Raw genomic sequence first — 144,179 nt, 5'->3', positions numbered from 1 at the left:
TAAATGCTCGGGTTGTTGCTGTATGATTGGCTGATTAGATCCTTGTGTTAACGAGCAGTTAAACAAGTTTCCAGTAAGAGTACATTTCTATTAGACAATTATTATGTATATAGTCGATGCCCAAAAAGTGTCTGAATGTCACTTACACATCCACAGAGACAAAAAGAACTTAAAGAATTAGCTCTAAGACTGAAGAGATGCCTATAAACTTCTCTGTATGACATAGCCAAGTTTGAGGCAGATACGTAAATCACAGAAACTTACATAGTGGAAGCAGTCAGAGAGGCTCCGACTCACAAAGTACCTGTATATACAGAATGACAGCAAAACCCTGCGTCCAGCACACTGTAAGCCTGCAACAAGACATGTGGTAAGCTGCTTAATGTCACTGCAGAACAGAGGGAAGTACAGCGGAGGAAAGAAAGCAAGATAGAGGAATGGGAGAGTATAGATGGATGGATGGACCAAGAGAAAGAAACAGGGATTTGGGCTTATGATAGAATGTCATAGGATGGGTATGAGAGTTGGGCATGACAGGGAAAGAAAGGGATGTTTGAGAGAGAGTGGGAGCGAAGTAGACAGACAGTGAAATGAAAAAGCCCTTCCAGACAGCTTGTGACAGGCCTAAGTAACCCACCCCCCTCCGATTCAGTCGCCACATAATCCAGGTAACGTGGCACGAATAATGGATGAAACATCAAACAGTACCCCCTCCCTTCATCCTACCAACCTACCACCTTCAGCTAACCAACTATAGCGTTTGCACCCCTGTCAGCCAGCCAGCCAGCCAGCCAACCCATCCCAATCCCCTTTCATGTTACCGCTGTGCAGCATGCTCGAAAAGCTTATCACCGTTGACAAATCCTCTTTTTTCCCCCAATATGCTGGGAAAAATAGAACAGAAGAACTCTTTATTGCATAGATTTTTGACACAAAAATAACACTGTTATGTCTAAAATTTATTTGTTTTAATGTGAGGTGGTGGTATATTTATTTCCTTCTCTGGAGGGTGGTGGTAGCTAACATGCAGTGAAAAATGTTTGGCGTGCAGGAATGTGGCAGAAAGACAGAGTGTTAGTGCTCTCATGGTGAGAATCTGAAGTGATCTTTACATAAACATGGTGCCCATTAAGTATGGGGAATGTAATTTGCACAAGTGACAGATCATTCGGTGTTGTCTGATAATTGCATACACTGCATCACTGGGGCTGCGAGGGAGACTAATACGGTATGGATGGGGTCGACAGTGTAAGATCTAGGCGCTGTTAACGTCTTCCTTTTCTTATCTAGGTAAAAGTCTCAATGAGATTAAAAATCTCTTTCAAGAGAGACTTGGCCAAAAGGGCAGGTGTGTAATGTGTCTATTGGTGTGAATTTTGTGTGGAAACTTGTTAAAAAACTTCTGTCCCTCCTGGCGTTGCACCTTTAGGATCACAGTTAGTGGAAGTGGCTAAGACATAACTGAAATTGGCAGAGAACCATAGCTGGAGGCTAAGAGAAGGTGGGGTTTAATCAGAGGTTGAGGGAGGTCACAATGAGGCCTGAAAGAGAAGAGAAGTGAGAGAGACAGGTTTGACATCCACCTCCCTGACGTTTGCTGACTTGTTTTTGATAGAGAATGATTTGAGCTCAAGCTTTCCTTTCCTCCTCCTTCCCACTGCCTGCCGCTACACATATCAACGCAATCACACAAACACCAATGGGAGCACAGACTGTTCTGAAGAGTGAGAATTTACCTCATCAGAGCAGCGTCCTCAGGGCCTGAGGGGGGGTCTCCTCTGCCCTCCTTTGCCTCTCTCTTTTCCCCTCCAACTCTTTCTGTTTCCCTCTCTCTTTTGCTTCGCAGAGCCCCAGAGCCGAGACCTTAATGAAGACGAATGCGAGGAATCAATTTGCGGCATCTTCCCTCCATCTGGCTGGGGCTCGTCTCTGCGCCTCAATTAGCACGGCAGCTGGGGGAGAGCTCCTCCAAAACAGCCCTATTACACACACCAGCGTCTTGCGGAGCAGCTACAGGCTACAGGCATTGCTGACAGACGAATGCATCAAAATGAAAAGAATGTGCTACTTAAAACTTAGCAGCGAAAATATGTTTTTCTTCTGAACCAAGGAGTGAAATAACAGCTTTGCCAAACTCCACTCTGCGCCATTTAATGTCCTCCAACAACCCAGCTGATCAACAACAAAGAGAATAAGTGGCTCAAATGAAGTATTTAAGTTACATTACCATTTATGGCTTGTTGAGGAGGCAAATTTGGAATCTTCACATATGCCAGTTATAGATATAAGATAGAGCCTTTAGAAATATAACGACGTGCAACTGTGCAGCTGTCCTGTTCCAGCTAGACCACGAGAAAATATGGAAGCCCAAATTAATAATTACACAAATGATGAGAACTAAAGATGAAAATGCTTTTAAAAGCATTTTTAGGATTCATAGGCTCACGCTGTTTTTTTCTACAACACAGGAGAATCCACTGGGGTCTCAGCAACAACACAGAAGATAAACCTACCTATATATAGCTAAAAGGAGCAGTGTATGAAGATTATGTTGCTTGCTGAGCTGAGAATTCATCTCTGTTCTGTGCTTACTTAACGATTCGACAGATACTGAATCCAGGACTGGCTGCCACCCAGATACGAATACAAATACCAGCATTTAGTGTCGTTACAATCTGCTGTTTCTCTGAATTATATCAGTGTAAGTGGAGCATTACGCAACGACGAAGATTGACCAAATATTGACATGCCGCTATCCAACTGTTGGCGTCCATCATCCTGCATATTGTATTAGCATGAAGCTAACAAATAAGGGCAATGTAGTATACTGCCAATATCTAGTTTAATCTTGGGCATTTACAGTGTAAGCTTGTTATGATGACAAGCTTGGCAATGGATGGCTGGGGAAGATTTTAACACCAGACTAAAGAGCTCAGGCAGACAGAAGCTCCGTTCCTCAGAGGGACAGCTCATTCTAAATGGGCCTACAGAGGCTCAAACAGAGGATGCCTAGTGTGGCCTGGTACGGGAGGTGATCAGGGGACTTCTTGAGGGTATTTAGCTCGAAAGGCCTAATTAACTGAGCAAGAAAGCAAGTAAGCTCACTATTTGCTCATTTGTTTGGCAGTAGCTTGCCCCAGGGTAGGAAAATTGAGACGGAAAGGAAAATTGAACTCTGGCGTGAAGTAAAGTCTATACTTTGTCCAAACAATTTAAACCTAATTTTGTTTCTCCAAATCAAGTGGAGAAACAAAATTCACACAGACACACACACACAATTGATGGAAGGTATACTATCATCAAACGTTCTCACACGCTGAACAGTCCCTTATCAAACTGTGTAGGTGTACACTCACCTAATTGAGCCCCCCACCTCATGTAGGTTTTGCGCGCGATTCACAACAAGCCTCCACCATTGCTCTCTCTCTCTCTTTCAGTATCTCGCTACTCCTACTCTCTCACCCTCCCACTCTTTACTTTTATTGATGCTCAGAACTAACATTCTGCAGATATGTTAAAGCATTAAAGTATAAGGTGATTTCAGTCTGACTTTGATGCTCCACAGCCCGTGGTTTGCAACAAAAATATGCACTGAGTTGGTGGCTAAGTGTAACTGAGAGGCATAAAAACAAAGCAGGAAAGGAGGCAGGTTATCATTCTCTATATCTATCTATATATGTGTGTATGTATGTATATATATATATATATATATATATATATATATATATACATATATATATATATAAAAAGCCATAGATGTGTACACAGTCTGCCTTTAAAATCCCTCCCTTCAATACCTCTAACAGCATGCCCTGCAGTGATAGATACACACTCGGCTGGATGAGCCGTACTAATCTCCACAGGGATCAGAGATGGGGAAGACCCCCTCATGCCAACATAGAATAGCCTCTGATGTCTATGTCTATGAGTGACTGAGTGTGCATGTGTGTGTCTGAGTGTGTGTGTGTACCAGTGCTGATGAGTCAGAGTGAACACTGAGTCCTGCCTCTGGGGCAGTACTCCTCCTTGGCAGTGGCTTTGTCAGCATTAGAGACATCTCAGCCAAATGTCAAGCATGCTACCTCCTCTACACATCTGTATTTACATTTGCATGTATGTAAAACTGTTTTTGCATGAGTGTATCTCCTCCAGTTTAAATATGCATAAAGCCTCACAGGTCATCAGTAATTTTCTCACGCAGGTGTTCCTTGGACTAACTTTTTTTTAATCATGTTTTTTCCTGGCAAAAGTCTAGGCTTCTTCTAGTCTCAGAAGGAGATATTTTTGCATATTTTTGCAAAATTGTTCATTACTGTGAAACATTCCTATCGGGAAATGAAACTAACAGAAGAAACCTCGAGCCACATTCAGTGTTCAAAGCAACAAGTACAATGCTCAGTGTGCACACTGAACCACCGGGGTGCCCTTGATAATGATTAAAAAGACCCATGAGGAGGTTAAAAAAAACAAAAACAAAAAAAAACATACTGCAGCACGATACTTTTACTGTATGTCCCACCCTGCTTTATGGTGTTGCCACCTCCCCCAGCCACTCCACCACAGAGTATCTACACTCTCTCTGAAGTCAGTCCACACCAATTAGCCTTTGCTACAAGCTCTGCCTTCACACTGTCAGTGCAGATCACCTGCTAGTTCAACACTGCCTAGGCCGAGATGACTGAACATGGAGGTGGGTTGAGGAGGTTTTCTCTCAGGAGTGGTGCTTGTTCACTCACTGCATGTTTGACTCAACCAGTTAGATACAACTGCGCCAATTTTCAGAGTTTATAACAAATTTTTTGCCTTTTCTCCATTTTCTTTGTCAAATTTAAGGTGAGGAAAAAACAGGAAAGCAAAGGAGGAAGTATCTGTACTTTTGACGATGTGTTTGAAAGAGTGTGTGGGGGAAAAGGATGATTAGTCTTTGTTGGTCTGTGTAAACAGAGGCATAGAAAGTAGCCGTAAGAAAGCTGCATCTCTGCTGCCCCTCTCAGGTAATGATGTGAAACTGCACACCCTCTTCTGGGAGTTTGAAATGTGTTTTGCAGACACACTCTCCAGTCTTCGTGCCCCTCATATTTCCCTTCCGGCAGTTTCTTTCTGCCATTTCTCCATCATTTGTTGATGCCTCTTCTTTGGATACCCATTTTCATGTTGTCTCTTTCAGCGCTTCGAATCTCTATGTCCTTGTCCTCCGCTCCTTTCCCCTCCCCCTCTCTCTGCTGCAGTACTATGGAATGGATGTCCATGGGTTAAACATACCTGTTAAAGCAAGCTCAAATAACCTGTCAGCAGAAACAAGTTAATAAAGAAGTAGTAGACTAAGGAAAGATTAAAAAAAAAAAAGGCAGTGATGCACTTCTACAGTCCATTGTGTAGACTGGAATCTATGGATACAAAATTGAAATGTTCTCTTTCATTTTTCCCCAACAACTTCACATAATTGAACTGGAGTCACATTACTGGGCTAAGTCATGGAAGTCCACAAGAGACCAATAACAAGGACCGCTGGTAATGACAAAATTAATTAAATGCTGAAAGCCATTGGAGAATAGGCATGTTTTCAGTGTAGCCCAGCATCAAATTAAAGAACTGCAGTATCTCCAGAAATCCATGATTACAAATCCATTAAAACCATGCCAGCCCTCTTAGTGATTGGATGTAAGGCAACCATTAGACCAACAAATGTAAACCATGCAGTACTGAAAAATTTGCTGCGTCTTGCAAACAAACTCAAATAACCCATGAAAGAAAAACAACTCATTGGACTTGAAGGTATATAGATCTAACACCCATATATTTAGAAGTTTACACCCCAATAGTTCAGCTTTTTCAGGTCTACTTAACTTACCAGAGCATCCTGAAAAATACCACCTGGGAATACCAAAATCTTCACATTATATTATCTTTGACCCGCTTTTGGTTAGTGCTGGTACCAAAACAGGGTCACCTTAAAAGCCTTGGTGTCTTACAAAACATTTGTTTCACAAAATTTATGACTGAAGAATAAATAAATAAATCACTGAAACACCATCTGTGTAGTGCTTTGAAACCTTTTATGACAGTTTAACAATGTTACACAACCCACGCCTTTGGTACTTAAAAGAGGACGGTCATGGCAATAAGACGCCTTAATGCCTTAATTATTCCAAAAGTTGGGAAATTACAGAAACAAATTGAATAAGTGTATTTGAAGAAAGTAAACATATTTGGTCTTAAGAATTTAGATCTCCTGTGGATTTGAAATAATGTTAAAATGATGCTTTTAGGAGAGGGGTTTCAGCATCGCTGTCCTTGGTACTGAAACAAATTACATGCTGACTGAGTTTGGAGCTGTCAATTGTGCTGAAAACTAAAGTGTAGAATTACCAAGCTCAAATCTCATACTCACAACTTTCCTACATGACAAAATATGAATCTCAGTGTATTGCATTTAATCTCTGGTTTTCTCCTGTATAGTCACAACAATCGGATGACAAAATTGACTCTTTAGTGCCACAGCATTTGTGAGGAAGCAAATGTCTGCTGGTGTGCTGCTGTGCTGTTCTTGGGTAGTCGGAGCTTTACAGCAATGCGGTGACAGCACCACAGCTAAGTACACAGTCTTGGGAAGATGTACTTAGAGCTTTAGTGGTGTATGCTAGACAGCAAAAGCTGACTACGGAGTACTGAGCACCACAGGGATGCCAACGGGAGACACGAGAGGGAGCAAGACAGAGGGAGACGAAAAGGAGGGGAGAGAGGGAGGAGGGAAGGAAGGGGTGACAGAGGAGCTTCCATTACTAAACAGAGAGAACATTAAGAAGATTTAATTTGCCTAATGACAAAGGCAGATTCCTAAATGGCTGCGCACTATATTGTAGTGAAGCATATTCCATTAGTGCAATACATCTCTGAATATTTAGGTCTGGCTCCCTCCTTCTCCTTCCCTTTAGTTTTTTTGCTTATACCCCTCTGTGCCAGTTTTTCCATTACATAATATTGCGGACAAAAAGTACATAGAGGCTGGTGCATGTGCACCCATGCTCTCTTTGTGTCTACTTCTCTATCACTTCAGTGCCCCTACCCCATCGCCATCCCAAACACATATACATGGCCAAGGCAAATAAAACAATAAAAATAAAACAAATGCTATTATTCATGCACAGATGCACACTAAAATGCAAACAGACACATGATTACCGCGACTACAACACAAGCAAATGGAAATTGTTGTTGTGTTTCACACACTCGTTCAAATCAACACAGCGTGCGATTAAGATCAAAGCAAAGTTTACGTACCTAGCTCCAGGGTGTGGGTAAAGCGTAGGCATTCATAATTGATGGCAAACACACGCACGAAAGAGCCCAAACTTCATATTGCCAAAGTAACTTTACCATTACTGCTGCCAGAACTCGAACTGAGCTAAAAAGGCCAAACACGAAAGAAATTACATTATCTCATGCAGAGACCCCGGCCAGACAAAAAATAAACAGCACATCAGTCCTCAAATGTGTCATGTTATTCATTGTGCAGAGGGAACGTGTTCATCATTGCTAGCATTTTATAGGAAAGAGGAATTGTTGTGCTTATTAAACCTTGGTTCTTGAAGCTTGTGTTTTTGTTAGGCTTCATTTATTTTAGGAGGTGCTCTAATTTGTTGCACGTAAGCAACTCGTTTTTCTGAATTAGTGGACTAATCATGGCTAATAATTATAAATCAGAGGATTTGGTTTTACTAGACCAGAGAGTGGTGTGAGGGCTCTAATTCACTACCATCGTATTCTTTCTTGCATAGCTAGCCTTTCTTTTAGGGGTGTCCCACATGACCTTGCTTACTACTGCAGCTGAGTTTAAGATTAAAGATTAGGCTGGAAGAATACAACTGGGGGGGATTTAGATTGTTAAAGAGAATCTGCAGTTTCAAGCAGGGAGGCCGAAGAGAAAGGAGAGGTCTTAAAGACTACATTAAAGCTGAGCCATACTAGTATTGAGGGATGGGTGGGGGGAGGCAAGGGCATGGTGTGTGTTCACACTCGCCTCTTTGTATGCCTTCAGCTACAAGTGGTGGGAGGGCTTTAGTTTTTATTCCAACATAATTGTTAATCCACTAATTGCCCCTAATTACCTGCTGGTTCTAATTGGAACCCTTGATACTAGAAGAAGTGCCCTACCGATCATCTGCAGAGAGTCATAAAAATACCCCTAGTTGGCTCAGGGGCATGCATGTCTACATATTTAGATAGTTTTAAACAACTATGTTTATACATTAAAGACCAAGAAAAGCAGAAATGACACGATAACTGTAGAACATGCTCAGTTTACTTCTGTCCCTCTCTGCTTCCTTTTCTCTTTCTTCTGTCTTCTTTTCTCATTTTTCCTCCTTATAATGATGAGGGGTTGACATGGCAGAGGGCTTGCTCGGTTAACCAGCTTATGTAACCGTGCCCTGGCGGCTTGGAGGATGTGCTGACAGCAAGCTTTCTCAGCGTCATTAGCAGAGTTACATAGCTGGCTCTGAAAAAGAGGGAGGAGCAAGGGAGACTGAGAGAAAAGCAGAGGGAGGGAAGGAAAATAGGAAAGAAAATCTGACTAGGGAAGTTGAGACTAGGGCAAAGGAATCGGCAGGGAGAGGTAGCTAAAGATAGAAGAGGGGGTGTGTTGGAAGCAGTGAAGGCTGCCATGAGCTATGGGACCTCCAGGAGGTCTATCCCAACTCTCCCAGCTGAGCATCTAACTCAAACACTATTCATATACTGAAATCTCGCTTACCTTTTAGTCTATTTTTTCGACACTCACTGAATTCTTACTGCAGCAATGCAGCAGAACGGCCTCTCTTCCACCTATTGTTTTTTTGTCTCAAAGGAGACAGACACGAAAGGAAGAAAAAAAAAATTGCTTTTCTCCCATCGGGCACTCATACAGCATCCTTACGTGCCCGACATCAGAGGCAACAGAAAAGCAATTCGCATGCAAATACCAATCTCCCTGTGTACTGAACACAGATTAGGAAAACAGCAACCTTGCATCACAGACCTCGAACAATGTTGGGGAAGACGTGTCAGATAACACTGATGTAACACGTCGAAAACATCAAACAGAAGCGGAAACCGCATGACAGAGGAAGCCGTCAATCAAAACGTCTGAACTGCAGCATCTTGTGAGGATCAAACGGAGTATCAAGATTCTATACCACATGAGCTAACTGTTCTTTCACATTCTGCAAGGAGAGCAACGAGTAGATTGCACAGTTAGTGCAATCAACACATCCTTTTTTGATTCGGCTATAAAACTGCCTTCCACATAAAATTAAATACTGCAACAGGAGTAGAATCAGCAGCCAAAATCTTTCTGAGCAGTTATGACCAGTTTAAATTAAACTACAGCTGCAATTATTTCTTGGCTACGGACCTGGAGGGTGATAGGAGGCACAGAGGCACCACAATGAGGACGATGAAGTAATGATGGAGGAAAACGACATTGATATGAAATTGATAGGGGGAAGCAAAAACACACCTACAGAACTATATTTTCCTGTTTTTCTGTTTTTATTTTTTTTATCCAACACAACCCAAAACTCCATAAAACACAGACACACACACACACCCACACTCCTTTTCTCTCCCCTGTGTGGTTTAGCACAAGCAGCTTGGCAGCTGCTGTCTGTTTACTAGGGGTGCAACGATATTCGTATCGATATTGAACCGTTCGATACAGTGCTTTCGGTTTGGTACGCATATGTATCGAACAATACAATTTTTTTCAAATTTTTTTTTATTTTTATTTTTATTTATTTTTTTTTTTTTGTGTCCCGTTTGGATCTATAGCCATCAGAATTGTTGTCTTGAGGCCAAGAAAGATGCCAAGAGGATTTATTTTACCAAGTGGATCATCATATTGGTCCATTTGATTGACCTTTATTATAATTATGAATTTATTTTATTTTCAGTTGCAAACGGGACAGACATGACTGTGGGATAGGACAGGGGGAAAGAATGAAAGAAAGAGGGGGAGAGAAAGAAAGAAAACCAAAGGGGAGAAAAAAAAAGAACAATACAAAATTTGTAATTTATTTTATCAACTTTCCTTCTGACGATGCTGTCTGTGTTGAGCGCTCAGTGAATCTGCATTTGACTACTCCGCCTAGGCTCGAGAGTGCAGCCTAGGCGGAGTAGTCGAACGCAGATTCACTGAGCACTCAAGGAAGAGCGCAGGGCAAGCTAGCGAGACAGAAGTGGACCTCCCCACCCTCATTCAGATCTGGCGTTTGGAATTATTTTGGTTTTCATGTGACGTATGACCCTGAAGGTAAGCGAGTCATGGACTAAAGTAAAACAGTATGTTGGATGTGCCATGCAATGCTCAATTACATGGGTGGGAGCTAGTGTGTTAGCGCAGTTAGCTCGTTAACGTGTTGGCCGTCTAGCCCCTCTGTATAGGGTAGCTCGTTAACGGAGATTTGCCGTGTTGTGGCGTTAAGGTTATTTCAACGAGATTAACCTGAAAGCACTAGTGGGAACACAACGAATATGACTGCACATTTACACCGACATCATCCTAGTGCAAAGACAAAAACAACAAGCATGCATGCTACAAACTTTAGCCGAGTCATTTAGACAGCTGTTAGCACAGGATTCTCCTTATGGAGACCTGATATGTTTAATATGCTGCTGAGAATATAGCCCAGAAGAAGCGGATAGTATAGCTTTTATTTTGGAAAGAGACATTTCTCTGTAATAAACTCTCTTTTCCAAAGATGAGTGATTCCTCAATCAGATACAGGGCTCGCAATATCGCTAGCCCGACGTCCCGGGGCTATCTCTGCCCTGCCTGTCGGGCTATTGTAGGAAGGAAAAATATATGTCAATGCTTTTGCATTCTTTCAGAAATGTAGCTGGGTAATTATGTCATTGGGTGAGCCACTGTCAATATGTGACATATTGAAATCGTGTTTGAATTTGCGCTTGTTTTTTGCTTTCACTTTGCAATCGCGCAAACTGTGTATAGAGAGCGACAGCACTGATCTGTGAGTGATGATAATTTGTGCACCAATTCCTCTGACATCGTCTTATTAATTGTTAGCTTACTATGCAAACATGACAAGTGAGAGGTTGATCGCGCAGAGAATCGCTGAGCTTATGTGAGTGCGGCAGGATATATATTTCACTACGATGACCTGGATGATTGAGAACCTTCACAGACAGATATATATTTTAGTTCTGCTGAGCCAAATAAGACAGGTCAGGGTGAAGAAGTGACAGCCAAAGAAAAGCTTACCACAAAACGGAGAAGTTATGACAAATCAGACTATAAGGCAAAAAGAAAGTGCAGCTTTATGGTTTCATGGACAAAAGAATTTCTGTGGCTGCAATATGACGAGCTAAATAACCAGGGCTGCACATAAGTGGTCCACAGGTGCGTATTCGCTGTCAAAATAAAAAACACGCACAAGGGTTAGGGTTAAATTTAAAAACTGTACTTTTGTGTTAAAATATATATTTATAATTTTAATAAATGACAAATTAAAAAGGCATGAACATTTTTTTTGTATCGAAAAAATATCGAACCGTGACACCAAAGTATCGAACCGAACCGAACCGTGAATTTTGTGTATCGTTGCACCCCTACTGTTTACGTGTTGGTATTCAAGTTGAGAATGATTGGTGGAAGGCCCAGCCCACAGAGAGCTGCGAGCGCAGAGCCTGGATAAACATCCACTGGGCACAGCACAAAGACAGAGAGCAGGAAGAGAGATGCTGGGATAGACTCTAAATCTCCAATACACTTACCACCAGCAACAGTAGCAGCAGAAGAGGCACAAAATCCCCTATTCTTAAAACTTTGATGCTGACGGGAGACGCTAGCACAATCTGATGCACTTTTTCTTCAAGTGTTGACAAAACAGATGAGTTTGAAGGAAAATTTGTTTGGGAGTGGGGCATATTTAAGGAAGTGCAAAGAGCATCTACAAGGAGGATTGTGTGGCAAGTCTGAGGAATGAGACGTGCGAGTGAATAAGAGTATATACTGTTTACATATGGAAGAGAAAAGAGGGAGACCAAGAGACTGACATATGCATTTGTTTATATGGTTGATGCAGTAAATATGGTTTTAGAATCACCAGTCAGTCAATACCTTCAGCTCTGACAGCTTGCAGTTCTCCTGCCTTTTTTTTTTGATGTTCCTCTCATCCTATCACAGATGCACACAAACACACACTGCTGTTACTAATTTTGCTTCTCTCTCTCTCTCTATCTCAACCCACTTCTTTTCACTACCGCTCCCATCGCTGCTCCTTCCCCTTTTCTCCAGAGGGGGATTTCTTTGGGACAAGTGCCATGTCATGGTTTTGTGGTTACATAACGTCTGGTTTGTCTGGTTGTGTGTGCGTGCGTGAGAACCTGGATGTCTGCGCACTGCTGTGACGTCACAGATAACAGGCTTAACTTTGACAAGCCCCCCCCCCCCCCCCGAATGCCTCGGGGCAGTGCAGTGACACCATTTTAACACAAAACCGCAGAAACATCCCACAGCAGTGCTTAACACAGAGAGCAACTGCTGTGGGCTGATGGTGAATCTGACATCTCCACAGTAATGACTGCAACCTCAATACATTAAAAAAAAAAAAAAACCACTAATAGATAGTGGAAAATTAATCAGTAGCAGGCTACAAATGTATTGGCTTCATCCAGCTGATTTGGGTTATTGATACATATACAAAGATCTGTATATATGAAGATCTTGGCAGGTGTACAAATATGATGTCACTATGTATTTTAACTGACAAAATGTAATGTACTAATTTGTGAGGTTAATCTATTCCAATAAGAAGCATATTTTCCATATGTTTTCAAATGTGTGACAAAAACTCACCCAACCCACACCCAAACTACCGGACTAGCTGTTTTCCTGCCTAGAGCTAACCACATGACCAGCAAAAATGAAAGTAATCAAAAAGTTTAAAAATATAAATAAATAAATAAAAGCCATCAGTGCTATCCCTCCCCCTTTCGAGTAGATGCACACATGGTATAAATGTGAAAATCCTAGGTTGTTGTCAGAAAAGTTACCTCTGACCTTGAGGTCAAGGTCACCGGGATTGGAACTAGTCTTAGTTTTTTACCAGATGCAGCTATGGTATCAATTTTACAATCCTACATTGCCTCATTCTTGAGTTACTGTCACATACTTAGGTTTCCACGCTTTCCCACCGCCCGGCGGGATGACAACAGCCTCTTACGACTGAGGGTTAAAAATGACTGCAGACGGTGCTACAGTCGTTTCTCTCCTGACTTCGTTTTTTTCTTTGTTTTTCCTTGTCAAATTAAATTTTATATTTAATAAATAAATTATAAATCTTATATTTATTTTTCAGAACTTCTCAGAGACTATTGTGTCAACAGGCTTATTTTGGAAATTATATAAACACGTCAACAAGTATGTTTTTATTTTAATATTTCAATTTTAATTATTTAAAGGATTTTAGGTGCATGGATAGGTAATCAGATTTTGCACAAAAAACAAAACAATTTCATTCAACAAACTTTTTTAATCACCCAGTGACCGTGCGTAGTTTATTTTTGGATCCTGTCATGGGTTCAAATCCTAAGGTTAGGAATCACTGCCTCAGATTTACTGATGAAGTCTGAGGCAGTCTTTTTGTGATACCCACAACTGTTAGACTCATTCAAATTCAATTATTTGATCCACTTCTGTTTCATAAGAAGTGAAGGCCTATGATTTTACTGGAAGTCTCAAAGCAAGTTGAAAAGTGGACATTGCAGTGATAAAGCGTCGCCTCAGGGCCAGAACAGTGCCAAATGAAGACTCCTCCTAAGCCAGTTGGTACTCACTGTGCTTTGGCTGCTGAAAGAACATCTCTAGAAGAGGGCGAGAGAGGGAGAATGAGAGATGTGAGAAATGCTACTGATTTTCTATTCTGTGTGAGGTACGCCGCCTATGTGCGTGTGTCTCCTGCAAATTTTTGCGTTTTTTCACAGCTTCTTTTAAGTAGCACACTGCAGGCAAACACAAATATCCCTGAGGCTGAAGTGGAGGAAGGGCTTGAAAATGGCACAGAGAGAATCGATTAGGACGCACACACACACTTTACGCCAGATATTCCCTGGTTGGTGCACCCACTTTTCACACACACACACACACACACACACACACACACACACACACACACACACACACACACACACACACACACACACACACCTGAATATATGTTATACAAGATCTACCCAATGCTCCCTTGCTCTTCAGTACTTACCCTCTTACATTTCTCATTCAGAGTCACTCATTTTCTGCCATTTTCACTGGTCTGCTACCTCCCGCCTCTTCTTTCCTCCACATATCAACACCCCTTTCTTACCATTATTTTCCTCAACACATGAGAGACACTTCCGTTCTCTCACTCTTCCTCTTTTGACTTTGATGAATTATTCCTCTCCCTGTAGAGTCCAATTATATCTGACAGAATAGATTCTATGCCACCGATGTTTACCAAGCTAACTAGACATTGCCAGGACAGCGCTGCTGGTTACAACGTGGCTGTCACTTACTTGGATGAACTGAACGTATGAAACATTAAAGTGGGGTCTTAGCTGCTTGTGGCAAAAGGAAACATGACAAAGAGAGCCAAACTGTCGACAAAATGTCACTGTTAAGTGGAACTGTGAAATATCCTTCAGTGTTTCATCTTGAAGCCAGCCAGTAGGTAAATTCTTCAAGGCATTTCTGACATATTGACAAAGGTATAGAAGCTGATTTTTTAATTTTAACAAGGACTTTTTTCTTTATCAACTCGCCTCCCAGGATGACAGAAAAATAAACGAAATTAATGAGAAAACTCTGAGCACTGGCTGTGTGTGGCTGTGCTGTTTTTTTAAAAGAACAAAAAAAACAAAACGAAGATTTGATTTAGTCTGCTGCCAAGCTGCACTCGCCATGTTTGTACAGCTGCTTTTCAGTGCACTTTGTGTTTCATAAATCACTTTGGATAAAAGTGGTTGTTAAATTATAGATTAAGCACAAACCAGAATTGCACTTGTGATGAAATTATTTTTTTTCCAAGAGATCCTGGCAGACACACACATCGATGCCGGCTGGCTGACAACTGGGTGCAGGTGGTCAGAGCTCAGTGGTGTTTGATTAGGATTTCTACATAATGAGTGGATACTCATAAACTCATACAAACTGATATACTCAAATTCAAGCAGACAGAGAGAAACACAAACAATTGTCTTTCTGTGCTTGTGGGGATTCTTCTGACTATATTCACTTGTTACTCTCATTAAAACTGCATGGAAAAATTCACCTTTACTCTAACCTAAGGTCTTGAAACTCCCCCCAAAGAAACCGCAGTGCATTTGTCCACAGGAAGTTAGACCCTAAAACTTGCACTATAAGCAAAGTAAGCAAAAATGTACTGTATTTGGCATGAAGTCAAACTACTGGTATTCAAGAGATCGTTCAGGTTTACTTTGAGTTACTGACTAATCTTGATGAACTAAACCAGTTGTAAAATAAAATAAAAACTGTAAATAGAGAAATTTTCAATGTTTTACAAACCGTTTTGAGCAACTTCCAGCCAGTTCCTTATTTCTCAAGTGGTTTCCAGAACAGACTTGGCACAGTTTTTACATTGGTCCTTCCATACATTCTCCCATTAGTCCATACTATACACTGACATTAGAACAGTAGCTTTGACTCCCTTCGGCTGGGTTTCTGTCGCCTCCTAGTCTCAAACAATCTTTTGCATAAACGGCAAATGTGTTAACCAGTACACCTAGCCACCATTCTACTCATAAATCTAGCAGGATAATGAGGATAGGGTGACAATAATATATCTAAGATGATTATAAGCAAAAATGCAGGGTTCAACCTAACCAAAGTAGCTAATATCATAGCACTAACATGGAGAGACAGGGAAGCTGCTTTCATATTGATATTTGTATATGCACAAATGGATGAAAATCCAAAGTAAACAGTTTTAGTAAGATGTTGGTTCCACCATATACCACCAGAACAGCTTTAGTGGACACTGGGATTGACTCTACAAGTATCTGTAACCAGTCCTCCAAAACATATTCTTTCATTTGCTGATGATTGATGATTCTGGAGTACAAAATATCCCATATGTGACGCTAGAGACCATAGCAAATAATTCACCATCCATTGTGCCCATGTAACCTACGAGTCCTGCAATAGGTCACTCTCATTACATTGGAAATGTTCCATCATAGGATAAGGTGGATTACTTATAACTCACACAACTTGCTATTGATTTGGAGTGACCCATTCTAATGAGGGCATATGACCCAACCCATTCCAGCAGTGTTACAGATTTTATATGGACACACACACATATACTATATAGGTATGTATATAAATAAAAACAGAAAAACTCTTTATGAAAATGTACTCAGCTGTGGGATTTAAAAAAAAAAGGCAATTCTGAAGGGCATTGATCTGCCTTTGTGAAATACCAACTACGCATTCAGCCACACTTGGCTGAGCCTGCCAATCGAACTCAGCAAGTCACAAGGAGCATGTGAGAGTGTGTCTGCACACATGTGTAGGAAGGTGGGTAGTGAAAAAACACTGTATCAGCTATCCAATAAAAATGGGATTATGGGAATAGGATAGGTGAGTAAAGTGATGTCTGCAGTCTTTGGTTCAACATTAGTGTGAAGCTAAGGCAATCTTTTGGCAGTGTACTCCCGCAAACTCTGACAGGCTTTCCTCTGAGTTACCCATGCCTGGGGAAATGTGCTGAGTTAAGAGTGCTTCATTAAATCCTCTCACACATAAACACTCACCGCTCCTTTACCCGCTATAAACGTGCAGGTGCAGAAACACATATTAGTACAAGTGCATAAACACCTGAAATACATACACACAGAGACGGGACCCTTGACTCCACACAGAGACGGGACCCTTGACACCTACACAGTAACCTAGCTGGCACACTTCTTCCACCTAACTGTTATTGCACTGGCTGTATGATGTAATGACCAGCAAGGTTTTGACTCCTGTTCTTGAGGGCTTAAAGACATCATAGGCTTTCATTCAACAGAAAGGGACATACCAAGGTCAGTAAGGATCGAGGCTCAGTCGAGGATCAGTGAAGAAACTAAACTGAGGCATAAAACAAAGTGGCATTGAAAGGAGCAGAGAAGCAGTTTAGTGCCTGTTTGAGTAAATAAATGCCAATAAATCTGAAGTGTTTTACGAAGCGCATCTTCTACATATTTAAAAACAGTAGATAAAGAAAATTTTCACAAACACAATATACTTTTAAAAGTTTTGGCCCCAGAACACTAACATTTCAATAAACATGAATTAGAATTATTACCCTTGGGGAAAAAAAGCTGGCTATCCCAGCTGCCGTACTGCAAGAAGCAGGTCACACCCCGGACAGGTCTCTAGCCTGTCGCAAGGCCAACACAAAGAGACAGACAACAACTTGCACTCACATTCACACATAAGTGCAATTTAGAATCACTATTAACTTAATCCCATTAACAATGTGTCTTTGGTCTGACATCGGGTGGTGGGGTCAAACCCAGGACAGGTGCCCGGTCGACTGACATATCAATTTAAATTCCAGTGGAACATCAAATACCATGTGATCAATTATAAAACCATCTTGCTCATTACACTGGATAGTGAACTAACCACTAATCTTTTTTTTTTTCCTGACAAAAGATTAGATGGAATTTTAACCATAGCCCATAATTATGGCACCCATAATTCAAAAGCTTTGCTGTACTGTTCACAATGGCTAGCACAGCCCATGAGTGCAGCCCTCATGTACCCCTTGACATTCGATTAGTAAAGGTATACCTATTATATACACATTTATAGCATGTATCTTTTACGTAACAAGAGCTGAGAGCGGCTGAGAGCATCGCCTCTCTTGACATCAAGCTCTGCTCTCCCGTGGCCACAGGCACATCAGCAGTTTCCTTTATCGCTGGAATATGGAGATATCCAGCATGTTCATGCTACTGACATCACCCTTAAACCACTGGAAACCAACTTCAGCAACATTAAACCGTAAAAAACCTGCTGGCATTCACCATGACGAGTAACGTGAAAAAGCCTTGATAGTTACATAAACTGTCAAGATTTTTTAGTTAAATTCACAGTTTACCAACATAAAAGCATATCCCAGGAGAGATCGGCTTTAAAAGTATTTAACCAGGAAAACCTGGTTCAAACTGCAATTCTACTCTCCCTAACCCTCCCTAAACCATGTAAGACACTATAGATGCTTCCAGATTAAATAACTAAAATGGACAAAAACTTTAAATAAAGCAAGATAAAATACTTTGAGAAACAATATTTGAGACTTCCTTTTGATACGTAAGAAAAAACAAGGCATTCTTTATCAGCTGTAGCTCCTTCAGGTCAGCCTTGTGTGAAATTTGGATTGCAAGTCGTGACTGCATTTGGTTCATTTCCACTTGTTTCACTTTTCATACTGCTTTATTGAGCAGAGAAAGTGAATGCAATAATAATATTACTGGCTCTTGAGGTTAAAAGAAAATTACCAGACATATAATCATAACCTTGAAATGTATGTTACAGTAATAAGAATAATTAATCATCACAGAGCCCACTGGGACAAAAGAAATAATAATTTTCCCTTGGCTTTCACAGAGAATGAAAAAGACAATCTGTCAGTATCACAAATAATTGAAAAAGCTATGACATCTATTGGTAACAGCAGAGTATAATCAGACTGCAACGCTGCTAACACCACTGCTTCTTGCCTACCATCCACAGGGAACATACGGATCTTTTTAACGCTGACATTGGGAACAAAAATAAAAATTTCCCCACACAATCACCAACACGACACCACTTGATGTCCGCACTATAAAGCAGGATTTGTGTTTATATAGGTAAATTCAGGGGCAACCTTGGGTTTTCGGTGTTATCAGCACAGTTCACTTTTTACACCATGGAGATATACTCAGTTAAACATACAAGCTTATCAATATTCAAACTTATAAAATTGAACTGCTATGAAATCACCAAAGACCAATCAATTCACAGAAAAACAGCATCCCCGATTTCAGACGATTTCTCTGACCTTGATGTGCAGACGGTTTTAAGTCTTGTAATAACAAATATTGATTCTTAGACTTTGTTTCATTTCTTTTTCTTTTCAATGCAAAGAATCTTTAAACTGTTTTATTGTTTGATAAGCATTTATATATGATCTTAAAAAAGGACAACTATTTATATTTGTTGACCTTATGTATATATGTTTTAAAGTAGGCTAAGACTGTGTTCAAATTCTATTTTCATATATGTTCTTTCTCAAAACATTAAACACTGGGCTTTAGCTGGGAAATGTCTTCACATTTAAATATTAATATTAGGGAATAACATGTATAATCAACCAGATTCTCCCATGTCCTAATGACGGGACTGTATTAATAATAAGTTTGCTAAGCTGGTATTTTTACCAGCTTTAATTCCTGGCTGCCATCAGGCTAAACTTTATAATAATAATAATAATGATAATAATAATAATAATAATATATAAATCTAGCAATGCTCCAGTCTTACTGATCAGAGCACTTATCCAGTTGATAACCACCTTTGTGTTACTCCTTAGCTTGATTGCTGATGTTAGGATAAGTGTCCTTTATAGGGGTTTCTCTGTGTTAGGGTAAGAACTCTCTGATTATGCCTCATCTCACAAGTCTTTCACTAGAAACAACTGGATGAAGGAAGTTAAAAGAAGAAACAACAAGAAGAACTGAGCAGAAAGATTGAAAGGGTGGCTGCTGCTTTTTTTGACCTCACAAACCAACTTCTAATGACATATAATTGAAGTCAGAGCAACATTTCAAGTTGTTTTAATGATCAAATAAAGAATTAATTATATATCCACAGCAATCTGTCTTTACAATAAATAGGAATTTTACCCCTTTCAAGATGGTTTATTTGCAAAATTTACACACCATAAAAGGATACTGAAAGTCAAATTAGATTATGAGAACAATAACCATCTCTACTAAGATAAGATTAAGTATGACAGTGATGATATTCTTCATAGCTGTGTTGTGTTGGTTTCCAGAGCTCTGCACACTCAAAGACTGATGGCTGAGTAAATGAGTGATCAACCAACTTAAGCATATGAGGGAGAAAATCACTTCATATAGTAATAAACTATGATGGCTCGAGGATTCCATCATCTGAAGACATGAGAATTGTGTTGTTTATAGTAAAAAGACCTTGAAGCATGCCATTAGCTTAATACTCTATGATGAATAGATAGCTACTAAGACTGTGTGCATTGACAACTGATGGCGGGGTGCCAGTGTAGTCTGCTGGCATCCTGCCAGAACACTCAAGGGCCAGTTAAGCCATATGAGCTAGGTTATCAAATAGCGTAGAGCTTCAAAATTATTTTGAATTCTCATTAGACCACACAGATGTTGCAGAAATCTCTGCGATCTCCACTGCATTTGTCAGAAAAGAAAGAGAGACGCTCAGCTTTAATCTTAAGTTAGTTAAGAGAATGTGTTTGTCTGAACACAACCTCTCAATTTGCATATAAGTGCCCAACATTGTTGCATGCTATTTTAACCCCTCCACCACACCAGCATCCACGAGGAGGCTCAAAGGTGATAGCTATATGATCAGGCATGGACCAGACAGACAATTCTTACTATATTGTTCTACTGTAAGAAGCAATTTCAATGAGAGCTGTCTGACTAAATTGTTTTTCTGTAACTTAAGGACATGGAGTGTTTGTCCAGAGAAGAAGTGCTCTAAATGACGAATCTCACTCACCTGATGTTTAAGGTATTCTTAATCAGTGTTGGTCAAGTTACTTGAAAAAAGTCATCAGTAACTAATTACTGATTACTTCCCCCAAAAAGTAATCCCGTTACTTTACTGATTACTTATTTTCAAAAGTAATTAATTACTTAGTTACTTAGTTACTTTTTAAAAACACGATTTACAACCTGAAGAGGTGATAAAGCGATAGATGTTTCAGCCCAATTCTACTTTTTCTGCATAATCCATCATACAAAATGTAATCAAATGGAAAGGTCTCTTTCTTTAACTTGTTTTATCAGTTTTAATCTTTTAACTTTATGCATCAAGAAAAAATTTAATTATATGCAACATTCTCTGACTTGAATAAATTAGTTTAACATTTAAACCTATTTTCTGCACATTCCAGCACATAAAATAAAATGTTTTTTGTGTTTACACTCACTCTTTCAAATAGATGCAAGTAAAACACAGCAGAAAATAAATGAAGTCACAGACTCAGCGGTCCTGTTGCTCTATTTTCACCTGTAAAGCAGGACTAGGGTAGGCGGAGGTTTACCCTGGTGCAGGTGTGCTGCGGTCAGTTGAAGAATCCGTGAGTTTCTCTGTGAGTTTCCCATCACGTCGTTGCGCTCTCGGTGCTTGCTTGGAAGTTTAGGGGTTTTTTTCGCTGTAAAAAGTTTTCTTCCCACGCACGACGGACACTAATGTTTTTGTCACTTTTTATGGAATCAAACTCAAAGTAAGGTCAGTACTTCCACGCTTTAAACGCTACACGCTCATACTCTCTCCCACAATCGATATGTGATCCATTGTTGATCTGCACACAGCTGTTGTCACCAACGTCGCACTCGCTTACGTCACTGTCATGAGACATTCTCGCAAAATAATCACGGTTTTAGTAACGCAGTAACGCAGCGTTCCTACGGGAAAGTAATGGTAATCTAATTACCGATTTTGCAATAGTAATCCCTTACTTTACTCGTTACTTGAAAAAAGTAATCAGATTACAGTAACGTGTTACGTGTGACTGCCCATCTCTGTTCTTAATGCTTGAAAATGTAAGTGAGCGAATGAGTGAGATGAAAATGATCAAAGTTCTGGTTACAGGAGCACAAGGAAAAGTCAAAAAGTACACACACCACACTTTTGTGTATATGTGTCACACTAGTTTTGTTTGTACACATCCACTGAGGCATCTTGACAATTACAGTGTATGGCACTGAAAGCCTGCAGCCACATCCCTGCTGGAGCAGCATCCTGCATCACTACACTCTCTACACAGAGAGCACAGTTAGAGGACACACAACAAGCACTGTACAAACACTGTCACAGGAAGTTGTGCTAAACGTGTAGAGGACAGATGCATACTCAGCTGGGGAGAGCAGAGCAAAGCTAAAAGCATCGAAGGGCACACCTCACACCGCCGTCACAAAGAGACCGAGGGAGACAGAAACAGGAAAGAAGCAAAACTGACAGCTAATGGTGAGTAAATTAGGTAGCAAAATCCAAACAAAGCACAAACATCAACTTCAACCTTGAAAATGTGTCAGTAAAGCTTCACTTTAAAACCAATCATGTCGGAAGAAACGACGGGGAAAAAAATAAGACTAGGGCGAGATGGAGGTCTGACCACCTTCAAAGCTTTTGTGGCTAAGGAAAGTAATCTAAAGTGATATCTAAATTAATTCCAGTTGATTAAAAAATTAAAAAGGGAACAAAGAGTGAGGGGGAGAATACAGAAAGAGCTGATCTGAAACGACCTTGAGTAAAGACAGGGCAGGTGTTTGGCAGTGGGTGGATGTTGGTGTGTATGTATCCCTGAATATAAATCTGTCATTATATTTGCAGAAGCACACAGAGTAGGTTTGCATCACATATGAAAAATTAAAAACCACTCAAATTTTCTTTCTAACTTCTCAGTTTTTCAGTTATGAATGGTACTGGGGAAAGATGAGCAATATTTTCTTTGTGAAACAGTTGTGAACAGTCCCCAAAATTTTTAGGATGCCATATAAAATGTAAACGATAACAGAATGCAAATTTTTGCAAATCTCAAACAGAAACCAGGTTGAATATTTAAACTGAGAAAATGTACCAAGCATTTGCTCCCAACAACGAATCGTAGAAGAGTTGGAACTGGGCCATATTTCCTTTTGTGTAACATCACCTTTTATTTTAACAACAGCCTATAAATGTCTGGGAACTGCGTACAGTCACTGGAACTTTGGGAGAGCAATATTGTCTGACACCAGCTGTTCAATGGTCCTGGGTCGTCTTTGTCTTATTTTCGTTTTGGTTTCATAAAAGTGTTTTCAATTCATGAAAGGTCTGGACTGCAGGTTGCCACGTCGGTATTTGGACTCTTCTAAGAATCTGAAAGCATAGTCTTCCCTGAAAAAAAATTGTCATTTGGAAGGGAGCATATGTTGCTCTAAAACCTGTTTCAAGCATTGATGGTGCCTTTCCAGATGTGCAAGCTGTTCATTCTATACTGTAGGAACTAAGGCACCCACTGTAATAATCATAACATGTTGGATGGTCCCTGTCCTCTTTAGTCCAAAGGACCAAGCGTCCAAAAGAATTTAAGATTTCGACCACAGTCTGACAAAACACAGACTGTGGTCAGACAAATAGTCAAAGTTTATTTAAAATGGACTTTGGCCAACAGAATTTGACAATGTTTCCTGATCATGTTCTGGATTTCTTTGCATTATAGAGCTTTAACCTGCATTTGTGGATGGTATAGTGAACTGTGTTCATAGATAATGATTTCTGACTCCATGCATCAATTTCAAATAGCAGAATTATGTCTGTTTTAAGCAGCAACGCCTTAGGACCCTTTCACAGAAATGTCTCCAGATTTTGTGAATACTTTGATATTGTGCACTGTAGATGGTGAAGTCAAACTTTTTCGTTGAGGAACAATTTATAGATGCTGGGTTTTTGGGGGGTTTTTTTTGTTTTCTTGTAGGTTGGTGAACCTCTGCCATCTGTACATTTAAGAATCTCAACTCTCCAAAATGCTTGTTTTGTACCTAATGATGTTGATGACATCTTGGCAGTTAATCTAATTACTTTCAAAATGCTCCTCCAGCAATATCTTCTTAGTAACACTTACTTTTTTCAGCGCCTACCCAACCTAAATAGAATCTGGGTTCATGAGATTTTCAAATCATTGCATTCGGTTCTTATGAACATTTTACACAGTATCCCAGCTGTTGAACTGAATTGGGCTTATTTGATGTTGGTACCGCTTTGAAATTCTTTACCTTTGCTAACTTATTCAAGTACTTGAAGCCCTGTACTGGATGTAAACTGAATACTCTTCCTTCTGAATAGCAGTCAACACAATTTTAATATGTGAGTAGAAGTCTATTAACTTCAGATTTTGTCAGAAATAAATTTTCTTCACACATTGCTTCTTCTCATCATTACTTTCTGTAGTGCATTCCTCCTTTTTCATTAAATTACATGTTTGAAAAGAGGGGCAAGATATACCCTTTTCAAGAGCTGCAGAGCAAACTGCAAACCTGTGAGAAGTGATAAAGTTCACAGAGTTTAGCCCACGCTCCACTCTCTAGTGTGCTTTCAGCAGGAAGGGACAACGCAGTTTGTTCTGTCAATGTTCACACAACTGGCTTTAGCACAGCCAGTGTGTATTGACTCTGTGGCCTTCATGTCCATTGTGCACACACTTTACTGACTCATCTCACCCACAGATGCATTCAAAGACATTGATTATTTCCGCCGCAGCCCATCCATTTTTCTCTTTCTCTCAGTTCGTTTCTCACCTTTACCCTTTCTATCAAAATGTTATATGTTTATACTCTTAGTCCAATTCTGTGAACAGGGACATTTTGCAAGTGAAAGCAGCCTCCATCCTCCAGCCTTATCTAGTCTTTCCTGTTCAGACTGCGGATCCCTGAGGTCTAATCCAAGGTGGGAGTGTAGATTCAAGAACTGAACAGACAAGTTTTCTGGCATTCTCGGAGGGTCAGTAACGGATTAGGGGTTATAGCTTGGGGTTGGAGCGGGTCGGGGAATTGTTGCTGTGTCACCCTAAGTCCACACATACTCTACTTATTTGCTAGCAGCCTAAAGCTCCCAGCGGAGCTCCCCTCACAGACAGTATCCTAAATTAACATTCTGGAGCTGCAGACAGTGGCAGCAAAAAAACAGATACCCTGGTCAAAGCCATTGAAAGTTACACACAAGCACACACTGAAGTCTGACTAACTAGAAATGTAGGTTCACTCACAAAGACAAATTACGCTGCTCCCACAAGTGCGATAACTGAATAATTATATGAATTTATAAGGAAAACTGGCACAGGCCTCCAAGTGTGTGATGATTTACTATTGCTACAAATGTACAGGTGTTGTCAGCATTCAGGGTGCCATTTTACAAATGCTATTTACAAAGCACTGTGTTTAAAAACACCTGCTATTCTTAAATTATTGATATGAAAAAATGTTTACCTGGAACACTGTAACTCCTAAAACTGATGAGGCGAGGTGTGATTGGAGGTGTTTGGATAAGTACGGAACTGTGAGGTGCCCACATTCTTGTGTACTAGGTGCCCAGAGCCTAGTGCACAATGCAAAAATAAAGACTAAGCCAAAAAACAAGAATTCTGTTTGCCTTTACGGGTATATGACACCAATAAAATGAGCAAAATCAAAGGAACTATATTTTCAAGTCATGTCATCACTAAGTGAAAATTCAACATTAGAATTAAATATAAAAGTGACTTTGAATATATTTTGCCTGTCCTGCTGACATCCATAAGTTAGCAAAACAATAGGAACACAGTCCTGTATTGTTTCTACCACCTACACCTATTAAAACATCCCTAACCTGCTCTTAAAACCTCAATAATAAACATAAATAACATTAATCACTTTTAATACAAACTCAAGGACTGAAAATGTCTAACCTTCTAACTATATTGGATTATACAATACCTGTGGAGGTCTCTGTAATAAAGTGCTTGCTGAATGCATATATCATAAACAGCATTTATCATGATGGAGGCAAACTGTAACTGAATGACCAACTGCTACCTTCTCTGAAACACCATGGCACAAAACCACATCAAGCATTTCACATAATTTATTTTTTTAAATCACAGATTTGCAAACATTTGAAGAAATATATTTATTTGGAGGATATTCATTATATAACACTTTTCTATTACAAACGTACCACATGGCGATGCAAAACAATACCAGCTGTGGATAGAGAACGGTCAGCAAGCTCACTGCAGGGGTGAGCAGTGAAACACACAAACTGACTGTTAGATTTCAAGTTTTATCTTTGAAAAATATCCACTGTCCTTACAGAAGTTAAAACTGCTTCTCGCCAGGCAGGCATCAAAACAAACTACAGACCATCTTGCAACAAGATCGCACCAGCTGCTCTGCATGCTTGACCTTGACTACTTAGCAGTCATTACTAGATTATTACTGCTGTTTGTGGGCTCTCTGCGCTCCTCTTTTCTGTCTTCTCTCTCCCACAACTGGTTGTGCAGTTGGCTGCCACTAACTGGGCCTAGTTCTGCCAGATGACTCTTTCTATTAAAAGGGAGTCGCCAAGCACATAAAGGACAGTTGGTCATTGGGGTTCCACCTCAAATACTGAGAGAATTTTCTTTTACCAAATAAACTGCCTGTGAAGACTGTTGTTGTTCACTGGGGCATATCTTGAATACTCATGCACTCATTAACATTCATTTCTCAGACCGCACCGTCTCCGAGCCACGTCTTATACAGTTGTGATGATATTGTTGACAAAAATCTGTCAGGCAGACTGATGGGGTTGGATTTTAAAAATGGACCGCAGCCCTGAACTTTCTCTATATAACCCATCGGAGATTCATGTGAGAATAAGTCTTTAACCTGCAAGCTCTCTAGTGCAAAGGTTGAGAGGTACCCGATGTGAAAATAGATAGAATAGATAATCGTCCAATGAATTCACAGTGATCGAGTGGGTGTCATGCCTCTCGCCTGCACGCTCTACCCAGGCAGCTCCGTCATCCAAGCTAAACAGAGCATTTCTATTACTGGTGAAAATGTTTCTGAAGAGGTACTATCTCCTGCTGTGTGCTACATGCATGAAAGGGCAACTTTGGAATGAATTTCTCCTGAGTTTGTGTGGAAAAGCCTAAATAAACACCTGCACCGCCTTTGTGGTAGTTCCAACAACTGTAGATGTCTGCGGGATTATATTTTCCCGAGATGTCACATAAATAAAGACAGACAGGCAGAAAGACTCACAAGGTGAAAATGATACCAGGCACACCATTGTTGCTAGTAATCACACAGATCAAAAACCTAGACACATGCTTATCAAAAACAAAACGCACACACAGACACACCTGCTATCCACATTCTATGTAGCATGGTAGAGAGAATCAATGTGTCAACACAACAAAGCCAGGGTGATGGCCTCCTCGCGGCATGACAAGGTGGAAGATATTGAGTGCCTGCCCCCTGATCCCAGTGTTGAAGGCAGACCCTCTAGGGAGGAGAGAGAAAAAGGAAGCAAGGAGATGGACAGACAAGAGACGGCAAAAAGCATAGAGAGGGGAAGTAATGATGGGAAAAGAATGAGACAGGCAAGACAAAAAGTCTAAGAGGCATTGTGTAAGAGGCAGAGAAAGGGTGGGGGGAGAGATAGCCATGAGGTGAGACAAAGGTAGATAAACAGTACGTATGAGGGAGTGAGAGAAACCGATCATGATGAAGTTCAAAGAAAGACAGCGTGTATGTGCTTTGTGTATAGCTGTTCCTTCAGGTAATGGCCTGAAGTTATGATGATGACAAGACACAACACATATCACTAGAGCTTTTATAAATTACTGTAGAGTCCTTATAAAGCAAAGTAAAAAGAAGAAGTGGTGTACGAATTCATTTAAGACTTTTGTACCCAACATAGCATAAATATAAAAGAAGTAATTACGGCAATACTGCAGTTAGTCATCAACAGTTATAATGGCTAGGTTCATCCTTTGCTTCTCACAAATCTTTTCTTGGTTTGCCATAACACATTATTCTTGTTTTTGATGTTGTAGCTTAGAGTTCAAGAACAATGCACCAAACACAGGACACACGAGTGTGGTGAGCAGAACAAAAAAGGCGAGCTTTAATCACTAAAACACGGAGTTGCTGGCAAAACCTTGAAAAGAAGCTCAACAAAAAAAGGTTTGAAAAGCCAAAAGTACAAACCAGGGCTGTTGAAGACAGCATTTAGAACATGGACAACAAAAAGAAGAACACAGGGAACATAGATGAAGTGACACAGAGAGAAACAAACACACACACATACACACAAACACTGGGGCTCTTTCTGTGCCTTGGATCTCTGTGATACAAGAAGAGCATTGCTGCTGCAGTAGGAATATATAAGTGCGCTATATCTGGATATCTATATGAATTTGCATCTGAGGGATATAGGAGCTCACTCCCCACAACAATACTGCATTGCAGAGGATTCCCCTGGAATCCCTCTACTCTGTCCGAAGCACACGTAAAGTAAAGATGCAACTCTTTCCAATATGTGCTTTTAAATGAAGACTATGAATTAGTAATTACAGTCATATATATATCATATATATCATATAGCATATATTTTGATTTGCATTTATTATTGAGTGTGTATGCCTCCATTGGTGTCAAAATTCGTTTCATGTAGAGTATATGCTTGATCGTGTATGCCTACAATATTTGTACGTTTGCTCTGGAATAAAAAGTGTGTGTACACGAGCCCATGTGTGTTCACTGAACACGGCTGGCTTCAGATCCCTGATACCCCTGCTCTGGGAAAAGAGGGAGGCAAGGATAAAAAACGAGCGGGTCCAATCCTCTGAAGTGAGGACTGTGTTTGTCAGAGGGAATTTATTTATCAGAGAAATTAGCATTGAAATGATTCTGGTGACAGACTTGCCCCGGATATCTCTGATAACAGACACCCAAAATGTTTATGTTTACAGAACTTGCAAGGAAAGTAGAAAGGGACGGCGGTGTAACAAAGAGCGAGGGAGTTTTTAGAAAAAAAAGACGACTAGGGGAGATAATAAGAGAGGTAAGATTAGGAAGCATAAAGGCCAGGACAAGAAAATTGGAAGGAATGCCGAAAAGAGATAAAATATGTACGAAGACAGAGAAAAAGAACAAGACTCTAGAGGACAAGCTTCACTGTAGAAATAGTTGAATTGTGAGTCACACTTGATAAGGACTTCAGCTAAAAAAGAGTGCGCTCCTCCTACACAGAGGGAGTGAGAAAAGAAGAGCACACAAAAAAGAATAACAGAGAAAGATACTTGTCTTTGTAGGGGAGAGATATTGCCTGTATAGAAAAGATGCTATAAGAGACAAATATGTAGGGAGCGAGGGTTAAAAAGCAAAAGCATTAAATGCATCAAAGAAGTCTGGAGAAGAGAAGCAAAGAAGCGTGGTCAATGTAGCTGAAGACCTCAAGATGAAAACTTGTAAGAGGACGTGACAGAGAAAGAGAGAAACAGGAAACCAAGGACTGGACAAATTAGGTTTAAAAAATGGTGTGGAAAAGAAACGAGGCAGGTGCATGTATATAAAGTATGCACGTCTTCTTTTATGTGCAGAGTAATTTAATCCCACCTATCAGCCTTTTATTATTAACCTGCGTATTGCAGTATGCCTACCTGCTGAGCTTCACCGCTGGCTATGGCAGACAGCTGAGAGACAAATGCAAAAGAATAACAGTGTCAGAAGAAGACTTGAAGAAAAGGGAGGAGAGGGGGGAGAGAGAGGACATTTGCAAATTTGCTTCTGGAGAGTGTTGCCATGGTAATAGATACACTGGTGGCTATGTGTGAAAGTGTGCATATAAATTGATGTGAATTTCTGCTATTTATTATAAATAAATATCTCAATTGAATTTTCTCATTTATCGCACCTAAGCTTTTAATGTCAGGGTCTGTCATCATAATCCCCACCTCTCAACCACATTCATGAAGCTTATTATGTGTGTAGGCATCCCAGCCGGCATCAAGGCAATCTAATTGCTAAATCGAATGTGTGCTTTCATAGAAAATGAATCAAGTCAAAGTTTCTCTTAAGATTCATAAAGCTTAACAGAGTCTTTGGCTATGATTCATTAATAAGAAATGGAATAAAACTCCGCAGATAAAACTTGAATCGCTATGATGTCTGACTGTGACTAAACAGAGAAAGATTGCAAAACATTATTCATTATAGGAGCTCGACTGTAAGCAAATCCATAGGGGATCTATGAAAACCTTATTAAATCATGCAATACAGCTTCGAATTAACTACTTAGCCTCTTCATTTGTGTTGATTATTCAAGAAATCAAAAGCTTCAACTAATGCGGTTTTGGGCCAGGCAATCAGGCAAGTAATTGTTTGCTGTACACTGGCCAATACCATCATCCAAATTTGCACTAATAACATAATCAGTGCACACGCTAATGCAGAATTATCCCAAACGCAGACTTAAAAGTGAAGCGAAGCCAACAAATTTTAAATGCTCGCACAGCACCGCATTAAGTATGGCTTTTTTTTTTTAAACTAATCATATCGTCTACATTTACCTTAGGTTGTTTTTAAAAGAGATAAAGCATAAGTAGCAAAGTAAACAATCTGGGCATATAATCTTCTGGCGCTGAGATGCTACGTAAATCCCTCACAGGCTCAGATATACAATTTATCCTTCTGTTTACCTCTGATTTTGCAATTAAGCAGCATAATAAAGAGACACAAAACCCATCTTGAATTGTTTTTATTTAAAAATGCATGCATAAATAAAATAGTACAATGAATAAACAACTCAAGGGGGAAAGTTCCACCTACTTTTTTTTTCCACTGCCTCACATTGGGCATCATTTTTATTTATTTATTTTGTGGGTGATGGAACAGAGGTAAGAAGTTGCATAAGCATTCTGCAAGTTTAACTCTGTGTTTTTTGGCCGTTCTTTCTGTTTATTTTCAGTTTCATTATGGTTGGCTAATTAACCGCTATCTTACGAGTGGAGGTTGGATGTGTAGTCACTCTCTCCCTTTCACTGCGGTGATTGCAGCAGTGCTTGGGTGTTGGGAAGAGGCGAGGATGTTTCTGGGTCACCAGCTGCCTATGTTTTCTGCAAACACAGCACTGCTAGACCTCACCAGCTGTTTTCTCTCACCATCTCTATCCCTTCGAACTTCTTCTCATTCTCTCTCTCTCTCTTTTTTTCCTTTTCTCGCTACATGTTTCTCCATGCTGGTTCCAGATGCCTGCCCGCGGCTAAAAGAAAATTAACTGTCTCCTCTCTTACTACGGCCCTACTACTGTGTGTAATTTTGTTTGCATAGTAGAGATAAGAGAGACTTAGGCAAGTCTGAAACATTAGGACACGTCGATCATTAGTAAGTGAGTTCGGGAGAGAGAGAAGAAAAGAGACACACAGAGGAGATAGAGGCAGTGGAAATGTCTCCTTTTCGTCGTGGCTATATCGTCATCGCTGGGGTGTGTTGATCATGCAGAAATTATGATTACTGTCTATTTTCTAATTCATTAAATAACAGCTCTACGGCATTACAAATGACATGGAGATTCAAAGAGAAAAAGAGGAAAAAAAATTTAAATATAGTAAGGAAGAAAAAAGAGGACAGATAGAAGGGGAGAGAGCATGAATGCAAATGAAGCTGGGAGAAGAATAATTGGTGTGATAACTCTAACCCTACAGTGGTTAAATATCTGTAAATGGGATCTATTTGGTGGCACATGTGTGAAGCCACAGTGATAATAAGTGTGTTTTAATGTATGTCCCACAAAGGCTGATGTTTGATTATATACAGTCTGTGTGTGTGCTCTCGTGACCCACATTAGTTTCGTGGGTGTTGAGCAATTAAAATTTAAATGCCTCAACTAATGAATGTGGTTTGCTAGTTACTGCAAGTCTGCACTGCGAATGTAATCTTGATCAATAAGTTCTGGGCTCTGAGCTAATCTCCTCATGGGCCGCACGTAGAGTCCTATTCAATCTTTGTGTTTTAGCGATAAAAGATCAAACACTGTCACGCACGAGAATTTATGCTTGGAGGTCACAGGCATCCCTCATACACAGATATCAAGTCCAGATGAGCACACATTGTTAGACCTCTTCCAAAAGCACACCAGTAGATTAATGGCTTCTCTATTCCTCTCTCCCTCTCTCTCATTTTATATCATTTAGAACAATATGATCAATACACACACACACACACACACACACACACACACACACACACGATAAAGCCATATGAAGTCATCTCACTCACTTGCAAACTTCTGCACTGTACACAGACACATGGAAAGAGGAGATAGTAATGCTTAAAGGCAACACTAAAGGCCGATTTGAATTTAAAAAACAAGCGATCAATCACTTCAAGCAAAGATTATCATTTCACTCGCACGCTCTGAGCCAAAGCTGGTAAAAAAATGTTAAGCACTCTGACAGCAGCCAATACGCCCTTGAACACACTTCACACTACCACAGTTCAGTATATCTACTGGGAACAGTTCAAGCGTGCTCCACCAGCCCCACCATACCATCACATGTATCAGCTCTTCAATAAAGAAATATAGAACTTTGCTTTTTAACAACTCAATATCTCAACCGCATCAAAGCACTCTGCTCCTGTGTGACCCTGAATACATATTTTCTTATCAGACTCAGAATTTCTACAGGTATTTTTCTGCTGAGATAGCAAAGGTTTAACACTATGGCTATTCATCCATCCATTATTTATAGTTTCCCTCTAGCCAAATCTTAACCAAAGAGGGTATTCATTAAAATGTGCATGTCTTTATATGATCTTATATAATATCCTACTTGCTTACAACTATATGAGAAAGCGAGTTGTATGTTTAGAGTTAGGTGCCTTCTATCACCCGACTCTCAGATAAACATTCATAGCATTAAAAAAAAAAAAACAAAACAAAAACATAGCAGCATAGCATAGCAGACAAACATAGCATTAAATCAACTATCTGCCTTTCAAATATTTATGTATTATATACATACTTTACATTTATTTGTTCTCATGTAAATACGTGTAAATGTGCATCTCTCTCTTATGCTGTCAGTGATTCTCATTCATCACAACAGGTTTTAAGTCAGCAAATAGAAATAAACTGATTTACTTCTTTTTAGCTTACTAGATCTATTTTTTCATCTTTGTGTATTGCAGTCACTAAATGCACTTGTTTGTTGATATTCCTCTGCAAACATTTTCATTCTAACTTGAAGTAGTTTGGGCTTCACAATGAAGATGTATTCGCAGGGTTTGTTTTCACATCTGCTAAAGAGGGAAACAGAATTGCAATTACAGGAAACTTGAGTGATAATTTATTTTTCCCCCTATTATCACTGAATGATAGGTTACAAAGTGAAAGAAAAAACATGTCATAGAGAAAATTGTATTCTGAGTAGATACAAACTCTCTGGCCGCTTCATTGGATATACCTTGCTAGCATGTTAGACGACCTTTTGTTTTCAGAACTGCTTTAATTTTTCATGGCAAAGATTTGAAAAGGTGCTGAAATCATTCCTCAGAGAATTTGGTCCATATTGACAATGACAGCATCACACAGATGCTGACAATTTGCTGGTTGTACTTCCATGATATCAGTCTATGTTCCATCACATCCCAAAGTGCTCTTCATATCAGATCTGGTGAGTGTTGAGGCCAATGCAGGAAACTCACTGTCATCTACAATAACCAGTTTGAGATGATTTGAGCTTTGTTACATGGTGTGTTATCCTGCTGGAAGCAGCCATCAGAAGATGAATATACTGTAGTGATAAAGGGATGGACAGCAGCAATAGTCAGAGAGGGCATGCCATTTAAATAATGCTCAGTTGGTACTACGGGGCCCAAGAGAGTAGAAATGTGCCAACACCTTCCTAAACTGTTCATACAAGGCAGAATGGCTCCATGCTTTTATGATGTTTATGCCAAATTATGACTCTACCATGTTAATGTTTTCAGTAGTTTTACTGTCCAGTTTTGGTGGGCCAGTGTAAATTGTAGCCAGTGCAGTTTTTAACTGACAGGAGTACCTGATGCAGTCTTCTGCTGCTGCTGCTACAGTCCATTTGCTTCCAGCTTCAATGTGTGCTGTATGCTCACAGATTTTCTTCTGCATGCCTTGGTTGTAATGAGCTGGTCTTTTAGTTATTGCTCCTACCAGTTCAAAGCAGTCTGGCCATTTTCCTCTGATCTCTGACATCAACAAGCTATTTTCACCCAGAAAACTGGTGCTCACTTGATTGGTCCAAAAAGAGAAACTTTCTCTATAAACCCTAGGACAGCGGTCCCCAACCCCCGGGCCTCGGACTGGTACCGGTCCGTGAGTCGTTTGGTACCAGGACGCGAGAGTTGAGGCTCAGGTGTGAAATGTATGGTTTTCAGGTTTTTTATCAGTTTTCAGCGTTATTTTGTTATCGTTTTCATCGTTAACTCTGTTTTCCTGGGTCTTTTCACGTGTGTTATGAATAAATCTTCTTTTTTTCGGTACCGGTAATAGTTTTATTTTGTTGTATTTATCCGCAACACCTTTAAGGCCGGTCCGTGAAAATATTCTCGGGCATAAACCGGTCCGTGGCGCAAAAAAGGTTGGGGACCGCTGCCCTAGGAGATGGATGTGCAGAAAATAGCAGTAGATCAGTAGTTTCTGAAGCAGTAAGACCTGCCAGTCTCACGCCAACAACCATGTTTTATTCAGAGTCTTTATAGATAATCTTTCTTCCAGATACTGATTCCTAGTTTAAACTTCACCTGGTCATCTTGACCATGTCTACATCTACATACATGAGCTGCTGCCATGCGATTGGCTGATTAGATATTTGCATTACCCACCAAGTATACACCTCCATGCAAAAGTCTTGAGCCACTGCTAATTTCTTTATATATTACTTCCAAGGAGCTACACTTTTTGGTGGCCACGGTAAAAGACCTTAAATATTTACTTTAATGTCGAAGAAGACTGCAAAATAGATTGCAAAATCAAGGAATGTGATAATGGCAAGGGGGTAGGCAGAAATGACACGGGAACACAGAGGAAGAATATGAAGTAACATGAAAGGGGTGTGGCATAACAGGACGGATGAGTAAAGATTGGAATTAGGAAAAGACATGGAGGATGAACTGTCAAAACCACATAAGCTCCGTTACTATGACATCCACACTTTTACCAGCTCACTTTACCGCTTAATCAAAGTCTAGCCTGAGTGATTACATGGCCCCTTTTTTTCCATGAAAGTGTCACTATTTTAAAAAAGCTCCTAATACTGAGCTCTAGGAATCATTTCTAATTTATTCTCACCAGTCCTGATCTGCCAACCAAAGCTATTATAGGAAAGTCAGGATGATGTGCTGTCAGAAGCCAGAGAAATAGATGTCATCCACAGCAATAAGCCTGTAATAACTACCGTCAAATTATTTTCAGGGACTAAGTAACTTTTCCCTCATCTCCCCATTTGGCCCCTGGCGCCTCTTTTGCAGCTTGTGAAATGCTTATTATTAAAATTGCATAACTATGCATATAGCATTTGAGTTGTTGAACTGAGGCAATATAGCCTTTTTGCTTATTAATGTCTAACAAGATTGAAAAAATTCACTCATGCACAAATGTTATTGACACATGTGGACATATTCTTTCATGGTCATATCTCCAACACACATCTGCATATACTGTGTACGGTACAGGAGTGGCCACAGTCAGGTGCGGAACATATCGTTTGGCATTCTGAGTCGCCTCTTTTCCTCAAGAGGATGACTTAGGTGTGTTCGAAATGAGAATGAGAGAATGAGTGGAAAAGGACAAGAGAGGGAAGGAGTGCAAAGCAGAAAGAGCACTTGCTTGTGTTTAGGGTGGCTCACAGTAGTTAAAGTGACATTTTGTTGAGATGTGCACTTTCCAAAAAGCCCTGTGGGGGTGCACAGGGCATGCCCAGCCGTGTCAGCCTACTCTATGCAGTCACACTGTATCCTGACACTAAGCACACCAGGCAGGCTAGGCCATGCGCCCAAACACATTATACTCTTTCCTATCTAACACTCAAACAAAAACACGCTAATTTTATCATACCTGACACAGATACAATACCCTCTAATCTAACATGAAAATGTCCTCACACAAACCAAATTTTATCTACCGCACTGTAAGATTACATAAATAGGGACCTTTTTTTGCCCTCAGGTAGTCCATCTGGGTACTCATAATTTGAACTCTGTTTGTTCCATATACGAATTGCATAATGAATGCTCTGTGCTATAAGCAGCCAGCGCCCTGTGTTCTGCATATGACCTACAACGCCTTAGACCTTGGTCTAGCAAAGGATTTTAGGCAGGGACTAGGCTGGGTGATGGAGCACGGATGGCTGCAAAGTGATGCAATTGGACAGCACAGTGGTTTTGTGAAAAGCCCGAGCAAGAATATTGTCTGATCTGAACTTTGACACTCTTGTTACAGAGTCATCTTGAGTGGATTTAGAGGAACTGAAAGTCTACACGGTGCTTTCATTCCCAGTGCCACACAGCAGGTTACAGGACTGAATGAAAAACAACATTGCTTGGTGCAGAGAAATCACAAAACACACATACCTCGCAGACAGAGTTCTATCCTGGGGTGTTATGGGGGGACGGTAAGGGTTGATTCTTTCACACTCTGACAGAGCCACTAATGCTAAAATGTCAGCATGCTGTTGGAAGAGCAGGCAAAAAGAAGCTGTAGAGACAAAGACACAAAGAGAAAGAGATGGGAGGGTTAACATGACAACTAAAAGTCACAAACCTTCTAAAACCAGGTGGGGGTTAATTTTACACCTGCGCTTCAGTGCCCTGAATAAATAAACTGTATGCAGAGCTACTGACCTTAAAAATGCAGAAATTAACCATGAAAGAGAAAAACTCCAAATCTCCCTCCAGATATCCCACAGTGAATGTAAGATTAACTCAACTTTACTTTGTGAACTGCTCCAACTATTTTCTGTCTCAAAGTATGCAAGATGTTTTACGCTACTGTATGTCAGTGGCCAAAGCTAATGTAATCAATTAACTATGGTGGCAAACTGTGACATTAGTGACTGTCAGCAGGTGCCAGTCAAATCACATTAGCATTTCTGCTACTCAAGCTCAAGCGGTTTTATTGGTGTCACTGAACTGGAACATACATTGAAGGCATCAGGTGAACTGTACGGCACAACAAGAAGCAACAAGGCAGGTTCATCCATCACTACAAAAAACACAGAAGCCACAGGACCTGGTCCAGTGCAGATGGATGTGCTGCGCCGTGCTGTCAACAAGAGCTGTTATTTCCAATTGATGAGAAATAAAGCCCAGCTTACTGGAAGATGAATATTATGCAAGGTGATCTCAATCTTAGTAAGATAAATGGCGATACCATGAGAACAAGCTTTACATTAATGAAAAAGTAGGTTCTGTTTCAAATTGGCTTTGCACCCTTATGCCGTGTAGTGAGGCAGCTCAAATAGACAGGGCTCCAGAGTGGAAGCATTTTATTTGGATACGCGACTGAAAACTGGTATCGGAATGAGAAAAAAATTTTGGGGTGCACCAGTGCAACTAACTGAGTTTAATACAGGGATGGTCCCTAAACCAGATACGGACTTGGAAATGCATCTAAATTATTAAGAACCATGGCTTTTTTCAAGTTTTAAGACTTTTTTTTAATCTGTACTTGAGAAGACGGGAGCGAGATTAGTAGAGCGGAAAACTTGATTTTGGTGTAATTGACGTTGCACAAGGGGCTTCTCCTCTCTATCATTCTCTTCTGCGATCTCTTTGTCAGCGTTTGCCTAAAGGAAGGGCCGAGCACACACAAACACACACACAGCCTCTTACACACAGGTACAAGAGGTCGTGAAGAAGTAGAAAATATAGAGTTTTACCAAGCTAATAAACACATGCGCATCACCTTCACAGATGAAAAGCCATTTTTAAGATTGTTTCCCATACATCTGTTCAATAAGCATAAATTGCAGGCGAGTTTTCACATTCTTTGCTTGAAATCTCTTGCACAGTATAAACTTTGTTTATGAAGTAAAAGCAACTTCCTGCATTGGATGACCACACCAATGTGAGGAGCTGCAACATGCAACAAGCTACTGCAAATGTCAACATTATCAAAAGGCTCTCCAAAAAGTTGATTCTGCTCATCTGGACGTAGCGTTTATCAAAAGGCCACAAATAATACTAGAGAAAAACAAAAAGACTGCTGTTCAGCCTTGCTGCTTTAACCACACAACTGTCCATAATCACAATTATGTGTGTAGCCACTCCCGAGGGCCCATATTGAGCCAGGAATATCCCTATTAGGTCCCAAATACATTTTAATTTTAAAAAATAGCTTTACGTTGACAATAATAATGATGATATCACATTTGATTGTTTCGTTTCATTTGTCTTTGTGAAGCCTTGCTGTTTTTTCACCGGTGTGCTGTGCTCCTTTTACACAGGTGTGACCCAAATAATTAAGCCAATAAATACTATGTGACTGCATGCTGTGTCTGTAAGTTCAGCTTAACTCAAAAATCCTTGGGCCACAAATCAAAATCTGCCTTAAAAATGGTTTTACAGTGCAGCCAAAGATTTATTCATGATCTGGTTGTCTGTTAGACTATTTTTTGACGATACAAACCATGTAAATTGCTGTCAACTACAACTCTGTCTGTTAAAATGTTAAGCTAAGAGCAAAGATAGGAAACATGGCCAAGACATTATAACCCGTTTGCATAAAGTACTGTTTAACAACAACAACAACAAAAAAAAAACTGGTGCTACAGGATATTCTCTGTTGGGCTGTTTCTTTTTTTGGCCAGTCTGGGATCAAAATTAAAATGGCAAACTGGATTCTTGGTCTGAAGCCAAGCTATGTTCAAACATTTCTTTTGCTCCATTCCATTACATCACAGCTGGCACAGCTGATATGCCGGGCTGAGCTTTGTGGTATGGAGAAATGATTTACAATGTCAAAAAGATCCAAGAAATTGACATAAATGCTACCATTTTCACTGGCCTTGTTGGAGGGAGAAAGACTCCTTAAAGTCCAGCTACAAGGAAAAAGGGCACAAATGAAGGCTGTAATGTAATGCATTTTCAGCTAAGCCTAAGAAAGTTCCTCAATACTAGTAATGACTGTTGCTAGCAAGTGGCAGGTTCAGCCTCTGAGTGCTTCGGCCCTCAGAAGGGCACAGTAATAGGTCAGAGTAAGCTAATTTAATGTAGATTATCAAAGATGCACAGTGCAATCTATGATTTCACACTGGGAAAGAAGCTGGTGAGCCATTAGGTTATTGATGGCTTTCAATGCACCTTCCTCCAAAGGATATTTCTTCATTTTTAAAGATAACGGTACAGAGCTCTTTGAAACACGTTGGGCTAAAGTCCTGCATACATGTCAGATCAGATTCGCCTCATTTCCATACTGTTATACATTATCATCAGTGTTGATATATATCTATATATTAGAGAAGAAATACTTCAAAGGGTATGGTGACTCAGACTGACTTTGTATTCATGAAACAAAGCCTTTCTTCTAAGGATACAAGGGGCACAGGAACAATACCAGATCCACTCATTACAGAAGTCAAAGGTTCAGGAATTATCTTACATTTATTGCCTTCTATGTGTGTCAGAAAACTCCCCTTGCTGTGTGGTGATTGGACAGAAAAAAAACCCTATCCGCCGTGTTATTTTATAGAAGCTGGAAAAACATTGCTTTTCGAATAAAGATCTACTGCTTGCTTTGATCTTGCCAATGAGTGTGCGATCTGTCTGCCATTTCAAACAGCTTTCTGCTCATAAGTCCATCAAAATCCAACAAAATGTCTTTCTTGCCCAAGAACATTAAGAACTCATTAGGCCGAGCATGATTCAGCTAAATACATCCCAGCCTTCTGTCCAAAGAAAAGGGGAGGGGGAGGAGAACTTGCATCCCTTAAATCCTGTCTGTAACAAAAGTAATAATACCAGTAGAAGCTGTTTTACCCTCCAGTGCTGTGCAATTTGCACATCTTTATGTTTGTTTGCTAGCTTTCTGAGAACCTGTTTTGCAAATGTTACTGCTGTACCTCAAAAAACACGTGCCTCAGATTTTTTACTATCATGTAAAAGCAAGCAAGCAAACAAAAGAAAGTGCATTTTTAAAGCCATTACCAACATGGACAAAAAAGAAAAAAAACTAAAATTCTCGGTAATGGAATAGACAAAGCGTATGTTTTCAAGTGAGACCTTCTACTGTACTGAAAAGAAGAGGGAATTATTCCTGCCAGATATAAAAATCCTAAATACACTTTTGGTCAAAGAAAATACAATTTAACAACCTTTAAAAGCAGTTTTTAAAAGGAGAAAATAGTCATAAAAATAATTTTTAAAAAATGTTACTTATTTGAATTATCCTTTTTACGGCAGCATAAATAAAGGTGTTATCTTGGGATCAACAGGAAAAGTTTCACATTCCTATTTTAGCTGTTGCGAAACTGCAAAAATGTGAGGGAAAGTAAACATTCAGCTCTGAGGCTGTAAATAACTTGACTAACCTGTAAAATGAAATCAGATGGAAAAGGACAAATCTTCACTATATGCTTTTAAAGTTTGCTGGACATAACAGAACCAGCAAAGAAAAATATAACCTCACATTCAGTGTTAAATGCTGTGCAAGGACATGGCAAACATCTTAAATTTAATGGAAACAGTTTCATAGGTCAAGAAGCACTATCAACTGTAACTACATTGCTGACCAAGAATGTCCAATTTGTGCTTCTTCTTCTTCTTATTTTTCTTTATATGTGAGCCAGAGGTGTATACGCCGCACACCGGCACGCTCACAGACTCATAGTGTGAGGCTCCAGAGACCCAGAATGCCCTTTCTTGCTCCCTCTTTTTTTAAATCCTGGCAATTAGCGAGAAATAATTAATGATAAAAAATGAAAAAGTTGAGGGCAGAGAGCCTTGAAGATAGAGTTCTGCACCGTAAGCATTCAATTCCCCCTCTCAAGGTCCTCAAGGTCCACTGCTCTCTGGCTGTGATCCTTATACAGCTACTGGGAGAGACTGGAACAAAGGCCTCTTTGATATCTGCCCACCCTCTCTCACTCAATTTTATACTCTCTCTGCATCTAATACACTCTTTTCTTGTTTGCTTGATTGTGCTGGCATAAAACCCCAACCCTACGCACCCATGATTTCACTCTCCCTCTCAACAACAAGGTTGCAGTATGCCTGCTAAGTGTCCATTTGAAAATATTGCAAAGGTTACACCAGACATCTGCTGCTCCACCCAGATAAGACTTTGTTTGATCGCCTCCCTGTGAAATTAATAAGAACAGCCATTAACAATCTGGTAGAAATGGGAAGTTGTTACACGTGCGGCTGTGAAGAGATGGGTGATGTAGCTGAACCTTGATAATGCAGCGCAGCAACGGAGCCATCAGTAGGGGGAGAACTGGGGAGGTCGTGACCTTGTGAAGTCACTTTAGAGCTACATTCAAGCGTAATGTGGATTTGTGATCAGAGTAAAACTGCACGCACATGCATATGCATGCGCAGTCTGAAGAGACTGAAGAGAGAGTGATTAGGAAAAAGACGGAAGGAAGGAAAAAACATTCCTGAGCACTTCTGCCCCCTGGTGGCAGTTTGCAGTAGCATCTTGCTGTACTATGTAAAGAAGGCTGTAAGAGAGTTACAGTAGAAGGGGGACTTCTGCGAAAATAGTCTAGGGGTTTCTGCTTATTGCACCACCTCTGCCTCCCGAAGGGTGGCTTTGATCTTTGCATACATTTAAATTCCAAAGAGGCAAAAAATACCGAGGCATGATAGAGCTCATCCATTCATAAATGCAGCTACTGGGATTAGATCTGGAATTACAGAAAGAGCAGACATCATTTCATAATACTCTTCAAGCGAATTGCATTTCATTTACTGGATATTTTAAACACTCATTTTAGACTTTGAATACAGCCTTCACTGCGGTGGTTTTATTTGCCACTAGCACAGATAATTAAGTACAATTCTGAACTACACAGACGCACCAGGTCTTATTAGCATCATGTTAGACAAATCTGTTTGTTTAATCCTGCAGAAACGGCTGTGCACTTTAAGTTGTGAGCACATAAATTTGATTGATGATTCTTGAGCTCCAAAAAGCAGAGTTAACAAGGAACGGATTATAATTGCACAGAAAAGCTAGACAAGCCTGCAGACAGGCGTTTGATCTGATGAATGTGACTGAACCCTGCATCTGTAGTTTATCTCTTTGGCCAGCAGATGGCATCAGCAGTTAGTGCAGTGTGCTGTGGCGCAGTAGAACCACCCCCGTTTTCTGTCCTTTTGGGCAGCGGCTGCAGTGAAGCAACTACAATTTGGCAATCTGGTTGCAGCAAATAGCTTGCTTCCTTATTTTGATCAGATACCCGGGGGTCTAGATTTGTAGAATACGCTACAATTTCTAGCACTTTTGCACTGCTGGCCTCACTCCTCTCACGTTTTCACCAAATTCTGCTCGATATTTAAGCCCCTTTGAACTGTACACCCTCCCACACGCTGGCATACACACACGAATACTTACCCCTTTCAAAGTGCCTTTGACCCAGCAGCACGGCAGATGTTTTCATGTGAAACAGACAAAGAAAGAAAGCAGTAGATCATTAATACACATGCTAAGGAGTATGGTAAAACTTGTCTGGAGAATCAATAGAAACATCAGGAGGAGGAAGAGGATGATTAGATATTGACTGAGGTAATGGGGTGAGGTGAGAAAAAAAATTGCAGTTAGCCAACTGGTGTTTTCATCTTGCAGCTCTAATATGGCCTGTCTAAATGGGTGAGAAACTTTTATCTGTTAATATCCATTTAATGTACATAGAGTGTCACTGTGGGAATTAGGAGACTAGGAAATATTACGTGTGACAGAATTACAAGTACCGTATAAAATGGGTTTATAGAGGTTTAACATTATAAGCATAAATCTGGTGGTTTAACACCTAATTCACCACGTTGGTTAAACACAATCTGTTGGGGTTTCTTCAGAGCACTAAGGACAAGCTCTCATTTCTTTGATTAATTATAGGCTTTGGGATTTACATGTAAATGTTTATATTTAATAAGCTCAATCTATGATTCTGGGTTCAGTTATGAAGGGAATTCACGAGTAACACCAGTGAATCGAAAACACTATTAAGTCACAGGAACACAATTTCTGAGCCAAAACTGTTGTTTACAGTAACAATACCAATGTGTCGTTTATTCCACAAAGAAAATCATAAAAACAACTGAACCATTTTAAAGTTGTAAAGCTCATCACATTAACTTCGAGTGCAAAATTGATGTGACCCTGCTATCAATAAACGGCCGTATAATATGCCAAACACAGTCAACTAGGTTGATATCAACCCATGTCAGTGTTCTGCTGATGTAATATTGTTTCGTCCTTTCATGAAAGGAAAATTACCAGGACTTTGATATTTTTAGGTTGTTTTTTTTCTAATTTGGCTTTTAATTTACCCAGGCTTTAATTCAGTTTTGTTTAGCAAATGGCCAAAAATTAAAAATAAATAAAACAGTGTTAGTTAAAGTAACACTGAGTGTTTGTCTTAACTACATGCAAACCAATTGTGCTTACATGGGTAGTCACTCCCCAAAGGCTCATTCTGAGCTAGGAAAACACCTGCTTAACACATGTACCACCAACTGGTTATCCTGTTCACATACAGGAAACTCAAGAAATTCGAAAGACAAAACAGTTCAAGAGGAAAAAGCTATGCATTTCATAATGATTATATGAAAACTGCAAATATATTCATTGTGTTGTTTCAATATGAACATCAGAATTGAGGTTTTCAATTGCCATGTACTACAGAGGCCAGCCTAGGGTAGAAAAACATACCTGCAAACCAATTTTAGGCATGTTGAAAGTCCACATACCATAGTTCTAAAAACAAACAAAAAAAGTATAATACTAGTCATTGAGTAATGCAAAGCTTTACAATATCACAAAGGTAGCACGTATGGCTAGAGTAAATAGTACATTTCCTTTATGTTTTCCATAATGCTGACCCTTTACTGCCAAGCCTGTTAACATACCTGAAATTTACATATCCTGACTAGGAAGGAAACGTTTGCAAGGTGGCAAACATTCGTGACAATCGCTTACATAATACTGAACTGACCTCTGTTCTGCGAAAACGTACAAAACATTTCTAACTTGCAGTGAATGATTGTTTCATGACACAACATGCAGCTACAGCAAGCTTTTATTTTGGTAGGAGTGACGTTAGCTTATAGCTAGTTCATTGACATCAGCCAATGCGAGCTAAAAAAAAAAAAAGCTACGTAGTCTACGTAGCTCACTACGTAGACTTTATGATAATGGAACTGGAGAAACAACAGGTGTAGTACATCACACAATTAAGCAATTAAATTAGAATCCAGTCAGGTTGTGGACAATGCTTATTTACATTTTCTGAAGCAAGATTATTTAATGGTTATGTATAAAACTTAAATATATTGTGAAGGCTTAAAAATCAGAGTGAAATGTATCGTCATTCTGCCTGTTTGGCAGGAGCCTGTTTTTCAGTCGCATACAACAAATTTCATTTGAAACGTACACATCCGGGTCACGTTAAAAACGTAAGCTACAAGACTACATACTCCCAGCGCACTTTTAGTTAAAAAAAAATGAAATTCAAACTTAATGCGAATTATTTAATGTACAATATTAAAACATTATTTTATTATTTCTCTTTTCTCTGTACTTAAAAGGTTAGTATTTAGTTAGTTTAAATAAAGGACTGTGCCACCATCACTGTGATGACTACCTTAATTATTTTAATTGCATCCCAATAGAGTTTGTTTTAACAGCCTATGAGTCTTATAAAAATCACAATTTTAACTACAATGCAATGCCCATGGTTAAGGTGAACCATGCAGGATGGATACTCAGGGGTAAAAATAAATAAATAAAAACAAAAAGTCCCTCACTTGCCGATCCACTTATCTATTTACTAACATATTTCTCAGGTGTAGTTTCCAGTGTTGAAAGGCATGCACCACACCTGCATCACTCTTCATCAAGTCATTTGGGCACATCTTGTGTTACTCACGCTGGCGCATCCTCAGTCAGGGACAAATTCATTAAAAATGACCACACAGTAGAGAACATCATGCATCAGTCTATTAGGGTTTTTTCAACAGTCTAGCTAATCACATCTCTTTTAGAAACAGTCAAGAGAAAACTGTAGCACTGCTGAGAGGAAAGAGCTTCAGTTCATGTGAATCCCATCAAGTGTAGGATTGACACTAAGGAGGTCACCTTGAGAAAGGAAGGATTTATAGGAGGAAACCGGATCAAAGGAATACCACAACAAACTTTGAGAAACTGTTTGGCAAACTAATCAAAGAAAGAAAGAGGTACGCTACATCTGAAGCCAGTCAAAGTTAGAAGTGACTTTAAAGTGTAGACTGGTGGAATAATCACAGTCTTCTTGGTGGAATGACTAACTCATAAAATTGGTTAAATGTTTCAGAAGCCTATTGCTGTGATGTCCATCACAAAATGGTCTGAGGGAAGTACAGAGGAGGCGCTTTAACAACAGCTAAAACAGGGTGGTTGAAACATGGAGACATTGAGAAACGCAGATTAGCTTGAACACTGTCTTAGCAATGTATTTGACCAAAGCAAGAAACAAATGTGTGTCCACGTCCGTTAAGGAAAATAATCCAAGACAAAAATGGTGACTTGCTAGAGATTGGATACGGATATGCTGTTCAAAGCATCAATTTATCTGTAAGTGGTAATGAGTATTAACTTTGTAGAAATCACTTGTATTAGATAAAAAAAAATAAAGAGGTGCCCTAGGGGAGTAGTACCTACCTTGAAAACACAAAAGTAAATGTATCTGAAAACGAACACAAGCTTTCATAAAAAACACAATACAGGAAGGGTTTGGGCTTGTTAAAGCTTTATTTATAAGCAATGAAATTCAGTCATCCATGACTAAGGAGCTTGGAAAGAAAAGCGTCTGGACTTCTTTGAGTTGCTTGAAGACGTTTCACCTCTCATCCGAGAAGCTTCTTCAGTTCTAAGGTCAAATGGTGGGGAGTCCCAGATTTAAACCAAGTGGGAGTTTCCACCCAAAGAGGGACAAAGGACCCCCTGATGATCCTCTACCTAATCACATGAGCCAAGGTGTCATCCATCCTCTTTTGCTTATCTAATTCACTGGTGCAGGGCGTTGGAGACTATCTTAGCTGCTGTAGGGGAAGTACATCCTGGACAGAGAGACAGACAACCATTCACACTCGCATTCACACCTACAGCCAATTTAGAGTCGTCAGTTAACCTAACCTCATTATCTATATGTCTTTGTACTGCAGGATGAAGCTAGAGTGCCCAGAGAAAACCCAGTAAACATGAAGAGAATGTGCAAACTCTACACAGAAAGAGTCTGGCCACATGGTAGATATAGACCCAGGACTTGAAAGGCTATATGACTAATTTGAAGGAAAAGTCAAGCTGAAATCTTATGAAAAAAAGCTAACCACCAATGTTCCCTCTAAGCTGCGCGCGTGCGCAATTGCGCACTGCTGGCACTGTCTCTGCGCACAGAAAATCTGTGTTAAACGTGCACAACCATTGGAGATGTGAGCAGGACAGACGGAACAATTAACGGAAAAACTGTGGACTTTATACCAGTTTTTAAATTGTGTTGATAGGCCACGTAAAACCAGAGTTATGATAAAAATATATGCAATGTTTGGTTTTCTTCCTGAGTGCTATCGTTGTTTATATTTACTGCGGGAAGAAATGGTAAAAACGGCGTTTTATAAGGAAAATGCTCGAATGCTCTCCACCTGTGAGCAAAACCAAAAACCCCCACCCTTTCCTATTCTTCGAAAAATGTACCATGTCGACCAATCAAAAAATGATATGGCGACATGGTATTTAGTTGTTTAGGAAGGGGGGAAGTTTTAGGAGTGATGGCAGTGTTTTGAGATGTGAGAGATTTGCGGCGTTCGTGTGTAGTGTAGTCAATAATTTTGTTGTGTGTGTCAGAACAATGAGGCGACTGCTGAATGTTACAGGTGTTACAGCAGTGATACATCTCCTGTTGTCAGGCCTGCAGGTATCAGACTGTCGTTCTGCTTTATCTCATAGTGGACAGAAATTATTTTTGGAGTGGCACAAATAATTTGTGTGGCATCAAATTTGATGCGGAACAGCTGATTGTTCTGTAAATAGTTTGAAATGTTTATTTAAAAAAACACCTTGGCTGCATTTTTAGATAAACAGCTGGAAAAAACTTTGTCGCTTGCATAACTCAGTTACTTTTTTGAAGAAGTAACTATATAATTAATTGCCCAGCATTGGTCATTATATACTGTATTTTGCAGACAGAGAGTTACAGGACTCTCTCCCAGACCACAGACTGATAATACAAGTCAGAGCTTTATAAAAAAAAAAAAAAGAAAAAGAAAAAGAAAGAAAGTTGTGTTTTCAAAATTGAAGTTCAAATTATTTTTTACTTCTAATAGTGTTAACATACTACACAGGTCATGAACAGTTAATTAAAAGTAGTCTAACATAAATGTAAATGCTGTAATTTGATTATTTTAATAAACCATGTAACCTGGATGGGTTCGATGCTGGTGTGACCACAGTGCACACGTCTGCTGTTGCTCACAGTAGACCAAGGGGTCGCTCAGGGAGTTTGTGTGTTCGCTCAGACACATGAAAAATTAGAGGGAACATTGCTGACCACATATGAGATCAGGCAGTGCTAAATAGTAAAGGTTTGATCATTAGGTCTTCTGTCTAATTTTGTGACAAGTTATGTAATCACATGACAAACACATCTCAAACAATGACAGTTTTGCATTGGGAATGACAAAACTGGACAAATGAGCTTAAATAACAGCAGCCAAATTGTTCTGAGGGAAATTTGTCATTTTAGGGTTACGATGATGACTTGCCGGGTTTGTGTACACCCCTTCAAGTGTGAATAAAGTTTAATTTGGGATCCCAGAAAGTAGATTTTGTTTGTCTGTGGGTGCAGCGTTTCCAGTGGGAAAATATATTTCATCACTCATCCAAGTGATTTCTTTATAAGGCCGGGAAAACCTGCAGTCAGCTGAGACTCAAGAAGTCACTTGGATGTGTGATGACACAGTGAAAACACTGCATCCATATGAACAAAATCAACATTTCTGGGATTGCTTTACTTGGATTATTTAGCACGCATCAAGACATTTAATTTGACATGGTAAAATAAGAAGATTAGCTAGAGCATCACAGCAGTAACTAACACAGCATTGTCTTATTTTCCAGGGGGTGTTGCATTGAGTTTGGCAATAATGGCTGTAACTGCTTTGGATTTTGGCCAAAGTACAAACATTTAGCACTGTTTGTAGTCTTAGAGTGTATGTTTTAACAAATTTGTTTTGTGCATTCAATTATTTCTTTGTGATTTTTTTTTTCTTTCATTAAAGCTATAACATGAATGCAGCATCACCACCCATGTGCCAGTGTGCATGGGAGCAGCCAGATCTCATGAGGTTGGAGAGTGCACGTGAACACGTGCCTGTATGTGAGCGGTGGTGCACGGTGGGTCCGCATTGAAAAGGGGGGATGGGTGCACGCAGCGCTGCATGTCACTTGATCTCGAACATCAGAGCAGATAGATATAGCTAAAGCGATTAAATGAGAGGAGCGCCTTGCGTCACTGGCAAGGTGGCTGCCCTGGATATGTGAATGGATTAAGAAGGGAACTTGAGTGCATGAATGGACAATGAATGAATATCACAAAATTTTATTCCCTTTTTAATAAATCTAAATCTTCCAGTACGCACAGAGTACCCTCAAACTGATATGAAGATATTCAATGTTCTTTTTGCAGTCCCCCAGACTCCCTGACATTAAAAGTAAAATCCTGATTATAAAGTTTAAATTAAAAGCAGCAGCGCTCTGGGCTCAGAGTACAAGATGTCAAAGAAATGATCTACTGTATGGATCATTCATACAGAGGGAGTCGCCAAAATTTTGATGATTAACCAAAACCCAGATCCCTGCAGACCTCAAGGTTTACAGCCTGACTTGAGATTAGTGAGTTTGTGTCGTACTGTTAAAGCATTTCTGGTTTTGGGGCTTTAACCATTTCTTTCTTATGGTGGGAGAAGTGATGGTTAATGGGACCAGTATTTGTTCATTCACATTTCTTTCTGACTGTGTTTTTTTTATGTCTTTCTTTTTTAAAAAATAGAGGTCGTTTGGAGTCCAGTTCATGCACTGAATCAAGTCATTTTTGCTCCTCCAATATTTAAGTTGAGTTATTATGATTTTCCTAATTTTTTGTCACACCTACTGTACATCTACAGTCACCAGCTACTTTGTTAGATATGTGAGCACGTGCTCATCAGCTGCCCATTACGGTAAATATCTAAAGCCAATCACGTGGCAAAAGCTCAAAGCATTTAGGCATGTAGATGTGGTGAAGTTCAAACTGAGAATCAGAATGTGGAAGAAAGGTGATGTTGAACATGAAATCATTGTTAGTGCCATACGGGCTGGCCTGAATATTTCAGAAAGTACTGATCCACTGATTTCCCCACACAGCTGCTGGGGGTGTAATGGTGTGGAGAATATTTTCTTTGGACCCCTTATTATAAATTAAGCATCATTTAAATACCATAGCCTACCTGAGGATTGTTGCTAAATAGAGTGTCTGCTGATGAAAGCTTCCAACTGATTAATATGGCATGTCACAAAGCTCAGATGATCTCATACTAGTTTCTTGAATATAGTAATGAACTCACTGCACTCAAATGGCCTCTACAGTCACCTGATTCCAGTCTAATAGAGCACCTTTGGGATGTGGTGCAACAAGCGCTTCTTGTCATGGATGTGCAGCCGCAAATCTGCAGCAACTGTGTGATGCTATCATGTCAGTATGGACAAAGATATTTCCAGTACATTGTTGAATATATGTTATTAAGAATGAAGGCGGGTTCATTCAGCAAGCTGTACTTAATAAAGTGGCCAGTGAATGTATGGTTTGCATATACTGTACATTTAGGTCTCCCTTTTCTGGTGTTGGCTCTCACCAAAACATAAGGTTGGGGTTATGTCAGTGGGTCTTACAAGCAACCCCTGCAAACCAAAGTTCAGCTCAATTTCAGAGGAGGTTTTTTTTTCTGTCTTTTGCTCTTTATGATCCCATAAAGAGCCAAGGGATGGGAGGGGGTGTTTTTAATATAATCATTTCAGCTGACTTTGAGTACACAAGCCCCACCTGCCTTCTATTTGTGAGGCTCATTGAATTAGAACAACACTGGTTTGGAGATAAAATGAATTGTTTCATAAAGCGGATAAACTGATAAACTGTTCACAGCTACTCTAGTACAACCTAAGAATAAAAAGACAGAGCTGGAAATCAGCATAAAAAGCCCCCTTTAAGGCCACCCTCCCTTTAGGCCCTCTTTCTTCTGCCCCTTATGGGTGGGGCCGCTGTGCTCACAGCTAGAGCTATGTGTCCGAAATGGTCATTTATGGGATATTCCCTCTCAATGACATCATACAGAGCCAAGAGCAGAATAAACCATATAAAGCGAACGTTTAGAGGGATCTGACACCAGAGCTTTAGATTACATTTTGACCATTTTTGCTGTGATATGGGCATCCACCCATGTGATGTAAATGTGACTGAAACACAAACATACAATCTTTATGTTCATAATAATTGTTATTGTCACTCAAGCAATATTTGTGGAATCTCTCATTGAAATACCAGTTGGAAAAAACAGACAAATTAAAACAAATGTAGCATATGAATATATTTAAACCGGTAGAATACAAAAACAGAAATATGAAAAATATTAATTTCAATTACACACACATATATATATATATATATATAAGGAACACGAGAAGCTGGAGAAATACCAAGGGCTCAGAGAAGAGCTCGAGAGGATGTGGAAGGTGAAGGTAACGGTGGTCCCCGTGGTAATCGGAGCACTAGGTGCGGTGACTCCCAAGCTAGGCGAGTGGCTCCAGCAGATCCCGGGAATAACATCGGAGATCTCTGTCCAGAAGAGCGCAGTCCTGAGAACAGCTAAGATACTGCGCAGGACCCTCAAGCTCCCAGGCCTCTGGTAGAGGACCCGAGCTTGAAGGATAAACCGCCCGCAGGGGCGTGCTGGGTGTTTTTATATATATATATATATATATATATATATACATATATATATATATATATATATATATATATATATACATATATATATATATATATATATATATATATATATGTATATATATATATATATATATATATATATATATATATATATATATATATATATATATATATATATATATATAGAGAGAGAGAGAGAGAGAGAGAGAGAGAGAGAGAGAGAGAGAGAGAGAGAATTTAAGTAAATAAATAATCCTCAAATATATAAAACAAACACGATTTTTAACGTTATGTAGATGTAAAGACCTCTTTTATTTACTTATTGTAGCTTCTCAGGTTCACTGCAGAAGATTATACAGAAAAAACAGAGGTTGTATCAAAAAGGAAAATAACCCCAGTGTATCGCATTGTGTCCTGGAAATGCGACAAAAGCTGCAAACAGTGCGTTGCTTCCAAAAGGTGGGCATTGACCAAATACATTTAAAAAAAAAATTCTTAATTTCTTATCTTGGGACTCCACAAGAAAGCCAAGAGAAGGGTGTGTGTGTGTGTGTGTGTGTGTGTGTGTGTGTGTGTGTGTGTGTGTGTGTGTGTGTGTGTGTGTGTGTGTGTGTGTGTGTGTGTCCAGCGAGGGTCAGAATATGGATTATTTGAACGAAATAGTCGTCGAAAACAGCCCCTTCCAACTACCCCTTACCCCAACCTCCTCCCTCCCCCAGCTTGGGGTCTGAATTAATGTGCTTCTATTTTTGGTTCTCCCGTGTTTCCAGGGGAAACCTAATGACGCAATGACGTCAATGCAGGTCACCAGCAAGAAGCAGACTGGAGGAATTGAGTGGCTTCCATTAGAGGTTTTGCAGCATTTTCCGGAGAGGAGGGAGGAGGACCAAAATGGATTAAGATTAAGAAAAGCACAGAAATAAAAATAAATGTAGAGCGAAAATGAATGGGAGGCAATGCGACTGACGTCTGGCGAGAGAAATGACGGAGGGAGGGCGAGAGGGGGGTGGAGGGAGGAGGAGAAGGAGGAAGGATGGAGGGAGGGGATGGAGGGGGGGGGGGCTACTGCTGCATATCAATGGGTGCCGTTCAAATTCCCAGGGATTATTGGAGGGAAAAAAGAAGGGGGGCGGGAGGGCGAGAGAAAAATGATGCACGCTTCCTCGGATCGGTGATGACTGGGTGAGCCCATTCTATTTTTATTATATTTTATTATATCCTCTTTGCTTATTGTTGAAGTAAGTAAAACAACAACCTGCCGTTCTGTTTTCGTGGTTATCGACTGTGTTGCTGTGTACAGAGCCATTGAGAAATTTACACCACCACCACCCCCTCCCTAGAGTTTGATGGTGAAGCGTGAGTGGCCGGTGCTTCCTCCGGAGGGGAGACGTGTTGATGTGTGATGATAGGAGCGAGAGGTGGGGGGTTGGCTTGGGGGGTGGTGGAAAAGATATTAAACTAAAAGTGTCTTCGTGTTGACTTCCACCGAGTTGATTGCAATTCTTTATCATTAACCGCAACGGTGGACGTGCTCTGTCTACAGTCCTGCTATTCCGATGCAACAGCAATTCTGCACATATTCACCGCTGACAGAGAGCGTGCACCGGGAGGAAATACATTTTACTATCTATAATTACAATTCCGACGACTGGCCGTAATCTTTCAAACACTGGAAACACCATTAAAAGGATCAATGCGATACTTGCAAGCGGTCTAATTGCAATGCCAGTCACCCAACATCTTGCATCAGTTTTGGAGAGTGAATGTAAACGATTCCGGCGAATTTCATTAAGATCGAGCTATCTATAGAAATTGAGCTGGCTGATCGTCGTTTACCAAGAGGCTACTTTTCATAGCCGCGCGCGTGTGTGTGTAGGTGGGGGGAAGGGGGGCAGTCGTGCGCGTGGAACCTAGAATAAGTAACGTTACTTCTTTTTTTGGCTCGGAATAGCAAAGATTCCCTTTCCGCCGATGCACGCGCTCGCGCACGCATACAAATATTGCCCACTTTGCCGGCTTTCAAATGCGTTATGGCAACAAGTGCCAGTTCATGCACGATCAGTTCGTCCCGCAGATTACAAATCGACATGTTGGCTCTTGTTTGCCTGCCTTTTTAAATTTCTTTTTCTTTTCTTCTTTCTTTCTTTTTTCTTTGTCTCTTTCTTTTTCTTTTTCTTTTTTTTTTTTTTAGTTTTGATCCTTGGTGTGTGGGGGTTTTTTCAGCCTCGTTTTTAACCAACTCCACTTTCCAGTCTTTCCACAAATTGAGCTCCGGTGCAGGGCGTTCACCACGCGGGGAAGAGCTGGTTTCAGCACCATGGATAGATCACTTGTACATTTCAGGACCATGGAGAGCGCTCTTCTTTCACCCATCGTTTTTAGGCGCTGTGGGGTTTTGTTGTTGTTTCTGTGAACACTGGACTAGTCATTCTTTGCTGTAAAGGTCGGCTTGCCTCTGCAACTTTTGTTAAGAAGGCGATCCTAAAGTGGCTGAGGGCCTGCGCAACCGACACTACGAAAATGAGATGAATGGAGCCCAGTGAAGCCATCATCGTTGCATTCATTAAGTAAGTAAACGATCAGAACCCCCTATCTTCCATCGCTTTCAATCGTATATGAGATTAGTTGGGAGAAAGTAAGATATATTTAGAGAAGAGCAGAAACTGTGAAACTTCCCCCCCCCCCCCCCCCCCCCCCCTCACATATGACGCATGTGGTGAGGTAAGTGTGGCAGATGCCTACGTGTGCAGATGGTCCAGTGTGCTGGTCCCTATCCGCCCTGGGCTTGATGTAACACCCATAGGCAAAGGCCCTGTCGTCCAGATGTGGTCGTGTGCTGTTCGTGCCTTCTCAGTACACACCACAAAAGCCGTTTTTAAAGCACCCCCACCCCCTTTTTATGAACTTGTTCTTTACTGGAGCGTGAAATTTTATGGTCTATGGAGTTAGACTCATAGTTTAGCTTGTGTGGACTGTCTCACTAGACTTTCTCTTTGTTTTTTCTAGATTTGAGGTGGATCTTTATTTCAGATCATTTTTTCATGCTGCACATCCAAGAATATTTCCTGTACCGATCATTGCATGCACATCTTCAAAATATTTCCCATAGTCTTTGATGAATATGCATTATTATGACTATTATTATTACTACTACTATTATCATCATCATCATCATCATCATCGTCATCATCATCATTATTATTATTATTATTATTATTATATTATTATTATTATTATTATTAGTCTTATTATTGTTGCTACATTCATGAAACTGGCAATGCTGTCTGCATGATTTGAGCTGTGTGAATTGTTCGTATTGTGTTTATATTATTTCTTACTTTTTTAAACTAAAGTCTCACTGTGTTTATAGGTAATGAAATTGACTACAGCATGAAGCTTTTTTTTCAAGACTAGTGTTAAACAAAAACGGTGTGAAACAGCATTTCATTGTATTTTGTTGTTAGTAAATGTTGAAAACCAGAGGATCAAACCAAACGTTGACCAAGAGACTGTATATAAAAAGTTTATGCGATTAGCCCTGTTGCACCACGTTATCTGTAGCCTTCAGCAGGAGCAGTTATGAGTTTCAGCAGGTGGTGGCTATGCAGGTAGTTGTTTAGTTTCAAAAAGGGTGTGGCATATTTAAATCAGCTACCTGTGTACCTGAATACCACTGTACAAAAAAATGCAGCTAAATTATTACTTTTACCACTGTCGCCTTCACATAGTAAGGCATACTGATATAATATGGTGGCTGCTGTATTATATTTCATATAGGTTTTTTATATCTCTGAGGTTTATTTGTCTAATTTAGCCTTTTAGAGCTTTTTGATAGTTTGTTAAGGTAGTTTGGTCTGAGAGGTTTGACACATTTGCAGCTGATTGAAGCTGAATCAGAGATTTATTAGTGATGGTCATTTTTCTGTGAGTCACATGGGATAGAAAAGAGCTATTATTGTTTCTGCGTGTGACAGAAATGTAATGTTAAACAATAAACTTTTCTCAAAACTAGACTGTAGTCGTTATGATCAGGCTACATAACAATGTTCACTTCAGACATTCTCTCAGTGGGCGGCTATATAAACGCTGACGTTCGTTTTGAGAAACCAAACTCAAAAGAAAGCGATGTTCACTGAACTTTTTGCTCTAAATATAAGGAAAACGTGAATGTTTTCATTTTCTGGAAAGGCATGTGCAGGATTATCGAAAGCTGAAGATCTTGAATGTGGAGATAGTGGGATTAGTTTGAGGAAAAAGAGATCCCATTGTTCCCTGAAGGACGGGACTATGTAAGCTCACTAGTGTCCAGCTGAGATTAGTCAAAAGTTATGTGGCGCTGAAGGCCAACAATGAAGACTTGACTTATCAGGTGAAAGAACCAAGCAAATATGCCGACCCGTGTCCTTTTTGGCCAGAGGGCTAAAGAATTAGTGGAGTACAAGATGGTTGCACACCAGTTTCATCATCACTAAGCGGTGACAATGTTGCTCTTTGAAAATGCACCAAGAACATCAAAGACCACGCCAGGTCCACAATTACAGTTCCTGTCCCTTGCGACATCTGTGTGAATGACAACCTAATTTTCAGCCACTGGGGTGCCACGTTGGCCTGCTTGCACTGAAGTGAAGGGGTGGTGTCAAAAGCTCATTTAATTTTTCGTCTCTTGCAGTGCCATCAGGAATTCTCAACTTAAAGTTTGCATAATATTGAACCTTTCTCCATCTGTCATCTCCATCTGAGGAAAAATTACAGCTACTTCTTTTTGATCTTTTGCTGATAGAATAAGGGAGAGACTGTGTGTTATTAGAAGAAGATCTTGTGATCAACCCTTTTGTTTCATTCCTAAAGCCATATAAAGCTTCTGGTTGTACATAAATACATACATATAGTTTTAACGTATGTGTGTGTGTGTATATCTATCTATCTATCTATCTATCTATCTATCTATTGAGGAGGATATATATAGAACTAGGGATGCAACGATACCAATTTTTTCAAACCGATACGATACCGATACTTGGATCTGAGTACTTGCCGATACAGAGTACGAAAACCGATACTTCTACCACCCACACACACACACACACACACACGCACATGTGCGTGTGTGTGTGCACACACACACGCAATGAATTGGAAGACAGGTTTTATTTTATTCTCTGCCGATAATAAATAATATCTTAATAAAAATGACCACAAAAAGATTTCAAGTGAAAAATAAGCACTTCTGTTAAATTATTGCAGTCTCCACATTGTAATTTAACAAAATATCACTGAACTATTGGCACTGTCTCGAGCTTTCGGAATAATAAATAAACACTTCTGTTTGGAATAAACTAAATACAAATTAGGTTTGAGAATAAAATAAACGTTTAAATTGTTGCAGAGTGTCCATATTGTAAACAAACAAAAAAAATAACGAAAGTATTTGGCATTGACGAACGAACTCCCCATCTGTCCGTGGATCATCAGTCCACTGTGCCGTTAAACCAAAGACTGACATCGCGCACACACTGCTTGTCTTTACCTCTTTAGAAAGTTTTGGCACCATTATCTCCCTGATGTGTGGGCGGCTGGGAATTTCATATCGCAGCTCGAGTATGCTGAGAAGAATCCTATGTTTTCCACGACTGGCATTGGCTGGTCATCCAGAGTGATAAAATGAGTCAGAGCCTCTGTTATTTTAACTGCCCGTGGATTTTCTCTTGACATTTTTCATCGCTTTTCCAAAACCTGAGTTAAAGTTGGCTGTTCCGGTCCACACTGCTGACATTTTGTTTAGCCTAGCTACAGCAGCCTCCAGTTTCTCTTTTTTTATCTGGAGCTGCCAGTCTGACTCGTCTAACCCTGTGCCTGTTTAGCGCGGGATGTCCCCCTAGTGGCCAATCTAAAAAACTACAACAAAAATGACAAGTCACCCTCTGATTAATGAAATAAGTTAGTATCGGTTCATGGTATTGGTTAACTTTTACAAGTATGAGTACACACACATTTTACAGTATTGGCCCCGATACCCGATACCAGTATCGGTATCGGTGCATCCCTATATAGAACTTGTATTTTTTTTACCAGAGCGCCTTGGCCCCCTGGTTTATGTTAAAATTAAAAAAAAGATAGCTACTTAATTTTCTTTAAATTAAACTCTATTAAACTCTAAACCTGGCAGTATAAAATTTCCACAGTGGAAATCCATAACCTTTGCATGCTTAGGATTCTGCATCTATCAAGATCTCCAGCTACCTATTTAAAAAGAAATCATACATTAAATGTCCAGTTATACACTGAATCTTACCCTCTTAAATGTAGTCATGTTAGTGTTGGTTGTACACTGTGTTGCTACCAAAGCAGAAGAGATTAGATTAAGAACTGACCAATAGGCAAATTCAGCTAGTAGTTTAACATTTGATCAAGCTGATACAGAAATGTAGAGCTAGACTAGAATGGCTTATTTCAGCTCTATCTCCCTGTATGCTTTACTAATGTGGAAGACATCGACTCTACATTTTGTCATATTCTTTGTCATTTTCCATCATTCAGGGCTTTTTACTTCAACCACCTTTAAAAACACGAACACATTTTTTATAAATTCACGACATCCAAACCATTTCTTCGTCAGTCTGCATTTTGACCAAGACTTGTTAAACAGAGAGCGTGCGAGCAGTGGTCTTCCCGACCATGATGACTGAAACTGCTAACTGCTGTTTGCTTATCCACACCGTGGAGTGTTAAAGTCATTTCTGAAATGCAAGTCTAAAATCAACAATTCACAGTTTATTGTTAGTGGACACAAACCCACAGTTGTTCTGCTTTCTGCACAATATTCCAAGACAATTAAAAGAACAATTAGAAAGATTTTTTGGTTACTATGCAGAAACTGCACTTTTTGAGGGAGATGTGTCTTCTCTCATATTTGGGTTTTTATGTCTTTCTCTAGGTGCTGTGGACATTCTCATAGGGAACAAAGGATCAAAACTGTCCTTTGTGGGTCTTTTTGCGGTCTGGGCTTGCTGTTCCTAAGGCAGTAGCCAGGAAGCCCTTACCCCAAAAAGTATCTGCACTGGATTCTGGCATCTGAAGCAGAAATCGCCCTTTTTTCTTTCTGATAAATTATTGCATATCTTCCCTGTGAGTTTTGAAATGAGGACACTGTATATTGATTGCATTGAGTTGCTTTAAGAACCTAAGCAAGGTGTGGCTTTTGATTGGTTCGAAACAGAAGAACTTACCTTTTTAAATTGGAAGAATTTTAGAAGCTTAATGCAGGATGTGGCACAACACATGTCTGCAACCTGAGAAAAATCAGATCGGAAAGAATCTTATTACAGTAAGAAACAGCAAGAAAGAGACACCAGCTTTATTCATCAGTCTGGTAAAGCTCCACTTTCCAAAGTGAGCTTTAATATCAAATTTCTTTCTGGGAAAAATCTTATAGTGTGCCAGTTTAGACACACCAGGCAGTGTAATCCACGTAGCAACTTGTCTTACTTTGTCAGATTTGACAAAAAACCCCAAAAAATTTTCACTTAGATCTGTCATATCTCATTAATGTGGAACACTTTTGCTTTTTCTTTGTCATGCAATCCAAAAATGCATTATTTCTTTTACATATGTTGGCACTTATATATGTTACTAGAAGAATCTTACAACAGATGCTGTCTTCATACATTCCTTGTAGACTGTGTTGTACTCGTTCAATGATTTTTTATCGTCTCTGCCCAGTCAGTTGTTTATGAAAGTGCATAGAGAAATACAACATGATTGGGTAAGGCATTTATGACTGTCTGATCCTTTGTACACTTTCAGTGTATTCCAAGTGCATCTATGCCTTCCTCATATTTTCATGCTACCGTACAGTGGTGTACTATTGTAGAAGGAACTAATAGGATGGCATTTTCTCATTGAGACATACATTTTAAAATGTAACCCCAGAAACTGCATTAACAGGATGTAAATAGTGACTAAATAAGCTAAGAGGAAATTGTTGTGTAGCTCCAAGGCTTTGACGTTCTATGTGTTACATAAACATGATTATTTATCCTGCCAATGCCACAAGCCTTCACAATGTACTTTTTATACATCAAAACCCGAGGCACTTTCTGTGCACTTCACTGGCCATGTGACTTCATCGCTTGGGGAGCGTTTTTATGCCTGCATATAGCACACGAGGGTGCACGAGGCATTCTTTACGGTATCATGAGCAATTACAATTAGGAGCACATGTTAAGTGATGTTATGCTGATGAGCTTGTCCCTTATGGTTATGGCAGTGATCAACTTTTTGCACCCTTCTACTCCTTTGACACTTTTCTATTTCTTTTCCTTTCAAAACCTCTAGAAGCTTCCTTGTAGTAACGTGAATGTTCCCTGTTAAATGTTGTGCCTTGTTAAATATAGCTGAAATAAAATTTTGATGGAGTATTGTGTTGTGTTTTTGTCAATCCAGTGTCCAAACTGTAAGCATTGCGTAGTTTTGATTAGTTATTTCAGCAACATATTCATATGTGCAGGATATTAAACTACACTTGTTTCTCTGTTGGTGATTGATGAATGAATGGGTTGTGATTTCTAACTCTTGTTTCACAAGGTGTATCAGTGGCGTTTAAGAATCCAGCTCCTAAAAATATCAAGAATTTAATTTTATTTCTATTTTTAAGCCTGAAAGAACAACGCCAGCAAATTCCAGATGAAGTCATCCACTCGTCCTGCCTTGTGGGTTGTTACAGTATCAAAAAGACTAATAGGAGTGACGTGCTTTTGCACAAGGGCCTCTGCAACTACTAAATGACCAAACAAGTCTCTGACTGACCTTCTGATTGGAGCTAGAGATTCACAGTTAAATTTGTGTGTCACGCATAGCCTTGGGAAATAGAGCAGTGCCTCATCCATGATAGGGATGTAGGTTGGTGGATGCACTTTGGCTCCTTTCAGTTGTAATGGAGTAAATTGAATTGGTAACCACAGGCAAGAGATGGTAGATAGGGATTTATTTATTTATTTATTTATTTATTGTCTGGTATTACACATTTTTCTTTATATCAGTAGCTTTGGATAATCATATACAGAAGAAAATGCCTGGAAAGTAAATGTGTGGCATTATTCTTGTCTTTACAATAGTGAACCATAAAGTCATTTTACTCTTGCTTTCAATAAAGACTAAAAGTCACATGTAAAGATTTAAATTTCAATACATTAGACACTGAAATTAGTTCCTAAACTTGCACAATTACAAAAAGATGTTAACACAGATGTTTAGAAAAAGAAACGAGTGCCATAGAAAAGTTAACCTGGTGACACATGAACTCTGGTTTGGGATAAAATGTATCCTATGTAGCTGGGGTTAGTTGGACCTGATAAGTATAAAAAGTGAGATTTATCTAGGAATAGTAAATTGCTAGGTTGTTACATAGTTGCTATGTTTTTTTGTTTAAAATGTATATCCTCTTGCAGAGATAATTGATTTATTTTATAGCATAACATAAGAATAGTGTGCATAAAAGGTAAAAAATCCCAATAGCAGGTTAAAGTGAAATACATTCAAACTAACTACAGTAAATACCTGGAAAACACCACACAGTTGTTTGAAATGTAGTTTATTGTAATTCACAAATAAGACCCTTTAAAAATTCAAGGACTTAAATGCTGCGATGTTATGTTTCATAGAAGATTTAAAGCTCGAAAGAAAATTCATAACAGGGGAAGAATTTTACACTGTGCCGAGAGTCAAAACAAACGGGGAAACCGCTCATCTCTGGGTGAGTATAGCCATCCAGAGGATGGATTGAGAACTGCAAGACATGGATCTCTGTTACAAAGACTAACGGAAGAATTTTAAAAAGCACAGAATAATTCTTAACAGTAAAGTTTCTTCCTGAAATGTTTTCACAAGGATTAAGGGTTGATAGAAACCTTACTCAGTATGTCCAAATGCATACTGGCAGTCTCCTCCCTATGAGGTATTCAACACAAGATTACGGTAAAAGGCTGTAAATGTGAACACTTTCATGCCTTGTTTAATTTACCAAAACATACTTTCAAAGATCATGTCTGTGTTTTTATTCTCAATCTTGCCAAGTACTATTCATTTATTGTGAGTTGGCTCAGCAGAAAAGAAATCCATGTATTTGTGCTGCTGGCAGGAGTGGAAAAATTATTGTTATTCCAACCTCTGGAAATGACGCAAAAGAAAGAATCATGCACATCTGTTAGTTGTCTTTAGCAGTTTAATCATTATCTTTCTGTAGTTTAGGATTTCTGAAATCAGAACACACAAATGTAGTTACATGAAATGTAATTAAAATGTGCATACTGTCACGGTGATGGGCGGACTCAGGCACAGACTTTATTAATCACTCCGGTGCGCTATGTACACGTGAAGGGGGGGGACACCAGGGTCCCGGGGATCAATAGGCCGGGGAAACACACTTTTTCACACTTGCTCCGCTCCTTGTCCAAACACTCCTCACACGAGCAACCCACTCACACTCACGGGGTCCAGGAGTCGAAACGGGCAGGTCCAGATAAATCTATAAACATAGACGAGGGTAAGTAGGCGGCAAGCACGGGAACAACTGATTCACAATGAAGCCAGGCAATACTGACGAGGGTTACTCAATATTCCAGCGACGAATAGCTCAGAGCCCCAGCCATAAGAAGAGCCAGAGATCAACTGCAATTCACTCGAGATCAGCTGCAGGTGCGTGGGTCAAGGGCGGGAGCCCAATCAGAGCTCCACCCAGGCAGACAGGTAGGAGAGAGAGAAAAACAACAAACACTTGTGGCCACACTGGGCTGGCCAGGGAGGCACAGGGACCATCACACATACCACAGGTCGAGTTAGGAAGAAATGTATGCATAGAACACACAGGTGTGATCTTATTTTCAGACAAGAAAATTACACGCCAGTGGATCACAACTTTGTAACTTTGGTATACTATCTGAAACTGAGAGCTACATATTATCAAGGTACGAAAATACGAGATATTTCTTTTGTTCTAAATGGGAGAACAAAATTAAAAAATATTTACATATACAGTTTTCTTTCAGGTCTTAAAAGTAGGTAAATACAACCTCAGATGAACAACATCACATCATGTATTACTCTGTCATAATGTAGTCAACAAAAACGTATCTAAGAATGAAGAATGCAGAAATGTGTGAAAAACTAAAGGGATTGCATGATACAATAGGAAGTAGAGGCACCCTGAACAACAATAACTTGAAGTAATGACTTCATCAGTAGCTCACATCATTGTGGAGCAATTTTGTCCCACTCTTCTTTACTATGTTGCTTCCATTCATTGAGGTTTGCAGTCATTCATTTATTCTTTCATTCAATCTGGTTAAGATTTGGACTTTGACTGGGCCATTGAGACATCTTAAATATTGTCTTTTTCACTTATTCTTTTGTATGATTTGCTGTTTTGAAATCAGTGTCCTTATGATGACCCGTGCTGTGTTCGATTTTCTGCAAATGTGGTGTGGTGTGTTCTGGCCAAATATCTCCACTTTGGTCTCATCAGTCCAAAGGACATTGCTCCATAAGTCCTGTGGTTTGGTCGAAGGCAGCTTTGCAAACTTAACCTGTGCTGCCATATTCTTTTTAAAGGAGAGGGTTCTCTTCTGGCAATGCTTCCAAACCTTCTAATGTTATTGTCATGAACTTTAACATTAACATGCTAACAGAGGCCTGTAGGGTCTATGATTTAGCTCTTGGGTTTTTTGCAGTTTTTCTGAGCATTGGACAAGCTGACCTTGAGTCAAGGCCGAATTTGCAGGGATTTCTACTCCTGGGCAGATTGCCAACTGTCTTGAATGTGTTCCACTCATGAATATTCTTTCTTACTGTAGCAACAATTGCTTCTCTAAGATCTTTACTGGTGTCTTTCCTCATTGGCATTGTGCTACCATACACCTGAATGCTACTGACCAAGCTAGCAAAACTTGTGCTTTTATAGAGCACAATCTGAGATTGTATTTCACTAATTACATGACCTTCTAAGGACTAGGTTATCTTTATTATGTCCTAACACATAAAACATTACAATTGAAAGTGGGGGTACTTTCTCATGTCTCTATACTTCAGAGAAATATTCAAATTTAAATGACAAGGCCAATTTTTCCTACTGATCTTTGATCATTTATTTTTATCTATTAATAGAGGTAAAGTTAAGTGAAGCTTTAGCTTTTTAAAACAAATTGAAGTTAATTTTAGTATGTTGCAGGAACTCATACTAAAGGAGGCTTTAGTAACCACAGCAGTTGCACTGCACTCATGTGATGATGTTTAGTATGCTAATATGCTAACATGTGATGATGTTTAGCATGCTAACATTGACTACTACATGGTGTTGGAACCAACACAATAGCTGAGGCTGATGGAACTAACATTTGCTTTCCAACTGCAAGACTTGGAAGTCGAGGCGTAAAACTCAAAAACAGCTTTATTGTAAGCCCTAACAAAACACAAAACAATAATACTTGATTAAAAACACAAAACACGGAGAGACACAAGTAAGAGGGACAACACAGCAAAGAACAAATGGAGAGTAAGACTATATGTAAACACCAGGTAATTAGGGAGATGGGAAACAGCGGGGAACATAGATGAACGGAATCTGACTAACACCACGAGGGAAGCAAAACTAAGAATTCATACAAGACAAGAGCCTATCAAAATAAAACAGGAAGTAACAAACACTGAGACAAGGACTAAGAAACCAAATAGGGACACGACTGGTTAGACAGAGAGGTAATGTTCCATAGCAGACGCAGAGGACAAGACACAGAGACAAAGCTGAGACACAAAACTAACATTATAACACAAGAAACTATGATAAAGGAATCTAGATAACAAACTCAGAGACACTTATGAAGAACTAACTAAAGAGTACAAAGTATAAACTTGAATCATCTTTTAATGCAGAAGAAATAATCACAAGATCGCAACAAAACTCAAAACATCCCAAAACTCAAAACGCTGGGTCAAAGACCCAGGACCATGATATTAAATGTATATAAAACTGTGGGGAAAGTGATTTACAAAGAGCAGGTTGAAAGTGAGCTAAGTGAGGTAAGTGATATCACATATAAATCTGTCAAAAGGAGGCCAGAACATTTAATTTTAATAGCTGATTTCTTTTTAAAGGTCAGTCCTGTGAATCCTGTCTGCGATGACTAATCTTTTGGGAGGTTTAAATCCTCTGCAATCATGCAATAATGCTTTAGTCATGTGTGTTAAACCACAACTATTTCCTTTGTAGACGAGTCACTTGGTTTCAAAAAGCCAAGTATGGGTGGTAAAGGTCAAATTCACTTGGTGATCCGTCATGTTAACTTACTGGAAGTGACCTGAATACACTTTCCAGTTTTCTCCTCCCACTTGCCCATTTTTGCCTCAATGTATCATCTACTTTAAAAACAAAGTATTTCCATCTGCACTATGTTATTTCTGTAATACAAAGGAGTAACGTGGAGTACATATTATGATACGTACCATCTCAATATATTACCAACAACGATTAAAATTATGGGCATCAGCAACTATAGGATCGGCTTGGTATGACCTCTGAGTTTAAGGGGAGATTGATGCATGATGACAAATCCAGCCAAGCTGTGCTTGTGAAAAGAAAAGAAAAGTGAACAAAGCAAAAAAGAAGAATCTGTTTAGTGGAATATGTCATATAATTATCCACTTTTCTATCAGGAAAAGATGGGGAAAATTGCCTTTATATACCACAAGTTTGTTAGATAGTAAGACAGAAAGTTGCATAAATACAGCTTAATTATGGAGCATTGTGTTTTCTTTTTATTTTCAACTTTCATTATCTGTGACTGTCATCTTTCCAAAGAACTCAGTCTCTTTAATTTGAAGACCAGCTCAGATTAATTGTGGTTGTTATTATTATAATAAACATAATTACTATAGTATAATTATTATTATAAGCTGTCAACATGATCAGCTTAAGGACTGATTACCTTCTTCACAAACATATTCCATATAAATATACACACGTATGTATGTATATATATATATATATATATACATTTAATTTGAAGATATATATATATATATATATATATATATATATATATCTTCAAATTAAATGTATATATATATATATATACATATTATATATATATATATATATATATATATATATATATATATATATATATATATATATATATATATATAGATAGATATAGATATAGATATAGATATATATAGATATATATATAGATATATATAGATATATATATCTATATATATAAGAAGTCCAGTGAAAAAAGTCCCTTTTTGTTATTTTCTTTGTAATTTTCTTCAATGTAATATTTTTCTTCTTGTTGACAGAGAAAGTTTCTACCAACAAAGGATGATTTAAGGATGTTTTAAGAAGTAAGCTAAAGTGAATGTGCAGGTTTAGCAGGGTTTTATTAGGACAGGGGTGAATAAAGATATTGTTATTACCCACATTTTCCTAAACCTGCAAACCCGGGAAGTTCAACTCGCAACTTAAATATTTAGACTAAAGCAGATATCAAATGCTTTTTAAAAAAATATCTGAAACACTCTATTGCTCAGTTCTTTTTTTATACCCCCGTACACAAATTTACTGGTCAGCCAGAGAAGTTTTCAGTGCATTAGGAATAAGTCATATGTATGTTATGAAGATTGTTTACAGGTACAGAGAAAATGATTCATCGTGAATTAAATTAGTTACAGACATGCTATCCCTGCAATGACGCATCTGACTTACAAAAAGTGTGTTCTCTTGCATTTTCTTGCTTTTTCGGTTTTAAGCTTCTGTTGTGTGGTACATAAAAAGAAGTATAGGTATATTTACATGTATAGAGAACACGATTCATAGTGAATTAAATTAGTTACAGGCATGCTATCCCTGCCTTACAAAAAGACGTTCTGCCATGACCTGAGAACTTAACTGAGAACCTAAACAGACAACCCAGAAAATATTTTAGTATTTTAGTATTTATTTATTTATTGTCATTGTCAAGAACAATGAAATTGCGTTTGGGGCTTCCATACAACCCAAAAAAAAAAAAATAGCTTGTCAACATGTAAACTAGCTATCAAAAAAGAAAACAAACACGGAAGCAATCAGATAAAACGGTCTATTTACCTCGACGGTACCCTGTAAAGGTTTGAAGTCCAAGATTTTAGTGGTTTTCCAGTCATCGGCAGATTCAAAGGTTTCAGTGTTCAAGGATCTTCCACACTGTTCCACTTAACTCTCATGCCGTCACTGGTTTTATTACTGATTCCATTCCTGATCACGGCTAGTGAACTCTCAATGAAGTGAAGCTCTGACTGAAGACAAATAATGGTAAAATGAAAAGAATGAACAGAATATACTCCCTTTCACACACGCAGATGAGTCACAGTAACACCAAGACAACATTCAAAATTCAAAATCATACCGATATACCGTTATTTGTTTCCATACTGCATCAAATTTTTTTCCAGCAGACATTTTGCAACTCACAACTGTTTATCAGAAATATTAGAACAAGAGCTGATAGGATGACTCACTTATACTAAACAAGAAGAGTTCAAATAGCACTACATACACATTTTCTTTTAAACAGCTGTACTGCATGCACTCTGCACTGTGTCAGTCTGCCTACACATTTTCCAGTAACTCAAAGTTAAGATTAAAGTGTTACATTAACAACTGGCTTATACTAACATTGTTAATGATCATCTTAGGGGGGAAAAAAAATAAGAACATGTGTGTCTGAGTCAGAGTGATCTGTTTTCTTATTGATATTTAATGGGAATTTCCTTTTTAATCAGTGCATGTTAAGAAGTTGACCTACAAGTGTCAGGCTTACGTTTAAGATGTATCGTGGGGGGGATAGAGGAGGAGAACAGACCGAGGCAAGACTGAAGTGCAGGGCAGACTATTTAAATGTTGGAAACCTGCAAAGAAGCCAGTTAGAGGAGCACATTTCAAGAAATCCAGGTAAGAGATTAGATTTTTTTTTCCCCACAGTAAATGCAAAAAATATCCAGAGGAAGACGTTATTAAGGTTATACTTTTTTTTTTTGCATGTTTTTATTATGTCTTTGTTTATATGGCTTTTTTCTTTTTGTCTATTTAATGAATTCGTTTTTCCTTTTTAGGATGCGTAACATTCTGGCCCTTCTCTGCGTCTTTCTTATGGCAGCTCATCAGAGCACTAGTCTTCTCACAAAGGGAGAATCCATCAGAAACACCATACACAACATTGTAAACATTGCTCAGATAACCCTTGTCCACATTAAGAAACTAAAGGTACCAATATATTGATTATTTTTATGTTAATGCGATTTGCTGTTTATTTTCATTGCGTATACTGTTTTCTGCCTAAATTTTCTCATTGAGGAATGTTTTTTTTCATTATTAAACTAAGCTTATGTATTATTTTTTTTATTCTTAGTTGCTGGCTTCACCGATAGGTGTTCCCCCTCCTTCCATTGTAGGACTAAGTAATATAAGCCATGAGCTTGGAGTTTTGGATATTGAACTGCAGCAGCACCCTTTCCTCATCCAGATTCAGGCTGATGTCTCCAGCTTGGAAGGAAGGGTGCGCTCCCTCGCCTTCTCAATGGAGTGTCCCCTTAAGCCCAAACCAGCAGTACAGATGAATGAGAGTGTGTTCCCAGAAAGCCACCTTTACATGACAGTGACAAAGGTGCAGCACTACCTAGAGGAACTTCTTCTCAACAAGGGCAAACTCAAGCTCTGCTAACAAATTTAAGCTTGATGCATATATAGTAAGCCAGGACTTGACCCAGTGTAGGCAAAGGTTAATTTGTCTTTGTGATGCATATTTTCTATACATATAATTACTACGTGGACAACTGTCAGTCGTTAAAAGCATGCAATTAATTCCAATAATTCAGCGATTTGTAATATAATGAAAAAAACTATAAAGGGCATCTTTTATTTCATACAACAAATGTTTTATAGGGTTTTACAGATAGATTAAAATACTCATATATTTTTTAACAAAATACATTTTTTAATACTTTATGGCAAACTGTTTTACACACGTTTGACATGGTGTGTGTTTTGAGGGTCAGGATGGGAAAAATGAGACACTACATAGTACTTGGAGGTTGTGTGAATAAGCATGATTGTGGTCATTTCTGCCAGTAAATAAAACTAATGCAAAGAATTGCATGGTGCTATGAAACTATTGCCAGAGAAAGCATATAAGACCTTTTGATGACTGTGCAATCTTAACTGTTTTTTAGTGGATGCTTGTCTCAGTGGTCTATTGAGCAGAACCATTAGGTTGTGTTTAAAAATGAAATGTGTTATTTTTTTGTAATAAAGTTTGCAATAACAAATTCTGTCATGACTGATGCTCTTCTAAAATTTAAAAGATTTAAGTCATGCATTTAAGACTTTTTTCACTTGTGTTACTTTGATAAAAAATCTTTATTAAAATATTATGTATGACATAAAATACAGCTAAACTTAATGGTACAATGATACAGTTTTATAAAATAAAACAAGCCAATAGATATAATAAATTTAAATTTCATATATAATAATCTACAATAATGGCATTAATGTATATCATATGCTGGGAGCAGCATTTTAACCAGCATAAAGAATTAAGTTTGTTTTTTATTATAAAATGTAGTTTTCAGCTATCATGGCTTTATTTTATTTTATTTTATCACATCAAGCTGACTACTCAGATGATAATAATATATTTACAAAAAAACAACAACAACAACAATCCTTTGCTTAAACTTTAAAGAAAAAATTATTATTCTTATATAAGAATTTCTACTAAATTGAATTTAAAAAACAAAACAGATATCATTAGGCAATAATTAGTTCACAATTACCCATATTTCAATCTAATGATTCACTTTCTTCATGAGACACATTCCAATCTAAACACCAAACGGCACAAAAACAGAAACTAACTTACTCATTACTGATTACCCGTGAACTACAAAAGAGCAAGAAGACACTTTAATAACATGCAGCTGTTCAGCAATGAGGAACTACAGAGCAGCCTCTTAGTACGACTGTCTGAAGTGTGTGAGTTGAAGTCAGCAGGACTTCTTTTAGGCTTTTGAAGATTTTTTACTTCTCATCCAAAAGCCACTTTCGAAGAAACAAACAGAAAAACAAAATCTAACCCTCTAATTTTACGGCCATTAAACAACACTAAGCAGAGTATGCTACACGTTTTGAAAATGTTAAAAACTCTGTACCTTATAAGGGAAATGTAACACAAGTCACCACAAATCGATGATGAATAATCACAGCACGAGTGTATGTGTGTGTGAAACGCTAACATAAAAAAGTAAACGGAGTTGAAATTCAAGAACCTTGATAAGGTTTTACAAGGTAAATCAACAGTAAATTCTTACAGATCCACTCTTTTACATTCTAAGAATAAGAATAAGAAGACCTTTATTTATCCCGAGGGAAATTCTTTTGTCACGTACATGCTCAAAGCAGCAGGAGTACGGAAGAGGATTAGGGCCACTGGAAAAAAAAAAAAAGAATTCTGACTTTAATCTCAGAATTCTGACTTTAATCTCAGAATTCTGACTTTTTTCTCAGAATTCTGACTTTAATCTCAGAATTCTGACTTTTTTCTCAGAATTCTGACTTTATTCTCAGAATTCTGAGATTAAAGTCAGAATTCTGAGATTAAAGTCAGAATTCTGACTTTAATCTCAGAATTCTGACTTTTTTCTCAGAATTCTGACTTTAATCTCAGAATTTTGAGGTGGGCACCTGCAGGCTTCCAGCTTCGGTGACAGCGATGTGTCCAGTTTGGCAGGTGGAGAACTAATTCACTAAATATGGTGGATATAAGTGACTTTTTGCGTGGCCGAGGGGTCCCCGAAGATGCTATTTTATTAATGGAAGAGCAGAAGGTGAGTAACAAAAAAGAGAAATAGTTTGGTGTCTCCTATTTTTACAGGAAAACAGTTACGGTTAGCTGTTAGCATGCTTGTTAGCTTATAATGTTATATAGGAATGAACGTGTTTCACGATGTTACAGTATACTAGGTGAATTGACGTTTTAACTGTTGTTGATCGCAGGATCATCCCAGATGGGTTCGTTGCATTTTATTTTATTGTTCTACTATTTCAGAGTTTTTCAAGGCAGTTAAGCGGAGCTGTGTTACAGATGCTAGCCGCCTGCCAATATCACTGATATATTTGATGTGTACAAGTAAGTTACACTTAGTACAGCGGAGGAGAGAAGCTGTAATGAATGTTTATGCGGATATTTCACTCAGAAAAATGGGTGGCGTTCATACACAGCCACCGACACAGCCCCGGTTGTTGTTCTGACGGTGGCCGACTGACGATCCCCTCACAACATGTTAGCTAACACAAACTAATGTAGTGCATGTAACTGTGTATACGTTAGTGGTACAGTGTCGGAAGAAATGAGCAAACTGTTTATAATGTCAGAATGACATCATCTTTCTCCTATATATAAAAGTGCTGGCTGAGGAGCGCTGCCGGGTTGAACTTTGACCTCGGAGTGACGTGACGTTTGTTCGCACAACCAATAGAAGTGCAGAAAGTCGCAAATCAGGCATATTGTTCGCATAAACACAAAAATAAATAACGAAATAATCCCGATATTGTGCCAAAGACTGATTTACAATGTTACTTTGTGTTCTATGTGTAATACCTTTGCTTAAATGACTAAATGGACTGTGTATTTATGACTCTGCGTTATAGTCTTACATACATAAGTAACATTCATATGTACAGATAAAAATGTACAGAGCTATGTACACAAGCGTGTACACAAAAGTCTACTGCTGATCGAGCTGCTCAGTGGTCGTACAGTCTCATGCAGAGAGCGTGGAGGTGTTGTCCATGGTGGATGTTAGCTTAGACAACATCCTCTCCTCCCCAGTCTGCTCAGTGGACTTTAGCAGACCGCTAAAGCTGGCCCTCCCGACCAGTTTGTTAAGTTTCCCCCTGTCCCTCTCTGCCATTCCACCACTCCAGCAGACCACAACATAAAAGACAGCAGACGCCACCACAGTGTCGTAGAACATCCTTAGAAGACGTACTACCTACATCATAACCAATCAAGTCCCGCTTTTTTTTAAATACAGAAGAGGATTTATTATTTACTGAAAGGCTATGCCTTAGTTTGCTTCTTTCATTATTGTGTTTTGCCCTGCATAAAATAGATAGCTTTTCTGATAACTACAGTCAATACTCTCCTACTGGCATTAGCGGTGACCTAAGAGGCTTAACTTTAATATTGCTTTGCAGCGTAAATGTTGCAGAAAATGACTGTCTTTTCTTTCTTCCTGTGTGCAGATTGACTGTGACGTCATAGCGCTGATGGATGACGCAACTTTGGCAAACTACATTCCCTCGTACGGAGACCGAATTGCCGTCTTCAATTTCTGCAAAAGCAAGCAACCACTGTCAAAAAGAAAACTAGGACTTCTGCAAAAAGTTCACCTCTCAAAGTGAGAGAAACAGTGGCTGACATGTCAGATTTGGATGACTTAATAAGACTGTATTTCAGACTTTCTTTCAGTAACAAAGAAATACTTTCAATTTTAGCACATAGTCATCAGACAATTATAAGTGTTCGAACTCTAAAGAGAATTTGTAAAAGACTTGGGCTTTTTAGAAGGAAGAATCAATCAAACTTGGAGGAGTGCTAGCCTTTGTCCAACAAGAGATCATGACAAATGGACAGATGCAAGGTTATCGTTGGCTACATCTACGTGCAATTCAACATGGATTTGTGGTGTCACAAGATACTGTAAGATGCATAATCAAATTGCTTGACCCTCAAGGTGTGGAACTGAGACGAGCTCGACGGTTGAGAAGACGACAGTACAGCTGCAGAGGGCCAAATGCTCTCTGGCACATGGATGGCTATGACAAGTTGAAACCATATGGTATTGCTATCAGTGGCTGCATAGATGGTTTTAGCCGCTATGTTTTATGGATGGAGGCTTATACTACAGACAGTGACCCTAAATTGATTGCAAGTTATTTTCTGAAAACAGTTTCATGCATCAGCGGATGTCCAGAAAGGTTACGTGCTGACCGAGGTACCGAAAATGGTTGTGTCGAACAAATGCAGATGTTTTTACGGAGAAACCACACAGACAGTTTTGCAGGTGAGAAAAGTTTCCTTTACGGAAGAAGTACGGCCAACCAACGTATAGAAGGATGGTGGGCTACCCTACGCAAACAGAGTGCACAATTTTGGATGAACTTATTTCAAACTTTTCAGGATGATGGCCACTTCACAGGGGATTTTTTGGACAAAAGTCTTATCCAATTCTGCTTTCTCAATCTTATTCAGGTAAAAGCATGTGCTCATGCTATGTAATGTCTTAGCTGCATAAATAGAAAATATAAATATGGTTAGAACATTTTTTTTCTTTAAATTAAATATGAATTTTATTTCCATTTTAATATGTCTTGATGCATGCTCAATCAGCCAGGTAAGGAATGTTTTTTGACAGAACATTTCTCACACTGAAAACGCTACATCCAGATGAACAGAATCAACTTTTTGGGATTCCATTTTAATACTTTGATGGAATTGTATTCATGTTATCAGTGGAAGTAACTGCACCTTTCTCAGCACAGGTGCATGGAGCATTTTTTTTTATTTATTGCCACATGGTTTAAATTACTATGGAGTCTGTTACCTAGTGGTCCTTTGGGCACGGTTTCAGAAAGCAATCCTATCATTTGGTTAATTCTCTATTGAAAATTTATTGTAGAATCATTGCACACTGAGTATAAAGTGTTGGGCTATCTATTCAACAGCAGAATCATGCAGCACCATTCTGTGTCCATGTGCTGTTTAGTGAAAGTGCTCTTTTGTTGTTGCTGCTTGGTTTTACATTAATTAGAGGTCAGTTTCTATGTCTGTTGATTAATGAGTTAATAAGCCTCAACTTTGGCTAAATCTACTGGTACATGGTCTGTTTCATATACCGGTACTTATATTGTGTTGTTTTTCATGTAGGATGAACTTGATGAAGTTGTGAACACATGGAACTCGCACAAAATCCGGCCAAGTGGTAGTGCAGCATCGGGTCGACCAGTAGTAATGTACTCATTTCCAGAGCTGCACAGTGCTGAGGATAGACTGAAGCCTATTTCTATGGAGGATATCACTTTGTGTATGGAAGAGTGTAGCCCAAAAGGTCAACACCCCTGTGATGAAACAGTCTTTGAACTGTGTTGTCTGCTTATGGTAGAAAATGAATGGGATGCCCCAGGAGATCCACTTGGTGCTGCGGATCTGTACATTAGGTTAAGAGAAGAAATACTGCAAAGTATTTAAGGAACTTCAGTGTGTAAATGTACAAATAAATACAAAATATTTCTCTTTATCTTGATAACGTGATTTGATAGTAGGTGCCATGTCTTACAGGTACCTTTTATGCAGGTATTTCTGCACTGCATTAAATGAAAAATGTTTTTCTACATTCACACTACCATTAAACAGAAATGTTTATATATTACTTGAAAAAGCTGAATATTGTGATATTATCAATCAGTTATGAAACACATGTCAATCCTTTTAAAAGGCCATACATTAAACTGCATTTACAAATGTTATATTTTTGATTGAATCATAAGTGGTGTAAACCTGCCTACCAGTAAATTGCAATATAAATTTCTGTGTTTTGTTGCCAGACATGTGCATAGTATATAAAATATAAACTGACCAGCTCCCTGCTCATTGTTTTCTGTATCAACCTTTACTCTTAATATTCATGGCTGGAAACCCAGGCACCAGCATATGATATGCTAAGTGCATATCATATGTGGTTATCTGTGGTATGTTTCAGCAAACCATAGTAGCATTAACAATTCTAGGTCTTGACAACAGCATGTTTCTATAAACGTATCATTGTTAATATTTAAAGTCGTTATGCCTTTTGGGGAGCTTTTAGTGCAATTATATTAAAGCAAAGCTATAATAATCATTTACCCATATGAAGATCCATCACTTAATTATTAATGTATTTCACTTCTGTTAGTTGTAAGATATTTTAGCTGGTTTTTCATGTAAAATGACCACAAATCATTGCTATACTGATTCAGTGTTAGCTGTTGTATACAAGGCTCCTTCATGATATGAATCCTAAAATTATAAGAAACATACCAAAAATATTTTGACTTTTATTTGTAGTATCCCAGCAACAATGCAACAAAACAGTTCCTGCAAGTGGAACCAAGTTATTGTCCCATTAAGTGCAACATGTTTTACATTTATATTTGTGTATCTTTATGAAATATTTGAAATTAAAAATAAATGGTATTCTTCCATGTTACTGAGCTCATGTGTGGCAGTCTCTTGAATTCTGGCATGTTCAAATAGATATGGAGTTTGATGAACATATTCAAAACAACAATACAAATGTACTGTGTACAGTAACATTTTATTGGAAAAAGTTTACAAGAAACCTGTTCTTTCCAATGCCAATAACATGGCTAAAACTCATAACCGTATAAGCTGCCCTGTAACAAGAATGACTCAACTTTTAAAACAAACTTATAGATCTCATATAGTCTTGTTATGCATCAGTATACATCAGTGACTTACTGTAAAGACCATGAACACTGGCTATTGTGGTATCACATATTCCTTCAGTGTCATCTATGGTATAGAAATAAAAACAAGTGTGAATGACTGAGAACATACATGCATACAAATAAAAATGCATAATTTCTGGCAGTAACAAGACATTTTTTCAGGTGTTAAGATTAATACTATATCTGAGAACATGACAGTTTGGCATTACAAAAGGATGCCTGAATAATCACAGTACTTGACCACTGCACTGAAGTGTACAGTGTTTATTTATGATCTCAGTAATCAATAACCATCTTCAAAACAGACTGAATCCTTTAAGCAGCTTGAATCAATTTGATGGATGAATAACAGGTATGCTTAGAAACAATATGACATTAAGAAAATACTGGAATTTAAAAAAATATTTTCACCAACTTTATATGGAACCTTTGTAATCAACAACAAATGCCAAACTTTGATACCTTAACCTACCTTAACTAAAAATTGCATATACTGTAAAGCAAAATGTTTTCAGACATGACAAATGCTAAAGTATAAAATTGTACTTATTCCTTTTACAATACAGTGTTGCATAACAGCATTACTTTTACGTTATAACTATGTTCAGTTTTAGCCCTGACCTAATAAGAAAATACCATCTGAATGAATTAGTCTTTCTACTAATTACTTACAAAAGTATTTGACTGTGCTGAGCTCTCACACCACACATGGTGCATTAAAGAACGTTTAAGAGCAGTTTAATTATAGTTTATAGATCTTAAGTAATCTTTCTTCATGCTTTTGCTGAAGGTTTCTGTCTTACAGCTGGAAAGCTTGGATTTGGTGAAGACAGCTCTGGATATGGTAGTAAACAGTGTACCTGTTCCTTTTGTTTTGTGACTGTATTATGTAAAACTCAAAATGATAAAAGAAAATGAAATATTAGCCAAAACTAGACTTCTAACAGAGATGAGAAACTTCTCTCTAATTAAAAAAAGTATACTGTATAAGTTCAAAATACATAAAAATACATATTCCTAACATCTCTTTACAGTTATGCTCTAGTGTGCATGAGCAGTTCAAATGTAGCGCATTGCTGTGAGAGTCTAAACAATGTCCATCACCCAGACATTACTTTCAAGAACTGCATTAAATTCAGAACGAAAATCTGGGAAGTTTTCATAGCTGTTAGCTAGCTGCAGAACATTCCCACACGTGCGTCCGACTGGTCTTCTTGTAAACTCTGTCATATCTTGAAATTCCACATAAATACTGTTTGTTACTATAAGGTCAGATCCGGTGCAGAAACGCATAAATTTCTGAAGTTTAATGTTATCCAGCTCTCTGATGAATCTTTTGAGATGATTTTTCACTTCTTTTTGTTGTGGAGTCAAATCCACAGCAAATTTCAGCAGCTGGCACACTTTTTTTGAAGTTGGTTGCAGTTCAGAGAATAACTTGGTCAGTCCCTCCGGACTGAGGGAGATATGGGGGTCGATGATCTCCCGCCAGCAGTCAATAACAAACATTGGTTTTTGGACAAGCTCTTTGTGTGCTATTTCATCAAGGATTGTAGGAAGAGTCTCAGCAGTGATTCTTTTTCTACAGCCATAACTGTCAAGAATTTCCACAAGATCATCCAAGTCAACTGCAGAGAAATCTTTTACTGCTTCCATCAAAACATCACATTCTTGGCTGCTGACAAACTGTAGAAAGTGTGCTTTAAGATCACTGTAAACACCACTGAAAAGCACTTGTTCCATAAAAGGGATTGCAAGTTTATTTGGAAAATACTGACATTCTTGGTAACCTTTCAGGAGTATTCGCCCAACTGCCTTCCATTTTTCAGCAGGAAAATCATGGCGAATGAATGGCACTTTAATGGTTGCACCTAGGGTGCATCGCTCATAAAATTCATGCCAGAAGCATGTGAGTACATCTCTTAGTATTCCTGATCCAGTGCCTGGTTCTTCTGTGTTGTCTGGAAGTAAAGCAGTAATCATGTCATGTAAAGTGTCAGTATGACGTATGGTGATTGTTATTATGTTCTCTGAATTAGGTGGACTGAGGGGTACAAGAAAACCCTCATAGACTAATGTGTCTTCTGTATCTTCTTCAGCATCAAAAATTGGACCAAAAGTAATTTCTGGATCATCTAAAATTTCTGAACCAGCGATGACTTCATCAAAATTACCCCTGACTTCCCCCACTTGCAATGGATTAATATCACTGCCACTGCTTTCTGAGACAAACACCACTTCAGATGTCTCGCTGGCATCTTCTTCAGGATCTTTTGGTTTTGTTGCAATGTAGAAGCGTAACATTGTCAGTCTCGCTGCCTCATACATATTGCCAATAGACTGGCAGGTATCATCAGTAAGGTGGTTCTGTTTAAAGTCCCAAACCTCAAACTCAAAATCTGTTTCACATCCCTTAGGAGATATGCCATTAGGAAAAAAAAGTTTCTTTCCTTCCTGAAGAATATCTTTTAATCCAGCATCAGTGGCCATTTGAATTTTTCTAGTGCCACCTCCCTGCTTCGCTCTCACCTGTTTGGCTATTTTTCCATCACAATGTATCCATCCTATCTCAACATTGCGTGTTGCTTTTTGCTTCTTTGTCTGTCTTATTCCTGCATCTGTATGTGAAGTGTTCTCCTTTGGACTTTCTTTTCTGGTTTTCATTTTCTCACGAAGTTTTTGCAGAAGTCCTAGTTTTCTTTTTGACAGTGGTTGCTTGCTTTTGCAGAAATTGAAGACGGCAATTCGGTCTCCGTACGAGGGAATGTAGTTTGCCAAAGTTGCGTCATCCATCAGCGCTATGACGTCACAGTCAATCTGCACACAGGAAGAAAGAAAAGACAGTCATTTTCTGCAACATTTACGCTGCAAAGCAATATTACAGTTAAGCCTCTTAGGCCTCGTTAATGCCAGTAGGAGAGTATTGACTGTAGTTATCAGAAAAGCTATCTATTTTATGCAGGGCGAAACACAATAATGAAAGAAGCAAACTAAGGCATAGCCTTTCAGTAAATAATAAATCCTCTTCTGTATTTAAAAAAAAGCGGGACTTGATTGGTTATGATGTAGGTAGTACGTCTTCTAAGGATGTTCTACGACACTGTGGTGGCGTCTGCTGTCTTTTATGTTGTGGTCTGCTGGAGTGGTGGAATGGCAGAGAGGGACAGGGGGAAACTTAACAAACTGGTCGGGAGGGCCAGCTTTAGCGGTCTGCTAAAGTCCACTGAGCAGACTGGGGAGGAGAGGATGTTGTCTAAGCTAACATCCACCATGGACAACACCTCCACGCTCTCTGCATGAGACTGTACGACCACTGAGCAGCTCGATCAGCAGTAGACTTTTGTGTACACGCTTGTGTACATAGCTCTGTACATTTTTATCTGTACATATGAATGTTACTTATGTATGTAAGACTATAACGCAGAGTCATAAATACACAGTCCATTTAGTCATTTAAGCAAAGGTATTACACATAGAACACAAAGTAACATTGTAAATCAGTCTTTGGCACAATATCGGGATTATTTCGTTATTTATTTTTGTGTTTATGCGAACAATATGCCTGATTTGCGACTTTCTGCACTTCTATTGGTTGTGCGAACAAACGTCACGTCACTCCGAGGTCAAAGTTCAACCCGGCAGCGCTCCTCAGCCAGCACTTTTATATATAGGAGAAAGATGATGTCATTCTGACATTATAAACAGTTTGCTCATTTCTTCCGACACTGTACCACTAACGTATACACAGTTACATGCACTACATTAGTTTGTGTTAGCTAACATGTTGTGAGGGGATCGTCAGTCGGCCACCGTCAGAACAACAACCGGGGCTGTGTCGGTGGCTGTGTATGAACGCCACCCATTTTTCTGAGTGAAATATCCGCATAAACATTCATTACAGCTTCTCTCCTCCGCTGTACTAAGTGTAACTTACTTGTACACATCAAATATATCAGTGATATTGGCAGGCGGCTAGCATCTGTAACACAGCTCCGCTTAACTGCCTTGAAAAACTCTGAAATAGTAGAACAATAAAATAAAATGCAACGAACCCATCTGGGATGATCCTGCGATCAACAACAGTTAAAACGTCAATTCACCTAGTATACTGTAACATCGTGAAACACGTTCATTCCTATATAACATTATAAGCTAACAAGCATGCTAACAGCTAACCGTAACTGTTTTCCTGTAAAAATAGGAGACACCAAACTATTTCTCTTTTTTGTTACTCACCTTCTGCTCTTCCATTAATAAAATAGCATCTTCGGGGACCCCTCGGCCACGCAAAAAGTCACTTATATCCACCATATTTAGTGAATTAGTTCTCCACCTGCCAAACTGGACACATCGCTGTCACCGAAGCTGGAAGCCTGCAGGTGCCCACCTCAAAATTCTGAGATTAAAGTCAGAATTCTGAGAAAAAAGTCAGAATTCTGAGATTAAAGTCAGAATTCTGAGAAAAAAGTCAGAATTCTGAGAATAAAGTCAGAATTCTGAGAAAAAAGTCAGAATTCTGACTTTATTCTCAGAATTCTGAGATTAAAGTCAGAATTCTGAGAAAAAAGTCAGAATTCTGAGAATAAAGTCAGAATTCTGAGATTAAAGTCAGAATTCTTTTTTTTTTTTTTCCTGTGGCCCTAATCCTCTTCCGTACAGGAGAGACAGAGGAACAGATGAATAAGATATACAATATATACAATAAGAATAGTAGTATACAGTAATATACAGTAGGGAGTCAGTTCTTCATACTACTCAGACATGCAATAAAAAATTACTACATACCTAAAGGGACTAAACACACAAGAGGTGGTGCTTGTAAGCACTTTATGGTAAGTCTGCTTTTTGTGTATTCCAGCTGAGTTCCATGAGATTCCAAAGAAAGTCTAACGATAACACTATAGGATTAAGTTTTTTTTTAAATATAGACTTATTGGTGTTCCTTGCCTTTACAGTTATCTACACTTGGCCTTCCTCTGAAAGACGAATGACTGCCAGAAATATCTGTGTGATATGGAGTTGTTTGAGAGCAGTTTGAAAGCATGTTTATTCTATTAACTTATTTATTAAATTTCCATTGATTACTTAGTAAAATTCTCTTTTTTGAATCATACATTAGCCCGTGCTAACAGAGCGTTTAATTGTTATTTCCTGGCGTGAGAGAAGCTTCTGTAATTAGAGAGGAAATGCAGGGTTATTTTTGTGTTAGATAACAGTGGCAGGGAGGAAACAGTGGGTTACTACTAACAGCTGTACTGAAAAGACGTATATACTTCTGTGGACCTGTTTTTTAGTGCTTAGAATTATTAGGCATTCTTAACATTACATTGAAGTTTCTTAGTTATCTGGTCTAATGTGCCTTTGCTACACAACAATGGCAACAACTGTAAGCTGTTAAGATCATACTACAATAAGAGTGAATAACAGTATGGCTTTTTATCACAGAACATCTGGGATGATGTAGAACATAGTTTTATGAACAATGCCAGGAAATAATCAATAATCAAGCACTTCTGGTTCACTTCTTGTGAGAGTGGTCCTAATATATATGAACAACTCTGAGTAACTGCAGTACATATCATTCCTCAAATGTAACTCACACAGAAGTGGATGAAGAGACCTCAAAACACCATCATAAGCTCCTTTTCACACAGAGAGGGTTGCAGACTGAAATTTTTAAAAAGAAATTCAACTAAAAATATTAAAGTTTTCAAAATGTTTATCTTTGTGTTTTCCTAAAATAAACAGCAAGGGTTGAAAACAGACATACGGACTTCAAAGATGGTTGGAAAGAAGTTAAATGACATAGGTTTTATGGAGTTTATGTTTTACTTACCAAGAGTGATTGTGCTTTCATAACATGAGTTCATGTGAATGTTTGAATTACACTGAAAATAAAACAGAAAAGACTAGAAAACAGGTCTAATTCTAAGCAAACGTTATTGTAAGTCCAAATTGCTAAAAATAGATTAAAAGATATGGTTGGAATAAACATGTGTAGATAAGCTAAACTAGCTAAGATGATATGCTTGGGGTATGAAAAATATTTTTGCTTTAGCACATATATTTTCAGCATTTCTTTAGTATTAGATTTAACTTTGCTACCCTCCTTTAGTTAAAGACTAACAGTAAGTCTTTGGTTGCACTTATACACACATTATAAACCCATTTATATATTGTATTTTTTTCAACTTGGAATAAATTTCCCACTAACTTCCAGGTCCACCCATTCACATTCAAAGAAAACTATCCTTTTTCCACATTATGAAGTACCCGATTTCATCATTAAAAGGAAAAATTTGGAAAAGAAATATCAGATAGACTAAATATCATCATAATAATAATAAAATAAACAAATATATATGTGTATAAAAGTAATTAAAATGACTTAAATGATAAACCAGTTACAAGACTTCCAAGTAATTATTTTTTTGGCCTTTTTTAAGTTTATTAGATGGACACAGTATAGACAACAGGGAGGTGGGGGCAGAGAGAGAGGAGAAGGCATGCGGCAAAGGGCCGCGGGTGCTACTCAAACCCAGGCCGGCCGTTCTCAGCCGTATGGCATGTGGTCGCTCGCTCAACGCACTGAGCTAAACCAGCGCTGACTTTCAAGAAGTTCTTAGTAGAAGTGAGACCATGTTGGCAATTTTTTATATGGAAAAAACTCACAAGTAAAAGTCCTGTTCCAAGCAGCGCAATTGAAATATTTTATTTCACTCAATGTGCAGCAACCACATCTCTGGTAAGAGTACCAACAGTTTATCAAAGCTTTTGAATTGTTTAAAGTGCAAAATAATCCATAACATAAGCACACAGGTAAATAACATCAGTTTTTTTAAAATAACTTAAAATACAACTTTACTTAACAGCAAGCAACAAAAATTCAAACAATGAATATGCAAAAGAGTGTTACGGCCCTGGGCCTTGGAGGAAGTGAGACTGCCCTTTTGTTTATGCAAATCTAAGTGTGCCAGGACTCGTGGATGACTGGCTGCTGGGAGTCCTGTGCCAGCCTTCTTTTATGCAGATCAAAGTGTGCCAGACTGCGTGGACGATTGGCTGCCTGGAGATCCAATGACACTCCAAGACCAACTGACTGGCTGATTGTCTGCACCTGGGAGTATAAAAACGCTGAAGATTCACACTGAGGGGAACTGCTGTGCTGACGTGAACATGCAGTGTCCTCCTCGTCTGCCTAGCATTTGAACTCCGTTTGTAAACTCTGAGATACAGCTGACCTTAGTTTTGTTAGAGTCTTGTGTTTGCTGGCTCAGCTTAGTTAACCCTTAGTTTTTATTCTTGCCTGTTCTTTTCTTTGTGTATTAATTATTTGCCCGGTGGTCTGTTGAACAGCCCCGTCGGTTTTTAGTTTAACGTTTGCAATAAAACCCCTTATTTACTCTGACTTCGTGAGTGGGCTTGTGTATGTTTCTCCCCACCTGTCGCCTAGCAGAGGGGGTCGTAACAAAGAGAGAAAAAATACTTCTCATTTTAATTAATAACAAAGCTAAAGGAAAAAAAATCAAAGTGCATTCTTTTTTAAATCATAAAACTTATTTTGTTTTTTAATATTTGGTGGTGGTGTATTTTTACCTCCCCTCTTAGATTGTTTTTTTACAGGAGTAAATGGGCAGCGAGTTCAAAAAGTGTTGCAGGGTGGAGAGGTAATCATCTGGGTGGCAGCGCAAGTGGGCCGCATGTATCGACTTCTTCCACTTTCTGCTGTGCACGTCCACTCCTCTCTGTCTCCAGACGTCAATCAGCTTTTCCATCACTGCAGTGTTGCACATTGCATCGTTTTCACTGAAGAAGAAGAGAGCGGGAGCGGTAACTGGGCTGTTGTGGAACACTTGGATGCTGGTCTCATAGAAGTCTGCCGTGTGGGTTTTGAAAAGCCAGAAGTAAAGCATGGCAGTGTTTTTGACAAAGCTCTCAAAACGTGGCACCAGAGTTCTACCAATGCCTGAATAAAAAATGTAAAAAAAAAAAAACAAATTTAAAAAAAAAACACAAGAGAGTAAATAGTTTAGAGTTTTAAAGCTTTACTCTTATGTAGGCCGTGTATCAAAAATAACCTAGACCTATATAGCTAAGTCCTAAAATGGCCAGCTGTAGGGCAAAATCAAATATTATTACCTCCTTTTTAGTGCTTTTGTTGTGTTGATGATCCAATCCAATACCTGACAAGTAATGTCATGGCTTACCCTGTAGTCAAACACACCAACAAGTCTGTGCTCCAGTTCTTCTGATTGCAATTCTAGCCTTTTTCTTTGTAACCTAACGTAACTCTAATTACCAGGTGCTTTGCGTCCATGTTGTCAGAAGTTTACATGCATCATGGGCATGAATTTGATGGAAATTTTGCACTTCTAACAGACTTTTGATTTCTTCAAAATGTTCTTTTTCCTCTTTGGAATCTTTAAGGACTTCAAAAAACAAAAGAAAAGAATTGGGTGCACATGTTTGAATTTATTTTAATTTAAATAAATGAGGTTTTAGATGGTAGTACAGTAACTACACAGTGTGAATGCCAGTTAATTTTTTTTAGAAAACTAGACAGAACTAGCGGCTTAGATAGAACCTGATAAAAATCCCAAATGTTAAATGGATAAACTGCTTGCAGACACAGCCCTAAAGCCAATTAAAACAAGCAGCTAGAGAGAACTCCTGACAAACTGGAGCAGTGGGTCGATCGGCTAATAAATTATGTAAAGATCTGACACACGTATCCAACACAAAAGTGAACTGCAACCGAATATACTAGATCACTCTCACTCACCTATCGCCATGTGGTCCAGTGTGCCGACCACTAAGCTGTCATAGATGTGTCCCATCATCCTCTGTGCCAGGCCTCCATGTTTTTTTGGTTCTTGGACAATGTGGGTGAGGATTTGAGTGAAAGTGTAGCCACCGATGGAAGAAGCATGAACCAGCATCACCCTCCCTGCGAAGGGAGGGTTCTCCAGAATTTTCAGAACCTCCAATCCATACTCAAGCCCCCATCGAGGCCACAGGAAATGCATCACACTGCTCTGAACCAGGAGGACATCCATGCCACGGTCCAGATAAAGGTCCCGGTACTTAGCCATTCCCCCTGGTTGGGCTCCAAGCCAGGAGAAGAAAACCAGAAGTGGACGAGAAGTGGACGAAGAATATGATTGTTTTTGGTAGGAGACAGATGTGTTTGACGGTGAATCTGAGAGGAGTGTAGAGGAGGCTTCTGCAGATGGTGAAACAGGGAACGTGGGGCAAAGAGCTGCAGAATCTTGAAAATTTTTGGCAAGACATTCTGTTTCGCAACCTGTACCAGTGAGTGGAGTGTAATAATAGGTTATGCCATTGCAGATCGTTTTGGCTATTAAATGTCGTCTGTTAACTTTATCCGACTTGGTTGCATCAGTCCTTATGAGGCTGAAAAAGAGGCCAGATTGAAACATGAATACTTTCCACAGTTCACCAGAGAAACATCACAGAACAACAGACTATAACATTCACTTGGCTAAGGATTTGCAAACATATCCTCAGAGGACCCAGAGAACTCAAAGACTGATTATTGTCATTATCTGTTGTGACTGTCACCACAAACAGTAATTCATGGAGAATTCTTTGAGGTTAAATTAACTTTAATTCCCATCGTAGGACTGAAATTATGGACAAACAAAATGACTATAATAAAGTCATCAGTATGGTTTTAAAGGAAGGAAGTTTATTTATTGTGCCAGATGGCCATTTGTTTAACTTCAATGTAAAATCATTTTACCTTATTTAATGCCATCATTTCCATTTTAATGACATTATTTTTACATAGCCTGTGAGTGCAGTGGTTCACATGATCAATTTTCCATGCATTAGACTCAACAGACTGTTTATTTACATGCGTTTTTAAAAGACTTAATTTATATTGGAAACATGTTTACTGTGTTAAGTTTTATTTCTAGATGATGATGTTGAAGCCATGTAATCATCATTAGTGGACTACATGCAACTGAGATGCATAGCAGGCCAAGGTTTTTGCATGTCAGTGTGCACTTCCTATTTGAGTCTGGCCCATTTTATGTGTAAAATTATGTCGTTTTAAAGGAAATAATACAAGAAATCAAATAACTAATTGGAGGTTGTTCGCTACTATGGATGACGGAAAGGAAAAGTCAGCTGTAAACCATCTTCTTGCCTCACCTGAATGAGTGTAACTTTACCAGGTTGTTAATTTGACCTACACAGAAAACACCTGATTAAAGTGACACATTCACCCCTTCATTTCATCGATGGATCCATTTCCGTGATCACAAAAACTTCACGCATGGCATTTAGCTATATATTTGGCTTTATTGTGTCACCTCCTTGTAATTGTACTTTTTTAACACCTTAGACTTTTATAAACCGTAGTTTAAGTCAATTTTGCACCATCTTTCTTGGCTCTTTACTGGTGGTGCTCTATAGCGACACGCTGGCAAAACGAATGCGTGACCTTGGTTGTTAATATTTTTTACTGCGTTCTTGACGCACACCTAAAGCTCCACGCCGATCCACTGATTACCGTATTGTTTGAACATGTGATTAACAGACTTTAGGAAAATGATCCACACATAGCATTACAGCTTGCTTTATACCTCTGCTGCTTTTACCAACGCGTGCACTGAGTGAAGTGAATCCTGGGGGATAATTTCAGAGCATTACTGGGTCACGCGAGGACACGTCACATCTTTTGTCTACCTTTGTTTCAGTGGATATTCGTGCAAAGAGCAGTAAGCAGGGCATGCACAAGTAATGCCAAAACAACATGATGTATCTGTCTACATATATATAGATAAACACATATGTATATATTTATATTTTACCCTGTGGAGAACAGCAGGTTTCCCATTCTGAGAGACTTAGGTGTGTCCGTCTCCTCCTGGTATTCTGAAAAAAATTACTTCTGAGAGTCGTTTAGATCTGCTAAGGCGTTATAACGTAGCAACGGATAACCCCGGATGTTTGACTGACAGTCAAGAGTCCGCCTCTCTTCCACCGGCTCTTGCCGCCCCTTTAACTCCCGCAGTCCTCCGTGAGCGGTTTCTTGTCCGCTTGCTGCAGTACGTCTGCTCGGTCCCATCAAACGAGCGGAAACAAAGCGCATAAAAGATCGCCTAACGGATAAGACACAATGTGAAAGCAACAACTATTAGTGATGAATAATATAAGACGAGGTGTTCAATAAAAATTCTTGTTTGACCCTTTAACATCGGAACACGAAGGTATTTATAGCGTCAAGGGCTCAGTGCACCTGGATCCCGTGGCGATAACGCATGCCCTGGTCACACTGACCAGCTAAATAGGTCATGTGGCTAAATAGGGAAGCACAGAAATCCACAAGGTTATTTGTTCTGACATACCAACCAGTTAACTCCAAAACGTCTGATGGGCCACGAGATGGAGCCAGAGAGCCACATAGATTTCAGAGAAACAACTTTGTGCTGATGCAGTGGGTGGCACTGACACGGCAAAAAGGTTGTATTATAGTATATTAAATATTCCCGGTAGCTTCATGTTGTGCACAGTTAGTTGTATGTGTGTGTCATGGTGTTAGTTTCCTGTTCGGGATTTCCCTGTTTAATTTTGCAATTCTTAGTCCATTTACACTCTTGCCAGTTTTGCTTCCTGTATTTGTTGTTCTTTCCCCCTTTTCTGATCGTTTGTCCTCAATACCTGTCACCTGAGTTTAGTCTCCCTCACCTGTTCCCTATCAGCTGATTGCTCACTTGGGAATAAATGTACTCCCAGTTTTAATTTGTTTACTGTGGAAAGTCCCCTCCCGTGTGTTAATTTGTGTTTGAGTGTGAACTCTGGACTATGTCAGGGACTTTAGCTTTTGCCTGCTCATCATTTTGATTGTTTGCTACATTATATGATTCCCCATGTATAACCTTTGCCTGCTTTTTGTTTTTGTTTTTTTAATTATAATTATTTCGACGTTAAACTTTAACTCTGTTCTCTGTGTGCCCTGCATTTCCATCCTCTTCCTCCATGTCTCTCAGAATAACCTGCTATATATGTTTATTATGTGTTGTCGTCTTTGCCTTTCTTTACGACAAATTGTTCTTACAGCAAAATCTAATTTTGTAGAGTTATTTTAGACAGTGGGGAATTCCAGAATCTAGAAAGCTATGCCAGCAACATGTTGATGTAATTCATCCTTTAAGAAGCTTCCAGATTAAAATTGTTACATCCTGCACAGTAAGACAGTATTAAATATGTTTTATCTACACAAAATATAACAGATATACCAAACTCAGGCATAAATACCTGAATTCAAAATTATGTAGAGTTCAAGAATCTGAGTCTATGTTCTTAACTTTAAGTTTACATTTGAGATCGTCTCAATGGGGATTCCAGAGAAAGTGAGCCATGGCTGTCCTCTGACAGTGCTTTATATGTAGGTAATTTTAAAATGTCACATGTATGATAAAATATTTCCAATCTGTTAGGCAGCAGAGTGAGTTTTAGGTAATTTCCTACAGTTATTACCCCATTAACACACACACACACACACACACACACACACACACACACACACCGCTACAACACCTTAAAATTTTCCAGGATATCTGCTTATGTTTGAAACCCTGGTTTGGGTGTGTTTACTTGTGGATTACTCCAATATTCCGATCATTATTGTCCCTTTGAGCTAACTGGCTATGAATGGCATGTAACAAACAATGTGAGAAAATGTTGCCTTAACATAACTGTAACATTTTTGTTCACTTTTACAGACTGCTCTCTTGTTTTTGGCAAACAAGTAAGCAAACAGTTGTCTGCTTATACAGAAGGCAAACATGGAGCAACATTAGTTTCATTTTGCTAAATATATGCCTGTGATCAGAAGCTAGTCCCTAATTTTCCCAATAGACTCTTTATTCCTGCAGCACGTGGTTTCATTAGAGTTTGTTTGTTGAAACGAAAGCTGCCTGCTGTAACTGGAGTTGAAACCAAAACAGTGAAGCTGTAGGCCCCAAAGGTCAATGAGCTGAAATATATATTTAAATTCCAGTATATAAGAAAGAAATTACCTTCAGGAGTCGTCAGGAACAACAGATTGGACTTATAATTCTCTACTCAATTAACTGCACTGACTTCAAATGACTCGCACTCAATAGTTAATATAAAAATATTGATTAATGCAGTTTTAATTTCTGCTCTGTTTGTGAAAACTTGTGTGCAGCAGAAAAAGGCTGCATTGCTTTTCCTGCCTCAGCACGATCACTTTCAGGCTCAGTCAGGCAGAAAAATGTTTGAGTCCCACAAAAACATAACCCTCACCCCCCAGGCCATGTGTCTGTGGTATTCTCATCACTAGCTGGCCTCCATCTACCCTACACCTCTCATTCCCATCTAATGACATCCTCTTAGGACACCCCCCCCTCCCCAAAACTCTCCCTACACATAAAAAGAGGTTTGCAAGGACCACCCCCTATTGCAGCCATACAGATTCCTGGCCTTCCCTTTCTGAATTGTTTCACCATGGGCTCTATTGTCCGAGCAAAGACAGAAAGTTGGGAGGAAGAAAGAGAGTGAAGAGAGGGGAAAATGTGCCCTCTCTATTCTTTGGGTTGGAGGCGTCCACCCACATCAGGGTGTGGAAATTCCGTTTCAGCTTCCTGCTTTCTCTCCAAGCCCTTTCCTTTTAGTCCCCTCACTCAGTCATCGCTGTCATGGGTTGTTTTTGGCTTTGTGGAACGTCCAGATTTTAATGCAAAGCGTTATCTGAGGATAACCCAGGAGCACTTTTACTCGTAGTAGGTATGAACATGTGGCAACATCATTCAAAGCTAAACAATCACAATAGAAAAACAACGCAGAGTTAAGCAAACTGAATACTTATAGGGAAATCTGTATTTTTCACACACGCACACACACACACGCGCTGCAGGTAATGAGTCAATGAGTAATAAGAGTGAAACAAACATTAAAGTTATGGTCAACAGAACCAATGAGCTGAAAGATGCTAAAATTTTCTATAGGCCTGAGGGGACTGGTGTAATGATCATATTTGTTGCTACTTTTGTGGTGCAAGTTGTGTTACTTAATCCATGATTAATTATGCCAAGAAAGCCGTGTTAAACAATATGAACCTTTATTTCCCATTCCTTAATTTCCATCAGTCTCACTCTCCCACCCAGGCCTTTCCAGCTTTCAAGATTCTTGAAGACTGTGATTTGCATTCACGCCATGCCCAAAGGATGTTATGGTTACTGTTACGATGTAAGACACCTGTCCTTATTAACCAATTACATACCAAGAACCAAGGACATTTGATGGGATCAGTCTTCCTCACTGGTATGGAAACCATGTGAAATCTCCAACCATACAGTCACTGATTACAGATACCCAGCAAACACTGAGTACAGCAAAAAAAAAAAATTATCCCTTTAAAGGTTTTTGCTTGTGTGTGTGTGTGTTTTCTTTTTTAAATCTGTAGACTATATTGTTAATTTATCTGCTGAAAAACTATAAAGTCAAAACATTAACAGGAAATCTTCCAAATACTTGATACTACCTAATACCTAGTGTGAGGCAGTTGCTAATGATAGTGAGTTACATGAAGCTAAACTTGACCCCTATCAGCAGCCGTTACCTTTGAAAAGTAATCTCTCACTTTCCCCTCCTGTCCTGTCTTTCAGCCATTGTACGTTTGCCTAGCAGGCATACTGTGAGACAAGCTGCACCGAAACAGTTTGTGTTTGCTTATACTTTATATTACTTCACCACTTTAAAAACATACTCTGTTTATCTTCAGACAGGTTGTTAAGTGTTTGCTAACATTTGCTTTGTTGCAGTGCCTTCAAGTGTCCATAAAATCAGTTGTCATTAAATGTAAATTGAATTCTGGAATGGGTGCAACTGCATATGAATTCCAAAAGATTAAAAGTTGTGAACAGATGGCGCATGGAGCTATATGGCTCCAGGAGGAAAAGTAGTCTGGTTGATAATGACACTAAAATGGGAGAATTAAAAGTTCTGGAAACAGCCTGAATACAAACTGTATATAAAGAACTATGATAACAGCGACTACTGTTTTCAAGTATACAGTAAGCATCTTTGGTTGCTTCCATCTTGCACTTTTGAAACCAGATGGTGCATGAAAGAGTAGACCTGATTAGCTAATGCTAACACAAGCTAGATAGCTTAGCTAGCTGTCGCGTTAGTAGGGATTCAAGTTTTGGCTGGTAAAAATGAAACATACCCTGCTTAATGGGAAAACTGTAACCATGCAGAGAGCAAGCAAGGCTGAATCTGACTGACAAATCAGTAACACATAGCCTGCATTATTATCTATTTTACTTGTTACAAACTAAACATTTATCAACCCTTTAAGACCTACCATAGAACCAAGTCCGCCAGAGCTTATATTATATTTTTACATGTTGTTGTACCATTTTTGGGAGCATTTCAAGTTGATATACATCAATACAACCATTATAGTCCAAATTCTAATAATATGTATGCATTAAGTGCATAATAATTACATAAATTGCAAAAAAGTGCAATAAACTACAAAACAATTGAAAATAGTTTTTGTTTTTTTAAACATATATTTCTAGTTAGAGGAATTTAAGAGGCTTAACCCTCAAAACTGTAAATACAAAAAAGTTGCACAAAATAGTTTCCCACCACAGGAAATTTATTTTAAGTGTCTTCATAGTTTTATTTTTGAAATACACCAATTTTTATATACTGCAGGAAAAACGAAAAATAAATATTATAATGCAAATTTGCAAAGAAAACAGCATATGCATCAAAATAAACTATTTCCAGCAGTGCAATATGAGTCCTAAGCATCCCAGAAACGACACAGAAAGTCATAAAGTCAAACATAACTTAAAAACTCAAAAGGCCATCAGGGCTCAAAAGGCCCTGATGGTTAAAAAACTACATTTCCGCAAATTGACGTCACTTCCGGTTTCGGGCAGGTCATGGCGGACATGCGATAGTTCGTGCTGATGGACATAGGAAGTGTTACAAACAGCTGCTCTGATCGGTAAAGCGTATTTCTGGAATATTATTTTTTTGTTGCTTCAAGTGCATTTTATGCAGTTTTTGCAAAGCTATATGTGGAAAGAAACCGTGACCTAGGACAAACTGATGGCATAAGATGTAAGTACAACTCCTCCGGTTTCATATGCAAAACAAATTATTGCGCTAGCTTATGTGGTTGCAGTGCTACCGGGATTTAAAAATAGTAATGCAAAATGGAGCGTGCCCGCTGCCACCGGCTTTAATAAAAAGAAAGAAAATAATGATTTTAGCAATATATGCAATGAGCACTTGGGGTATTTTCAAACTTCTATCCAGTCAACCTGATTACACTGGTTTCACCTCCAATCCTTCCACTACATTAGTCTTTTGCAGATATCTATGTGATTGAGGTATCACACTGGCACAAATTGATTGCTAACTAGTCTGTCCCAACCAATTTGTTTACAATAATTACGTTTTTCATTTGCTTCACTTTAAGCGATCTTTAAATTGTTGATGTTCTTCTGATTGTCCCAAATGCTTTGCCAAGGGCATACATTATAACTCTGTGAGCGCTCCAGTGAAAGTGAAGATAACACATTATTTACCCCACAGGCTTGTAGCAAAGAGTGTTGATTTGTCCACCAAGGTCATCTCCGATGCTCATCTAACAGCTCTAATCAGCCATATCAAATCTGGAGCAAAAACTGTGAACATCATAAGAACACACATGAGGATTGTACACACACCCACACCCACACAGAGAGCTTGATTATAGGTTGTATTGCATATTGGGCATCTTTATATTGGACTTTTCCCTCAGTCAGATTGTCTTTATGGATTATTTCAAAAGTTGTACTTCATCAAGACTCCCGCTGTTCCCCACATTGTCTCTTTTTTTTTCAGCGAATTGCAGATCACAGTAAGAAAAATGTGAAGCATTATTATCAAAGACGGGGTAAAAACAAGCTAACAAAATACACATAAAACATTCTTTTAGCAAAATAAGCACAAGTTCAAAAATCTAAATTTAGTAATTGTTTATGTGACTAAAAGTTTAGGGAGCTTTAAGATCTTGATCTTGGCGTGTAAACACACCGAGGAACCTGGGCTGGGTCCGTGCAGATGGCAGAGCCTCTAAACTACTCAGAGTGTCAATTGTTTTCTTTTTTTACGAGTCAAAGAAACTTTCTTTGACTCTCACAAATAGCTATTGTCCGGCACTTTCCGTCTGCTGGAGCCAGCAGACTGGTCAAGGAGAGGACCTCGGTTTGCGGTTACATGCATAACACGCTGAATTATAGGGTGTTTTTAAGACACAAGCTAGGCTTGGAAAGAGACAAACCAGTCCCTTTAACACACTAAAGGTCACTATCATTAGCACAGGAATATGTGTAAAAGTACATGATGCTGAGAGGTTATCTTAAATTGGAAAAGGAAGAGTATTTCGGTATCACAACAGGATACTGACAGACGCTTAAAGATGTAACAACAATGGACAAAGTAGGAATAAATAATCTGAGCTTACACAATTTTTATTGTTATTAATTTCTTTTAACAACAAATTTTCTGATTACAGTTAACTAGAAGCAAAATTGTAGAGTATGGTTAAGAATTCCTCTTAAAATTTCCAGGCAGCCAGAGAAACATCTTCACGTCTTATACAAAATATGGTTTACGGTCATATTAATTGTGTGTTGGACCTCCTTTTGCCTTTGCTTGCTATAATTCTTTGTCATATATACAGGGAGTGCAGAATTATTAGGCAAATGAGTATTTTGTCCACATCATCCTCTTCATGCATGTTGTCTTACTCCAAGCTGTATAGGCTCGAAAGCCTACTACCAATTAAGCATATTAGGTGATGTGCATCTCTGTAATGAGAAGGGGTGTGGTCTAATGACATCAACACCCTATATCAGGTGTGCATAATTATTAGGCAACGTCCTTTCCTTTGGCAAAATGGGTCAAAAGAAGGACTTGACAGGCTCAGAAAAGTCAAAAATAGTGAAATATCTTGCAGGGGGATGCAGCAGTCTTAAAATTGCAAAGCTTCTGAAGCGTGATCATCGAACAATCAAGTGTTTCATTCAAAATAGTCAACAGGGTCGCAAGAAGCGTGTGGAAAAACCAAGGCGCAAAATAACTGCCCATGAACTGAGAAAAGTCAAGCGTGCAGCTGCCAAGATGCAACTTGCCACCAGTTTGGCCATATTTCAGAGCTGCAACATCACTGGAGTGCCCAAAAGCACAAGGTGTGCAATACTCAGAGACATGGCCAAGGTAAGAAAGGCTAAAAGACGACCACCACTGAACAAGACGCACAAGCTGAAACGTCAAGACTGGGCCAAGAAATATCTCAAGACTGATTTTTCTAAGGTTTTATGGACTGATGAAATGAGAGTGAGTCTTGATGGGCCAGATGGATGGGCCCGTGGCTGGATTGGTAAAGGGCAGAGAGCTCCAGTCTGACTCAGACGCCAGCAAGGTGGAGGTGGAGTACTGGTTTGGGCTGGTATCATCAAAGATGAGCTTGTGGGGCCTTTTCGGGTTGAGGATGGAGTCAAGCTCAACTCCCAGTCCTACTGCCAGTTTCTGGAAGACACCTTCTTCAAGCAGTGGTACAGGAAGAAGTCTGCATCCTTCAAGAAAAACATGATTTTCATGCAGGACAATGCTCCATCACACGCGTCCAAGTACTCCACAGCGTGGCTGGCAAGAAAGGGTATAAAAGAAGAAAAACTAATGACATGGCCACCTTGTTCACCTGATCTGAACCCCATTGAGAACCTGTGGTCCATCATCAAATGTGAGATTTACAAGGAGGGAAAACAGTACACCTCTCTGAACAGTGTCTGGGAGGCTGTGGCAGACTGTGTCATTTAAATAATGCTCGGTTGTTTCTAAGGGGCCCAAAGTGAGCCAAGAAAATATTCTCCCTGCCCTTACATTACCACAACCAATTTAAACCATTGCTACACAACTTACTGTTCTTCGCTGACAGGACTGGTGCAGGTGTGGTCTTCTGCTGATGTAATTCATCTGCTTCGAGGTTTAATGTGATCCTACCTCACAAACCATCCTACCAGTTGTTTCTGCGCATGTGCTGTGTATGCGCACAACACAAAATTAGGTGGCAAACCGTCCTATCTTTGTGAGTATGAGCTCCAAGTATACTTTGAGGGGTAAAACTAAGTGGAAAACCATCCTGCCTTCATTAATATGAGCTAGAAGTATACTCTGATGGGTAAAGTTAAGTGGCAAACCGTCCTGCATACTTAAATTTATGTTGGAATTATTGTGTGACAGCAGAAATGTGCATAAACTGTTGGACAGTTTGCCAAAATAGGATGGTTTCTGCAAACCTTGATTGCAATGAGTTTCTTTTTTTTTGTTTGTTTGTTTTTTGTTATTATTGTCTTGCTTTGAGCTCAAAGCTGTTTATTTGCATGATGTAAGAGAATTTAAAGGAGATAACACAACAACACAAAAATGTGAATGAATAAAGGCTGAAAAAAGAAAAACTATGTGTTAGAATGCACATACAAGCTTTTTTAAAGTTGCCCCAGACGGAGTATAAAAATCAACTTAAAGGAGAGATCGGACTTATGCATTCAACATTTTGGCTTCTTATTCACTTCAAACGTGCTGACCTCAACTTTTAAAGGTCCAACAGAAATGTCAGACAATTTCTGTGAAGCAAAACCTTAAACTGCACACTACATAGCACTAGCATCTACAGTGTTTACAAAATGATTAGATTGTATGACATGAACCCTTCTCAAAAGTGTGTATTAGTACTCAGTATACAGTGTGCTTCTTCTTCTTCAGTCCGGTTTAGCATGGAAGATGCATTTGCTTTGTCAGTTCATTATACACACAGTACAGTAGGCTAAAAGTATATGGTCAGGAGGTCAGAACAACAGAGTACAGAAAAAGATATTTGATATAAAAATAGAACAATGCAATTCTAAGTAGAGTAAGTACTTGTAAGGAAACTGGTCTTTGATCAAACCAGGGTAAAGTGAAGGTGGTTAAAAATAGCAAGGAGAGCCAAGGTCAGATATGCTATTAAGGCTTTCTTGCCAATGCTGGTGGGTGACACTGGGGATGGGGCTTCATCTCAGGCAGGTCTACTCAGAAACCGTTCAGGAAATTATGTTTCCTAGCTCTGGGACTGGGCAGATTGTTCCTATTTTTAGGTACTTCCTGGGGATCACTGAGGCAAAGATCTGGGGAATGCTGTACCAAAGGTAATGCACAAGAGTAGCATCCTCTCTTTGGACACCATAGATGTCAATGGAGATTAAAAAAAAAGTGGAACCATTTCACAAAATGATGTGCTAAACTGGCTTAAAGGTCAAATCTAGTCAAGTCGTCAAGTCAAGTGCCTTTATTGTCATTTCAACCATATGTAGTGGTACAGTACACAATGAAGCGAGACAACATTCCTCCAAGACCATGGTGCTACATATAACATGTAACAGACAATTAGCAGAGGACTAAATAAAGTGCAAGCATGCAAAAATTGAAAAAACAAAACAAAATAAAGGGCTGCTGTCCCTTACCTTATGTAAGTGATGGTTATTGATAGAAATTATATATAAAAACTTAGATTTTAATGCAGAATTGCTGATATAATTTAGATTTAGTGATTCAGAGTTTTTGGGACCACCCTACTCTTTTCCAGCCTACCACACTCATACATAGAGCATAAATTTGCACTTATTATTTACTTTAAAGAAGTTGTAGATGGATAAAGACACACAAAACCACAAAAAGAAATTTACTGCAATGCCTGCAATTAATTAGCTGTTTTATAGGTTTCAAGTAGCCAGGTTTGCCGTGTTAGTTATTCTCAATCGATATGTTAGTTCTTGCTCAGAGTATGAATGGGAATTTTTTAAAGTTTAAAGAGCTGCTCTGTCGGTATTCTTGCCCGGCTTGTAAGGTGGTAAGCTTTAATTTTTGGACCAGGTAGGCAGAGCTTGAGACACTTTTGTAAGGATGCATGAACCAAGACTGAGCTACGAGGGAGCTACTGCACACACTTAAGCTTTTTATAAAAGCTTCATCAGTTGAATGTCAAATCACCTGAGGGTGCTGAAGCCCTACACTGATTAAAATGGACACAGCATAAAACACAGGTTAGTGCTCTCTAGGCAGGTAGCTTGCAAAGGGGCTTGTAGAGCTAGCACCAATTGTAGGTATGCTAAAGCTAACTAAAATAGCAGACCCTATCTGAGATTTTTGAAAGGATGTGTAGAATCTGACTGAGAGCTAAGCTTGACTTATATCACTAACACTACACATCTGTTTTTGGCAGTCTACAAATTGTGGGCGTTGCATCAATATGAGACAATGATGTACTTTAGGACTGATGTCCAATGACAGCATGCACTCCCAAAAAGACCTGCAACAAAATTTAATTAAAACAGTAAACATCTGTTTTACTCTTTTAGTTAACACAAACAGAATCTTTCAAAGTGCATATATTAAAAGAGTCTTTGGACCTAAACATGTGATTACAGGCCAAATCAATTGCTGAGGTATGTGGCTGGAAATGTGGCAATGCTGGGGGAGAAAAAAGGCAGGGAAACGAACAGATGTGAGAGTTCTGCTGGCATTTACAGCTCACAAATGTCGGGTAGAAAATAGTGGCAACTTCAAAAACGTTTGAGGAAAATGTGGTAAACTGTTCGACTTGTTTACAATTTGTATCCGCCTTTCTCGTGTTTCTGCACAAGTTGTATTTTGTTAAAGCAGTGTGATTGTGTAACCAGTTAGTTTATCCTGCCAAGAAATGATATAATACTAAAATATCATTAAATACACACGTTGACATTAAAGTGTCAATAGAGAGCAAAAGAGGAGGAGGTCAAAGTGGATGAATGGGTCAAGCTGTTACAAAGGAGACTGCTGTAATCCCGCTCACACCTTAAACCTCCTCACACCTTAGTTACAAGGACGTCAGATCACATTTGGGTTTTACTGGAGGACAGCTTGAGGACACTAAGAACTTAACATAATCTGAACACGTGCTTTGAGTCTGTGTGCTTGTGATTGTGAAAAAAACATCCTCATCAGCACCATCAGTGATATTAGTTCTGGCATTAAAAACTGCTGCAACTGGATACCAGCAGCTTTTTGCCCGTGTGTGCGCATTCATGTTAAAGGCTGTGTCTGTCATTTTTAAGCATGTGTGTTTGTCCGTGGCTGCGGGTCATCTCCGCTGAACAATTTGCCCAGTGAGGTGTGACCACAGGCATTGTGATGGTGGCCACACAGTGGACTACAGATGCAAAGAGTGAGAGAGATAGAAAAATACAGAGAGAGAGAGAGGGAGCGAGAGCAAGTGGGAGGGAGGGTGGGAGACTGGAACTCTGTTCCACACAGGCAAACCTACATAGGCTCAGAAACACGATCTCGCCTGCAGCACTCACACTCGAACACCGCTGGCTGTGGATCTTATTTCATACATCTGCGGGTAAGCACCTGACATGTTTTCACCGTCCTTTTCCTCCCTCTGTCTCTCTCTGTATGTGTATTTTAATCAGGTGGTCTTGACCAATAATAAGGTGTGTGTGGATATGACTCCTATAATGCAGGCAGTTGCATGCTGGTATACACACTCTAGCTGCAGTTTTACACACTGATACACACAAACATACTGGATTTCATCAAACATATATAAGATGAAGGGTTGTGGTTGATGCTGGTGTGCAGATTCTTACTAACATCTGGATTTCAAAGCTGAGTAATGGCTAAATATATGTGTATGTGTGTTCCTGTCAGTGAGGCGTCTGGATAAATCTGACATATAAAGATGTTGGCATCTGCAATTTTCACTCTTGTGATTTCGTTTAGCAGTTGTATCTATTTTCACTCACTTTGTTTTAGAAGGGTGTGCAAATGTATGTATGTGCGCTTTGGAGTTAGCAAACCAGCAAATGCTCTTGCAAGAATCGATTGGGTTTTTTTTTTTGAGTGTGTGTGTTTGTGTGTCAGACTGCCCATTTACATGTGAGAGCAACACGCTCCAAGAAGCCAAACAGCGTAATCCAGAAGGTGTTCAAATTCCTGGGATTAACAAGACGTCTTTGGCTTCAGCTGTCACCATGGCAAAGGCAGCCTGTGGAAAGCCTGTGTTTGAAAGCGTCCTCTATAATAAGCGGGTTCACTGCATTCATCAGCTCTAGAGCTAACACAAGCATTAACCCACTACAATGTCATTCTCAATCAAGAGATTGATGAGATCTATCTCAGGGCTGGTCAAACTGGGATTTTTTTTTAAAGAGGTGGTATTTAGAATACATTAGAAAAATACATTAGAAAAATACATTAGAAAAATACATTAGAAAAAGAATGCCAGAACCAAAAGATAATGCCCTGGAGTGGAAGCCCTGCAGGTGAAAATGGCAAGGAATTAATCTTGTTTGTAAATACAGTGACTCAGGATGTTGTTTGGTTGTCAAGCCAACGGGACTCGGTTGGGAGTCCAGCTTATGATGCTGCCTATTTGGACACATGTGGATGGGTTTAGCTATTCTTAGACATGAGAACAGCTCTCATTATGGTCAATAATGTCCAGGCACTATTGACTGGTTGCACAATTCCATTTGTGCACATGTTGCTGCGAACACATTAGTTACAGTCTAGGACAACAGATGGAGAAATTATTTTTAAAATGATGACAAATGTGCAGCACGGTGGCACGGTGGTTAGCACTGTTGCCGCACAGCAAGAAGGTCCTGAGTTCAATTCCACCATCAGGCCGGGGTCTTTCTGTGTGGAGTTTGCATGTTCTCCCCGTGTTTGCATGGGTTCTCTCCGGGTACTCCGGCTTCCTCCCACCGTCCAAAGACATGCAGCTTGTGGGGATAGGTTAATTGGATAATCCAAATTGCCACTAGGTGTGAATGTGAGTGTGAATGGTTGTCTGTCCCTATGTGTTAGCCCTGCGACAGACTGGCGACCTGTCCAGGGTGTACCCCGCCTTTCGCCCTATGACAGCTGGGATAGGCTCCAGCGCCCCCTGCGCCCCTGAAAAGGATAAGCGGAAGTGAATGGAAATGGATGATGACAAATGAAGAAAGCTTCAAATTAAACAGGGGCAACTGTAGCTCAGGAGATTTGATGGTTTGATCCCTAACTCCTGTAGTCTGTATGTCCTTGAGGAAGATACTGAAGCTCACATAAGCGCTTGCTTATAGATTTATCACTTCTCTCCCTGTGTTGTTGCAAATACTGAATGATTGTTTATAATATTAGGTTTATCACAAGGAAATTTGTCTTACTTCCCGATCTAATAGAAATAATGCAGATTTAATGCTGCTTCCCACTGTGTCTGACTTCTTTGTCTCCTCCAACAACAGTTCCTCTGGTTGCCGGAGCCTAGAGGCAACTAGTCACAACACGGGTGTTTTGTCACTATTCTATAGGCTCTGTGCAATCAGAAAATAGCAATTTAAGGCAAAAGGGTTGCGCAGTTAACGACAGATCTTTTAAAAATTGTCTGGGAATCTTAATAAAATTCTCGCTTGTGCTCTTTTGTAAACATGACTACAGTCAGCAGGTGGTTGACCTAGGCTACTGTGAAGACAGAAACTTTGCTTTGCCTAAAAGGTTACTATTTCCTGGCCACAGTTATTAGCCAATCACTGCTAATTTGAATAAAAACACTGTATGGCATCATGGCGACGTAACCACACACAAGATGTTGAAACGCTACTATGGAAGCAGAATTGCAAGTTGAGTTAACTGAGTGATTTCCTTTTTTTTTAGTTTGCAGTATTGTTATGGCATTTAATGCCACAGAATTCTTATTACACACCATGAGCAAAGACAATATAGTAGTTGTGAAAGATAATAAAGAATAAAGGAGGGTAAAGTATCTGAATATTTGCATATGAGGCTCTAAAGCACAATAACACAAATTTTTGATAGTCACACATTCAAATCATCTTGGTTGTTCAGTGCCTGCTTGATATGGAAAGCCTTCTAATTCCCAAGATTTAAAAAAAAATCCTTTCAAATTTAATACTTAAGTTTGCTCTTTAGATGGGAGAGTTACATTTGAAAAACAGAGGGCCCAAAGGCACGTGGGAGGACGCACGTGCACTTGTATGCTATTGCACCTACACATAACCATGGAAATAATACTAGAGTGAAAACTAGGGCTTGTAAATATGTACACCCACACAGCAGACTCAGAAAACAACAACGATCACACACAACAGTAGCCATTTGCAGGGAGGTAAATTACTCCATTATCCTGGACTATGTCATTGATCCTCAGACCTTCCCGCGCTCATAGAGGGTTTGTTAAATAGTAATGACGCTGGCTGCAGTCAATTCATCTCTATTCGCGACTGCCCTCGCCATTTCAATCACTCTAGAAAGACCCAAGCCTCCACTTCAGTTACAAGGTTTATATTTCTTGTTTGATTAACTTAAACAAAATTTTGAGTGCACTGATAACAGAAGGGGTTGTCCTGCGATAGTTCCAATTAATTTAGAAACAGCATATGTTTCATGGAGAAACGTGCTGCACCACATTGAAAGCTGACTGCGTGTCAGGTAGCTAATGGTCCCAGAGAAAATATGAGGTATGTGCTTTCTTGTAAACACAGACACGCTGAGACTAAAATGAAAGCCAGGAGTCTGTTGACAGAGTTAATAAAAGAGGTTCTGGGCAGCAAACTAAAATGAGCATCAAGGAGACTGCCGCAGAGTTCGCTCTCTTGGACTAACAATGTCACAATCGAATGTCAACACGGTGTTGTTCTTCTCCTCGCCTGCCCTTGTCTCTTGTTCTCGGTCCATCTTTCTCTATCTCTGCTCCGTTGAGCACACTACAGTGCCAGGCTCCCCACCATCTTTGTCAGGAGCAGTGAGACAAAACGCCAGCAAAATAAGAGAAGGGACTTGCATATTCCCCACAGCCACTTTTTTATAGCTCCTTTCCACTTGCTCGACTGCCTGTCAAACAAGACAATGCCTACAGCAGGCGTGTATTTGATGTGGGGAAGAATGGTAACAGGAATGTTAAAGGCAGTGGCATTAAAGCTCAAGCTGAGTAGGATTTTGGAATAATTGGTGGTTTGTAGTAAGATTATAAGATTGTTTAAATTTGACTCTGACAATTTGTGGTTGAACATTACTTGTAGGCTGCTTTGTTTACATTTTAAAGCTTCAGTTTGGCTTCGGTTTTTATAAGGTCATGTGAGAACATGCACATGAAATGTGTCACCCGCAAAGAAATACTACATGACTGAAGTTACCCTCACCTGTAAACTGCTTTATGCTGTTAATTATCACCGCTCTCATCTTTTTTTCTTTTCTTTTTTTGGCTCTGACAAACTTATTTTCTCACCACAAACCAAATTTCCGATGAATGGAGCAGCCCATCTGCCTCATTGGTCCTTTAAACTTTAAGGCACTTTAAAACTTTGTTGGAAAGAAAATGTTTATTTTGAAATATAGTTAAAAATGAGGAAACACAGTTGCTAGAAACACACATTCAAACGCATGCAACCTTTGCTGTGTATCTCCTGGACATCCTCTGATATTATGACTTGAAAGGTAATTTTAAAATTTTTCGTATGTTAGATGCAAGAATAATCCTGATGTTGACGAATATGCATGAAAAATGTCTTAGTTGTTTAATCCAAGATCTAGCAAAGTATGCTTTGAATTGCTTAACTGCTTCCGGTGAATGGCCTGAAAAAACGATATCATAGTAAATATCATGATTATTCGAGAACTGTGCAATCGCTACGCTAAGGAAAGCGATCATTTTACACTCGACATGAGCCTACATGAGTTTCCCATTTACCACACTGCAGGATACTAAATGAAAGTGATACTGAAGTGAAATGTGAGAATGTTAACCAAAATAAATTATATATACTAACCCGCTGTGTAAATAATTGATGATTTATACATCAAATCAACAAAAGGGCAACTAGGGATGAAAGATAATTTGCCCCATGCTTCAACTAGATGTTTTTCCCTTTCTCTAAGCCTTTAAAAACTGCTGTCAGAATGTCTTGAAGAATTCAGGAGAGTGCAAGCGTGGGTGTGTGGATCTACTACAGAACAGTACATGTAGGCGAACAAGTTGTACTAACATGCAGAGTCAGATCCATATTCATCTACAATCGTATCACTCATATCACTGCATGCATGAAATGCGACTGTCTGCAGGTTGGCTGGGGCAAGCTCGAACACACAGCCATCTAAAAACATTCTCACCTCCTTGGAATTGGATTTTCCTGCTGTTCAGTCAAAATGCTAAAAGTGGGGAGTGTGTGGGAAGCTTCATGTTTGCCCCCCCCCCCCCCCCCTTCCAGTTCTCAGTCTTCATATCTAAGCATCTGACTGTGTGCTCTGGCTGATTTCATTCCTTCAGGCAGGGAAGAGAAGGGTTGATGGCTGGACAAAGCCCTGCTTTCCTGATCAGTGGAAGTAATCCAGAGACATCGGGATAAGCAGTGGCTTATTGATCTAAATTGTATGCGTGCTAAAGAAAATGGCAACACTTGAGAGATCAAAGTTAACAGGCAATGCTTTGAAAAAAAAGAGGGATTTAAATAAACTTGTCATAGCGGAAAAGAAAAGCTGACAATGAAGAGGAAGTGTGACATGCCTGATAAAAACAACGAGAGCACGGTAGAGAAGCTTGACTGTGATAGCAGTTTTCTGTGAATATTGATGCTTTTTTTTAAACTCCCACACAAAAAGACCTTTCTCCACTGCTTTAAAGAACAAATAAATCTGAGATTGAAAGAGAGCAAGACCAAAGCTGGGAGTTATTGAGGAGGGAGTTAAGTAAGGCTATGCATACAGGTTGTTGTTCTCACAGGGGAAATTCCTTGGGTGCTCCAGTCTTTTCACTGAGGCAACAGGCTAGTGACTTTGAACTATTCAATGCTCCACAAAAGAATAAGTGGTCTTTCTATTCTTCTCAGAGTCTAACCTCCCCCCAACCCAACTCTTATACATTATTTCTCAACCACTCCTTATAGAGGAGGATGTATATGAAAGGAGTTCCTTCTCGAATTCATCAGTCCATGTAACAGCCCAACTGCTGCGACACAGTGAGCATGCGAGCAACAGCATGACATAAATACTGACCACGGCATCTGACAGAATACCGCTAATTGTGGGGTGTCCATAATACTTAAGCTCTTGTTGTGATTTGTGGCGGCTGACGTATTTTTTAAGCCTGCTAACTTCAGCAGTCGTTTGTAATGAGTGGCATCGTTTCTATACTTTTTTTTTTCAAGAATTTGCTTTACAGTCTGGAAAAACAGATCAAAAGCAGGTCATGCTCTAAGAAAACTCAGCCTTTCAAAAAGTGAACACATGCAAATTCTATCAAGTTTTCATCAACTCAAATTTAGCCGCCAAAGAGTGGATGAAAAGTGTGTCACTGATGTCCTCTGTGTTCTTGTCTTCTAGGCCATATTTGCTGGCAAGCCAGCCGGACCCATCTCAGGGAGCAGGAGAATGGAGAACAACATGTGACGGATCTGCACACCACTTGTCGAAAGCATGCTTCGCCTCCACTGGACCTTGGCATTCTTCTTTTGGTATTTTTTGTTACTTCACAGAGAGGCTGCGGCTGACGAAGAGGCCCCCTGGGGATCGACGGCATCAAGTGAAAAGCCACCTGAAGATAAAGTCAGCTCGTATTGGTGGGCCCCGGCTCTGTCGAAGCTCCCTTCCCTTCCCAAACTGCAGTTCGGTATTCCCTTTTATGGGAGTTCAGATAGTAAAGAAGAGGTAGCTGCAGTGACCACACCTGCCAAAGGGCTGACAGAATCAAATGATCAAGCCCAAGAAGGCTCAGGATCTGGAGACGAAAGCATTTTTGAAGCATCTCAGTCACCCACCACTTTGACTCAGGGGCTCCTAACCAGCGTGACTAAGATAAGAAGCGAATCACCTCCCACAGGAACATCAGATTCTCCACACAGCAGCATAGTTCTGAGCGACAATGATACTCTTGTTTCCGACTCCTACTCTCCCACAAGCGTCTCTATCAGAAACACTCTGTTCACCAACAGTCCCACCAGCACTAACGCTCCTGAACAGAATGCAACACATACCCACCCACCATGGGACACAACATGGGTAGCTGAGCCCAGCGCGAATGCCACTGCACAACACCTTCAAGAGAAACACAGTGTTCCTCTGGCAAATGAAGATTTTTCTCCAGAGATCCCTTCAACAATAGCACCAGAAACCACAGTTCCCACTGCCTTGACATGGGCAGTAGCTCAAACCACGACAACAAACCCAGGACTCGTGGAGACCGCACTGACCATGGGACACAATCTGGGGCCGGCTGCTCACACTGCTACCCCAGAAACAATATTTAGCAGAGAACCACAAGATGCATCTGTTAGCATTACCCTCCAAGCTGGAGACTTCACTACATCAGAAGTCCACACAACTCAAAGCAGAACTGAGGCCTGGTCGTGGGCCATGGCAGAGGAGCCAGGGGTAATGTCTAGTGCCCCGGGGATCGATCATAAACCAGTCCTGGAATCCACAACAAGCACAACTCAGATCCAAAAGGTTAACTTACCAATTGGAGGTAAGCAAAGTTAAATCAATAGTAGCTGGATTGACTTGAAAGATGTGATCAATCATGTGTTGACAGGTCTTTAGTGTTCAATAAATGGCTGTCAAAAAGGCTGCAGACAGATTGGCTTGATCGATGACATGTTTGACATGGCAAGAAGTCAAAGGTCAGAAATTTGCATAAAACCCAGATCCAGATGAATCCTTGTAAACAGTCACTGAATACGAGATGGGAATCAGCATTAAAATTATTACACGATATTCAGCATTTGATAAATGGATTGCATCTAACTGCCAGCGTGATGATGGTTTTGAGACATGAGAGTTGCTTAATAAGTAAAGCAATCAAAAACACGTTGAAACCATTGACAAAATGACACGTCTTCATTATATTTCCAAAGCATCAAGGGAGAAGAAATGATCAGAATGTGTTGAGTAAAGTGTTGTGGGTGGTTAAAATGAGATTTCAAGTGTTGTGTTGTTGTTTACTGGTTAAATCTATACCCCAAGTTAATTTCACATTGCACAATTGCTTCCAGTGAGTAATTTGGGCCACCCTACTAAAAGAAACTATCTCTTTAACCACCTATAATGTGTTTTCATCAGCAGATCAACTCCAACATTGTCTATGCTAAAACCAGAAAAGGGAGGTTATTTTGTCTAAATGTTGTGGGGGTTGCTGTGTGAGGAAGGGGGAAGAGGAGTTGCTCTCCTCGTGCGTATAAAGCGAAAGATGTTAATCTGAAATAGCTTCTGGTAGCCTTTATGTCGCAGGAGACCCTGACACGACACCGAGGCAATACTTTCTTATCCCTGGCCCATCCCCCAACCACTGGTGGCAGTCTGGGGTGTGAATACTTAACGAGCCCTCAGAGGGAGATCCTCCTCCAAGTACAGACACATTCATCATGTGGGGTCAAAGGTCGGCCCTGAAAATGATGAGTCGATTATTCTCAGCAGTTGTTTGGTGGATGGGTACACACAGCAGTGTCCTAGCTTGTGTAGGACACAACTATTTTCTGTTTCTGCAAATAGACCAGATATATGTTAATGTTGGAATTTACTTCAAATATAATTTTTAAGTTGTTTATAAAGTACAATTCGGCAAAAAACTTAATCGGGATGAAATTGTGTTACTTGATGTTCTTATAGATTCACTGTCCTAATGTCATTTTTTGGATTTAGTTAATTTAAATCACTAACTGAATACATTTTAAACTTAACTTTAGATACTCACCAATTACAAATATATTTAAATGCTGCGGTGTTTATACTTACCTATTAAAAAAACATCAGACTTGCCATTTGAGTAGTTTTCCTCCAGTTTTTGTATTTTGTGTGTTTATCACAAAATTGTAAATGTCTTCATTTGTAATTTTCTGCGCACTTTGGTTCTTCAAGCTCAAAAGCTCAAGATCAGCCTTTGACCTTGAAATGCATTTGTTTTGCCTTGTGCTGTTTACAGATTTGAGAATAGATTTTTGAGCTTCATCAAGATGCTGTGTTGTTATGTTGAAATCTTGAGATTACAGTTCTTCCATGAATGTTTTTTTCCACAACAGCAGTGTTGGAATGCAACCATTCCCAATCCCATATCACCCAGTCTGCTTTGGCTGACAGTTATTATGTTTTGTCTGCTGTGATCAGTATTGTCTGCACTTGTTTTTCAGCTGTGCGTGGTGTGGTGGGATACAGCACAGAAGGTGGGTGGGGAGGGCTGCTGTGTTCATGTATCAGTATTCTAAGCGCACGCTCAGCGAAACCACCGCCTCTCCTGTGGGACCATCCGCTCGCCGTCGCTGTTCATGGATGCTGAACATGCTTCTTGCCATTTAGTCTCCTCCCTCCTCTCTTGTGGCCATGTATATTCTCTCTGTACAGACGCAAACCCCTGTCACCTCGTTTCATGGATAAAAATGTCGGCTGTTGCTTTAAAGGTTGAAAATGCCCTGACGAGAAGCTGAGAAGCTTCTGATCATTCACAAAGAAACGTAAACCAGTAACATAAGACTAATTGATGTGCTAGTGGACTGGAGTCATGCAGTGTTTAAATTATTACACGTTACCAAAGGACACAAGTGGAGATTAATAGGAAACTAACAGCATAGCAGCTCTGTGTTATCATACTTTATCCTGATGTGAGCATGCTATCTGTGTACTGTCATTTATTTGAAAGCTGCATGGGGTGAATTGTTTCAGGTGTTGGACACCTTCGCCACAAAAGGAAAAAAAACAGGGGGGGGGGGGGAGTTACATTGATCGAGGGAGCGTTGCCCTTGAGGAGGCTGTCAGGTGTAAAAATAAAACAGCAATGAAAACAGCCATAGCAAGGTCAATTATGAGAAGAGAAAGTGGGGGAAAGAGAACTGAGGGGTGAAAGTGTTGGTTTTCTCAAACCACTGCTGCTAATTTTCATCCAAAAATCTGTCTTTTACCCTGCTGTCTTTCCCTTCATCCCTGTTTCCATTACCGCACTAACAGTCATTGGTGAGTCTAGACCCTTAGCACACTCCATTAATACCTGCAAGGATATATTGTCTCTGTGATCCAAGCACTGTACCCAACTACTAAAGCGTGGCCAATGACAGAGTAATTGATTATGGAAATGGATACAGAGCATGTGACATGAATATCTGATGGCCTTTTATAGATTTTACATGGAAAATGGGCTTTAGTGCAAATAGAGAACACTGCTGGGGCTTACATATTATGCTAATCTTCTCAGGCTTTACCAGCCTGGTTTGTTTCTAGGATTTGACTCACAACTCTTAGGCTGAATAAACTCCATGAAAAGAACTGGCTGAGGAACACATATTAAGCAATGGGGGTGATTTATTACTCTAGCCCAGACTGATTTTAAAGTAAGAGATGCTCTGGGTTCCTGTGTAGCTGCCTTAAAGATGAACCAAATTAGCAACAACGTGATGCAATTTTGTGCAAGTAAGTCACATTAGAAGCAAAATTCAAGATGAGAAACTTTATTGCGCCACTGTTATGAAACTAATTATTAGTACATTTCTTACAAACCATTGCATTCATTCGTTTCATCAAGTCACACAAGGCTTTTATAGCTAAGGAGAGAGTAATGGAGTGCAACATCATCTCCTGTTTATCATTTCTGGTAGCTAAAGATAAAGGGAAGCTCCATCATCACTATACACTGTGTTATTGTGGTACACTTAGACTCGCCACGGCCGCTAATTATGTTTATTTTTATTTTGGGTGGCCATAAATGAATTGAATTATATGAAGCTATAGCCTGTGGTGAGGAAGGCACTGAGACATTCCTTTTCTGCTGTGACTGAAAAGCAACTGAATGAGACTTTAAGGTCACGGAGACCAAAGAAAATTATGGATGTACTAATTAGGTAGAGGCATACATGATAAGTCAGCAGAGGTGTGGAAAGTTGAGCTGTTCAATAAGAAAAGTGGAAAGTTAGCACATCCATAGTTAGCTCATACATCCCTGTCAACTGTCTACTGTTTTATTTTGCAATTTCAGCAGTCGCTTTAAAAAGCTGGTCATCAGTTTGTGATGAGCTACAGATATGAGTGAACTCTCTCGTCACTCTCTCTTCCTCGTTTTTAGCAGATCTTGTTTGACATTGTTATTTACTCGCTGCCTGCACTGCAGATCTGTAGTGATTTAGATGTGGCGTACACACACATAGTATTAGCTCCCTAAAAAATCAAAATTATGAGTTGAACTTAACTGTGAATATTTTTACAACAATCAGAATAATAACAAAATTGCAGTGAGAATATATTGCTTACATTTCTGGCAACACAAAGTAATTGCCCGCTAAACCTAATAACTGGTTGCATCACCTTTGGCAGAAAAAAACTGCAATCAAGCATTTGTGACAACTGGCAATGACTCTTTCACATCGCTGTGGAGGAATTTTGGCCCACTCGTCTCTGCAGAATTGTTTTAATTCAGCCACATTGGAAGGTTGTTGAACCTCATGCCAAATCACCTCAGTCGGATATCAGCCTGGACTTTGAGTAAGCCACTCCAAAACCTTTATTTTGTTTATATGAGGCATTCAGAGGTGGACTTGTTAGTGTGTAGGAAAATGAGGAAAAGTGAGGCCTGCAGTTCTTTAGATGTTTGTGACCTCCTAGATGAGTCACTGATGCAGTCCCTGAGCCTGGTTGTGCCTGGTTTCTTCCTGTTAAAAGACAGTTTTTCCTTTCCACTGTCGCCAAAGTACTTGCTCATAGGGGTTCATCTAATTGATGGAGTTTTCTCTGTTTTCTCTGGATCACTGCAGTGTCTTCACCTTAAAATCTAAAGCATCTTGAGGAAACTGTTGCAATGATTTTGCACCATATAAATAAAACTTAACTGAATTGATTTGCTGTCCCTTGCCTGGCTTCCACAAACAGAGCTAGACCAGAGAAAAAGCCCAGGACATACACAGAGTTTTATACTATTATTTTAAAACCTCATAATGTTAAACATTAACAAGCATAGCAAGCGTATGTAATGAAATAAAAAGGTAATGTGTAACATGTCCTCATCAAATACAATATTTTTTCCTACTAATCATTTGTTCAGATAGACCGCAATATAATAACATAAGCAAAGAAGACACTTAAAACTTAAAATACAAACTTGTAGTGTGAGATACTGCTGGGCGTACATGAGCTATATTGTCTCTCTTTTTTTTTCTTACTCTTTTTGGCTGAACTGTAGCTCTCGCTGTGTGAAACCGATTTATTGTAGGACTTTTTAAACTAACAGATGACTCGGGTACTATCTGCTTGACCTAGATTAGTCTCTAAGATAGAAGGCATTGCCTTGTAGCTGTTCTGATTTTTTTCACAACTCATTATCTTCCACTTTATTTGGTATTTATTTTTTCATTAATATTAATTCTGAACTTATAGCCTAAAACTGTACCTGGTATCCCTGGCTTCATTACATAGTCAGCTCATCCGGTTTTCCCAACAGGTTTATTCAGCGCTCTAAATCTTTTCTTCTGTCTTTGTGACTGTTGTAACACACAATTCCTGCGTGGGTGGCTAACTATGAAAATATTTTGTGATTCAACCATACTGAGCTAAAGGGTTGAATAATGCCATGTGTAGTAATAACTACACATGGCATTTTGTGTAGTTATTAACATTAGCACTCTCTCGCCGTCTTTCTTGCATCATTTTTCCTCTTTGTCTCCTTTATGGAACGCAGCAGCTCTAGACACAGTCTGGATTTGCAGTGGACCAGGATGTACACACCCATGCACATACACATAAGGATGTCAATGTAATTAGACCACACAGGCCTATTCCACTGTGCTATGCTATGGATGACTGAATACAACTAAGTGGGTGATAGGCCGATCCCTGACAGAACTGGGTTAAGAAATATAGTTCTTCCATTTGCTACAGTGTTAAACCTCAGATGTGCTTTGAGCAGAGAACAGAGAGGGTTAAGTTTTCTTTTGGGTATGCTAATCTCTTTAACTCAGACTACTTTAAAGATGCCAGTGCTATTTAAAATGCTATTTTAATTAAATTGATCACTTTGAGATCTCGCCTAGGTTAAACTGCACGTGTCTCCCCAGATCTGCCAGGCAAAGAGGATAAGGAGGATGAGAAAGGTGTGGTTCAGTCGACTGCAGACAATGATGGTGACATAAGTTTGGCAGGCATTTCCACGCCGTCCAATGAGCTGCAACAACAGACAGGTGAGCAAACACATCCCTCGAGATGTAAACAAACACTGTCTTCCTTCAAAAATCGAATCCATTTTAGAAGCATGTGTTTGCACTGTCATACTGTTAGGAGGACAAGCAAAAGTCTGCATGCTGTTACTTTCAGAAGCCATCCTCTAAATGTTTGCGTATGTGTAAATCTGTCAGAAGACTGGGAGAAACAATTACCTGCATCCATTGCCTCAGGCTACTAATTGCTTCCAATGGGAGGGGGGGAAAGTGCTCATCCAACAGATAGGGAGCAATGCCCAACCACTGAACAGACTTCTAGGTACTACTTCTAAAATACACAATTATTGATCCAATGATAACAGTTTCTATTACAAAAATAAAATACACAGTAGTGCAAATCTTGCTGGCCAATGATTATCATCATTAGTCATCTTTTTGCATTATAACAAAGCAATATCCACTTTTGAATTAAATAAAGAGAATGAAAAAAATAGAAATAAATGCATTAATTCTACTTGGTCGATGTGGATTTTTTTTTTATGCTACAGTTGTCTGGAACCATGCTGTCAACAGTTTTTAAAAAAAGTAATTTAGAAGCATTTGCATCTACTTCAAACATTTCCACATGTCACTGGTTTTTATTAATAGCACGAATCTTTACAGCTCAAACAGGCAAAGTCTGATGGAAGCATTTTGGCAAGCGAGTACACATAGAATAGTACTCACTAGGAAATCCAACATTGTAGGTCACTGTGGTGCTAATAAATAATAATAATAGCAGCAATAACAATAAGAATGCCTAGGCTATACAAAGAACACGCTACAACTGGATCAAACCTCTTTTCATCGCCTCACTTCACATTAAAAAGAAAAAAATCAGATCAATTGTAAGAATGTGTTACAGTATAAATGTGAAATTCACATATTAGTCTAATTATTTGTGAATCATATACAGCTGATTTCTGATCAGATATCTGTTGAAGAGATTCACTTTCAGCCCACTTCACAGAAGCAGCTGTAACCCACATTACCTCACCCAGAATAGCCAATACTGTCAAGTGGTTTTCAAAAATAGACTTCAAATGTGCCACCTGCTGAATATGGCTCGCAAGTAAGTAAATGAAACAATAATATTACTAGTGTGCATATCTGTTATTTAATAGTGTTCTCCCTAAAGCAAAACAAAAAAAACAAGGAAGAAAAATAAAATAAAATAAATGTGCTGATGAGAATGTCTGCTCCGCATAAAGTTATCGTAAAATCAGGCCCGCTGCATTGTGTAGAACTGTTTAAGTGAGAGATAAAACCTCAGTCGTACAGGTCCCAGCACAACTGGCCCCTCCTTAGTATGCATCGGATTTCTCCATGAGCTCCCACGAAATTACTTTTTCTGAAGTGAGCCAAATTGAAGATGAAGGCGATCAGAAGAAAACTACATGGTTCCCTTAGTTTAGTGATACAGAATCAACATGCTGTGAGTTAAAGATGGGCGTGGGGTAGCTGGAGTCCACGTATCATCAGAAGAACCCTTCTACTTCATTATCTTAGCTGGTAGACATGTGAGGCACCTCAGGTGAGACCTTTGAAAAAATATTGCCGTAAACAGTTTATTTTGGGACACCACGAAACAAACGATAGCGTAAAATGAAACAATAGACGTTTTTATATCGTCATCTGATATATATCGTTATATCGAACAGCCCTAGCTACGGGAATGCCAGTTGGTGGATTGGTCGACTCCTGAATGAAATGCTACTAGTCTAAAAAGTAGAAATCTTCTAAACATTTGTGACTTTCCCCTACTTTTTTCCCAAGCCCCACCTAGAAGTTCACATCTGTGGATTTGGAACTCGACTGGATGATTTAAATACTTATGTTGCATAAAATCCTGAGTGTAAACCTCCCTCACTAGAGTTCTGGTTAGAGAATGGAAAATAAATCGGAAATCTCTTCTCCCTTGCGGCACTGTCTTGTGACAACCATAAGTAACCTGCACTGTTGCCAATTAACTATAACGACAAGCAGCTTGCTGCTGTCACATTTTCGAAATCTGTTGTTGCTACTGCAATGAAGGCAAATAATTATTGTTACATAAGCTGTCACATAAACGGGAGAAGATGCGAAAATTATCCATTCATTCAGATTCGATGCCTTGTCTTTGTGCGGAGGTTTTGTCTGAGCTCCAGAGGTGACACAGCTTTATTACTGAACGTTGCCATGCTAACACAAAAATGCTGAACATTGTGAAGTATGGGAGCACTGCCACTGTAAGCATTTTACAGTAGTGTGCTACCATTAACGGCGAGCTCAAAGCACCATCGTATGTCTCACAGAGCTGCTCATTTTACATCTGTGATCCCAACAAGCAGAACAATTCTCAAGTAATTAAAAGATTATACTTTGTTTTTTAATAGTTCTAACCCCTCAGAGTCCACAAAAGACCTCTTGAAGTCTTTCTGTGTAAAAGGTTCCCAGCATAAGAGGCGAGAGTGTGTCAGAGGCAAGAGTGAGCAGCCGCCGGCACATACCAAACCCTCCTGAGGCCGCTCAGTCGGCCAGCAGCTCAGATGGGACTCTTATTGACATGAGGAAACAAAACAGGGCGATCATTCAATACCCATCACGTTTTCCACTCGGCCTGCCTCAGTGGAATCCAAGTCATTGCCCTGGAAAGCAGACAAGTGGGCACACAGGTCATTGACATAATGCATATACTAAAACACACCTACTTTATCAGTGGCTGCCACATTCAGAATGTCTGCAGCCATGGGTTTGTTTAATACTCGAACCACATTTCCCACACAGCGACTGTGTTCTGTGATAAGATGACATAGTTGGAGTCAGTGCGAGTACATAGACTGTTTCTATGCTGCTAGTGCGATAACTTTTACAAGATTAAACATAATTTTATCTTATTTTTATTTGATAATAATGAGTGTGTAAGATTTGTTTGCTTGTTTTTTGCATTTTGCACTGATGCAACATGGAATTTGAATTAACCAGTTAACCAATTATCATTTCACTACACTGGAGAAAGGGTTACTGCTGACCTTGATTAATCTTTAGATATTTATTTATGCTTGCTGCATTGCACCAGTGCTTGTCAGCCCACCACATTTGTCCGGACTTGAATATCGTGTTACAGACATTACACATTCCCAGACAATGACTTCTAATGACACTAGTGAGCGCTGACTTTTCCTATAATGGCATCATGAGGTTGACTTTTGCAGCACTGAGTGCTGCACAACTAATATTGCATGTCTTTAGCATTCCCGTTTTGTCAGACTAGCAGTCCAAAAGTCAAGGGTACTGTAAATATAATGAGACAAAACAGGGACTGTTATGAAAGTAATAAATGTTTGACCACTTCGTGTTATATGTCAAAAAGGTGGTTTTATTTCTGTCCTTTTTCTAGGCAGATAATCAAGATTTCCTTGGAGCGCTTTCAAATTTAAAGCATGTCGCTGTTCCACACCCATCGGGGCTTGTGTTTATAATTCAGCCATTCTGAATTATGGCAAATTAAATGTCAGCATGGAACAGGATGTTTAGTTCTATTTTGCTTAGCAGACTTAATGGTTGCACAGCTTGTACTTAGCAGAGCAGAATGTGGTGTGAAAGTGCTGACTGCAGACTTGCACATCTAAATCTCTTTCCTGCTCTTAATAATCCAGCATCATCATGAGAGAGAGAGAGGGAGAGAGAGAGAGAGAGATGTGTAACAGAGCCACGTTGAATGCATCTTGCTATTAAAGCTTCATTAAGACTTAAGTGAAAAAAACAAAACAAAACAAAGCCACTCACAAAAATCGATCCTTGCGTTTCCGCCCGCTGCTCTGGATCAGCTCAGGGTGTGAAATAAAACTGCTGCATCACATTTAGAGATGCAGAAGTGAGCCTGCGGTGGGCTCGTATTTCCTCAGGCTCAATGTTTTCATCAGTACCTGGGGCTGTGACTCAGCACTGAGGTCAGGAGATAAATGTGAATAATGACAAAACAAACACAGGCAAACAGCAGAGAGGTGCTTTTGCTAAAGCGCTTGTGAAAGTCCTTTTCTGCTCATAGGGATCTGATGATGGCTTTGTTCACAAGTAGCTTACAAATCCATGTAAATGCAAGGATTCACACCCCAAAATGAACGCATATACAGACACAGGTTTTATGGAAAGCACAAAATAAAGGAGTTTTCACGTTGGAGCAAAAAAAAAAACCCAAAAACTGCTATTTCCATCTGGAGCTGCTGACATATTAAACGTAATAGAAACTGCAGCTGCCATACATTGAATCTATATACTTGGAAAAACACCAGGAAAAGCACAAAAATAAAGCATGGGAAGAGACTTGTAAAACTCAGGGCTGTCAAAGAGAAAAGTGGATTTGGTAAAGAAAACTGTCCCTGTTCAGAAATAACAAGCCCACCTATGGGAGTTTCCCTGTTTGCAGGCGGGAGTCGAAGGAAAATCAAAAACAAAAGAATGAATTAGGTGACCAGGACAGGGTGGGATGGGAAACGCAAGAATATAACCCATAAAAGACATGTGAGAAAGAGTTCAGAAAACCACATGAATTCCGCTTTTATTTTTACTTAGGAAACAAATTAGACATCTTCGGCCTATAGGCAAAGATTTGGGGGGGTTGCGGTTCTGAAGTCTACACATTCATGTTCTTAAACAGGCATTTAACATTACCACCGGATATAATGGATTCTCCAGTTAACGCTAGATGGGTTTCAATTACTGTTGCAGACAAAAGTAGTGGGAGTGCCTTTTATCTGCACTTGGGCAATATTTGAATCAATAAAAACATCACTTTCTGACACGTAAATGATTCCAAAATATATCTATGAGTGTGCACTACATTAAATCTGCCTGCTGTGTGATTTAATAGGCTGTCAGTTTATCCTGCCCATTTGTCCCTGTCTCTGTGGTCTCTTTTAGCACCTGAATTTTTATGGTGGAGTTATTGTCTCTGATAAGCCTGCAGCAGAATGACTAATGATCCTGTGTGTGTGCGTGCAAATCCCTGATATGCAGTTAGAAGCTGTTTCTCTTCAGCTGCATTTGAATACATATTCTTTATAAGCTTCCATTGTTAGCATGGGTCCTTCTTTTTTGTTGTTGTTTTGCTTTTTTTCATGGTGAACGCAGTATCGGTTGTGCTTTATGAAAAAGAACAAGCACCAGTTTGTGGAGCTCAGTGATGCAGAGACTAGAAGGCCGAAAAAATGTTTGTCTGATTGCCCATCTGTGAGGCATTATGCTGTGTGAAGTGCCTTATGTACATCCTTTTCGAGTAATTGAAGTACATAAACATGTACAGGGTAGATGAGCTTTGCAGACGTCTCTGCAAATTTTGTACAAACACACATATGCATGGCTACTCCTTAATTTACAAAGCCAAGCCACTTCCTTTGCAGTGCTAAAACATGTCTAACAAAATCACAATTAACTATAGCTGCATGGAAACTCCAGATGGCTTACGTAACGCAAGAACTAGCTCTTGTGGTTCGGAGTGGGCTGATCTCACTCACACACACTCACATCACACACCCACACTCAGCCACACATGCATACCTCTGCTTTTGGGCCTCGCTCGGTTTGAACAGCTTACAAGATTTTACACAGGATTAGCACATTAGGAGAACGTTCCCCATCCTGGGCCCGAGCCCATTTGTGTTCTGACTCTGATAGTTTTACTATTAAATGCTTCTGTGTATTCTCATTAGAACTCCATTAGTGCATTTTCAAGTGATATAAAAGTGTCCGTACATGTTTACAGCTACTGTCAATTCAAAGTTTATGCATTTTCTTTTTCTCTGTTTTTATGAAAACTCATTCAGTTATTAATGTTCCAGAATCATCTCTACTTTTTTCTTTTTATAGACCTTCCCCGTGAAACTCCCCATATACTTCTGTATACTGAAGACTGGATGTCCACCTCAACCAACGTCGCTAAAGAAGGCTGTAATCGCTCCACCACCACGTGGGATTCCACAACCTACATGGACATTAAGCCCACAGAAAACGCCACTGTCATCAACCAGTCAAGTAGCCCCTTTCTGATCCCAGCTCCACCGATGTTGGTGCCCTTGTACACGGACTGGAACAGCGCTATGGCCACGTGGGGCCTGGCCTGGGAGGCCCACATTTACGGCGCTGGTTGCGTCTTTGCGATGCTGACGATTGCCTCAGCACTGAATCTGCTCTTCTTACCACTGCGATGCCCAACTGGTTGTGGCTACTTTGCTCTGGTTAGCCTGTTCCTATTAGCTGCTGGTTGTACCAGGTCCTTCTCACTCCTGTATGATGCCTATGGCCACGAGGACCGCCTACCCTCCACAGAGGCCTCACTGATGCTCTACGAAGCACCGTTTCCCTGCCTCACTGCAGCTTTTGGTCTGGTTTTCCTTCTCCTGTCCATGCGCTCACGGATGCAGCTTTCCTACTCGGCCTTTCAGAGACCCTGTTTCCTGGCCTGCCTGGTTGTCCTGCATTTTGCAGCTGCGTTCGGTCCAGTTACATTTCTGAAGTTCTACCAGCAAAAGCCTCCTCTGTGCCTCTTTCTGTCACTCATCTCCCGGGGAACCTTTGTGGCACTGGCAACTTTTCTATCAGCTGCCTATTTTGTGTTCTATATCTACGTGCGGGCAGACTCGAAGCACATCTATCACCTGAATAACACATCTCCAACGCCTGCTGAGCGCTACAACCGCTGCCCTTTTGCTGAAAGCAGGGAGTGGGATCGTGCTGCTGCAACGGTGTGTCTTTCAGCATTGTTTTCATTGGCGTGTGCAGGACTTCAGTTATACGCAATGCTCAATGCAATGGGTGTTGTGGGTGGAGCGGAGGTCTTCCATCCTTGGCCGTGGTGGGCGTTCCAGTTTAGCTGCAGACTCTGTGAGCTCGGGGTTTGTCTCACCTTAGCCTTAGTGGTTGCACAGCCAGTTTATTGTTCTGACCACCTTCCAGCTGCTGGAAGTTGTTGGACCGAACTGTTGGCATCCAAGTCACCCATCCTGCCTGGGAGCTACCAATGGACCCTGAGTCAGCAAGAGAAGCTAGCTATTGTTGACACTATTGGACTTGGAGAGACTGAGAGTCTCCCGCTTTACACTCTGGTGGATGAAAGACTTGGCAGCAGTCTGAATGGCCTGGACCTCCTCTACCACAGTAACCGGGCTTTGGCTTACCGAGACCTGGACATGGATTTACAGAGTTCAGAAAAACCTGAAGATACAGGTGGCAGAGAGCCTTCAGGTGCATCTTCATTCACCAGTGACTCCACTGCAGACCTACGTCCACCTTCACCCATCAACCTACGTCGCAGCATAGATGAGGCGCTCTTCAGTGAAGCCTTGTTTCCCATGAGCCTCTTCAGCCCTGCTAGGCCTTTTCAGTGCAGTGACCAATCAGTAAACAAGCACTGGACACTTCCCAGCAACGGACTCTGTGATCCCGTCTCTGCCGACGCTGGCCTTTATCGGACCTCCTCCTGCGTGGAGATAGCCTCTCAACCCCAGCCACCCGAATCTGAGGGTAATGGTGTTGAAGGTGCTCCGCCATCTCCCTCCCTGAGCTCTTCTTCCAGCTGTTCATCACCTGAACGATGGAGGGGAAGCTCTTCCTCCTCTTCCCTCTACCGAGCCTCTCTTGGAAGCTCGCTGGTCCTCTGCGCAAGCCCAGAGAGACATGCACGACAGCTTCTCCAACAAGGCAGCACGGGTAACGTGGCATCCTCTGGCCACCAGGGCCATGCAGACCTGCAGAGGCACTATCACACATTGGGAGCAGCCTCACAAGAGAGCCTGGATCTAGACACGTCGACAGAGGCAGACCGATCTGTCCAGGAGGAATTCATCAGTGTTTGCAGACAAATCGATGCTTTGAGCATCTGCAGTGAGACTATTGATTTATGAAGTAGTCTGGTCAAATGAGGGTTATACTGAGGACTTTAGGGTGACTACTATGTGCAGCAAGCTGACTGTCCAGGAATTTTACAAATTGATAGTGCATGGTTAGCGGTGTATACACTATGGAAGAGCTACAGCTGCCAAAATATAGTTTTTGAAAGGCTTTGTTATGTGGTAAAAAGATAAAAGGGTCTAAGTGCCAAGAATGTCAAAAGCCAAATGGCAATTTGTAACTTTTACATGTTTGATAAAAGCAAGTGACATTTGATACAGTCGTTTAGTGAGTGGTGATCTAACAAGAACTGATTTGTACAAATAATTTTATCGCATTCCAACATTCCAATAGATAGTACTGTGAGTGAAGTAAGCACTTATTAAATACTACTGAAGTCAGACTCCTTCCAGTTCTACAAAATCATCAGTCAAGTATTTCAAGCTTAAAAAACAAAAACATACCACTAAGCTACGCATTTGCAGTTATGATGCAGCAGTGCCCTCTACCGGTATTAAGCACAAGCTATTTGTCACATGCTTCTATATAAACAATCCAGACAGCATATTAATGACCAGCTTACTAACTTATTTATGTTTATCTATAACTTTGTCAACATATTGTTTAATAAAGATTTGTTTTTATAGTAAGTTTGCTTCTTTTATATCTTGAAACAAATAACTTGGTTCATACAAAAAGACAACAGCCCATACATGGTTTTATTCATTTATTCTTTTTACTTTGATGAACAGCAAAAGCAACGTTCCTCTGTCGAGTGTTTTACTGTAAACATGTTCTGACACAACAGTCCTCAAATCCCCCTAAACGATTTACTACATACAAAGTCTTTTTAGTCCATCTAAAAAAATAAAAATTAAAAAAAATTAAAAATTAAATTGCAGTTATCTTGTCATTTAGATTGCAAGTTGCATAAGCAACCGCTGTGTTTTGGCAACGCTTGTGAGGCTGATAAGGCAAAAAAAAAAAAAAAAAAACTACTTCAAATAACTGTATTTGTGCCTTTTTAGATGGACCAACAGGACTCTGTACTTGACAACTTAAGACGTTTTAAAAACCTGAATTACAACTTTAGGTGGGGAAACTGAAAACAAGCAGCAGTCATTTCCAACTACAGGTATACAAGTCTCCATATATTTTAATGTACTTTTTGCAATTCAGCCCAGCTGCAAGATCATGTTAGTCAAGTGAACCCTGCGCAGGGTGTAATACATTAGCCAGTTAGGAAAACAATTCTTGCTTACACTCTGGGCCACAAAAAACAAAAACATAACTTTGTATGAAAATGTTAGAAAATAAACCTACTCCTACATAAGCTTAACGATAAAAAACAAACAATGAGACTGTTTCAAAGCAAGAAATGGAGTCAAGAAGGTCTGTAACATTATGCATTTCAATGCATTTTCACATAGCCGTCTTACAGCTGTTACCCACCCCCGTTTCAAGGCATGTCTCCAGTGAAAAGACACTTTAAGACTCCGAGAAACTATGCCACGACGTGAAAAGAGCAGGAACAAACAAGTGAGAAGCAACTTGTTGCACCAATTTTGGTTTTTAACTTATAAAAGAAGTGTCAAACGAAGTGTAAATACACTTGGCAGTATGTATGCAATTAACGCAGAATATAAATACAGCCACGGTTGGCTTAGTGAAAAAAAACATGCATATCAAAAACCCTTCATGCTCATTTCAAAGCCCCCCTCCCCGAGACTATACAGGTTTAATATAAAGCTTTTGTTGTTTTTAATATATCTAAAAGTATTCAAAGTACGGGCAAAAAAACTCAACTATTTTTGATTGACACATTTTTATTGTTTTTTTTCTCCTTTAAATATACCTGATCTTCGGATTTTGGTCCTCTCCTTGCTCAACACATGAACACTACACATCGAGATGGGACACTGGTTATTCGGCTCAGTATGTCTAAGGGGTAAATGAATATTCACGAAGATAAAAAGGTTGCAGGTCTGACCTCCATCTACTGTTGACACTGGAGGAGACAAACTTGACCAGATGACTACCATGGCCGTGTATTTCTGACTGCACGATACACCGAGTGAATGAATGCTCAACTATAAGCGGCTACTCTTCGTGCAGCGCATACCTGTAATGATGTTTGCCGTGATCGACTGCCACGCTGCACAAATAGAGCAGAAGTGTTTCTCTTGTTGTTTGCATGTGTGTATTATTCTGGTTCCAAAATGGGATGTTTGAGGCAACTCGCAGGTAAACATCAGGGGGAAATTAAGAAATAAAGACAAAAAAAAAAAAGGATGCTGATGGGACCTGCGCACAATGACTGTTGTCAGCTCACTAACAGAAACAGGACAAATAAACATAGCGCACCTTCACTTTGTCTGTCCCCACACACACACATACACAAAACTATATCACACATTCAAGCACACTATTCTTAATTCAACCACTTTGTTCTCTCACTGCCATCGACACGCACATATAACTGGGATCGGGCTGTATAGCTGTGATACAGGTGTGTGTGTTTTTCCAAAGACCCTGATGCTCTGCTTCTTAAGTGCAAAATCCAAGGTGTTCAGAGAGTTAGGTGTCAGTTTGAAAATTCACACTTCGTTGCAATGCCCCTCCTCCCCCTTCTTTTCCCCCCCTCCCTCTAGACCAGCCGGGTAAGATCAGAAAGAGCAACAGTGAATATGATGCTGCAGAGGGGGTGTAGTTGGCGGCATGTGTTCTAGCAGAAGTAGCGATATAACATTTGGTCACTGTAAGATTGGGAAGGTCCTGTGCACTGGGTGATCCACATGTCACACCCCTGTTCAGTAAAGCCTCTTCTCAAATCTGTGGAGGCAAAGAAACACCAAATCAGCTAGTTCATGAAAGGATGCATGGGCACTGTCTGTGCTACCGCGTATCATGCTTTACCCTCCATTTCTCTCAGTGGGCTCACATATTACAAAATGAAACTCATCTTTTCTGAGGTAACATCAGGCAGGCAGCAGCAGCAGTTTCTTATCGACTTCTATTCTGATTTTTTTCTGTTTGCTGCTCTTTAGAAACCAGAAAGATTAAGAAACGGCTGCCCATCTTTTATATACAGTCTACACTCTACACTGTTTATATCAAGTAGCTAAAATATGACTAAAAGAAAAGACATTCTTTTGTGGGTTTTTGCACTTACGAGTGGAGACCATGAACACCACCCTCCACCTGTGCAGATAAGGTGCGCTTCTCAAACTTCAACTCTCCAGAGTACATCATGGAACTGTATAAAACATACAAGCACCATCATACATACTGCTTATAAAAGCATCTCATAACCTTAAAAAACACACACACACACAACTCACCGAAGGACGGAAAGACTCTTTGCCCCAATATCTTGGCACCCATGTTGGATTCCTGCTATCAGGTATGGTACAAACTTGTGAATGGAACCCTTGTCCTGGACTGAGCCCGACACACCCTGGGCTACTTTCACTTTGTCACCCTCACTGTGGACAACATATCACCAAATTCATATACATCCCAGTGGTTCACAATATTACAATAGCTGTAGCTTTTAATAACCTCACACATACCTAAAATAGCGTTTCTGACTGCTTGTGCTTTTCTCCATTGCATCCAGGGAGCCCATACCACGATACTTTTTCAGTCGCACACCGTCTGCAAAGAAGTACTCTCCAGGAGCCTCAGTTGTGGCTGCTAGCAAGGAGCCCATCATAACTGGAGTGAGAGCAAATTTCTTGTGAAAGACCGCTCCACTGTATAGAAATCAGACATTTCTAAAGACCTATATGAAATATTAGCTTGAACAAACTGCACGTCGCCATCTCTTAAACCTCACCAGTTGATGCACCGAGAGCTAAAGCCTTCACCACATGGCCCACAGTTTGAATGCCACCGTCAGCGATGACTGGCACACCGAAACGCCTAGCATACTCTGCCACCTTGTACACAGAGGTCCCCTGGGGTCGTCCACATGCCATGACTAGAAAGTAGAAAACACATCAAACGTGACTGCCATGTTGTTTTAAAAACACTGTTTTTGTTCGTTTGTTTGTTTTAGTATAAACATGACCTAGTCTGAACATGAGACCGGTCCCCATGGCAACACAGAACAGAGGCCTCGGCAAATCACCATGACAACTAGGAGTGGTCTCAGGGTATTAGTTTCCACTAGCAACTGATGGCCTTTTCATCTTAGCAAAGCTCATTGCCGGAAAAAGGATCTGCATAATTTTTTATAAATACTTATCACTACACTTAAGTTCTATCATCATATCACGGTTTCCACACTGAATACCTTCTTGTGTGATGCAGATGGAGCCGCAGCCCATGCCGACTCTCAGAGCATCCACGCCGGCATCAATCAGATTTTTGGCCTGGGCTGCTGTGACCACTGTAGGAAAGGTGGAAAAGTGAAAACTGTCAAGAAATGTGTGCAAAAAAAAATATATCTGTTTATTTTGTTGTCATTTATGTTACTGTTCATAAAGGGACAGCCACATAATACTCACTCCCCACACCAACAGACTCACCATTTCCTCCCACCACTTGTAATTCTTGATACTTCTGCTTAATATAGTTTATCATGTTGATCTGATACACCGAGTTGCCTTGCGACGAGTCCTAAAAAAAACAAAAAAGAAAGAAAAAAAAAAGAAAATATATATAAAAAAAATATTTATGGTTTAAACATAATAAGTTTAGACCATAAAATACAGTAACACCTAATAAGTCAAAACAGACATTTGAATGGCGTCGCCGTGTGTTTTTTTACATGTGGTTGTTTTTTTCCTGTTTAATAATATTCAACATTGCTATCAATACATTTTTCAAAAAAAATGGGTTTAAAAATATAAACAACTGTGGGATACTGTTTGTCCGTGATTTAGACAGGGGGAACAAATTGCGGCAGGATCAGCCTGATGTTATTTGTATCCCGCTGTAACTTTATTGAATAAAGACATCTCCAAAATGTCAGGAGTAGTTAGTCATTACAACAAGTGTTTGTGAACTAAAAATCAAGAATGTGGGATACTGTGTGATTTGAAGAGCCCAACGCTGCTCCCGACGAAGGGAAAACCAACTATGCAAGGGAGACCTACCTTGGCACTTGTGCAGGTGAAGCCAAAGGGAAGATATGCTTCACCATATTTTCTAGTCTTTGGCTTAGAATGAAGTTGGTTTGGAAACATATTCAGCTATGCTTCATCTCCTGCTTTGCGTTTGTGTAGGTGCCCCGTGCTAGCAGTGTCCAAGTGTTGTTGTCCCCCCCCCCCTTTTCATACCGCCCCCCCATTACAATGGCTCTGCACCCCTAGGGGGCAGACCCCACGGATCCATGGATTTATTTGTGGACTTAGTCACATATCTCCTTGAGAATTTTACTCTGTAATAATTAACATTTAAGCTACAATTTTAAAACAAAACACAGCAACAGGAAGTATGATTTGGGCTATAACATCAGTTTGTAATTTACCTGCAATACTGAATCGCACCACAAGGTGGTACCCATTCCATTTAGTTGTGTTTAGTTACAGTAGAGTGTTCTACACGGAGTCTGACAGTTTCTCATCATGCATGAATAGTGCCTGTACTCTTTTTCGAGATCTATTCAATTCAATTTTATTTATATAGCGCCAAATCACAACAAAAGTCGCCTCAAGGCGCTTCAGACCTGCCATTATATGGCCAATATTAACAACAGCCACACTGCTAGGCTCTTCAGTGAAACCAAAACATGACACAGGTTTCACATCCTGTCGCCATTTAACACTAGAATCACCGACAGACCCCTTAGCATTTTAAAAATGATGTCAATGTTAAAATAAAACCCCATAATCTCATATTGCATCTCAATTTCTGTGTAGCACTCTGTAGTGTCAGTTTTAAAATGCAGTCAATGACCAGTTCAATCCCTTTCAATGTAAGTGCCCTGTTTTAATACTTTCTTAATGTTAGTATCTCCAATTAAAAATCTGTTTTTTTAAGTTTACTACAGTAGTTTTTTTTTCCTTTTCAAGGCTAATTATTTAGATGTCTTATTGCGCTGTTTATAGTACTGTTTTTTTATGAATTCTAAAATATGTTTTAGCTATACAATAATGTAAGAAAAACAAAAACAAACAAACCTTAAAATAATTTCCAAAACTATTAAAATATAATCTGAAATATTTCTTAATGAGAAAATTATAGAAATTAGCCATGTGACTGACAGTGGCTGCCATTTAGCTACAAGCTGCTCTAAAATTTGAAATGAATCTTCTAAGTAGTGCCGATGGGGGACAGTTTTTATGACTGTAATGACAATAAAGATTTATCTTCTCTACAATACATCCAAGTATCTGTGATGTGACCGATCATTATTAAAGCACCGACCACAATCTAACTTTTTAAAAAGCACCAACCAGTACAACGACATCAACTCCAGCTTGCACCAGCAGGTCCAGTCTGTATTTGTCGTCCTCCCTGGTTCCGATAGCAGCACCACAGAGAAGCTGTTTGCGTGAGTCTTTGGAGGCGAGGGGGTACTCCCGGTTCTTCTTTAGATCCGTTCTGGCAATAATGGCCACCAGTTCATCGTTATCATTTACAATGGGAAGCTTGCCTGGTTACACAGAAAGTCGGGCTATTAAAATACAATAACCAAAAAGAAGTCCAACATCTATTACACAAATACTTTTTCTTTAAATTCACCTTTTTTGCTGCGCTGCAGAATATCATTGGCTTCTTTTAGTGTAACACCAGCAGGAGCCACTACCAACTCCTCCCTCTTAGTCATAGCCTGAGAGAAGACGGGGTCAGTGTAAAAATAATCGGGTAAAGCCAAGTTTTTATAAATGACAGAGTTTCTTAAAAGCAACAAGAACACACACCTCCTCCAAAGGCTTGCCACGGTCTTTCTCAGAGAGGAAGTCGATATCTCTGGAGGTGACAATACCCACCAGTTTGCTGCCCATTTTTCCTGTCTCTGTGACAGGAATACCAGAGAAACCATGTCTAACTTTGGCCTCAAACACATCCCCGACTGTGTGGCGTGGACTCATAACAACTGGGTCTGTAATAAAACCCTGTTCGAACCTCTGGAAGCCAACAGAAACCAAAACAATTATTTTCCACTGTACATCGGTAATGTGGCAAAAAAAACAGCAAAAGCCAAAACACACTACACAAAAAAAAATTAAAAAAAATCGTGAGCAGAAGCAGCAGAAAAACAGTAAGTAACACACACACACACACACAAATATAACACACATGTGACGCCATTACCATAGCCTATATAGGGACAAGATGGGACACCATAACAAGAAAAGTCAAGAGCATGAATCACACAACAGCTGAATTATGTTGGTTGAGGTAAAGGTTAGCACTAGGGCTGGGCCATATTATACCGTTCACAGTAATACCGGTACAATGTTAGGCAACGATAAGAAATTAAAATATCGCGATATATTATGGGTAACGCGCACATGCGCAGTGCCTTTGTTTTCATACGCACATGGCCGAAAAAGCATGGCGGTAACGGAGAATGAGAAAGGAGAAAGCGGATTGTTGAGTGAAACGGATGAACCAGAATTAGTTTGTAAAAGTGGTGCCACTTCAGTGATGTGGAACTGGTTTGGCGTTTGTCCGTCAGATACACAACAAAGCACATTTTGTTGTAGAACATGCAAGCAGCCGTCTTTATTATTTGTCGGACTAAGGCGCTCGTAAATCTGGGAGTAATCTGGGTCCTAAACTCCGTCCGATTCAGGTCCCAAAGTCAAACGAACACTGCAGCATCACTGAGAGTTAAAAACGGTCTAAATTCTTTCATCTTTAATAAAACTATCAGCATTGCTGCTTTACCAGGTGTATGAATGTCTATTAAGTTTAACATCCAGGCATCCATGAGAACAGAATTTATTACACTTAACGGAGTTAGAAGTTAGCAGGACGTTAGCGGAAGTTAGCTCGCTAGTTTTGCTAGTTACCTAAGCATGATATAGCATGTTCTGACAGAGATTTCTGAAAACATTCAAACGTACAGCTCTGCTATCACTTGTAAAATAAATGAAGACAGGAAACTAATAGTCATTAATATACTGCAACAACACAGGAATAGAGCAGCTGTGATAGAATACAGCATTAATGAATCAATGGTACAGAAGTGGAGGAAGCAAGAAGTATGAGTTGAATAAAGTTTGATTTATCCGACTGCTTTGTTTCGCTTAATGTGCCTTATAATCCCGTGCACCTTATGGTCTGAAAAATACGTATTTGACTTTATATTTGGCACACTGCAGTTTAATGTTGCAAAGCACCTCTTTTTAACTTCAGTGGATAATTTTTATATAGCTTTAATGCGCATAAAAAAAAATAAATAAATAAAAAAAAAACAGCTGCTTGTTTAAGTGAAAATAAATGGATCGAGTTTTTTTTGCGCTAGTGAAGTTGTGGAGTTGTATTTTGTCTCGCGTCAGTTATATCGTTATCGCAAATTTTCAAATATATATATCGTGATAAATATTTTTGGCCATATTGCCCTGCTCTAGTTAGCACCCTTTAATGTGTATAAATATTTGTATGCAGTCACAGTTTACCTTGACCTTGCGGACCTCGTTGGCTTGGAATTCTGGTGTGCAGTTGTGGTGAATAATGCCAATGCCTCCCATTAGCTACCAAATTTTTTAAAAGAAAAAAGAAAGAAAGAAAGAAAGAATGAGATGTGTGCTTTTTGATTAAACAGTTACAGAAAAAATAAAAAAATAAAAAACTGTGTCCTTAAGATGCTAGTTTCTTACCGCCATAGCTATTGCCATGGCCGACTCTGTCACAGTGTCCATGGGGGAGGAAATGAGAGGGGTTTTCAATGTAATCTTCCTAGTCAGTGCTGATGTCAGGTCCTGAAAGACAAAAAAATAGGGGATTGAATATTTTGCATGTGGTCCACCAGGGGGCAGAATGAACTAGATAGCCATGAAGGACTTCACTGTAAATATCCTTCAGATCAGACACCAGAAGGACACAACAAGGTTAATACAAGCAAACTTTTATAAAAACGGGAAAACAATGGAGCCAATTTTAAGCTTAAAAAAAATATTTTAAGCTTTAGATTTAGTTCATATTAGATATGAAATGCCTCCAAATTAAAAGACACTGACGTAACATACTGCAACTGTTGTTCCTACCAGGGAAAGAAACATGACACTGTCTGGAAAAAAATAGGGATGAGCCACACTACAGTGTCCAACGACCAGGTTTACTTTTACTTATCGCCGATTCCCAAAACAACCAGCACATTTCGTTTCAATCCACTGGCAGAGTGAAAATAATAACATTCCACTAACATGGGAAACCAGGGAAGTGGCTCAACAGTATCTGATGTAGACATAAACTATAGTGGGTGCTTGCAGCGTTTTCTTTAGAGGTTTATGGTGAAGGCCAGAGAAAATGCCTAACGCCACTTTGCCAGAGCACACAACTGCACCAACCTGCTAAATTCTACTGTGAGGTATTAAAGAATGTGAGGAAGACCATGACTGCAAACAATGTCCCAAAACACCACCACCCTCAACACACAGCACTACTTCATGCTTCTATGCCTCAAAGTATTTAGACTTATTCACTATTCAAGGTTGTGCAAGCATTTGTGTTATTTAAGCATGAATAGGTTCACTATCCTGAGAAAAACTAGGGCAGACCAAGACTGTGGAGAAAACAACTAGAACATAATATGGCAGCCAGGCAAATATGTCCCATAGTAAAGAAAGCACTCTAACTCGTAAGGAAACAGAAAGAGATTAAAACTAAATTAAACCTTCAGATAGACGAAGCAGAGGAGAGGGATTTCCCGTAAAGCCCTGAGATTAACCCCCCTTTTGCCTGCTGCAAGATGAGTAACTAACCGGACACAAATGTGACCACAAGGGTGAGGGAGCAGCCAGTGGGTGACCACATTGGGGGGGGGAAAAAAAATTAAAAAAAAAAATAGCAAAGCAGAAAGAGACCAAAAGATGCAGACTGTTTTAAAAGGGCAAAAATATGACTCAGATTCCTTGTTCACATGTGTACGCTACTCACCACTTCGTCAGAGGTAAAGTCGATGAAGCCAGGTAAAATCAGGAAATCGCTGAAAGACATAAGCAAAGTGCAAAGTAAGGGGCTAATAGCAGCAGTTTAGCAGTATTGTGAGGTCTAAAACTCCAACAACACCTCAGAAATATTCCAGGAGATGGTGTTCTATATGTTTCAGTGAAAGCTTGTAATGGCATGCCTAAGAAAACCAGATGAATTAAAGGATTTCACAACTTTGAGGAGTATCTCAAAGCAAATGGGGTGTACTGAACAAACTAATAAAAGTACTAGTTTTTGATCTGTAGTGATAACAGAACTATTTAGATTATCAAAGAATGTGAATAGACTTCTGATTGTAATCAAGGCCATGTAATAATTTTTTTAAGTCACTTTCCTACAGAGTCACTCCTCTCCTTCTGTGTAATATTTTAACCAAGGACAACAACCCATTTTTGGACGCTCTTGCACCACATCGTGGTTCCCAGAAAATTACAAAATGGCATTGCGGCTGAGTACAGACACTAAGTGCAGCTGGGTGCGCCCTCTACTTGGTAAAAAGCTACAGTTGACCTCTTTTCAGCTCCTGGCCTGTATAAACACAATAAGAGGCAGAAAGATGAGTGAAGCAGCGAGCGCCAGACGTGGGAATGATGTGTTTATTTTTCAGCTCGAGTCTGTATGTATTTTGTGGGTTTTTTGAGATGTTTATGTAAGAGAGAGAGGGGGGGGGGGAAAAAAGCAGGAGACAAATGGAAATGAGGAATAAGTGAAGCTTTATACATCTAGTGAATGTTGGAGGAAACTATGAGGTAACAGTACACAAACATAAAGCGGGTCTAACTGAGAACAGGAGTAGAGAAATCTGGTAGAAGGCTTTGCCTACCCTCACTTTAAAGCGCAAAACGGGACAAGCAAAATGTCCAGGGAACATCTGCTGTCATTTAGCAGAAGCCACAAACCGGAGCTGCAGCACACAGACTATACTGTCTGCTTACTGCTGACCCCAAGTCAGCAGTAACCTGATTGCCGTGTTGGCTTTGACTCCTAAAGAAAACACTGGCTCGGCCATATCGCACAGGTTGCATTTGAATGTTAAATGTAGACAAATCTACCATGCTAATGGTTTCAAAGTAAAACCAAAGGCCACAACAGGCCTTCACCTGTCAGCTTTTTCCCTGGCACTGAAGTTGTATAGTTGTGTGTATTATCACAGGTTTTAGCCGCACTGTATTATTATTATTAATATTATTTTGGTTTTAGTTAGATTTCAGAGCTTGGTTGAGGGTAAAACTGACACTGATTTTGAAAGACAAAGCACAGAAACGAAGCTCTGAAGGTATCAAGGTTTGTACAGCACTATGTGCCCACACCCTACAATCCTATTATTAAAGTTAATTGGTACAGGTTAGATCTCTGTATCAGAGTCACCTCCCTTTATTAAAACTGACTACCAAAGAAACATTTCATTACTACCTAAAGATCATAATGTCATGCTTAAAATATTCCATCCTTAGCCTGAGGTAACTTTGGCTAAGTGTGACCCCACTCCATTATCAGGTTCTAGGAGAATGCTGCCATGCAAGTTCTCCTTACCAGCTTTAACATTTAAAATGATTTTGAAAGTGTACACTCGGCTCCAAGTCTCAAAAGTTCACACATTTATTTATATAGCTTGAATTAAACGGGTTAATTAAAGCCTGTAGCTTTGTGTGGATGGCAGTGACCTCATATGCAACCACAGTAAATACCCTGTTTGTGTCAGAAAGCTGCATTAGAACAGAGACATGTACAGGAAGGAACCTGTAGATGTACTGAACAGTGTCGGCATCTAAAACTCATTTGTGTGCTCTTAACACTGCCTTGAACAGACAGTCGGTATACAGGCAGTCGTGCACTGATACTTTGAGGGCCATTACAGGAAGAAAAGGTGTGAAAGTAGACTTGATTGGAGCAAAATGTTGACACGTCGCATTCAGAACAAGGTTGCTGCATCTGGTATAGCAGGAAGCTGCCACTCACAGAAATCTGATTCTATCTTCCTGCAACTGTGTATCAGTTTCCCTGTTTGACTATTTCCTCCAAGAAAAAAAAAAAGTTTGTAATCAAATATTTTTTTCATTCATATAATAAAAAAATAAAAAAAATAATTTTTAGGTGGACTATATATGCTGAGTCAGCTATCTGCATTGCGTTAATTAGGAGGTCGAGAAACTGATCTGAATTTCATTCTTATCAATTACCCCTGAAATTCACATGATATCAATTCAGGCAGTCACGTTTGCAACCTTTCCCTCCACACGTGACGCACTATAGGGAACTTATGAATGCAGGCAAGATTAAATTGGTTGTTTAGTGCCAAACAACCACTACAACTTAGCTTGCTTTGTTCATTTATGGTTATGAAAATAAAAGGCTATTTACAAGAGTTAATGAAGGAAAATAAGTCTACACAAAATCCAGCATGTGCGTGTCTATACAGCATGTCATCAGAATGTCAAGCAGAGGAGTGCAAGAATTGCAAGAGGTCAGAAATGAGTGCTTTTATCAAAAGTATTCATGCTAAAGAGCACAAGCTGCTCCATCATGCTTTCTGCATTTACAGGAGAGGTCACATACTTTGATGATTAGTTGAAGTTAATAAAACAGCGATGTCCCGTGAAAGCAATTTTCATTCCCATGACCCAAATCAAGTTAAGAATTTCACAAAGCCTTATATCTACCATCTGCCTTCATGCGCCGCGGTTCATGGGATTTTTGATATAGTTTGTTGCAGTCAAAATAAAGTTGCTGTAGAAGAACAATTATTTGCTTCTCCTCTATGAATTCACTATTTAGATAGATCAAGGATTTTCAGTTTGAAGGTGACTGTTTTTTTCTTTTACTCACTTGTAAGTCAACCCATCTCCTTTAGAGCATAGCTCTTCAGCCGTTTGACCATCGGAGACAACACACTGTTGGTCAGATCTGCCGGTTCAAAACGTGTTGGCCATTACAAAGCACTGGTGCTTACACTCCACCCACAACTTCGCAAAAAGGTTGTTTTTTTTTCCTTTTTTTAAATGAGGAAACCTTACTTTGAAATTAATGAAAACATTTTCAAGAAAACCAAACGAAACAAAAACTTTGCAATGAAGGGAAACTTACTTGTATGTTAGACCACCTCCAGTGGAGAAGAGCTGCTGTGCCGAGAGCCCATCATCGGGAATGTAGCCTGTGCCACCACTTATTAGGTAATCTGCCATGCTGTCAAATGACCAAAACAAAGCCACTTCAATCAGCTGTTTTAACGCCAACACTCAACATTAGGATGTTCATCTACAGACAGTGTAATGACACTCTGCAGGAAGACTGCACAGCCACTGTGCAGGCAGAGCTTTGGTGGGTGACCTTCTCACAGGAAGGTATAACCATGGCAACATCAACATCCCCAGCCAGCCTGGGGTCAGTGCGCCTGCGTGACAGGTGCTTCCCCCATAAATAATCCTGTACTAAACTTGCAACCTTGCTGGTGGTACTTAAGATGAGATCACCTTTTAAACCCAAAACAGGGGACACTCGGAAACCCACAACACTTCTACGGGTAAATACCACAGCTTAGCCACAACTCACTAAACTAAAATAAAAATCGAGTCTCTGCTGAAGGGAGATGTGTAATAAAAACATTAAACACGTTATTATTTAATAACTAATCTAATGCCAAACAAACCGCACACGAGGCAGATAACGGTGCACTACTCTCCACACCATCGCGTGTGAAGGAAACCATGGCCGGGTGACCCACTAACATATAACTGCACCATTCCATATTAGCCAATCATGCATGCTTTCGATTTTCAAGGAATGAAATGCAAAACAGTAGAGTTAAAAGATTTGGATTAAATGTCAGAAGAACACGGTAACCTCAAAACGCCGTGTCATCTACACTTGCACGATAACGTTTACTCCCCTAGTGACCCACATTGCATTATCAGCTAGCAAACATTAGCTGCTTGCGCTGCACGCCGGGAGTTAGCAAAAACATGGCAGTCAGACCTGCCTTTGTTTATACAGAGATGCGACTATGCATCATCCGTGTAACCTTATCCATGCTATCGAGGACCCTCCACATCGCTCATTTTCCAGAAGCTATAACGGATTATTACATTTTAGCAACACTTAGCTCACATGCTTATGAATTACCTTGGGTTTCAAATCACTACTCATTTAGGCTTAGCAAACGTTAGCTAACAGGTGAACCTTGCTCCCAAGGTTGGCGTTTGAGTATTTAAACCACGTCGGGAAAAAAACGCATTCTAATACTTGGTAAATATTTTGGTCCATTTCTATATTGAATAAACCCTCTGGTATATCAGGCGATCGGTGATATTTCAGAAGACTTTTTGAGCGAGTTTGGTGCTGCGTTCAGTGGCATATGTTGCATTTTCCTAAAGCATGTGGTTGCATAAAGGTTGCAAGACCTTATCTAGCATTTCCAGAAACGTAAAGTTTAGTTTGTTTACTTCTACTTGAACCAAGTTCATTGCGTCTAATAATATTAAAATTATGTGAGTAACACCGTTATAATTTAGCTGTTCAAAAATACATAATCACTCAATGAAGTCAGTCTGTCGAGTCAAGCTATTAACCTAAAGTAATAGTAAACCATTACCAGTATACGTAGGACTGAAAGCCTTATCACCACGAGTGTTTTAACAACCACCTTGTACTTGTACTAAACACTAAGCAGTAATTATAAGTAATAAATTAACTGATAAGCTGGCCAAGTCAATCAGTCGTTAATGTTTAACACAAATAATGTTTTCCCCAATAGCGTCAGATTCAGTTTTAGATACTCTCGTGGATATTCATATTGCCCCCTTAAGAGTAATGCCTGCACGAATAAAATAAACATCCTGCTCACAATAAAACAGTTATTTTATAAAAACAAAAACAAAAACGAAAACACACATCCCAAAGTTTTCACGCACTGCATCCTGGTTATATGCTGAACTATACATGCAGACATGTGGGAGAAACCATTAGCATTTAGCATTAGCTATTCTCTTATTTTAGCTTCGCTTGTGGGAGAAAAAAAACAAGGCTCCCGACACTCTAAAACAAGCTTCTTATATCTTTAAAACCGGTAAGCGAAAGCAATTTAAACTACGCATCTTTTCTGCTATGGTAAACTCAACATCTTTTGCAGATTACGGTTAGCTAGCTACCTCATTGAGCGGATGCCCACGCTGGCCAAAAAGGAGGTAACTTTCCAGCTGTAGACTGAGAGCAATTAAAACAGAAAGCAGTTTGTTCCCGTTACCTCGAAAGACAAACTGGATTTTTTTAGCCAAAAAAATAAAAGAAAAACAGCAGTCTTTTGTGGCTCCAAGATGTAAACGTCAGCGATGAAGCCAGTCAAGAAGTGATTGCCTATCGCTGTCTTCAGACAGTGCGTGTTGGTGTTATATATTAGCAGCAGCGTCACATCCCCTCTCCCCTTCAGGCAAGTTTAACCCTGTGCTTCCTGTGACCCTGAAATCAGGAACAATATCTGGAATCAAAGTAGCAACACGGGCTCAGGTGAAACGTTTACTACACGGATGTGCAGCCAGACTAGTTTTATCACTAACATTTTGTCAGCCTGCCCACAGCATAGTGACAAATCACAGTAATAACCAGGCAATCTTTATATTCAGCTTTAAACACTGGCAGTTTTTCTTTCGCTTAAAAATAGCCCCTTTTTTGTATTGTTGGTAAAATCTCTAATTGTGTGTAATTAGCAAACTATAGTCTATGTGTAAGTCATCCTCATGTGTTACTACTAAATATAGGATATTGGTGTAAATACAAGCTTGGTAGAATAAGGCAGAAGCCTGAATGGTGATTGATCCTACATAGTGCGTGAGCATGAACTTTAACAAAGTGAAAGTGGAAATCAGGTGACCATAGACAGTTCTTTCATCATATCAGGTTGAAATACAGATGAGACTTTTAAGGCTTAATATCCTTAACCTAGTGAAACATTGCCTTGAATTTAAAATTTGGTCACATGCAAAGGTTCTTAACAGGATTAAGTGCAATGAAAGGCCAGCACTAACCACATTTCATTCACATGATAACATTTGAACATTTGAATACTTTAACACACTGTAACTCAGGCTGGCTATGCTGACTTAAGGAAAGGACCTTTATTGAACAAATGTTGTGATCTTTTGTTATTTACTTACAATTTTTTTTATTAAGAATGCAAAATTCTACCACTGAAAAAAATACCTTACTCTATGTGACATAGTCATTAAAAGTAAACATAGAAAACAGCTTACTAGTAGAAAACATATCTATAGCTGTTTTGATTTCTAACAAATCAAGCAAGTTCAACTACAACGGAAGTAGGGATGTCTATTTTAAGGATGCCAAATAGTTCCTAAAACTGTTCAGTACACACCCACTTATACTGAACTGAAATTATAAGGAACATCAAACTACTCCATACAGTCAGTGTATGCATCCATACACTTCTTGACAATTTGACAGTGTATTGCCAGGAGCATAAATGTTTTGCATGGCATTACTTTCATCCAATTATATATATGATGGTGGGTGTCTTGTATTCTCTGGAAGGAAAGAATTAGGCTCTTTAACAATAACCCAAACCAGGTCTGGCACAGTCAAAACAGGTTTTTCACATGGATGACTTCACCAACGTCAAGTATGTTCCAGTTTATTATTAGATATATTCCAGACTTTCAGGAAACAGGCTGAGTTGTTCATTCATGCACCTCACAGCCAAATAAATGGCTAATTATCAATAACAGGGTGGCTGAACTGTGTCAGAAGTTAATGCTTTGTTCACTTTAAACTTTTACATTCAACACAAATGTCCATGTAACATAACAGCATGTTTGCTAACAGCATTTCTTACATATTTTGTGAAGCTTGTTAAAAGGTCTTTATTGCTTTGCAAATATGACCTAAACCTTCATCAAACTAGATGAAAAAAGCCTAATGAGCGCTAAAAGAAAATTTCTTACACGTGACTTGCTTGTGAAACAATAGCTACAACCAAATGTTTGCAACTAACTGTTGATTAGTCTGCACGTGAATTAAATGAATTTCTCCCCATAGCTCTGTACAGAATAGCTTCAGCTCCCAGATGTTTGGTGTTGCCTTAACCAGCTCGCTTTAGGTACCACCCTAAGCATTTCTGTTGACTCGAGATAGGGATTTTGGCGTGCCTGTTCCAAAAAATGACCTTCGTTCTTATCTGAGTGGGGGACTTTTTAGAACACCGGGTTGGAGATTCAGTCCAGATGCCTCTACATTCTTTGTTCCTTCTATGACAACATGCAGAGCTCATCCATTCACACAGCATTACTCTGATAGCTATCTGGCTTGTCCATTTTATCTTTAGCAAACTGCGGTGTTTGTTTTAGGGGGCAGTTACTTTCTCTTTGAAGCCCTCTCATGCACACTATTGTTGTTCAGTGCTGTCCTGATGGTGGACTCTTCCCATTCTGATCCATCACACCATATTATCATATTGACTGAGAACACTTTACTCTAGATTTGCATTATTGATTTCACACTATAACACAAAGTTAGTTGAGATTCTGGAGATCAGCATAAACCACTGTGAATTTCATCTGCTTTGGTGCAAGTGAATGTTGCAGGTACACTGGAGAGGCAACAACAAGACAACCCTCCAAAACAGAGTGGTTTTGCAGGTGATTTCCACACACCATTGCTCTCTGCTTATCCCTCCTGAGTTTTTTTTTTTTTAGTTTTGCTTTTTACCCGTATCTCTGTCAGCACTAATAGCATGAAGTGGTAAGTGGAGCCTCTACATATTGTCACAAGAATGTTTTCCTTGCAAGGAGTTGAGCCATCACACAAACTCTATCTGCTGCTTTGTTTGAAGAGGAACTAAGCAAGAACCTCCAGAAAGCTACTCATACATTTTTCTGACCAAACTGTCAGAAACAGACATATATAAGCATGCCATAAGGTCCTGATGTCCTTTAGTGGCACCTGTGCTCACAGCCCAGCACTGTGCAGCTCTGATAGTGCTCTTTCTGTTCTTGATCACACAAAGAACCAGATGGCCCTTTCCAGCCCTTCTTGTGAAACAGCCCATCTCCCAGTATCTCTTTCACGCTCTTGAGAGTGTGCTGAGAGACAAATCAAACCTTCTTGTAACAGAACGCATAGATGTGCCATCCTGAAGGACCTGTGTTGCCTAAAGGGGTGTCTAGTACTACTACCAGCAGTGACAATGACACTAACAAAAATAAGTTATTGAGAAATATCAACCATGAAGGATGGGCACAGTCTTTGGCCACTTTCTGCAAAACCATTCCCTTTGTGATGAGTGTACTTTTGCAGAATTAGAGAAAAGGGTTGACAAAATTTAAAGCACCACTGTATAGATGTTGTTTCTGATCCACAAAATATTTGAGACTGATATTATCACCAGACAATATTCAGAATCACATTTTATGCCCTTAAATCGACAGTCCTTCTTTGTTCTGTGTTAATCCAAGGCGAGAGTTGCTAGATATGTTTGCAAAGGTGACTCAGGGGGGATCCTTTTCCTTCTCTGTGTTGTGTGTCAAATTAAATGTGGGTCGTTGCAGATATGGGTCAGTGGTTCCTTTATGCACTGTAGCTATTCTAAGCGCTTGCTTTAGCCTTGTTTATCCTCCCTGCAGCATGTTGCTCACTCCTGCCTTGACGGTGCATCAAAGAGTTGTGAGTGTGTGGGTGGGTACAAGGGGCAGAAGGACCAGGTTAAAAATAGCACTTGACAACCTATGACAAGCCATTTTTATTGTATTAGCGCCTGCCCATAAACTCAGTGTTGTTGTCTGCATGGCCTCCAAACTACTAAGAATGCAGCACATTGAAAGCATGATTTAACCTCAAGCACATTTGCAAAGTGTGTGTGTGGACATGTAAATTGATCCAGGTACACAAAGATAATTTACATGAAGTAACCTTGCAAAGCTGCAGCTGGTAAGAGTGAGCTGAACGTACATCACCAAGAGTGGTAACTAACAGCAAGACATAAATTTTCTCTTGCAGCTGAGAAATTGCGGCTGTACTTGAATCAAAATACTGTCTAGTTTGATACCTGAAGGTGTTTTTTTTTTATCCCAGTCACCTACCTCTCTGGGCCTAAACCAGCCTGGATCCGTGTGGCATTGTATCGCTGAGCTGCAGTTTCATGACCGTGTGAGCTTTGCCGGACGTAACGTTTTAATTCCCGGGATGAAACATTGTTACATGAGCGCTGAGTGTCCCCTACAAATCTTCGATAGTCCGCTTGCTGGCTCTCATTCTCTCCTTCTCGAAAGTGCTCATGCCCAAACCCCTCCATTGTTTGTCCAAGATCAGACTTGGAATAACAGATCCTTGCATTGAAATTCAACTTAATAATATCAGAGAAGATATCCAAGAGCTGAAAGCAACATGCAGGCCAAAACAGAGAAGATTGCTTTCTTTAAACCCCTCGATTTATATAAATGTCTTCACCCAAGTTCCGTAAAAGTTAGTGACTTCCAAATGCAAATTCTTCATTTGTTTCTTGATAATCTAATCTGAATTCCATTTTGTCTGCTCTGTTTACCCTGATGCTGCTCTCCAGTCAGGTTATGAAGCTACACATAGGTATTCCCACAGAGATAACAGAAAAACCCTTCTCAGTCTACACCATCTGTCTGTGAACAGGATGCACCTGCTTACAAAAAAGGCTCCAGCCACCTCTAGGCGTGTCAATAGAGGGCGTCACCTTGGAGATTCTCCCAGTGAGAGGGTGTTGCTGTGGAAATGCCAGGAACTGCACTTTGTTTTGGTGAGGCTGTTGTGCTCATGTCTTCGAAATCTTAGTGGAGGTTTTCAGTCATGACAGAGGAGGGCAGTGGAAAAATGATGGAAGAGCACGGTAACAGCCCCATATTGTACTTATGTCTGGGATAAAGCAGTCATTGCCCTGAGCGTTGAATACAGGTTGAGTGAGTGAGTGGCACTGTCCTGCTGAGTGCTTCATGGAGCTCTCTTTATGTCTTGCCCGCTCTCTATGCACGGGTTAATCCTGCTTTCTATCAGCACGTCATGTTCACAAAGAGGATTTCAGAATTAGTCGGACCAGCTAGAGTGAACGTGCGCTGCAAAGAGAGCAACATATTCAAATCAAATTCAAATTTTATTTGCCACATACACAGTCATACACAGTACGATATGCAGTGAAATGCTTACACAACTGCTCGTGGCCTAAAGAAAAAAAAGGCTATGAATAAGATAGGAAATAAATATGAAAATTAAAAAGGGTAAATTTAACTGGGAAAGAATAAGATAAAATATATAAATTAAAGCTGAAAATAAAATAACTGTACAACAAAATACACAATACACAAATACACAGTATAGAAATATATAAGAATGTATGAAGAAATATAAATAAATATATATACAATAACAGCAGCTGTACAAGTATTAAATGGAAATGAAGAAATATAATGTCAAGTGTTGTGCAATCCACATTTCTGCAAAAACCACAAACACAAAGCAACATTTATGGAAATATTTGGCAAAGGCAGCTTAAACTTGCATTTCTTCGTGCTGGAAGGGTATGATTTTACAGCTTCTCCAGCTTTGTGACAACCTCACAGAAGGTAGTAGTTTGCATTCCAGAGATATCAGTCTGTATAAAAACAACTCGGGTGTAATCATTCTCCTTACTACTCAAAGGCCGAGGTCAGACCAGCAATTTGAAACAACTTGTATTTCTACTTTAACACTGCAGAGCATTGATTGCAAAAGTTTAAGTGTTACATAATTGCTCTGAATTTCACTTTCAAGTCATAATCCTACATGGGTGCAAGTCCATTATGTTTGTCTTGTCATGTCAAATTGGTTGTTTATTGCAAAGCAAAGGGCAAATCTCAAATACATTTAGCATCATAACAGTCAGTCCAATCTAAATGTTGTTGTGCATTCAGTGAGACTTTTATAAAGCTTTTTTATTATTGACTTCAAGGAAAAAATACCAATAACATTAAAATAGCCACTTCTTTCCTAGGCATAACCTTATCCTGACATGACCACTTTAAACTGTGTGGTTTTTATCTTAGGTGGTCTTCTAATGCTAAACTCAAACCCCCTAAAATAGGTGGATAAATGTGTCACAGATGGCGATAAAAAGCATTTTCACAGGATTCTATTTAGCCCATGTTGCTTCAGTTGATTGGGGTTTGTTGGCATTCATATACACACAGCTTTCTTGAGGTCCTGCCACAGCATTTCAGTCAGGTTGAGATCTGGACATTGACATGATGATTCTTCTATTTTTTAGTTATTCTGTTGTAGGCTGTCTACGGTGCTTAGATCATTGTTCTGCTGCATGCTACCCCCAAAATGACATGTACCAGTTCAACAAATGGCCTTTTATAATATAAGTTAAATATAAACTGGTTTCTAATCTGAATGAATTTGTGCATTGATCCCGCTTCCCTCTCTGAGAGCTCATTGCTTCTGTAGTGCCTGAAAGTTATCTAATCTGGTATTAAACGGTTAGTGTCACATGCAGGAGAACTAGAAGGATCACACTCTTAATTTCACATGTGCATGCCCTTAATTTGTCCCTCATAATTTGATTACATTTATTGTAATGGACATCATGTGAACAGTATGGGTAGTCATTGACTAGCTGTGATAAATCAGAGTCATAAGATTTAACACGTGAGTAACAAAAGAGCGCTCCTTGTAAGGCTAAGTTTGTATGTTTGAGTCTCTGCGGATGACATATTCCTTCAGATGATCTGAATTCATTTCAGTTAGAAGAAACTAAAATTAATGTTCTGAAAAGATAAATATAATGTCCATCAAAATGTTATTTTAACTTATCTTATTTTATCCAGGTGTTAGGAATCAAGCAATAAGACATAAAAGCGGACTTTTATTTTGTCCAGTAGGAAAAAGAACAAAGCAGTTACAATAACTGACTAAAAGAAGAAAATAAAAATACTAAAATGTACAAAACAGAAGTGATAATAAAGACAAATGGAAAGGTAAATGGGGGAAGATACTGTGCTTTCACCAGACACCAGGGGTTGGCAAATACATTTAAATACAAAAACTCTGAAAAAAATGTATCAAGTCATCTTTAAAAAGAAGAAAAAAGCTGAAATGTAAAATCAATAATCAAAAATATGAGTACATGTAAGTAAAAGCAAACCTAAGGGAGGGTTAATATGCAAACTTCAGCAAACTCAAACAAATGCAGAACCTCGACTTGACTAAATGAAATGTGGTGCCAATGTTAATAACTGCATACCTTCACCTTTTCCTGTACTGACATGCTGATATCTCTATTATGTTACAATATAATAAATTATATTAAAAAATAGACATACTAAAGTGTGGTAGCCCTATTACAGTATCATAACAGTAAAAGCACAAATTTAAACAATAAAATGAATAATAGCTGAATTATATTTAGCTGCTTCAGTAAGATGCCTTGGTACTATAAATACGCACTAACTGCAATAACATACTGTTTTACATCTGGATAGAATGGATATATTGTTAATGTTATTAGTAACAACCCTGTTTTTCCCTCTATGGGAAGTTTACTGTAAAGATCCTTATTATTATGTAATACAACACTGTTGATACAGTGTTGTATTACATTTCTCACTGATATTCAGTGCCTAAGTCTTCAGGCCGTTCAATATTGCTTTGTTAACTGTAAAGTGCTGCCATCTAGTGAATCCAATGTGCAATTATTTCAGATGCCATCATTTCCTTAGCAAGGTTTGTCTTCCTGTGTTTCATGTGTTTTCTTACAGGTCTGTTTCTGTTGATTCAATGATATTCTTGCAGTGGGGAAATCAAAATCTTCTTCCAGTCCATAAATCCTAAAGATGATGGTTATAAAGTGAGTCAGCTGTAAGATGTTGTTAACCAACATAGTTACTTCCTCAATTTTTATGATGACCCAAATAAAATTGGATGAATTCTGCGTAAAACAACGAATAGCTTCTGATTCACAGTCTCGTCTGGTTCTTTTCCTCCCATTGTTTCATTGCTTTTACCAGATAGCCTTTCAGCATTTAGAGTAAACTCACCAGTGAGTCACAGAGCCACAATTTATTTAGCATTGTGCAAAAAAAGAAAAGAGAGAAAAAAACTACTTATGTAGTTAAGCTATGAAGGAAACAACCAATCAGTTATGGACTTTGTTGCCCTTTGTTTTAACTTTTTAATGATTGATTAAGGTTATGTGAAGTGAGGTATAAACTTTTTATGGCTTCTCAAATGAAGCATGACAGAAAAAGTTTGAGAAGCATTAGCAAGAAAACCGTACTGACCTCTAAAGAAATAAAACTGTATTAAACTGAGAGACAAAAGTCTAGGCTTTAAAAAGGAAGCCAGAATTATTTATTAACTGCATGTATGAGCAGCCTGAACCTTTCTACTTTTGCCAAGAAGTAAGAGAGAATACTAAACATGTGAAAAATATATGGAGTACATGTAGTGCCACACACTAAAAATCTGAGAGTCTAAACCGGTCATTATCTATTGTCATTCTTTTTAAACTAACAATCGGTTTCTATTAATATAGTTCCAAGTCAGTGCTCTCTTTACCAACTGTTACAACATAGAAGATCCCTTTTTACCTCAGTTCTTTGCATGCCCAAGCATCTACAAGCTGCTTAGACAACTCCAAACCTTTTTTTCAACTTTAGGAAATCATACGACTGGATTCAATGAACAGATATCATAATGAGATCAGCTCACAGGGAAAACTATTTTCAATGTTATTTGTGAAAGTACATATTTGTTTTAGTTACTGTGATATGTTGCTGGTTAACATACTCGAATGAATAGAAAAAGAGTACAACTGAAAGCTTAGACCATACAAAGTTCTGAGCTAAGATAGTGAAAAGTATGAAGTGACCTCGATATATGTTGCTCTACATATTTTTCTGGTATCTCATCTCAGTTTTAACATGAGCAAAGTGAAAAACCTCCTGATAAACTGGTCTAAACTCGTCCATCAAAGTGGTTGTGTAATAACTATTTTTAAAGTGGTTACTACTCAAGTCCTTTATAATTTCTCAGCTTGTGACTCAGTGAGCATGTAGTAAATAGATTGAGCAATGATTTCCCTTACATTTCCACATTGATCTAAGACATAAAGCCTCACCGTCTATAGGAGCCCTAAATGAAGAAATGAAAACATATGTTTGCTGTTTACGAAGAAGTTTAGTATCCTAATAAATGAATAAATAAATAAATACATAACTAATTAAACACATAACAATAAGAAAGTTGAGTGTTGAGTATACCGTAGGCTACATCAAGAAAATGTTATAATTAATACACTAAGAAAATGTCAGTATGAAAGGCCTAGATTTATTTTCTTTATAAAAGAGCACAAAATGGACATTTTAGGTTTTGTCACATTCCTGAATTTTTTGAGACACAGCTTTCACTTTTGTAAAACAGAGCCAGTCAAAATGGATGTCTGAATGTGCTGGACAAGAGTACAAGGAACTTGTGTGCAGTCCATACACAATCACTTTAAGGGTCAGCTAATTGCCAAATGTCAGCATGCTAACACACCATTCTTTAACCATCCTACAAGATGTTGGAAAGTACACATTAGGCTTTCCAAACATCAGCATTAGCCAGATAACTTTAGCATTTAAGTTACAGTAGTTAGCACTACTGTTAACAGCCACACAAGTTCTGTCCTTACACCGACATGATGACTTGGCTTTGGGAGGTTAACAAACTCATTTTTATTGTAACCCTAATTGTAGTATCTTGTTATACTTGGAAAGAGACTAGAAAATGTCACAAGTATAAATGGCTATGTTTATTAAGCAAATATACGCTCACTGGCCACTTTATTAGGTCCACCTTGCTAATACTGGGTTGAACCGCCTTTTGCCTTAATTCTTCATATTCAACAGTATATTCAGCTGGAAAGATTTTGTCCATATTAATATGATAGTGTCACAGTTGTTGGCTGTACTTCCATATGATTACAGTGTACTCATAGTCATGTTAAGAAAATTGACATATTAGAAGTTGGGTACACTGTAGTCATAAAGGAAGTCCTTGTCAAAACAATGCCGCTGGACACTTTTTGGGCACTTATTTTGCGTTATATAAATACCCATTTATTCAGTGCTCCTTCTTGATATAAAATTTGCATGTATAAAGTCACCAATCAAATCTTTTTTTCTTTTATTTTTTTAAGATACAAGCTTATTTAAAAATGCTTTAATTTTTTCCCCTTTGAAAGAAGTTGTTAGTTATGGTTTTACTGCTGTTAACAATGCTGTTATCCAGGCTAAGAAAGTTCCAGATGTACTAATAATTCAATAAATATTGAAAACATTTTGGCAGTCAAACTGAGACCTGAGCATTACAGCAACAAAAGCCAAGCATGTCCTGACAAGGTGAAAGCTCTCTGAGAAACACAAACCGGCAAATTAAAAAAAGGTTTTGTTCTATAATGGAGACAGCTGCGTAAGGAGTTGAAGAGTAAAGCTCACTAAATAGTTTTGACATTTATCTTCGTACTTGCTTGTATAAGGAACCCATTTTTATCCAGCAAGCTAAAAAAAAGAAAAGAAAAGAAAGAAAAAAGAAAAACCAGACAGTGAATTCAAAGTACTTTCATCGAATAGAGGTGTTTTTCCCCCATGACATGTAAAGAAAATCTTGTGGTTACTGAATCAGAGTTAAAATTCATTAGCTTCTGCACAATGAGAAAAAGACTGCTCTCTCAGTGATGTTTGCTAGGATGTTTAATTTCTCGATAAGAACGTTTTCTCCATTTGAAGGAACAAAAGGTATTTAGAGTTTGGTGCACAAAGAACACCAAGTCCTGAAGAGTAGGACAGGTTGGATAACACACGTTAATGTGTTACCTAAAGAGGTAAGTATTATTTCTCAGTTGCAGTGAATAGATAGAAAATAAACTGTAGGAAACTAAACAGAAGAAAGAAGAAGAGAAATAACAATTTAACATAAACCAGTGACACGCTCCAGGGCCTGATCCACTCGGGCCTCCTTGGATGAGGGTGTCTAGTGATAATGGCGGGAACACCCGATGAATCCAAGGTCCACTACTGACGATGTGTCCCAAATTTAAAATGATAATATAGATCAGATCTCTAATCCCTAAACCTAACAAAGGAAGGAAAATGGCAGATTAGCCTGGGTAAAAGACCGAAAGTTGCGACACACAACGATGTGTGCTGCTGGCAAAGTTTCTGGGCTGCCTTTCCTCATAACAGCCGTCCCTCAAGAGTCTCTCCATCTAAAGCAATGCAGAATCAG

The 144,179-nt window shown here is 39.3% G+C and overlaps 5 protein-coding genes and 1 long non-coding RNA gene across 15 annotated transcripts; 3 read left to right on the top strand and 3 right to left on the bottom strand.

The window, feature by feature from the left end:
* Positions 1 to 66,737: 66,737 nt before the first annotated feature.
* lepb (leptin b) lies at positions 66,738 to 68,512 on the top strand. 2 transcript variants are annotated; one of them, XM_076875909.1, is made up of 3 exons: positions 66,738 to 67,005; positions 67,167 to 67,317; positions 67,463 to 68,512. In XM_076875909.1, the coding sequence occupies exons 2-3, from the start codon at positions 67,168 to 67,170 to the stop codon at positions 67,772 to 67,774; spliced, it is 462 nt and encodes a 153-aa protein (XP_076732024.1). In that variant the 5' UTR covers positions 66,738 to 67,005; position 67,167; the 3' UTR covers positions 67,775 to 68,512. The 2 variants fall into 2 exon arrangements, with proteins under 2 accessions (XP_076732024.1, XP_012773812.2); XM_012918358.2 differs by having other exon boundaries at positions 66,738 to 67,317.
* Positions 68,513 to 69,733: 1,221 nt separating this feature from the next.
* LOC112432988 (uncharacterized) lies at positions 69,734 to 74,098 on the top strand. The gene is made up of 3 exons (XR_013093794.1): positions 69,734 to 69,938; positions 71,359 to 72,367; positions 73,043 to 74,098. It is a non-coding gene; the product is annotated as an uncharacterized LOC112432988 (long non-coding RNA).
* A 97-nt stretch (positions 74,099 to 74,195) lies between these two features.
* LOC143413178 (uncharacterized) lies at positions 74,196 to 79,084 on the bottom strand. Its single transcript, XM_076875842.1, has 2 exons — positions 78,859 to 79,084; positions 74,196 to 77,439 (listed from the first exon to the last, which is right to left on the bottom strand). Exons 1-2 carry the CDS (start codon positions 78,931 to 78,933, stop codon positions 75,709 to 75,711), a joined length of 1,806 nt encoding a protein of 601 aa, XP_076731957.1. The 5' UTR covers positions 78,934 to 79,084; the 3' UTR covers positions 74,196 to 75,708.
* A 2,224-nt stretch (positions 79,085 to 81,308) lies between these two features.
* Positions 81,309 to 86,192, bottom strand: LOC101487739 (transmembrane protein 53). Of its 2 annotated transcripts, XM_004548297.3 has the most exons (4): positions 86,001 to 86,192; positions 85,464 to 85,754; positions 83,405 to 84,036; positions 81,309 to 82,588 (listed from the first exon to the last, which is right to left on the bottom strand). In XM_004548297.3, exons 2-4 carry the CDS (start codon positions 85,487 to 85,489, stop codon positions 82,227 to 82,229), a joined length of 1,020 nt encoding a protein of 339 aa, XP_004548354.2. In that variant the 5' UTR covers positions 85,490 to 85,754; positions 86,001 to 86,192; the 3' UTR covers positions 81,309 to 82,226. The 2 variants fall into 2 exon arrangements, with proteins under 2 accessions (XP_004548354.2, XP_004548356.2); XM_004548299.3 differs by lacking the exon at positions 86,001 to 86,192 and having other exon boundaries at positions 81,309 to 82,498; positions 85,464 to 85,937.
* Positions 86,193 to 90,644: 4,452 nt separating this feature from the next.
* prrt4b (proline rich transmembrane protein 4b) lies at positions 90,645 to 118,449 on the top strand. Of its 2 annotated transcripts, none has more exons than XM_076876197.1 (4): positions 90,645 to 90,759; positions 103,087 to 104,227; positions 109,785 to 109,907; positions 115,773 to 118,449. In XM_076876197.1, the coding sequence occupies exons 2-4, from the start codon at positions 103,180 to 103,182 to the stop codon at positions 117,803 to 117,805; spliced, it is 3,204 nt and encodes a 1,067-aa protein (XP_076732312.1). In that variant the 5' UTR covers positions 90,645 to 90,759; positions 103,087 to 103,179; the 3' UTR covers positions 117,806 to 118,449. The 2 variants fall into 2 exon arrangements, with proteins under 2 accessions (XP_076732312.1, XP_004548357.3); XM_004548300.4 differs by lacking the exon at positions 90,645 to 90,759 and adding an exon at positions 97,023 to 97,108.
* A 54-nt stretch (positions 118,450 to 118,503) lies between these two features.
* Positions 118,504 to 137,509, bottom strand: impdh1b (IMP (inosine 5'-monophosphate) dehydrogenase 1b). Of its 7 annotated transcripts, none has more exons than XM_024805612.2 (16): positions 136,988 to 137,504; positions 130,989 to 131,087; positions 130,731 to 130,808; positions 127,851 to 127,899; positions 126,572 to 126,673; positions 126,371 to 126,445; positions 124,664 to 124,870; positions 124,485 to 124,572; positions 124,196 to 124,395; positions 122,324 to 122,414; positions 122,089 to 122,184; positions 121,630 to 121,773; positions 121,364 to 121,508; positions 121,133 to 121,276; positions 120,964 to 121,047; positions 118,504 to 120,623 (listed from the first exon to the last, which is right to left on the bottom strand). In XM_024805612.2, the coding sequence occupies exons 1-16, from the start codon at positions 137,197 to 137,199 to the stop codon at positions 120,602 to 120,604; spliced, it is 1,836 nt and encodes a 611-aa protein (XP_024661380.1). In that variant the 5' UTR covers positions 137,200 to 137,504; the 3' UTR covers positions 118,504 to 120,601. The 7 variants fall into 7 exon arrangements, with proteins under 7 accessions (XP_024661380.1, XP_076732314.1, XP_076732315.1 ...); XM_076876199.1 differs by lacking the exon at positions 136,988 to 137,504 and adding an exon at positions 133,049 to 133,306; XM_076876200.1 differs by lacking the exon at positions 136,988 to 137,504 and adding an exon at positions 133,144 to 133,305.
* Between the last annotated feature and the right edge of the window lie 6,670 nt (positions 137,510 to 144,179).

Source organism: Maylandia zebra, linkage group LG17, assembly GCF_041146795.1.
Source record: "Maylandia zebra isolate NMK-2024a linkage group LG17, Mzebra_GT3a, whole genome shotgun sequence".
Classification (NCBI taxonomy): Eukaryota; Metazoa; Chordata; class Actinopteri; order Cichliformes; family Cichlidae; genus Maylandia; species Maylandia zebra.
Note: the sequence above shows the minus strand (reverse complement) of the source record. Positions and strands in the feature narration are given on the sequence as shown.

Coding starts and splice junctions, on each gene's coding strand:
- lepb (XM_012918358.2), top strand. CDS start 67,093: ATGTTTTTATTATGTCTTTGTTTATATGGCTTTTTTCTTTTTGTCTAT. Junction 67,318..67,462: donor TCCACATTAAGAAACTAAAG/GTACCAATATAT, acceptor TTTTATTCTTAG/TTGCTGGCTTCACCGATAGG.
- impdh1b (XM_024805612.2), bottom strand. CDS start 137,199: ATGGAGGGGTTTGGGCATGAGCACTTTCGAGAAGGAGAGAATGAGAGC. Junction 126,674..127,850: donor ACTTTACCTCTGACGAAGTG/GTGAGTAGCGTA, acceptor TTTGTCTTTCAG/GACCTGACATCAGCACTGAC. Junction 121,277..121,363: donor AGTCAGAAACGCTATTTTAG/GTATGTGTGAGG, acceptor TGTTGTCCACAG/TGAGGGTGACAAAGTGAAAG.
- LOC143413178 (XM_076875842.1), bottom strand. CDS start 78,933: ATGGTGGATATAAGTGACTTTTTGCGTGGCCGAGGGGTCCCCGAAGAT. Junction 77,440..78,858: donor TATTAATGGAAGAGCAGAAG/GTGAGTAACAAA, acceptor TCCTGTGTGCAG/ATTGACTGTGACGTCATAGC.
- LOC101487739 (XM_004548297.3), bottom strand. CDS start 85,489: ATGGGAAACCTGCTGTTCTCCACAGG. Junction 84,037..85,463: donor AACCTGCTGTTCTCCACAGG/GTAAAATATAAA, acceptor CCTCTTTTTCAG/CCTCATAAGGACTGATGCAA. Junction 82,589..83,404: donor ACTGGACCACATGGCGATAG/GTGAGTGAGAGT, acceptor TTTTTTATTCAG/GCATTGGTAGAACTCTGGTG.
- prrt4b (XM_076876197.1), top strand. CDS start 103,180: ATGCTTCGCCTCCACTGGACCTTGGCATTCTTCTTTTGGTATTTTTTG. Junction 104,228..109,784: donor GGTTAACTTACCAATTGGAG/GTAAGCAAAGTT, acceptor GTGTCTCCCCAG/ATCTGCCAGGCAAAGAGGAT. Junction 109,908..115,772: donor TGAGCTGCAACAACAGACAG/GTGAGCAAACAC, acceptor TTCTTTTTATAG/ACCTTCCCCGTGAAACTCCC.